The sequence below is a fragment of the Aythya ferina genome, assembly GCF_964211825.1.
Source record: "Aythya ferina genome assembly, chromosome: 26".
NCBI classification, from domain to species: Eukaryota; Metazoa; Chordata; class Aves; order Anseriformes; family Anatidae; genus Aythya; species Aythya ferina.
The window spans coordinates 5,301,444-5,428,903 of NC_140324.1; the positions used below are offsets into that span (position 1 = coordinate 5,301,444).

At 66.0% G+C, this 127,460-nt stretch overlaps 18 protein-coding genes across 32 annotated transcripts in view; 5 read left to right on the forward strand and 13 right to left on the reverse strand.

Moving 5' to 3' along the window:
• Nucleotides 1–237: 237 nt before the first annotated feature.
• On the forward strand, nucleotides 238–9,882 carry ANO8 (anoctamin 8). Of its 4 annotated transcripts, none has more exons than XM_084498958.1 (18): nucleotides 238–444; nucleotides 3,244–3,354; nucleotides 3,539–3,671; nucleotides 3,770–3,908; nucleotides 4,257–4,353; nucleotides 4,699–4,815; nucleotides 4,902–5,029; nucleotides 5,310–5,471; nucleotides 5,672–5,824; nucleotides 5,920–6,046; nucleotides 6,139–6,194; nucleotides 6,281–6,355; nucleotides 6,569–6,712; nucleotides 6,994–7,674; nucleotides 7,769–7,960; nucleotides 8,083–8,214; nucleotides 8,351–8,461; nucleotides 8,580–9,882. In XM_084498958.1, the coding sequence occupies exons 1-18, from the start codon at nucleotides 339–341 to the stop codon at nucleotides 9,255–9,257; spliced, it is 3,342 nt and encodes a 1,113-aa protein (XP_084355084.1). In that variant the 5' UTR covers nucleotides 238–338; the 3' UTR covers nucleotides 9,258–9,882. The 4 variants fall into 4 exon arrangements, with proteins under 4 accessions (XP_084355084.1, XP_084355085.1, XP_084355082.1 ...); XM_084498956.1 differs by lacking the exon at nucleotides 238–444 and adding an exon at nucleotides 2,594–2,915; XM_084498959.1 differs by lacking the exon at nucleotides 6,569–6,712.
• A 6,374-nt stretch (nucleotides 9,883–16,256) lies between these two features.
• Nucleotides 16,257–24,334, reverse strand: DDA1 (DET1 and DDB1 associated 1). Of its 4 annotated transcripts, XM_084499000.1 has the most exons (6): nucleotides 20,946–23,449; nucleotides 20,396–20,476; nucleotides 19,867–19,918; nucleotides 19,490–19,551; nucleotides 18,465–18,507; nucleotides 16,257–17,657 (listed from the first exon to the last, which is right to left on the reverse strand). In XM_084499000.1, exons 1-6 carry the CDS (start codon nucleotides 20,973–20,975, stop codon nucleotides 17,653–17,655), a joined length of 273 nt encoding a protein of 90 aa, XP_084355126.1. In that variant the 5' UTR covers nucleotides 20,976–23,449; the 3' UTR covers nucleotides 16,257–17,652. The 4 variants fall into 4 exon arrangements, with proteins under 4 accessions (XP_084355126.1, XP_084355124.1, XP_084355123.1 ...); XM_084498998.1 differs by lacking the exon at nucleotides 20,946–23,449 and adding an exon at nucleotides 24,272–24,334 and having other exon boundaries at nucleotides 16,257–18,507; XM_084498997.1 differs by having other exon boundaries at nucleotides 16,257–18,507; nucleotides 20,946–23,423.
• A 728-nt stretch (nucleotides 24,335–25,062) lies between these two features.
• Nucleotides 25,063–25,974, reverse strand: MRPL34 (mitochondrial ribosomal protein L34). Its single transcript, XM_084498996.1, has 2 exons — nucleotides 25,825–25,974; nucleotides 25,063–25,634 (listed from the first exon to the last, which is right to left on the reverse strand). Exons 1-2 carry the CDS (start codon nucleotides 25,953–25,955, stop codon nucleotides 25,361–25,363), a joined length of 405 nt encoding a protein of 134 aa, XP_084355122.1. The 5' UTR covers nucleotides 25,956–25,974; the 3' UTR covers nucleotides 25,063–25,360.
• Nucleotides 25,975–27,389: 1,415 nt separating this feature from the next.
• Nucleotides 27,390–36,884, forward strand: ABHD8 (abhydrolase domain containing 8). Its single transcript, XM_084498981.1, has 5 exons — nucleotides 27,390–27,731; nucleotides 33,147–33,921; nucleotides 34,419–34,589; nucleotides 34,760–34,976; nucleotides 35,055–36,884. Exons 2-5 carry the CDS (start codon nucleotides 33,155–33,157, stop codon nucleotides 35,202–35,204), a joined length of 1,305 nt encoding a protein of 434 aa, XP_084355107.1. The 5' UTR covers nucleotides 27,390–27,731; nucleotides 33,147–33,154; the 3' UTR covers nucleotides 35,205–36,884.
• A 142-nt stretch (nucleotides 36,885–37,026) lies between these two features.
• On the reverse strand, nucleotides 37,027–40,914 carry ANKLE1 (ankyrin repeat and LEM domain containing 1; the record flags this gene model as incomplete). Its single annotated transcript, XM_084498410.1, has 7 exons — nucleotides 37,027–37,340; nucleotides 37,640–37,769; nucleotides 37,859–38,018; nucleotides 38,113–38,275; nucleotides 38,366–40,046; nucleotides 40,140–40,230; nucleotides 40,868–40,914. 7 exons carry the CDS (start codon nucleotides 40,912–40,914, stop codon nucleotides 37,168–37,170), a joined length of 2,445 nt encoding a protein of 814 aa, XP_084354536.1. The 3' UTR covers nucleotides 37,027–37,167.
• Nucleotides 40,915–41,561: 647 nt separating this feature from the next.
• On the reverse strand, nucleotides 41,562–45,023 carry BABAM1 (BRISC and BRCA1 A complex member 1). 2 transcript variants are annotated; one of them, XM_084498988.1, is made up of 10 exons: nucleotides 44,962–45,023; nucleotides 43,928–44,253; nucleotides 43,770–43,828; nucleotides 43,544–43,664; nucleotides 43,314–43,392; nucleotides 42,916–42,940; nucleotides 42,592–42,721; nucleotides 42,063–42,149; nucleotides 41,727–41,940; nucleotides 41,562–41,692 (listed from the first exon to the last, which is right to left on the reverse strand). In XM_084498988.1, the coding sequence occupies exons 2-9, from the start codon at nucleotides 44,222–44,224 to the stop codon at nucleotides 41,740–41,742; spliced, it is 999 nt and encodes a 332-aa protein (XP_084355114.1). In that variant the 5' UTR covers nucleotides 44,225–44,253; nucleotides 44,962–45,023; the 3' UTR covers nucleotides 41,562–41,692; nucleotides 41,727–41,739. The 2 variants fall into 2 exon arrangements, with proteins under 2 accessions (XP_084355114.1, XP_084355113.1); XM_084498987.1 differs by having other exon boundaries at nucleotides 41,562–41,940; nucleotides 44,962–45,022.
• Nucleotides 45,024–45,983: 960 nt separating this feature from the next.
• Nucleotides 45,984–50,715, forward strand: USHBP1 (USH1 protein network component harmonin binding protein 1). Its single transcript, XM_084498963.1, has 14 exons — nucleotides 45,984–46,082; nucleotides 46,256–46,604; nucleotides 47,030–47,148; nucleotides 47,222–47,419; nucleotides 47,505–47,606; nucleotides 47,684–47,826; nucleotides 47,926–48,066; nucleotides 48,146–48,228; nucleotides 48,609–48,744; nucleotides 48,826–49,069; nucleotides 49,149–49,334; nucleotides 49,409–49,500; nucleotides 49,577–49,699; nucleotides 50,468–50,715. The coding sequence occupies exons 1-14, from the start codon at nucleotides 46,074–46,076 to the stop codon at nucleotides 50,637–50,639; spliced, it is 2,097 nt and encodes a 698-aa protein (XP_084355089.1). The 5' UTR covers nucleotides 45,984–46,073; the 3' UTR covers nucleotides 50,640–50,715.
• A 4,291-nt stretch (nucleotides 50,716–55,006) lies between these two features.
• On the forward strand, nucleotides 55,007–62,578 carry NR2F6 (nuclear receptor subfamily 2 group F member 6). Its single transcript, XM_084498986.1, has 4 exons — nucleotides 55,007–55,577; nucleotides 58,565–58,659; nucleotides 60,028–60,552; nucleotides 61,061–62,578. The coding sequence occupies exons 1-4, from the start codon at nucleotides 55,321–55,323 to the stop codon at nucleotides 61,333–61,335; spliced, it is 1,152 nt and encodes a 383-aa protein (XP_084355112.1). The 5' UTR covers nucleotides 55,007–55,320; the 3' UTR covers nucleotides 61,336–62,578.
• A 188-nt stretch (nucleotides 62,579–62,766) lies between these two features.
• On the reverse strand, nucleotides 62,767–70,301 carry OCLN (occludin). 2 transcript variants are annotated; one of them, XM_084498978.1, is made up of 8 exons: nucleotides 70,212–70,301; nucleotides 67,890–68,603; nucleotides 66,725–66,883; nucleotides 64,579–64,745; nucleotides 64,306–64,494; nucleotides 64,046–64,217; nucleotides 63,633–63,674; nucleotides 62,767–63,376 (listed from the first exon to the last, which is right to left on the reverse strand). In XM_084498978.1, the coding sequence occupies exons 2-8, from the start codon at nucleotides 68,583–68,585 to the stop codon at nucleotides 63,275–63,277; spliced, it is 1,527 nt and encodes a 508-aa protein (XP_084355104.1). In that variant the 5' UTR covers nucleotides 68,586–68,603; nucleotides 70,212–70,301; the 3' UTR covers nucleotides 62,767–63,274. The 2 variants fall into 2 exon arrangements, with proteins under 2 accessions (XP_084355104.1, XP_084355105.1); XM_084498979.1 differs by lacking the exon at nucleotides 70,212–70,301 and adding an exon at nucleotides 68,951–68,973.
• Nucleotides 70,302–70,948: 647 nt separating this feature from the next.
• Nucleotides 70,949–73,095, reverse strand: LOC311423875 (MARVEL domain-containing protein 2-like; the record flags this gene model as incomplete). The annotated part of the gene is made up of 5 exons (XM_084498411.1): nucleotides 70,949–71,081; nucleotides 71,246–71,296; nucleotides 71,910–72,069; nucleotides 72,200–72,369; nucleotides 72,472–73,095. 5 exons carry the CDS (start codon nucleotides 73,093–73,095, stop codon nucleotides 70,971–70,973), a joined length of 1,116 nt encoding a protein of 371 aa, XP_084354537.1. The 3' UTR covers nucleotides 70,949–70,970.
• Nucleotides 73,096–74,304: 1,209 nt separating this feature from the next.
• KCNN1 (potassium calcium-activated channel subfamily N member 1) lies at nucleotides 74,305–86,283 on the reverse strand. 2 transcript variants are annotated; one of them, XM_084498977.1, is made up of 10 exons: nucleotides 86,170–86,283; nucleotides 80,709–80,830; nucleotides 78,998–79,396; nucleotides 78,814–78,909; nucleotides 78,292–78,710; nucleotides 76,110–76,251; nucleotides 75,903–76,013; nucleotides 75,677–75,804; nucleotides 74,790–74,859; nucleotides 74,305–74,698 (listed from the first exon to the last, which is right to left on the reverse strand). In XM_084498977.1, the coding sequence occupies exons 3-10, from the start codon at nucleotides 79,337–79,339 to the stop codon at nucleotides 74,438–74,440; spliced, it is 1,569 nt and encodes a 522-aa protein (XP_084355103.1). In that variant the 5' UTR covers nucleotides 79,340–79,396; nucleotides 80,709–80,830; nucleotides 86,170–86,283; the 3' UTR covers nucleotides 74,305–74,437. The 2 variants fall into 2 exon arrangements, with proteins under 2 accessions (XP_084355103.1, XP_084355102.1); XM_084498976.1 differs by lacking the exons at nucleotides 80,709–80,830; nucleotides 86,170–86,283 and adding an exon at nucleotides 79,738–79,839.
• A 3,697-nt stretch (nucleotides 86,284–89,980) lies between these two features.
• On the reverse strand, nucleotides 89,981–96,597 carry CCDC124 (coiled-coil domain containing 124). The gene is made up of 5 exons (XM_084498991.1): nucleotides 96,251–96,597; nucleotides 94,963–95,134; nucleotides 90,999–91,185; nucleotides 90,510–90,624; nucleotides 89,981–90,187 (listed from the first exon to the last, which is right to left on the reverse strand). The coding sequence occupies exons 2-5, from the start codon at nucleotides 95,119–95,121 to the stop codon at nucleotides 89,983–89,985; spliced, it is 666 nt and encodes a 221-aa protein (XP_084355117.1). The 5' UTR covers nucleotides 95,122–95,134; nucleotides 96,251–96,597; the 3' UTR covers nucleotides 89,981–89,982.
• Nucleotides 96,598–97,360: 763 nt separating this feature from the next.
• SLC5A5 (solute carrier family 5 member 5) lies at nucleotides 97,361–102,351 on the reverse strand (the record flags this gene model as incomplete). Its single annotated transcript, XM_084498412.1, has 15 exons — nucleotides 97,361–97,504; nucleotides 97,583–97,695; nucleotides 97,785–97,888; nucleotides 98,666–98,874; nucleotides 98,967–99,068; nucleotides 99,253–99,323; nucleotides 100,030–100,142; nucleotides 100,248–100,336; nucleotides 100,454–100,583; nucleotides 100,847–100,987; nucleotides 101,074–101,228; nucleotides 101,319–101,386; nucleotides 101,504–101,555; nucleotides 101,848–101,913; nucleotides 101,995–102,351. Coding segments are annotated over 15 exons (1,914 nt in total), but the record flags the coding sequence as incomplete, so codon positions are not given.
• A 1,565-nt stretch (nucleotides 102,352–103,916) lies between these two features.
• Nucleotides 103,917–111,907, forward strand: JAK3 (Janus kinase 3). The gene is made up of 24 exons (XM_084498960.1): nucleotides 103,917–104,055; nucleotides 104,376–104,585; nucleotides 104,673–104,796; nucleotides 104,899–105,010; nucleotides 105,317–105,462; nucleotides 105,543–105,819; nucleotides 105,912–106,034; nucleotides 106,126–106,283; nucleotides 106,480–106,591; nucleotides 106,805–106,991; nucleotides 107,313–107,434; nucleotides 107,522–107,653; nucleotides 107,730–107,814; nucleotides 107,895–108,028; nucleotides 108,554–108,692; nucleotides 108,776–108,927; nucleotides 109,683–109,833; nucleotides 109,924–110,063; nucleotides 110,263–110,452; nucleotides 110,570–110,694; nucleotides 110,897–111,069; nucleotides 111,144–111,261; nucleotides 111,362–111,472; nucleotides 111,549–111,907. The coding sequence occupies exons 2-24, from the start codon at nucleotides 104,384–104,386 to the stop codon at nucleotides 111,663–111,665; spliced, it is 3,330 nt and encodes a 1,109-aa protein (XP_084355086.1). The 5' UTR covers nucleotides 103,917–104,055; nucleotides 104,376–104,383; the 3' UTR covers nucleotides 111,666–111,907.
• Nucleotides 111,790–112,723, reverse strand: INSL3 (insulin like 3). The gene is made up of 2 exons (XM_084499001.1): nucleotides 112,252–112,723; nucleotides 111,790–112,152 (listed from the first exon to the last, which is right to left on the reverse strand). Exons 1-2 carry the CDS (start codon nucleotides 112,406–112,408, stop codon nucleotides 112,037–112,039), a joined length of 273 nt encoding a protein of 90 aa, XP_084355127.1. The 5' UTR covers nucleotides 112,409–112,723; the 3' UTR covers nucleotides 111,790–112,036.
• A 173-nt stretch (nucleotides 112,724–112,896) lies between these two features.
• B3GNT3 (UDP-GlcNAc:betaGal beta-1,3-N-acetylglucosaminyltransferase 3) lies at nucleotides 112,897–115,323 on the reverse strand. 3 transcript variants are annotated; one of them, XM_084498982.1, is made up of 3 exons: nucleotides 115,213–115,323; nucleotides 114,701–114,848; nucleotides 112,897–114,281 (listed from the first exon to the last, which is right to left on the reverse strand). In XM_084498982.1, the coding sequence occupies exons 1-3, from the start codon at nucleotides 115,230–115,232 to the stop codon at nucleotides 113,154–113,156; spliced, it is 1,296 nt and encodes a 431-aa protein (XP_084355108.1). In that variant the 5' UTR covers nucleotides 115,233–115,323; the 3' UTR covers nucleotides 112,897–113,153. The 3 variants fall into 3 exon arrangements, with proteins under 3 accessions (XP_084355108.1, XP_084355109.1, XP_084355110.1); XM_084498983.1 differs by having other exon boundaries at nucleotides 114,701–114,820; nucleotides 115,213–115,249; XM_084498984.1 differs by lacking the exon at nucleotides 114,701–114,848 and having other exon boundaries at nucleotides 115,213–115,300.
• A 192-nt stretch (nucleotides 115,324–115,515) lies between these two features.
• On the reverse strand, nucleotides 115,516–124,467 carry FCHO1 (FCH and mu domain containing endocytic adaptor 1). 2 transcript variants are annotated; one of them, XM_084498962.1, is made up of 28 exons: nucleotides 124,430–124,467; nucleotides 123,222–123,289; nucleotides 122,690–122,781; nucleotides 122,501–122,575; nucleotides 122,259–122,400; nucleotides 122,012–122,164; nucleotides 121,805–121,909; nucleotides 121,396–121,494; nucleotides 121,196–121,292; nucleotides 121,055–121,099; nucleotides 120,869–120,941; nucleotides 120,379–120,400; nucleotides 120,217–120,271; nucleotides 119,925–120,106; nucleotides 119,811–119,835; nucleotides 119,665–119,718; nucleotides 119,534–119,576; nucleotides 119,360–119,442; nucleotides 118,685–119,257; nucleotides 118,264–118,376; nucleotides 118,056–118,161; nucleotides 117,854–117,965; nucleotides 117,553–117,708; nucleotides 117,045–117,177; nucleotides 116,728–116,927; nucleotides 116,537–116,601; nucleotides 116,247–116,411; nucleotides 115,516–115,802 (listed from the first exon to the last, which is right to left on the reverse strand). In XM_084498962.1, exons 2-28 carry the CDS (start codon nucleotides 123,246–123,248, stop codon nucleotides 115,780–115,782), a joined length of 3,018 nt encoding a protein of 1,005 aa, XP_084355088.1. In that variant the 5' UTR covers nucleotides 123,249–123,289; nucleotides 124,430–124,467; the 3' UTR covers nucleotides 115,516–115,779. The 2 variants fall into 2 exon arrangements, with proteins under 2 accessions (XP_084355088.1, XP_084355087.1); XM_084498961.1 differs by lacking the exon at nucleotides 124,430–124,467 and adding an exon at nucleotides 123,779–123,813.
• Nucleotides 124,468–127,216: 2,749 nt separating this feature from the next.
• MAP1S (microtubule associated protein 1S) overlaps nucleotides 127,217–127,460 on the reverse strand; it is a 12,261-nt gene continuing 12,017 nt past the window's right edge. For 2 of the 3 annotated variants that reach the window (XM_084498952.1, XM_084498953.1), the window contains one exon: nucleotides 127,217–127,460. This exon is cut by the window's right edge and continues 18 nt beyond it. In XM_084498952.1, coding sequence (XP_084355078.1) covers nucleotides 127,323–127,460 — 138 coding nt within the window. In that variant the 3' untranslated portion in view covers nucleotides 127,217–127,322. The other variant, XM_084498954.1, reaches the window with a different exon arrangement.

The following is a 127,460-nucleotide window of genomic DNA, read 5'->3' on the forward strand; positions in this document are numbered from 1 at the left end:
GGGGGTGCTGGGGATGGGTTGGGGGGGGGCAGGGATGCTCCGCACCCTCCTCTCCACCCCGGGGGGGTGATGGAGAGGGAAGGGGGGTTGATGGAAAAAGGGGGGGGGGGGGTGAAGGGACTCCTGGGTCCCCCTGCTCGGCGCTGGGGGGGTTGGGGGGGGGGGGGGGCGCTGCGCTCCGCCGCCTTTGTCCCTCCTCCTCCTCCTCCTCCTCCCGGCCGGGCGCGGCGGCGGCGGCGGCGGCGGCTTCGGGAGGCTTCGGGAGGCACCGAAGCCGCTGCGGTCCCCATGCACCGATCCCCGCCGTGCCCCCGCCGCGCCCCCCGGTGCCCCCCACCATGCCCGAGCCGCCGGCGGCAGCTCAAGAGGGCGAACGGCCCCCCCGGAGGCCCCCCCCGGCAGCCGACGAACGAACGGAGCCGCCGGCCCCCGCTGGCGTTTTGGGTAGGTGGCACCGGGGATGGATGCGTAAAAAAAAGGGGGGGGGGGGGCGCACGGAACCGGGAGGAGTCGGCCCCCCCCCTGGGTTTTGGGGGGTGGAAAGGGGCCGCTCCCTGCGGCTCAATGCGGCGGGGCCGCTCGAGGAGGGGGGGGGGAGGTGGTTTTATCCCCCCCCCACCTCTTTTTGTGCCAGCCCGGGGGGGGTCGCGGTGGTCCCAGAACGGCTCCGTGCTGCCCGCACCCCCCCCCCACCCTCCTCGCCTTCTCCTGGCTGTTTGGGGTTTGGGATGGATGCGCGCCCCCCCCCCCCCCCCCCAAACCCGGACCGCTCCGTGCGCCCCCCCCCACCAGGACAGGGCGCATTCAGGGGGCTGCGCGCCCGAGGATTTATCAATTGATCAATGCCCCCCCCAGGGCAGCTGGGTCACCCCCATGCCATGCGTGTCCCCCCCCCCCCACCATGGAGGTCCTTTTGTCCCCCCTTGCCAGTTCCGTGCCCCCCCCCAGATGGGGTCCGTGCGCCCCAAGGGCAGCGGGTGCAGGACGAGGGCTCTGCCACCGGGTCCCCAACATGGGGAGGGGGCTGCAGGAGAACGCGTGCCCCCCCTTTGCTCCCCCCAAGCAGGTGACAGCACCGAGGACGTGGCCAGGCTGGGACACGGGGCGGCACGGGGGGGGAGCGTGACCCACTTTGTGCCCCCCCCCCCTCGCAGCAGGCAGGTCCGGCCTCCAAATGACGCTCGCCTCTGCCCCGAGCGGCTGCGGGTTCCACGGGGGGGTGGGTGTAGGGAAGGATTTTGGGGTCCCCAGAGTCCTGCGGCTCCGGTGACCTTACCCCAAGGTGAGCGGGTGGCCGCGGGGACAAGCGGGGAGCGAGGGACAGCGGTGGCCCCGCAGGCTCGGTGGCTCTGCCGGCGGTGGCACTGGTGGCACCGGGAGGGGACGTGGGGCAGGAGGCAGGGACAGCCCCGTGGCCAGAGGTGGGGGGGTCAATGCGGTGTCCCCCCCCCCTCCTCCCCATGGTCAGGGGGACAGGACCTGCGCTCAGGACCCCCCTGCGGCTCCTCCACGTCTCTTCCAGTGACCTTGGGCAGGAGGAGCCCCGCTGCGCCCCGAGCGGCCGAGCCCAGCTTTGGGGTCCCCGCGCCCCCCATCCCGCAGCTCCTCGGGATGCGGGGGGGGGGCTCACACTTTTCTGGGGGCCTCGTGGTGCGAAGCGGGGCGCTGTTGTGGCCTTGCACACGTGGGGGCTCACACACACACACGCGTGTGTTGGGGTGTCCGTGCGGTGCCCCCTCCCCGGCCGGCCCCTCTCCCAGCTAGGATTTCAGCTCCCCGTGCGGGGCGTAAATAATTCAGCCGGCTGGTGGCCCTCTGGGAGCCTCAGCACCCCCAGCCGAGCAGGATGGGTGCTCGTCACCACCCGTGCCGGAGCAGAGCGGGGGTCCCACTCAGGCTGGGGGGGGTCCCAGTGTGACGGGCAGGGTGCCTGCACGGAGCAGAGCTTGGGGACCCCGCGGGGACACCCCCGTCCCCACAGCCGAAGCGTCTCCCTCCCGGCACCCTCGCGGCCCTACAGCTGTGCCAGCACCCACAATGCCGGGTTTGTGCTCGGCCAGGCCCTGCCTCGCCGCCGTGAGGGCGTTTTCTGCGTGCGGGGTGGGCGAGGGGTGCCCCCGGGGTGCTCTGGGGGTGTCGGGCGAGCCGTGCCGAGCCGTGCCGAGCCGTGCCGAGCAGCCCGGAGCCGTCCTGCTCTTTCGCCCACGGTGCGGGCACAGGGCGGCTTTTCAGCTCGGCCCCTGCCCACCCGGAGCCGCAGGCAGCGGGGGAGATGAGTTTGTCGGGTCTCAGCCAGCGCTGGGGCCCTGCTTTGCTTTGGGACGGGGAGCCCGGAGCTGGGGCGCATCCGTTGGGATGGAGCAAGTCCGGAGCAGGTCCGGAGCAGGTCCGGCATTTCCTGTTTTTTGGGGCCGGCGTGCCCGGTGCCAGCAGGATTTCCTGTGCCCCGGGACCTTCCCAGCCCTGGGGCTGGCTGTTGTGACATCCCCTGCGCCCTGGCTCAGCAGGGGGAAACTGAGGCACGGAGGCGGCCGGGTGCTGCTGGCGTGCAGGGGGGGGACCTGATGGCACCGTGGGGACCTCGTCCTGCCCTCCCTGCCGGTTTGGGATGCGCCGGGTCCCGGTCCAGTGTGAGAGAGGCGATGGGAGCACCGGGCATGGGGACAGCGAGCCTCCATGGCACGGCCACCCCAGAGCAGGACGGGGGCTGTGTCCCTACAAAAGCCCCAGCCGGGGGGTGACAAGGGGACCCTGGGGACCGTCCCCATCCCCGCTCTTCGCAGCGGCACGGGGCCTCCCCGGGTTTCCATGGAGACCGGCTGCTTTTTCGCTCTCCCCATTTTTCCTGCCATTTTCCATCTCCCGGCGCCGCGGCCCTGCCGGAGCCCGGCCTCACCGAGGGGCCGCGGGCAGAGGTGAGCACGGGGTGGGGGGGGGGGACACCCAGGGGGGCACCGGGGATCCCAGCCCTGCCAGGTTGCGCCACCGCCGCCTCCTCCCCGGCAGCTGTCGGGGCTTTTTCGGGCATTGGGAGCTGCCGGAGGAGAAACCTGAGCCGGGGCCGGCGTCACCTCGCTGCGACCCGCTGGCACGGCCACCGCTGGGGACACACCGGGGTCCCTGTCCCCTTGTTTGTGCCAGCAGCTGAATCATTGTTGATTCGGGGTCCGGATCCGGGTCGAGGTGGGGGGGAGGCCTGGGGGTGCCCGCGGCCGTTCACCCCCTTGTCCCCCCCCCTGGCAGACAAGCTTTTTGGGAAGCGGCTGCTCCAAGCCGGGCGCTACATCATGTCCCACAAAGCCTGGATGAAGACGGTGCCCACGGAGAACTGCGACGTGCTGATGACCTTCCCGGGTAGGGAGATGCGTGGGGTGCCCGCTGCTGCTTCGGCTTTGGGGAGGGGGGGAGGTGAGGAGGGGTCCGATGGCACCCGGAGCTCCTCACAGCCCCGTACCCGCGGTGGGGACATGGGGAGGGACGGGGATGGGGGACACGGGGACAAGCGTGGGCCGGTGTGAGCGGCGCCGTGCGCCCCCAGACACCACGGACGACCACACGCTGCTCTGGCTGCTCAACCACATCCGCCTGGGCATCCCCGAGCTCATCGTGCAGGTCCGGCACCACAAGCACACCCGCGTCTACGCCTTCTTCGTCACCGCCACCTACGAGAGGTAGGCTCCCGGCCACCTCCCCGGCCCTGGGTGCAACCTCCCTGCCCCCCCCCCAGCGCCCTCAGCCACGTCCCCGGCCGTGTCCCCGCTCCCTGCAGCCTCCTGCGTGGGGCCGACGAGATCGGGCTGCGGAAGCCGGTGAAAGCCGAGTTCGGCGGGGGCATGCGGAGCTTCTCCTGCGAGGAGGATTACATCTACGAGAACATCGAGAACGAGCTTTACTTCTTCACCTCTCAGGTGGGGCACTCAGGGGCGAGGGCTGGGGGGCAGGGACACGGGGACTTGGGGCAAGGACACAGGGAATTGGGGCAGGGACACAGGGATTTGGGGCAGGGACACGTGGATGTGGGGCAGGCACACGAGTCATCTCCCCATCCCCATGTGAAAAAGGGGATTGGAGACCCCCTGGCCCAGCTGGGGACCAGGTTAAACACCCCCAAGTTGGGGACAGGAGAGGTCCAGAGGGGACAGGAGAGGGCAGGGGGTGGGGAGGGGATGCACAGGGGGACACGGGTGTCACAGGAGGGGCGCTGGGGGCCGGGCAGGGGGACTCACCCCCGGGCTCACCCCGCTGCGGTGCCGCAGGAACGGCAAAACATCATCAGGTACTGGCTGGAGAACCTGCGCGCCAAGCAGGGCGAGGCGCTGCACAACATCCACTTCCTCGAGGGGCAGCCCATCAGTGAGTACGGCACAGCACGGCACGGCACGGCCAACCCCCCCCCCCCCCAGCCACCTCCCCACATCCCAGCTGTGCCACATCTCACCCCCAGAGGGTCCCCGGGGTGACAAACAAACAGGGTGACAAACGGGGTGACAGCGGGCACGCGGTGCGCACGCCGTGCCGCGGCCAGGGTTGGGCACCGAGCCCCGATCTTCCTCCATCACCCCAAGCCCACCCTTCCCGTTATCCCTACCCCAAACCTCGCCGTGCCAGGCCTGGCTGGGGACACATTTTGGGGACCCGGGGTGAAGGGGGGGGGGACAGCAGCGTCCCCACGCCTCACCCCCTGTCCCCGCGGCGCAGTCCCGGAGCTGGCGGCCCGCGGCGTCATCCAGCAGGTCTTCCCGCTGCACGAGCAGAGGATCCTCAAGCGGCTCATGAAGTCCTGGGTGCAGGCAATCTGCGAGGCTCAGCCGCTCGGTGAGGCGCCGGCAGAGGGTCCTGGGGTGGGTTACGGGGGTCCCGGCCCCGCTCACCGCCCCCACCCCCACCCCCGGTCCCCGTAGATGAGATCTGCGACTACTTCGGGGTGAAGATCGCCATGTACTTCGCCTGGCTCGGCTTCTACACCTCGGCCATGGTGTACCCCGCCGTCTTCGGCTCCATCCTCTACACCTTCACCGAGAGCGACCAGGTGCGAGGAGGCTGGGAAATGGGGCAAATCCCAGCTTTTTTGGGGACGTTTCCCTCCCCGCTCCAGCCTTTCCCTTTGATGCTTTAATGCCCTAATTGCTGCGGAGCTGGGAGGCTCCTAATCCCATCAGCTGCTTAACCGCATCCCGAGCCCTCAAGGCAGTGGGATCGGGGTCTAGGAGGCTCCCCAGGACCACCGGATGGGGTGGGGGCTGAGCTGGGGGGGCGGTGGGGACAGGAGGGGACCGACCCCGGTGCGGTGGGTGCCCTCCGCCCCGCAGACCAGCCAGGACATTTGCTGCGTGGTCTTTGCCATCTTCAACGTCATCTGGGCCACGCTCTTCCTGGAGGAGTGGAAGCGCCGCGGGGCCGAGTTTGCCTACAAGTGGGGGACGCTGGACACCCCCGCCGAGTCCATCGAAGAGCCCCGGCCCCAGTTCAGGGTGAGCACTTTTTGGGGGGTCCCCATGGAGCTGAGCGCCGTCCCTCCAGGTCCTGTGTGCGCGGAGGGGGCTCGAGGCACCGGGGTTGGTGCGGAGAATTGGCACTGCTGTGACGTCTGTGGTTGTTCCTGGGGGTCTGAGCTGGGTCCCCCCGAGGGCAGCACTGGGGTCACACACAGCTGTCCCCCCCAAAAAATTAGGGCATTAAGAGGATCAGCCCCGTGACCAGCGCGGAGGAGTTCTACTACCCACCGTGGAAGCGCCTCCTCTTCCAGTGCCTGGTCAGCCTGCCCGTCTGCCTCGCCTGCCTCTCCTTCGTCTTCCTCGTCATGCTGGGCTGCTTCCAGCTCCAGGTGGGTCCCAGACTGCGTCCCGGCACCTGGGGGGCTTCCACACAACCCCCCCCCCCCCTCCCCTTTTCCCCTCTTTGCTGACCCCATCCCCGTAGGAGTTCGTGCTGAGCATCAAGGAGCTGCCCCGCATCATCCGCTTCCTGCCCAAAATCGTCCTGGCCGTCATCGTCACGACCTGCGACGAGGTTTACAAGAAGATCGCCTACTGGCTGAACGACATGGGTGCGTGGGGGCCGGGGGGCAATTTGGGGGGGGGCACGGCGGCGGGGTTGGACGCGGGGACCCCCCAAAAACTCACCCCCTCGGCTCCGCAGAGAACTACCGCCTGCAGAGTGCCTACGAGAAACACCTCATCATCAAAATCGTCCTGGTAAGGGGGTGGATGGGCAGAGGGGGGGGCACAGATGAGGGTCCCGGCGGCTGCCCCGCGCTCACCCTGCCCTCTCTCCCCCCCAGTTTCAGTTTGTAAATTCATACCTAAGTCTTTTCTACATCGGTTTCTACCTCAAAGACATGGAGCGGCTCAAGGAGGTAAGGAGGCAGCGCACGGGGCCGGCGAGGACCCCCCCCCCCCCCCCCCAAAAAAAAAAACCTCCCCGATGCCCTCGGATGGACAGACGGACGTCCTCGAGCCAGCGGCACCCGCACCCGTCCCCCCCCCTCCTGCTGTCCCCGCATGCTGCGTCACCGCTCACGGGTCTCTCTCTGTCTGTCTGTCTGTCCGTCCTTCTGTCCCTTCCACAGCTCCTGCTCATCTTCTCTCTCTCCCAAAGCCTCATGCGTCAGCTCAAAGAGGCTCTCCTCCCCTTCATCTTCCTCCACCTCCACCTCTCCCTCATCTTCCTTAAGGGCCTCCTGGGCTTTTGCTGGAGACTGGGAGTATCCAAAGTAGGAGCGGGGAGGGCGGGGGGCCGTGCATGCCACCCCCGACCCCCCCCCCACGCACCCCAGCCCCCGGGGGTCCCGTCCCCACCACGGTGGCCCGCACGAGGCCGGCGAGCTCGGTGTTACTGGGGTGAGGGGGGCACCGCTTTAGGTGGCCCCCCCCCCTCTCCAGCGGCGTGGCCACGGGGAGGAGCGGGGACCCCGTGGCGATGGGGGCGCGGGAGGGGGACACCCGGGCGCTGGCACCCCGGGGTGACAGCGGGTTGCCCGGTGTCCCCACGCAGATGCTGGCCACGCTGCTCATCACCCGCCAGTTCCTGCAGAACGTCAAGGAGGTGTCGCAGCCCCACCTCTACCGCCGGCTGCGCCGGGGGGACCTCAGCCTCCGCAGCCTCCGCGAGGTCGCCCACGCCGTCCTCCGCCTGCTCGCCCGTCCCCGAGTCCCCCCAGCCCCCGGGGCAGCCCCCGAGGGGTCGCGGGGCGAGAAGAAGTGTCTGAACGGGGGCTGCGGGGTGCCGGAGGAGGAGGAGGAGGAGGAAGAGCGGCGCGAGTCGGATTCGGAGGACGAGAGCGCCCTGGACTGCGGGCTGAAGCTGAAGAAGGTGAGCTTCATCGAGAAGGCCGAGCGGCGCGGCACGGAGCCCGGCGGCCCCGAGGACGAGAGTTTCCTGGAGGAGGGCAGCCCCACCATGGTGGAGAAGGGCATGGACCCCGCCTCCGTCTTCGAGCTGGGCGAGGATGAGGATGAGGCCGAAGGCCCCCCGGGAAGCCCGGTCAAGGCAGCCGAGCCGGTCGCCGTCCTGCGGGGAGGTCGGAGGAGGAGGGCGGCCGAGAGCAGGGAGGAGGAGGAGGGCGAGGAGGAAGGGCGCAAGCGGAACCGAGCCTCCTGGATCGACCCGCCCGAGGAGGATTACTCCACGCAGCTGACGCAGGCGGAGGTGGAGAGCTGCATGAAGAAGTACGAGGTGAGCTCCGGCAGGGCATGGGGGGCATCCTCCCCAAGCCCCGCTGCAATGCCTTCCTCCTCCTCCTCCTCCTCTTCCTCTTCTTCCTCCCCAGGACACCTTCCAGGACTACCAGGAGATGTTCATCCAGTTTGGCTACGTGGTGCTCTTCTCCTCCGCCTTCCCCCTGGCCGCCATGTGCGCCCTGGTGAACAACGTCATCGAGATCCGCAGCGACGCCTTCAAGCTGTGCACGGGGCTCCAGCGCCCCTTCGGCCAGCGGGTCGAGAGCATCGGGCAGTGGCAGGTGGGATGGGGGCCACCGGGGGGGCCGGGATGGGGGTCTCGGGGTGGATAGGGGCCTCGGGGGGATAGGAGCGGGCTGGCCGCAGGCTTCCAGCTCATCCTCCGGTGCCGTCCCTCGTGCAGAAGGTGATGGAGGCCATGGGCGTCCTGGCCATCGTGGTCAACTGCTACCTGATCGCCCAGTGCGGGCAGCTCCAGCGCCTCTTCCCCTGGCTCAGCCCCGAGGGAGCCATCATCTCCGTGGTGGTGCTGGAGGTACGGCGCTCCCTTCGTTTTGTAGGGTCTCCCGCTGTGCTGCCCTCTCCGGTCCCTGTTTCCCTACCCTCTCTCCCCATGGGGTGCATTTGGGGGAAGGGGATGCTCAGCGTGTCCCCCCCCCGTGCCCCCGCAGCACTTCGCCCTGCTGCTGAAGTACGTGATCCAAGTGGCCATCCCCGACATCCCCGCCTGGGTGGCCGAGGAGATGGCGAAGCTGGAGTACCAGCGCCGCGAGGCCTTCAAGGTAGGCGATGCCGACGGGGTAAAGGGGGTGCGGGGAGGCAACGCGCCCCTCGGGGCCGTGCACGGAGCAGGGACGTCCCCCGAGGCGCCCCCGTGCCCGACGCACTCCCCGTCGGCAGAAGCACGAGCGCCAGGCGCAGCACCACTTCCAGCAGCAGCAGCGGCGCAAGCGGGAGGAGGAGGAGCGGCAGCGGCACGCCGAGTACCAGGCCCGCAAGGAGCGCGAGTCCAGCCGCGACGAGGCCAAGCCCGAGGCCGCCGGGCAGGACCCGGCCCACGAGAAGAGCCAGGGCAAGGGGAAAGGCTCCGGGGGCGCCTCGCACGGCTCCGACAAGCCCAAGCGCCCCAGCTCGCTGCTGGCCACCAACAACGTCATGAAGCTGAAGCAAATCATCCCTCTGCAGGGCAAATTCCTCTCCGGGGGGGCCGGGGCCGGCAGCACGGCCGCCGCCAGGTCCCCCCAGTCCCCCACCGGCAGCGATAACAAACTCCCCGGCTTCCTCAGCTTCAAGTTCCTGAAATCCCCCGAGACTAAGAGGGACGCGGGGACCGAGAAGGTCCAGTCACCCACCAAGCCATTCAACCCCGGCAAGCTCTTCAACTTCGGCAAGTCCGAAGGGGCCAGCGGCAACGGGGCCGCGGCCACCGCCTCCCCCCAGCCCCGACCCGGCCCTTCCACGGATGGGGGCGAGCGGCCGGGCCCCAGCAAGTCCCACCTCAACGGGGTGCCGGAGGATGGGGGCCGCGAGGAGCCGGAGCCGCGGGTGGAGGAGGAGAGCGGGGGCTATAAACTCTAAGGCGACGTTTCGGGAGCGAGCACGGGCGTGCTGGCCCCGCGCCCTGCACCGTCCCCCTCCGTCGCATCCCCTCGCGCCCCTCCAGCCCCCCACAGCTGGGACCCGCAGCCCCCGGGGGGGTCCGGACACCCGAGCGAGGCACCGTCGGTGTGAGCAGCAGCAGGGCCCGGCCGTGTCCATGCGTGGAGCGTCCCCTCCCGTGCCTCCGGCAAATTCGGGACGGGCAGGTGAAATCCCGGTCCTGCTCCACGGCTCCAGCACCCAAAGGGACGAGGGGAAATTCGGCGTCCCCAAACCCACCGGGAGCATCCCGCAGAGCCCCCGTGGGCGAAGGCAACGGGGCTCGGCCCCACGTCTCCGATGGCAGAGGAAGGAGGCGGCGCGAGGAGCCCGATTCACCCGTGCCTACCGCCACCGCCGCGTCCTCCTGCACCGACCGGCGCCGTCCCGCAGCCTCGGCACGGGTCCGGTCCCGCCGGCACGGGGACGTTCCCCCGGCCCCAACACCGGCCGGGAGGGAGGGGGGGTGAGCGGCGAGCGCCGGCCACCCGGATTCCCATGCATGGGCAGCATTTCTTGCACTAAAACAAAACAAAACAAAAAAAAAAAAACAAAAACAAAACAAGGCAAGCGGCTCGCTCCCGTTCTTCGTGCGACGGCTGGAGGCGGCGGAGGCGAGAGCTCGGAGCAGCCCGGCCGTGCCCCAGCGACGTTCCCCTTCCCTCTCCGCTTTCTTCTCTCGTGGAATTAACTCGCAATAAGGCGCTCGCACACGTGGACGTCCCGGCGTGGGGTGGGGGGCACGCGATGAGGGGTGTGTGTGGGGGGGGTGGGAGCAGCTTCGCTTCTGCCGGGGCCGAGATTTTGCCGCCGCCGGGTCCAGGCTTTAGCGCTTTGGGAGGGGGCTTCCCGCGGCTCTGCTTCGCTTTACGGGGTGGTGGGGGCCGGGGTAAGGCCGCTGCTCGCCGTCCCCTCGCCCCCCCAGCTCCGCTCGCTGCCCCCGCCGAGCCCCCACCCGTTTCCAAAGCAAGCAGGGGGAAGGGAGGGCTGCGGCCGCCCCATCACTGTGCCTGGCCCAAGGCCTGGGCTGTAGAACACGTCAGGTTGTTTTTCCCACCCCGTTTCTCCCCAAAATGCATGTTTTTGTTGTTTGTTTTTTTTTTTTGTTCCCCTTTTGTCTTTGAACCAAGCCATTTTATTCAGCAATAAGGCCAGGGGGGCACAAAGGCTCTGCTGCTCCACTCACCTGCGCTGCAGGGGCGATGGTTTGGGGCTGATGGGGGGGCTCCTTGCACCCAGCTTTGGGGTCCCGAGGGGGGCACGGTGGGGCAAGAGCAGCCCCCTCGGCCTCCCACGGGGCTGGGCACCACGCTCAGTGCCTGCCAGGCATAAAGAGCAGAGGATTTCTGGGGCGAGATGAGGGAAAAGGGAGCAGCGGGCTCCACGGTGCTGAGAAACTGGGGCAAACGGGGCCCAAAAAGGACGGGAGGAGCAGCACGGCCGTGCCCCGGAGCTGCTGCTCGAAGGGGAGCGGGAGCAGCAGTGCCTTGAGCGAGGGGAGCTGTAACCCCAACGCCCTCCCGGGCTCAGCTCCCTGCTGCAGAGCCCCAAGTCCTGCTCAGCTGCTGTGCCCACACACCTTGCTGCCATCCCCTCCGTGCCGGGGCCGTGCGGAGCCCCCTCCCGTTCCCCGCTCCCCGTTTTGGTTCTCGGCTTCTCCCCGGGTCTGGCTCACCAGCTCCCAGCTCGGTTCTTGGTTAAAAGGCGCTGGTCCTAAAGGAATTCTGTCTGTCCCGTTTCCCTCCTGGGGTAACGGCCCCGGCACGAGCCGTCCCCATGTCACTTACCGGGGGACAGGGCAGGGTCCTGCTGCTGCTGGACCCCACGGTCCTGGGCATTTTTAAACATTTCTCTCCCCAAAATATTTCTAAGAGCAGCCGCCTGTCTGGTATCTCACTCTTCTGGGCAGTTACTGTACAAAGGAGGGAATTGTTTCCTTTTTTTTTTTTTTTTCCCTTCTTTTCTCCCTTGCTGTGCGCTCTCTTTCTTCGGAAACTAAAAGAAATGAAGGGGGGGGGGTTATTTATTTCTTTTTAATTTATTTTGTCATATTTTTGTAAAACCTGCAGAAATGCAATAAAAAATATATTTCAACAAGCCTGAGGTGTGCGCTCAGTTATTGCCCCAAGTGGCTTTCGTAGCGTGCTCAGGGAGCAAGCCTCAGCACTCCTGGCCCTGGGGAGGGCAGAAGGGGACACTTTGGGGCCACCGTCACCCCACAGTCCCCCCAGGCTTTGAAACAGAGACACGAGGACGAGCCCTGCAAGCACGGGTGGGTTTAGGGCATGCTCAGGCAGCAGCGCCCGCAGCCACGTCGCAGCTCTGTCAGCAGCAGGAAAGGGGAGAGGAAGAATGACGAGTGGTAGCCCTCTAAATTCTGCAAATTTATTGTACACAGTATCAAACATGGAAGAGTTTAAAAATAAATGCAAAATTCCAACGGCCGTGACATTTGACTAGCAGTGTATTTACAGGCACTCCACGACGGCAGCCCTTCTGCCAACACGCAGCTGTCAGAAAAAAAGAAAAAAACAACAAAAAAACAACAAAACCCGCGTTCTCCCGGCCCCACAAGACAGGATTTTTTTTTTGCAAAAAGAGGGAAAACGAACTCGCGGAGACAGGTGGGAAGTTAACACACACTCACAAGCTCGACGCCGCGCTGCGAAAACCAGCCTGGGATGGCGCGTGCTGAACGGAGCGAGGAGCCACAGCAGGCACGGGGGGGACAGAAAGCTGAGAGCTGCTCTGAGCCGCTCGGTCGGGGTGCGGGACGGGCCAGGGCCGGGTGGTTTCACTAAAAATACCCAGCACGGCCCGCTAATGGCACGCTGCGCGCTGATTAATGAGAAACGAATGCATCTGGAAGGCAGCACGAGCGCGGTGCAGGGGCCGTGACTCAGCTCGGCACAGCCAGCCCGACCTCACGCTGTTTCTTGCGGTATCTCGTGGGGCATCTCGCGTCCCTGCACCCCAAAACCGCGGCTAAGGAATGAACTGAACGGCCCGTCCTGCCCGCAGCCACGCCAGCTGCCCCAGCCCTACCCACGCTCGGCCTCCGTGCTGCTTATCAAAGCGGGGAAGAGCTTTTTGATAAGCTCTTTGACCTGTTCAGGTGTCTGCAGGAAAAGCACCGCGTGTGGGTGTAGCAGAGGCAGTTTGGGTTGGAGCTGGCTGGGACAAGTTGTCCCGGTGATGGGTGTGGAGCTGGGAGCAACGAGAGGCGTCGCTGCCGGCTCGCTAGCCGAACGAAGCTCGCTTTGGTCAGGAACAGGAGGAAATTGAAAGCAGAGTTGTAGCTAGGAGAGGATAAATCCCTGTCCTCGTGGGGCACGAGGCAGCTTTAAGGCAGCTTCGCTTTCCTAGAGGGGTGGTGAGCTGAGGACTGGGCTGCCCCTCGCCTCCGAGGGCTGGCAGAAGGGGCAAGAACGCAGCCCACGAGCTGGGGGAAGCCCTGCCTGCATCCTGCAGCATGCGGGGTAGCAAAAACTGGCCCACCTTACATCACCCAAAACTCCTGGCCAGCCAGCTCCTGCGCGAGGAAAATCCCAGTTGGGAACAGGGTCGAGGTTTCGCAGTGCTGCCCTTCCATCCTGCCAGCCCAATGCCCACTTTTGGGTTTGTATGGGTAAAACCTGGCCCTCCACCACAAAACGTTAACCCAGCCAGCTCCTCAGAAGGCATTAAGGCTTCAAATCAGACTTCTTAAATGTGTTCCTAGAAAAAGCTAACTCTAAAATCACACCCAGGGGGAGACTCGGCTTCTCACATCTGGGGACATACTGGCAAAGTTTCGCCTTTAAAAACAGTCCCAGCGTTAGAAAACTTCAAAGCTGGCGTTTCATTCCCTTGCTTCAGTCACAAAACCTTCCTCCCTGCAGCCTTTCCAATACACAGAAGTTATTTTTTTTTTCCAGTAATTGAAAAAGGAAAGGTTCCAGAAGTCCTCCCTGACATTAAACTCTGGAGATGACAAGCATTTCACACAAAAGACAGCTCAGCACACGGCTCAGGACGGGCACGGCGGGCTGGATGCGACCACTAGCCCCAGCTGCCAGCCCACGCAGCCAGCCCACCTGGCCAGCCTGCTGGCTCAGCCTTTCGGGTGATTTCTGGCACCAAAACCTCCCGGATCAGCTGTCAGATGAGACCCCTGGGCCGCACGCTCGCCGTCAGGCCACAGACATTTGTGAGGCAACAGAAGAGAAACCCGAAAGCGCAGTCAGCACAGCATGAAGGTCAGCCTGTGCCTCACCAAGCCCGTGATGCAACACCCCTCCTGGGCACCGCGACCAGCACAGCCTCCGCATCTCGCTCCCAAAAATACCCTGAGCTGCTCTCCCAGGTAGATTCAGCCCTCTCTTCTGTGAAGAAAAGGATTTCCCACTCCTTGTTAGACAGCAAAAAAAATTGTAAGATAAAACCTGACACGGAGAGACGTCAAGTGGAAGCCCTCTGGTCGCGGTCGGCACATCGCTCAATTCCCCTGCTGCCAGGCTGACGTCATTAATGCAGGAAAACTATTTTCCTATTGTAGATATGCGGGGCTTTTTGAAAAACCTTTACAAGAAAAAAAATGAAGCTAGTGGTAAATAAACAAGCCAGGAAACAGTAAGTGGTAACAGAGCCGACAGCCACAGAATTTAAGAACAAAATAAAAAAGGATAAAATCCAAGATTCCTGCTTAGCCTTTGCCATTAAGGCCAGAGACAAAGAGCTCGCCAGAAAATAAAGCTCTGAAGTTCGACCTGTTCTATCTAGTGCAGAGTGAGAACGCTGAGGTTAATGTTCATCACGTTCAGAAGTTGTCTCAGAGGAAGCAGTCCGAGCACCCACGACTAACTGCTGCGTAAGGCACACGCTGGAGGGAAGGAAACCCATCTGCCACCTGATCCTACTCGGGAGCACACCGCACGACCTTCCCCACACGGGGCCTTCAGCAAAACCCCAAACAACTGCCTGCACGTGGAGCTCACCAGCCACCAGCTTGGCTTACCCCGTTCTCACCAGGATTATGATGGCAGAAAGGAGTGCCCAGGTTGCATGCATCCTTGGGATTCATCCCCAGGCTCAGAAGCCAGCTCTGAACACGGCCACTTGGGACAGAAATCCCAGGCTTTAAGACTGCTGCTGCCTCTTTTCTTAGCCTAGGACAGACACAAAGTATTATTTTTTTTCTTTAAATCAGATCTAACTTATCTAAATGACTCTAAAAGCCTGTTCCCTTACTGTGAAAGGCATCCTGTCCACCTTAAATACTCCTCTGGTAAAGACTTTGAACACTTTGCAGCCCAGGTGCAGCTCAGCAGCCTCAGGCAGGAGCTGAGCAGCTCCTTCCTGCCCTCCCAGCCTGGATTTCCATCCCGCTGCTGGTCACCAGTCTTCACAGCTCAAAGTGGTTTCAGGGCTCGTCAAAAACTTCTGCACGTGCTTGCCAGCTCCGTAAGCTTCGTAGCAGTCCTTCACTTGCCAGTTTGGTACAAAAGCCAACCTTCCAGCCACGGGTTCTGCTGCGTTTTGCATTTCCCTGGGTTTATACTGTCACCTCCAGGCTCCTGCTCGAAGCGCGGGCGATACCGAACGCGCAGCGGGTTCAGGGCCTCGTCCGTTAGGGCCTTGAAAAACTTCCAAGGACAGAAAGAGGAAGCAGCCTGAAAGCCACCCGTGCAGATGTTCCCTAACCGAGCATCCTCAGACAAAACAAACTAATCCGGCAAACGTCAGGAATCAGCCATAAATGCAAACAAACACTTTGCTGCTCTGATGCAGTTCCCTGTGAATTCACAGCTGGGCAGAACATGTTAAAATCTGCCCTTCTTTCCAACATTCCCCCCCCTCCTCCAACTCTTACGTGTGAGGAGTAGGTTGGTGTTTTTTTTATTTTTAACTATTTCTCCCCTAAAAAATAAAATAAAATTATATGATACCAAGAATTAACCTAGACAAAACGTTAGTTTCCCTGCACATCAGTCACTAGTGTATTTTTACGTTAGAAAAAGGCAGTGCCTAACTTTTTAATATTCTAAACTTAACCAACATACATCTCAACTGCTGTTTAGTGCAGGAGCGCCCTGCCTGGCAGCACAGATGCCCCCAAACAGGACAGTCTGCTCCTGGACGGACTCATCGTCCCCTGGTAGAAAGAAACGTGCTCCTGCTGCTTTGACTACTGAGCAAAGATTCCCTATTCAGCTACAAAAAAATCCTGATCTCTGACAAGTATCTCAAGTTCTCATTAAAAAACCCAAACCTTTAGTGTACATTGGTAACAGAAACAATACAAATTCCACTAGGCAGACACGTACAAAAGAACCCCTGAGGGTCACTAAATTTCAGTCACTTTGTAACAAGAGAGGCTGAAGTGCCAAGAGCCAGGCATTGTACAAACAGTGTGGTCAGCAAGAAATCCAGGGTTTGGGTTTTTTTTTTTTTTTCTTATTTTTGTCGTTTTCAATGCACTAAGGCACCAGGAAGTCACAGTTAGGCAAGTAAGATCTTCCATGCAACACTCAAACCTGATACACTTACCATGGATTAAACAGATAGGATCAAAGTGCAATAGCTTGAGGACAGCACTCTGGAGCCAGGAGCAGCAGGAAAAGTGGGCTGGAGAAGGAAGGAGAGGAGGGAGCTCTCGCTGCAGATCAGGTGGGATGTAGAAAGACCCACTGGGGGTATTAGAAATCCACACTGCTTGTGCTCAACCATGAATGCAAAAAAACAAACAAACAAACAAAAGACAGGTTTGATACTTAAGGTCACATCTCTTTGAAGATTAGTTTCTCCATCACTTCAGAACTACTTTTAAAAAATAAAAAATAAAAAGGCAACCTTCTCTTACCTCCTAAAAATCTCTGAAACATCTCAAAGGCTCCCAGAACCAACAAGAGAATTTTTAACGACACGGAGGGAACAAAGACGGGGGTTTACGACAGGAAGGAACTGCCAACTCTCTTTAATAGTACATCACTCTGTCTAGCAGAGAAGTCAGCAAAGCCCAAACCTTGCCATGTCAATCAAGTATACAGCATTTTACAACTTCAACGCACTGTACAAACATTAGTCTGCAAGGCTGCAGCTCTCAAGCTTTGCTAAAACACACAAATTGGTCACACTTTACCACCAGCTGCATGTCCGTTTCCTCTTTTGGTATCTCACAGCTCTTCACAGGATTCTTCAGCTTCAGCTTCAGGTGATCCCTGCGAGACCAGATGCTAACACAGCATCTTCAGTTAACATCCTGCACTTTGCACAGAAGTACTTGTTGGTAGCGGCACGCTGGGAGAAGTCCTCTTGCAATTGCCAGTAAATCCGACGGAATTCTAAGTAGTTTTTATCTTCACCAACACGGTTGGCATTTCCAACAACATTCCAGTAATTTGGAGGTTACTGCCATGGCAAAAAGGTAACGTTTTCTGAGGCAGGTACAAAGTTCTAAGCTACTCGGTGTTAACTTTGAGTTAAATTCACTCGCTGCATCAGGAACTCGGTGCCTAACACACATTTGAGAACGCCGAGTGAGCTGTGCCCTGCTCTTCCCAAGGTTCTGCCTCATAACACGAAGTCATAAGCAACGGTCTATCTCCCTTCGGGTCCCCTTCGCCCCCACACCTGATCTCGTGGCATCCGCTGGTAGGAAGGGGCTGCTGTGGAGAAGGGGATAGCAGAAACCCTGGCCTCAAGGCTCGTGGCCACTGCAGTCGCACAGAACTAGGCTCATCCCGGATCTCTAGAACAACGTTCGCGTGAGATTTCTTGAACTGGTGTTTCAGATTGGTGAACGAGGAAAAAACACAGTTATAACTTCATCAATTTAAACTAACACAGTGTGAAGTCAGCTTCTTACATTAAAGCAGACAAGACATCATTACTAAACTACACCTTCCCTGTCCCCTTCAGCGACGATGGTCATTTCCTTTTAAGTCTCTGAACCTCCGACTCCACCTGGATGACTTACGGGTCTCCACTTCTGCTCCTCCTGAAGAGTCAGTGAAGGGTTACAGGCAACAGGCACTGAGCTGTCCCAGTCCAAAAGAGATGGGTTGGTCTTTAACGGAGACCACGGAAGCTCACGTTTGGATCAACTCAAAGTCCCAGACTCCACTCCAGACATGCCGATATCGCAGGAAATTCAACGTACCATTAGTCAGAGCCGGCAGTCGACACAGAGAACTAGATCTAGTTGCCAAGGTGCTCCCAGACTCATCCGGCCAAGCGCTGCCTGCAGGGCGCCTACCCAACTCCACTCCATCAGCTGCTGCTTAAATACACTGTTGATCAAATACTCAGAATAGGATAAAAGCATCCTTTTATTCCAACGGAGAAGTTGCACATATCAGTCTGTTCAAGACCAAGAGACTGTTAGAATTAAAAGAGCAACACAAGCAACACACCTTTCACTTGAATTCTCCATGACCACTGACGCATGAGATAATGTACGCTGCCAAACGACCGTGGCCCTCACAGAACAGACCAAAAGAATACAACTGATATATCAAGTTGACAACACGTTTTGCTAAGATCAACATAATCCTAAATGACACCCATGATTTTTCTTTTTTTTTTCTTTTTTCTTTTTTTTTTTTTTTTTTTAAGTGCAGTGCCAATTTCAGAGTATTTGAGAAAAAAAAATAGTGAGGCCCCACACTTATGGCTGGACTGGGCACAAAGAAGAATGAACCACTCGTAACGTGTCAATGGGTACATGGATCAAAAAGCCTGCACCACGCCAGGGGTCTGTAACAACCCGTCTCCTGCTCAGGCTTCCGTAGCTAGACCCGGTTGGTTAGGTAACAGATTTAACAAAACCTGTAAAAGTGACAGTGTATGCTTTTGAGAAAGGAGGAACTAAGGTTATACTACGTGTTTTACTGGATTGTTCCACCATTGCTCCGTAAGTTTTACGGCATAAATAAAAAAAAAAAAACGGAGAAAAAATAAATACATTGGCTCCTATGAAGTCAGAAGTGGTTTGGGCTGCATAGTGGATGGGTGAGAGATGGGGGCAAGGGGCGAAATTTACACACTTTGAGACAAAACAGGAAGCGCCTGCAAAGTAGTAGAGGAGAAAGCCAAGAGTTTAAGTGTCCTCGTTCATATCCTGGCTGTCTGTCCGAGCGATTTTCCGTGGTGGCGCCGAATTCTCACCTTCTATTTCCACTTGCTCTTGATCTCTCTTCTTTGCTGCATTCTGTTTGGACAAAGAAAGTCACAGTGAAACTCTCCAAAGCCTTCTGAGGCTGGCGGGAGCTAATGCCAGTAGAAAAAAAATGTTGTTTGTAAAAATTTCAGGATGGAATACAGCAATGCGATGACCTAACAGACATACTGAAACAAACCACGAGGATTTTGCCCAAAGCCAAGGGGTGCTTCTTCATATTTGAGGGTGGGGCAACGACACCAATCATTGCTCTCAGCATCTTTTATTTATAGACCTCAAATATTTCATACACATGAGTAAGATTCTTTTTTCCTGCTTCTCTGAGTCAGTCCCTAAACTTATCAAAATCACCAAAAGACTTCCGTCATACACAAATATTTTCTTTTCAGCTTCAAGGCTCCTTATAATTTTGCCTCTCTCTGTGTTCTGCATCCTCTCATGATTAAGATCCCTGCTTTATTATCTCCACTCCCAAGTCCTTGCCTCGTGTCTGAGCCCTTCCAACCCAGGCAGCATCAGTCTCAGACGCCAGCTAGAGCCTCCTAATTTGTGCATTCCTGATACGGGAACTCGGATTTCGTAACCAAGGTACTTACACAGCCTCATTAATGCATTCATGTTCTGCATAAGCTCATCCATCTTTTGCTAACAGTCTTGGGAGGTAGGAGCTCTCCTCTAGCTGTAAAGCAGACAGCTGAGGCACAGGGAGACCAATTTGCAAAGGTCACAAAGGAAAATTGTGCTAAGTGGGAAACAGAACTGAAGCCTCCCAAGTTCTAGACTAAACACTGAGTTACTGTCCTCTGAAACAGAACAAAAAGCTTTAAAAAAAAATAAAATGTTGTGAGGAGACAGAGCTGTGCAGAGACACAGCCTCCTTTTGCTGAAGTGCATTTCACAAGGACTGAATCACTCTTAATTAATCATCAATATCTTGATTGTGATCGATACCCAGCTCTATCAGCCAGAGTCAGCAAATCGAGACGCTTATATTAAGGAAACACAACCATACCTTTTTGTCCCACTGCTGATGTAAGTAACGCAAAAGTATATTTGTCTTTTCTGTTACTATAACTGCCAAAGAAAGAGAGAAACAAGCTGAGGTCGTTTTAAAGACAACCTTTAAAACTGTGCAGCAATCATGACATTATTTCACGTACTAAGCATGGTCCTTTAGATTAAAGGGCAGGATGCAGGAACAGCAATCACTTCGTTAGGACAGAGGAAAAGCACAAAAAAAACAGTAACTAGACATAAACTGCTTGTAACTGCGGTGACAGTTCAAGAGTATCAGCTGATCTGAAGTTCAAAATCAGTGAATTTACGTGTATGCCAGATTTTTAAAATCCAAAAACAGGAAAAAACCCCACGTCAGTGGAGCAGACTTACTTTGTTCAGACGGGTATTCTCTCGTGGGAAGGTATACCGATGGTCTTCTGTTCTGTAGAGGAATTGCACAGTTACAGAACAGCGACGGCTACCAGGTGATTTTTAACTCCAGCACAGCTAAACCAACCCAAAGGCCACCAGAAACCCAGGCTACAAATGCATTCGGATATTCTGCCCCGTTATATGACACTGTGCTGCTGCTTTTTTCCTCTATTTTTTAAGAAATTCGAAGCAGGTCCATTTTTCTGATGTTTTTCAGGGCCTAAGACCATTGCTAAAGAATGTGAGCATACAGAGAGCACCACTGATGTGGCTTGGCTGCCGTGAGGACGCATGCCTCACCAAAACAAGCAGGAGGTTTTCCTCGCCAATCTCAGCTCATGAACTGCAAGCACACATGGCTGGGTTTGTTTGTTTTCTTAAAAGCAAACAAACACTCGTTTCGAGTTTATTTCCCTCTCATATCCTTTGAGCCCTGCAAGAAAACCTCCCAGAGCACCGGGATTTCTGGCTGACACGCAATACTTACTGATGCTTTACATACGGAGTCCGCATGGAATCTGCTGAAGTTGCTTTTGTTGTAGACCGGTAATCCTTTCAAAAAATCGGCCTGAAAAGACAAAGAACACAAACAAAGAAGTAGGTGAAGAAAGGAAGAGTGATACTGCAGTTGTTGTTTGCTTTGGGCTGATTCTCCAAGGAGCAGCTCGGGTCGTTAGGATAAATAACTGCAGGGCTGGGAAGGATGTTGCCAGGTCCCAGCTAGTGAGAGCGGTTGGAAACCGAAACAAAACAAAAAAAAAAAGAAAAAAACAACACAAAAGTGGTTTTGTAAACCAAGCGAATCCCCAGCTTTTGCGTTTGGCTCGCTGTTCTCCCAAAGTTCTGGAATGCAGCTGGAAGGCTGCTCGAGAAAGCTCTCCTAGCATCCAGGTGACGCGGGTGAGCTCAGGAAGGAAGCTCTGCACCACGCAGACCCCAGCGGGATCCACAGACCAGCACAAACCACACCACCACCCGAGGGAACTGCCGCAGCCACCCCGATGACTCAAATCCTCGAACACGTCCCCGTTTCAAACCAGTTGCTCTTTCGCTTTCGCAGTCACCATTCTTTGTCGATTCCCGAAAGCGACGAAAGCCTCCGAGGCCCCAAAAGCCCAATCCTTATCAGCGAGGCCCGACTTTTTTTTTTTTTGGTGAAGGATCACGCCCCTGCCTGCGTCAGCGCTGCCAGTCCTTCAAAAAATAACCCCCCCCCAGTTCAGAAAAGAGCCGAACACGCGGGGCAGCGAAGCTATTTGCTAAACAGAGGCGGGAACCCCGCGGAGCCCTCGCTGTTTAATTAAGCCGCACCAGCGTGAAACAGGAATTTCCTTCTCCAAAGTGAAAAAAAGGGGGGCGGGAGGGGAGCGTTACGGGGTCACGAGAACAGCCAGCTTGAAAGCCTGCCGGAGCCTCTTCGCTCACAGCACAGAGGGACAAAGGGAGATGCTCGGGGAGGCTTTGAAAGCAGCCAGGAGATGGGGAAGAAACGCACGAGGTGCCTGGGCGATAGGCAGGAGGGGCCCTGAGCCACCCGAAGCCATCAGATCAGCTACCTGCGCCGCAGTGATCCTCCCTTAAAGCCTCAAAGCCTATTATAGTGCACACCAAAGGCTGCTAATCCTGCACACGCAGCAGCCTGCTTAGGAGCAATTTAAACAGGAGGGGGAAGCAGCAGAGGAGCCGTTTGATTTCGGCCTTCGAAGCGATAAACGAACGGCCGCGGCTGCTCCACAACCGCCGGGCTCAAAGGCGTTGTTTCCACCCAAAATAGGGGCCGTTATTTTCATTAAGGCCGCATCTTTACTTCAAAACAAAGAGCTGCAATTAGCCAAACCAGAAAATATTATTCACGCTCTTGTTTTTGAGCCGACGTTCTCGTTTCCACATTCAGCCCTTCCTGGGTGCCAGGTTTTAGCTGAAAGGAGAGACTTGGAAAAAGAGGTTTGAAGCAGCCAACGGCAAATTTCTCCCTGTCTCGTCCCCCTCAGGGGCGAGGGTCCCAGGCTGAAAAGGGTGGGGAATCCTCTAAGGACTTCCACAGGCACCTTCCTCCTCACAGCCCAGGTTCAAGACTCCCTGATTGTTTGGAAGGGCTGAGGATCTTTAGAAACATCCCCGATTTCGAAGCAAACCTTTAAAAGCACGGCGCTACAGGAGCCCTTTCCAGGCAGGGCCAGGCACGCCCCTGGTTCCTTTAACTGCTTGCTTTCAGTTTCTGTTCTTGTAAGTGCAAATAACTGTTCCTGCCGAGCAGCACACAGCTTCGGGTCTCTCCCACCTCAGTTCCCTCACCCCAGGCTATTCCCCACTGCCCCATGGAGGGGTTCGGGCTGGCAGAGCCCACGTTTGCCCTGAGAGGGGGCGCAGCTCTCCCCAGGCAGGCTGAAGTCGTTTTTTAACAGATTTCTACAGCAGTCATGCCCAGTAAGTTGTTAAAATACCATTAAAATCATCAGTCCAAATGCAATTTAAATAAGGAACGTGTTTGAAACGTGGGTGCCCCACTCCTCTAGAATATAAGCGACTGAAGGGGGATGTGCAGCAGCTCAGAGGAGGCTACAGAGACCTCAGCTCCTGCAGGACAGCCTCGAGCACGCCGGGCTCAGCCTCCACCTCACCCCTGGGTGGAACCACACCTGCTAGGGCAGGAAAACGGCAGGAAAATTGGAATTTGAGCACGGGGAGAGCCATTTCTCTAGTTTAACCGCTGGGAAGTACAACGGAAAAGCCGCGTTGTTAGCACCCAGGTGATCCTGCTGCTAATCCTGCCCCGTTTCAACAGGCACCTGCCCTGATGCAACCTCCTGAAAAGGTCCCCTGGGGGAAGCGCCCCGAGGCACGTTCCTGGATATCCGGCACGAAATTGGGAGCGCAACGCCCCTTATCTGCTCCAAAGGGCACCAGATAAGGCAGGTCACCGCCGCACCCCCCCCCACCGTGGTGCCACACGAGGAAATGTTCCTCCTGCAGCCCCTTCTGGCGCTCTTTAAGCGAGCAGAGCGTGCCCAAACGCCCAAGCAAGCGACCTCAGGAGGCAACAGCGGCTCCTTCTACGCTTTGGGAGGTGAGGGAGAGATAAGAGGCCGTTCCTGGGGCAACAGGGCGCTGGGCTTCCTAGGAAGTCCTCGTCTAAAAGTAGAAAGGTGAAAATAAAGACAAAAAAAAAAGCAACGTATGCATGCCCAGGTTTGGAAAGGAACCGCAGCAACCACACTGAGGAGCGGGAGGCCCAAAGCACGGGTGCTGGGAGCAGGGCTGTGTCCCCAAACCACGCACACGCGGACGTGGGGTGGGGGAGAAGCACCAACAGGGGGCATGGCCACCAAAGCTCCCAGCTTTGGGACATGGAGACCCCAGGGGACACCCCCCAGGGGACACTGCTGACCCCTCTTTGTCACAGGGCTCGCTGAGGGGCAGAAAAAACCCTCTCTTGCCACAAAAACAACCCCCCCACTGCAGGGGAAGGGGATGGGATCTCTCCTGGCCGTGACCACCACCACCAAACCCCCAGGCAGCTGCTTGCTACGTGGGGACACCCCGATAAACCCCAACAGCCCCCCCACACCCAGACCCTCTGAGCACACAGCACTGGGGGGGGGGGAACACCCCACACCCTGGGGTACCCCCAAATTTCCCCCATTTCCCCCTCCGCCCTCCAGCACCCCCCACCTCAGCAGCCTACCCCAGGGGCAAGGCAGAGGGGGACCAAATTCCAACCCCCAAAGGGGGACCACAGCCCCCTGCACCCCCTGTTCCCCTCAGGAAAACGGGGCACCCCCAGAAAAAAGGGACACCCCCCCAAAAGAGCAGCTCCCCACCTCGAAAAATGCCTCCCAGGACAGCAGCCCCCCCCGAAAAACGGGGTATCCCTACAAGAACAGCCCCCCAAGGAAAAAAGGGCACCCCCAGAAGCACAAAACCCCCCCAAAAAATTAAAAGGTGAAGCCCCCCCCCTCGAAAAGCCGGGTGCCCCCCCCCCCAGGACAACACCCATACCGAGAAAAAAAAAAGACACCCCAAAAATAAACGGGGCAGCACCCCAAAACACCAACAACCCCCTCCGAAAAACGGGGACCCCCCCCAAAAAAAAAAAAGACCCCCTCCCACAACTGAGCCCCCCCTCCCATGAACCCCGCCGCCATTTTGGGGGCCCACACCCGCCCCAGGAGGGCGGGGGGGAGGGGGGGCGCACCCCCCCCTCAAGCTCCCTCAGCCCGCAGCGAGGGGGGCCCGGCCTCGCCCCCCCCCAAAGCCTCAGGGAGGGCTCCGGGGGCTGAAGGCCGGAGGAGGCCGCGCTCCCCTCAGCGTAGGGGGCCCGGGGGCGCCGCCATTTCGGGCGGGGGCCCGGCCCAGCGCCTACCATCTTCGCCGCCGCCAGCCGGGAGGAGCCGCCCCGCCTCCGCCGCCTCAGCCGCTTCCCCGCCCCCTCCGCCTCCTCCGCGCGTTCCCATTGGTCCGCGCCGAGCCCGGCTCCGCGCTCATTGGGTCAGGCGGCCGTCAGTCAGCGCGGCGCTGAGGCGCTTGGGGTGAGGGAGGGGCAGGAAATGCCCCGCTCGGGAGGGGTTGGGAGGAGGGAGAAGGACCCGGATGTGGAGGCGGCCGCGGGGCGTGATGGGAAATGTAGTCCGAGCGGGGATCCCCTGTCCCTGTGGCTCTCGTTAATTGCGTGGTAGGGGTGAGGCTGTTAATTAGCGGCGCTGGGCGGCCAGCAGTCTTGAGGAGGAGTTGGCGTGCAGTCGCCGTGTGTAATCAGAGCGACCCCAAGCCCTGCTGCGGCCCTGGGAAACCAGCCAACAACCACTTGGGTCAGGCAGCGCTGCCCCACACAGCTCTGGCCACAAAAAGTCACCCCCGGGACAGAAAAACCCCCAAAATCTCGTTCAGCCCAGCACAGGAACGGGTGTCCCAGCCCAGAGCTGCCACTGAGGAATACGACAGCGTCCCTGATGATTCCCCACTAACGGTACCTCACAGGGATAGAGAAGCAGAGCAGGGACACTGAGGATTCGGCTGTTGTAAAATACAAACTAAGCTCTCCCTGGTGTCAGCCCTTATTCCACGCTGCTGCCGTCCTTTCGAGGCTCCCAGGCGCTTGTGAACCTCAGATCAATCTGCCTTTCCTCTCCCCGTTAACTTCACATCGACAATTAGTACAGGAAGCGCAATAAAAGCTGCTAGGCTTTAATTACAGCTTGTGTTTTCCACAGGTTTATCTTACAATCACGCGTAGACATGGCAGTGACCTGACAATTAAAAAAGCAGCCAATAAACCAAGCCCTCGCAGACCGCTCTCCAACCAGGATGATTCCTCTCGTGCTTCCAACGCAGAAGTGGCAGCCGGGTGCTGTCCTCAGTAAAAGCCCTCAGGCTGCGTCACTCCAAATCCAAGGCACTTTTCGGGCTCGGTTCCGGCTCGCCCCATCCCAAACCGACCCCACGGGCCGAGCCCTCAGTGGCTCAGGGACTTCCTGCCCTTGAGCATGCGCCGCAGGATAACCTCGATGCCTCCCGGCGTGCTGATGCGCTTGATCCAGCCGTGGGTCCGTTTGCGCTTGCGGTTGTTGGGCTGGTACTCGTTGCCCCGCGCCTTGAGGCGAACCTGCTGCAGGCTCCACGAGGACACCGGGCCGCCGAGGCCGAGGGGCAGCTCTCGGGACCTTGACAGGACGGACGCCGCCCGGAGCTGGAAGGGAGAGGCCGCGACGTGCCGCAGGAGGAGAAAACTTGGCAGGAAAAGAGAAATAAAGAAAATAAATCAGCGGGGAGAGGCCGCGGCGCTGCCCCAAGGCCCTGAGGAGGCAGCGGCGCCTTCAGCACAGCCACGCCGAGGAGGAACGGGGGGAATCTCCGCGGCAGCGGGGGTCAGGCTCGGCCCCGTTACCGGCCCCGTTACGGTTACCGCGGTCCCGTTACCTGCCGCCGGCGGCCCGCGGCCACAGCAGGCCCAGGCCCGCCGCCATCACCTCAGCCCTCCCTAGCAACGCCGTCCTCCCAACAACACCGCCCCCTATTGGCTCCTCGCCGCCGAGGGGGAAAGCGCGCATGCGCCCTGGAGAGCCCAACCCCTCCGTGCCGCCGCGGGGGATGATGGGATTTGTAGTCCTGGAGACGGCCGAGCCCGCCGCGTTGTTACCATGGCGACGGGCTCGGGGTTTGGCCTGGTCCCCCCCAGGCCGTGTCCCAGCGGGCCGCCCGCGGCTCCAAATAGTGGAATAATGGAAAATTTATGGAAAAATAGGACCCCCTGTCCTCCCGGGCTTTGCTGGGAGCTTGCAAGGTGCAAAGCCCACCTGGGCAGGGCGTCCCCTCGCCATCAAAAGTCACCGACAAAACATAACATTTAGAGACATAAACATAAAAACATAGTCCTAACATAAAACATAGCATCTAGAGGCAGCTCAAAATGCAGAGTTATTGCTTGTCAAAACACTGTGGCCATCACCAGCCCCTGCGTTTCCATCCCTTTGCCGTGGCAGGAACACGAGTGACCCCATGGAGGCCCCGTCCCCGTCCTCCCCCACCACCACCCCGTGTCACCGCGGCGTTCCCCATTCACCGATTTACCCCCAAATCTGCACGACATCAGCCTGGCCCACCAGCACCCGGCTCCGGCCGCCTTCCTCCTGTAACACACATACCCTTTTCAGGACAGAGCAGCATCGTGCACAGTGAGGATGATGAGGGTTCATCCTGCTCCCGCTGCTGGGCTGAAAAATGTGGTTTGCAGCCTTTTACGGGGCTGGGTGGTGAGTCACCGATCGTCGGGGCAGATCTCCGCCACCCTTGCTGTCTGCTCTGATCATTAAAAATTGTTTTGCTGGAGGCAAGCTTGGCTGTATCACCAAGAGCAGGCACCAGCTCTGGCTTTTTTCTGTTTTTTGTTTTTTGTTTTTTTTGACTGTTTTGTTGTGTTCCCTCCAGAAGTCCGTACTGGCAGCATCACGTGTTCAGGAGATGTGAATCCAACCCTCCCTAAAACATGGATGTGAAAAAAAAAAAAAAAAGAGAGATACATTCATGATTTTCTATCTGTCGTGTCACAGCTCCTGCGTGCTGCGAGCTCGTGCTTTCTGTGCACACTCACAGGTGCTGAGCTCTGACACACTCGTGGCGTCTGGGAAGCCACAGATACCAAAACAGCGAGAAAACCATAAAAAGATTTCTCCTCCCTGACAAGAGCAGGGATTAACGACGAGTCCTGCTCACAACACATTTCACAGGCACCGCTCTGCTCCAACCCCGCTTGCTGTGGGGCGGCCGCACTGGGAGATGGGGGAACCCCCCATTTGGGTTGGGAAGCCAAGGCCAGCACCGGGCGGGGAGCTCGATAACCCAAATCCTTGGAGGGGGCAAAACCCAACACCCATCCTCCTGCCCCCCCCTGCTCCTGGCAGGCCTCCATGGGCGGGCGCTTGGTTCGGCTTTGACTGGCAAGTCCCCGTGTCTGTCATGCCGAAAGCCCTCCTCCTTAGGAGGGATTTAAGGGGCTTTCTATGGCTAGAGACTACAAGGACAAATAGCACCCCCAAACCCCAGAGCTCGGGTATGAGGCTCCTCTCTCCGCCGGGGCTCATGGGGAGAGGATGGAAGGAGAGATTCCAGTCTAAAGCGGATGAGCTGAGCTGAAGGCACTGCTCCATCCTTCCCCCCACACCGGCGAAAAAATGTGATCAGAGGAGCCGAAAAGCTGAGCAGGCTGCCAGCGCTCGCGTCCTGCTCCCGCTGCCTCGGGCATCTCTCCCTCTCCCCCCTTTGCCTCCTGCAGGAATAAGCCTTTCGTTTGCAGCCTCGACTCCTGACAATCCTTGTCACTAAATGAGGTGAGCAGCGCGATCCGTCTCTCTTTGTGCAGGGGACCTGGAGCCCAAGCCCGCGATGTAGGGCATGCGCTGCAGCAGAGGGGAGGAAGGTGCTCGGCACGGGGAGCAAAAAAATGGCCAAAGGAGCAAAAAATGCCTCGAAGCTGGTGGCCGAAAGGGATTTGCGAGGCGTTTAAATGGGATTGCGGGGGGGAAGCAGCAGCTGGGGAGCAGCTCGGCGTTGTTTGCACTTAAATAGCCCTGTTCCATGAGCATGAGCGTGGGGTTAAAAAGCTGCCCGGCCATAAAACTTAGGAACGGCTGCCGTTGTGATGCAATTGCAGTAAATTATTGCTGGCTCCGGAGGAAGAAGACCTGCTGTTGCTATGTGCGTGTCAAATCTGCTTGGGTTTTTTGGTTGGAGAGCGAGGGGGCACCTGCATGCATCGCTGCCCGGCGGAGGGGGCAGGGTTTTCATCTTCCTTCCTCCTCGCAATGGTTTCTTCCAGGCTGCTCCTGGAGCCTGTAGGACATTTGCTGCCGGAGGAATCGGGCTGGCTTTCCTGCGGCTATGCGGTGGGACCACAGGCGAGCGTGTGCCGGCTCAGGCATCCCCCTGGAAATCCAGGAGGGTTTGGGAAAGCGGTGGGGTGAAGCAGCATGTCAGCCCTGGAGGTCAGGCGCAGGTTACTCCGCTGTGCATTGCATAATCTTTTGTTTCTCAAGGTCTTCTTCCTTCCTAAAGAGAGACGTGTGGCAGGCAGCCAGCCCTGGCTCCAGGCTGCCGTGTGTGCTACGGGCGCTCTGCTCTCCCTGCGATGCTGTTTCTCCACTCAATGCAATTTGTGTCCTGCAGGGCCCTCGGCAGAGCCCTGCCCGCGCCTGGGGACCCTGCACCCAGGGAAAGCGCAGGTTTTGGTTGCATCCCTGAGTACGCTGAGGATTTTGGGGCTGTCTCGGTGGTTTTCTGTTCATGCAGCCGACGAAACCTTCCTGACTGCTTACTCCTGAGTGTCCTGATAAAGCTGCTGTAATTGTATCAGGACGAGGAGGCTGGGTGTACCAGAATAAATCCAGGTGCTTGCCACCAGCTAACGTGGCCGTTTCACATTCCCCCAGAGGGAAGTTTACTTCGCAGGACCGAGGCCGAGCGGCATAAACATTTTCTTGTGCCTATCTGAGACGAGTGCTTAAACAGTTGTTGTCTTTACGTGTTTCTCGATGCCATGGCTTCCCCACTTTGCACTGAGTGAATGAATGGGAGAGGCTGGAAAGAGCATAATGACATTTGCCCATTCCTCAGGAGTGTCGTGTGTCATCATTAATACTCGCGAGCCCCGGAGGGAAGGGATTAGAGCTGAACAAATTATTATGGCAGGTCGGATTCTGGCTGCAGCACATCTCACACTCCTCTCCATGTCCCTGGCATCTCTCCTCTTGAGGATTTGCGAGGAATTAGCAGATATGAAATCCCTGCTACTCCCTGCGGGGGGTCCACGGCTGCGCGCAGGGAAGGGACGGAGGTGCTGAGCAGTGGGGCTGTGGGGGTATTTCTGGCACGGGGGGAGCAGAAGCTGTTTGCAGCCATCAGCTCCTGCAGTAAACGATGCTTTTGGCTCGCTAATTGGGGCCAAATGTTTACCAGGACTTCTGGCAGGGCCAGGCTCGGTGCTGCTTATGGGGCTGTAATGGGGAAATGCACCATCCTTTCCATTCCCCTGCCCATAATTTCGAGGTTCCCCAGCAGGGAGAGGACAGGAGGAGGAGGTTTTTGTCATTTCCATCCCATCCTGGCACAGCCAAGGGGCACTGCGTGACCGTGCCCGCAGTGCTGCCATGCCTTGGGGGAAGAGATGGTGTGAGCACTGCCCCACGGGCTTTATATCAGCCCCACAGGCTATATATCAACTCCACAGGCTGCATGTCAGCCCCACAGACTTTATATCAGCCCCACAGGCTTTATATCAGCCCCACGGGCTCTACGGCAGCGTATCAGCCCCGCGTGGCTGCCTGTCACGTTACCGCGCCGGGCTTTCTGCCCTCCACCCCGCCACGTCGGCTCTTGTCCCATTTTTCTCCAGCTGTGACATGGTGCCGTCAAGTTGTGTAAAATCAGAGGCGCTGCAGCCCAAAGTAGGTCAGTAAGTTGTTTTTCCCAGCTGGGTTGCTCGTGGTGGCAGCAGGGAGGAGGCAGGGAGGATGAAGCCGGAGGACCCGGCGGTGGCATCGGTGCCCGGCGGCACGAGGTCCGGACCTGGGAGCTCGGTCGGCCTCCCCAAATCAATCCTCAGCATCCCTCGAGCCGTCAGCTTCGGAGCTGGGAGCGTTTTCCTGGGGGAAGCGGTGATTTTGGGGAGGGATCCGGACGCGGGTACCGGCTCGTGGCGATGCTCTTCGCTTCCCCAAACCCGCAGCCTGGCGGGCTGGCGCCGTGCTCGCGCCGCGCCTGACTCATTGTTGTGCCTGGCCTTATGTAACCGGTGCCGAAATCTCTGCTGGGGGCGGCGGTGGAAGGTAGCCGGGATGGAGGGGGAAGGGGGGGGAGAAAAAAAGCAGCTCATTGCCATGGTTACCAGCGGCTTCGCAAAGTTCTTCCCATCCGTCTGGTTCCGTTCTCAGCCCTTGCATCTGGCGGAGGGAACGTCCCTCGGCGTTTCTGCCCGCGGCAGACGCTGGGAGGCGGCGGGTGGGAGGTGGGAGACGGGCACGCCGAGCCTCCAGCCCCGGGGATGGAGACTGACATCGGGGTGCTCCGCTTAACCTCCTGCCCCCTCCGTTTCCAGCTCAGCCATCAAACAGTTTGGCCTGTTAGAAGGGCTGCCACGTCTTGGACCGTGAGTTCCAGGGTGGGCAGAGCCAAACGTGGGTATCTCGGGTCTGGGCAGCCCCCTCCTCGCAGAGGGAGCCACGTTCGTGCCCAAAAGCAGACCCCCAGCCCCAGGATTGGGGCAGAGCTGGGCTCCTGGATCTGCCTGCAGAGCTCCCGAGCGTGAGAGCCTTCCAGCAAATCAATTCTGGAAATGAACAGGGTGGACTAATTGAGTTAATCCTGGGAAGTTAATCAATGTCGGGTCGGTTTGGCCAGAAGTCCTGTTTATAATCCACGCAGAGATCATTAATGCCTTGTGAAATGGAGGCGCGCTGCGAGTCCAAGCTGTGTGGAAAGAAATCGGAGGGAGAAGCCACGCCGGGATGTCCAAATGAGCCCTGTCAGGATCATCCCTGGGCTGCGACCACCTCCTGCCTTCCCCTGCCTCGATTCCCCTGCTGGCAGCACCGGGGCAGCCGCAGCAAATCCACAGGGACGTGGGAGAACCAGGGAGCTGCACAGCCCTTGGCCAGCTGGGGCAGAGCTCGTGGGCCTCGTGGGGACTGCAGTGCTCGGGTCTGGCTGTTCTCCTCCCCGGTTTTCCACCTGCCCTGCCTCTCTTAAAAGCACGGTGAGAGAGGAGGCGTTCTCCATCCCAGCACAGAGGCAGTTGGGGATCTTCCAGCCAGCAGCTCCAGCCAGCCTGGTGCCCAGCTCCGCGGGCTCCTCGCCGGTTTGGAAGCTCGGCTCAACAAAACGCACCGGCCCCTTGCCCAGGACGTGCTCAGCTGCACCTTCCCAATGCACCGAGAGCTCCTGCTCCTGCTCCATCCCACAGGATGAGCTCCGGATGAGCAAGGAGAGGCTCCGTGGGCTCCCGGGGAGGTCGCTTTGGTGCTGCAGAGCTCCTGGTGCCGCAGGACCTGAGCTGCATCCTGCACGGACGCGCCTGTGTCCGCAGGGATCGCCGACACGAGCCTGGGGACAAAACCTCAAAGCTCTGGGATGGACACGGCGCAGCCTCAGCCCAGCCCCATGCCCCACGTCCCCACTACGAGCTGGAGCAGCTTTCCTAACGCTGCAGCTCTCTCCCCCACGGGGGCAAAAACCGTGGCACCTCGTGCGCGCTCCTCCCTGCCACGAGCGGCACGAAGCAGGGAAGTCCCTGGCAGAGCTGGGGCGAGCACCAAACGCTGGCCTCTGTCCCGAGAGGAAGAAGGGAGCTGGCACAAATCCCTCCACCTCTGCCAAGGGAGCTGTTCCCCAGCAGGAGCCGGGCTGCTTTCTTCCAGGGGGAACCCACCAGCCGTGCGCGGGGCTGGCGACGGAGCAGGCGCAGGTGCCTTGGCTCTGTGCCGGTGGGGGCCAGGCGGGGGGTGCTGGGGGGCTCCGAGCAGGGTGCAGCATCGCCCTCTTCGCCCCCAAACGCACCGAATTATCAAAGCTGCGAATTATCAGAGCCCTGAGCCCTGCCTGCCTCCGTTCCCTGGGTTGTTTCGCTCGTGCCCTGCCAGCAGCGTGGCCGCGACGCTGCCGGCTGCATTTCGGGGGCTTGCTCGGGGAGTTCAGGGGCTGCTCCCCAGCACAACCCGGATGGTGATGTTTAATTCCCCGCTGGGAACGCACTCCTCCTTCCCTTCCACCCGCTGGGGGGGGGCCACGCTCAGTAACTTGCAGCTGAAGGGGGGGGCCGCCCGTGTCCCCCCAGCCCCCGCCGCGGCTCGCTTTGCTCAGCAGCCCTTCGGCATCAATAATTCACCGTGTTTGGCTTCGTCAATAATAAATGTGCATCAGCCTGGTGGAGAGGGGCGGCAGGAACAGCCCCAGCCCGGGCCATGCGCCCTCGGTGCCAGCCCCAGCTCGGTGCCCCCAGCCCCTGCTGCAGCCACCCCGCTGGTCCCATCACCCCCAACCCTCTCCAAAAGCCCCCCCAAGCTCAAAAACATCCCAAACACCTCAAGAAGAGCAAGCATCAAAAACTGGGCTTGCCTCGGGGCCAGGGAGGATGGTGCTGAGCTCCCCCAGCCTCTCCCAACCCTGCTGTGGGGCTGGAAATATGGGGAGGGGGCTCCCCCCCGCTCTGGGCTGGGTAACTGCCTCTCCCTCCGGTTCTTGCGCTCAGCCTCAATTTGCGGAGTGACTCTAATTAAAACCTCCAGCCCCGCTCCACTGCAATTTGCTAATCGCATCGGTGGTTTGGAGCGCAGCTACGCGCACATATATATTTCATCAGGATAAATAATGCATCCCCATCGCCGAACCTCTCCCCCTAGCCCCATATTTGGTGCCAGAAATAGCTTTTTCAGTTCAGACGGGCTTTTCCTTGGGTGTTCCTCCCTTGGCCAGGGCAGAGCCATCCTTAGGGGCCCATCACCTGGGGACCACGGCGCTTTGCAGCCACAGCACCACGCCAGGCTGGTGATGGGGACGTGGCTCCAGACAAAGCTTGACGAGGGCGCGGGGGTTCCACCTCCGACCAGAAGCAAAACCGAGGTGGCTCAGCGGGGTCGTGCGTTTGGGGAAGCACCAAATTCAGCCCCCAGGAGCGTGCTCTGCCCTCGCTCACACTGCCCTGGCTCTCCCCGCTCGGACTAACACCCTTCTCCTTCCCCTCTCGCCCCGTGCAGGGAGCATAATGCTGAACAGCATCACCGATGGGCTCCTCTGCTGCCTGATGGGCAAAACGACCAACGCCGTGGGGCCGCTGGACAGCGTTGAGGCCGGCAACGGCTACAGCTTCATGGAGGTGAAGCCGGGGAGGATCCTGCGGGTCCGGCACAGCACGCCGAGCCGCCCGGCCGCCGAGCAGCCCGAGGAACCGCAGGCTGGGGGCGCGGAGCGGGGCACGGTGCACTGCAAGCGCAAAATCACCCTGTACCGCAACGGGCAGCTGGTGATCGAGAACCTGGGGGACGCCGTCCGCTCCGAGATCCTGCACTGCCACAACGGCTCGGCGGAGCCCAACAGCACCGTGGAGCTGGAGCTCTCCGAGCTGGCAAACCAAGCCCCCGCCGGCACGCCGGGAGCTGGCACGCCGGGAGCCAGCACGCCGGGACCTGGCGCCCGCGACGCGGCCCCTGCCAAGCGTCGGAAGCGCAAGCCGAAGAAAGTCATCAACATCGACTGCAAGAAGCAGATCACGAGCTGCAAAGGCACGCACAGCGACGTCGTCCTCTTCTTCATCCACGGCGTGGGCGGCTCGCTGGACATCTGGAAGGAGCAGCTGGACTTCTTCACCAAGCTGGGCTACGAGGTGGTGGCTCCCGACCTGGCCGGCCACGGCTGCAGCTCGGCTCCCCAAATCGCCGCCGCCTACACCTTCTACGCGCTGGCCGAGGACATGAGGGCCGTCTTCAAGCGCTACGCCAAGAAGAGGAACATCCTCATAGGGCACTCCTACGGGTAAGGGACACGGGGACACGTAGATGCCTTCATCCTGCTTGCCTTGGCAGCAAACGCTGGAGGAATGCCGGACAAAATGCCAGCGAATGCTGCACGAATCCTGCCCCACCAGGGCCGAGGAGCAGAGCAGGGGTGCAGGGTTTCCAGCCCTAGGTTTATCCTCAGCTCTTATCTCCTCCATCCTCTCGGTGCGTGTTTCTGGGTCTGGCTAATCCCTGCGCCCGCCCTCCCGAGCGCGTGGGCTAGCAAGGAAGCCGGCGGCACTCAGCCTATAAATAGAGTAAGCCCGAGAAAGTCAATTAGAAGGGGACTAAGCACTCCAGAGCAGGCCTGGGAGGAGAGGGAGCGGAGCTGGGCAGGATTAGATGGGAGGAACGAGTGGGACGCAGCCTCCGGCATGGCTGAGCTGATCTCAGGGCGCTGGCGACGTCCCCGCTGTGCCGGTGGCTGCTTCGTGCAGGAACGAGCTCGGTGCACGGCGCTGTGTCTCCCCGCAGGGTCTCCTTCTGCACCTTCCTAGCCCACGAGTACCCAGACCTGGTCCATAAAGTGATCATGATCAACGGAGGGGGCCCGACGGCGCTGGAGCCCAGCCTCTGCTCCATCTTCAACATGCCCACCTGCGTGCTGCACTGCCTGTCCCCGTGCCTGGCCTGGAGCTTCCTCAAGTGAGTCCCCGACCCCGTGCCACCGCTGTCCCCAACCAGCCCAGCCCTGTGCAGGCTCCCAGTTTGGGGACCCCCCCAGCACGGGCAGGGACACCAGCGTGTCCCCAACCCGTGTGATAGCGGCACTGTGCCATGCTGACCCCCTTGCCTGTGCTGGCTCTGTCCCCTAGGGCTGGCTTCGCTCGCCAGGGTGCCAAAGAGAAGCAGCTGCTGAAGGAAGGCAACGCCTTCAACGTGTCCTCCTTCGTGCTGCGCGCCATGATGAGCGGGCAGTACTGGCCCGAGGGCGACGAGGTTTACCACGCGGAGCTGGCCGTGCCCGTGCTGCTGGTGCACGGCATGCACGACAAGTTCGTGCCGGTGGAGGAGGACCAGCGCATGGCTGAGGTACGGGACGGAGCAGGGTTAGGGGGTGAGGGTTGGGGGCTCGTCCCGGCGCTGACGCCCGTCCCCGTGTCCCTCCAGATCCTGCTGATCGCCTTCCTGAAGGTGATCGACGAGGGCAGCCACATGGTGATGATGGAGTGCCCGGAGACGGTCAACACCCTGCTCCACGAGTTCGTCCTGTGGGAGCCCGAGACGCCAGCCGGGGACGGGCAAGGAGAGAAAAAATAAGGTGGCGGGGACGCGGTGACCGGGCTGCTCCGATGGGAGAGACGTTTCGGAGCGCAGAGGGCTTTACGAGCGCAGAGGGGCAGGGTGCAGCCTGCCCCCGCCGGGAGCGGAGCTGATTTTCTTCCCCGGGTCGCAGGCTGGCGGCAGCGGAGCGCGGGGGGCTCCCCCCAGGCACGGGTGCGCGGGGCCGGCAGCGGGACCACGGCAGACCCGGTCGCCGTTCCCCTCGGGGACGGCATGGCAGCCGCTGGAGCGTCTTCATCCTGTTTCGTTGTAGTGTTCTTTTCCTCACGCAGCGACCCCCCCGGGGGGGGGCAGAGATAGAGAGAGAGAGAGAGAGAGGATGCTGCGGGGGGGCTGCTCCCACCTGCAGCAGCGCAGGACGAAGGCAGACGGGGTCCCTGCGGGGAGAGCGCGGTGCGCCCCCCTCCTGGCCTTTTCCTCGCCAGGGCTGGAGGAGCCGACGTGGGATTGCTCGAAGGGGAAGCCAAAAGTGGGATTTGCCTCTCTAACCCTCGGTGGCGGGGGTGGCGACGAGGCTGAGCTCTCCCCCCCAGTGCCACCGTTCGTGCAGTCGTGTCCCCAAACCACTGCCGCTTTAGGTTACTGCAGCGCTGGCTTCTGCACAGCTCCCCCCCTGCTGCTGCCGCCGCCACCGCCGGGGCTCCTCGAGGTGCTCGGAGCCGCCACCACCACCGCGCCGTGCCACCCACCCGCCCTCCCCGGCACCCGCAGCAAACCCCGAGCAACGCGGGGCGGGCGATGCAAACCGGGGCCGAGCGCTCGTTACCAGCACCGGCTCCGTGCACAACCCCACGGATCCCGGGGCCGTTCCTCTCCTCCACCACTCGTGCCCCATAGCCAGGATCCGGGCAGGACCATGGAGGTATATGGGAAGCGCCGGGCATCGTTGTGGGGTCTCCGTGCTCCCGGCAAGGCTGGGGGGCTCCGTGGGACCCCCGAGCGAGCTGGGGCTGTGCTCGGCACGGCTGCTCCCCGGCCCCAAGCCCACGCGCTGGGGATGGCCGCAGCCTCCCCGTTACCCCAAAGAGCAGAGCCGCTCCCCTCGTTGTTTTCTCCTCTTTTTCCCCCCCCCCCCATCTAAACCAAAGAAACAGCCAGGCCTGTTCGTCCCGTGGGATCCTCGCCCTCTGGGTGGGTGCAAGAGCCCCTCTTCATCCTCACCACCCCAGGTCAGCTCCGGGGGCTCCCGGCCGTGCGGGGCTGCCCTATAATCAGAGCTGGCACCCCAAAACCGAGCGATGGGGAAGAGGAAGGGCCCTTGGGAGCTGGCGCCAGCGCGGCAGGGACCGCGTGTGACGAGTGCCACCGCACGAGCCACGCTCCGTCCCCTCCGCCACCGCCCGCCCGCGCCCACCACTGCAGCCTCCTGTCTCATAATGAGAATTTTAACGCCCTAAACCCGGGTGCGGACGCGTTTCCGCACCCCTACCCCGAATCACGGCTCTGCCCCCTCCTCCTTGCTGCACCCCCCCAAAACGGGCCGGAGGCCACCGTCAGCGCCACGGCCCTACACCCTCTGTCGCCACGGAGTCTGTGCCGCTCGTACCGCCATCGCTTGCGCTAAGGCAAAGGCAAAACGCCCCCCGCTGCCCCCCGCCGCTGAGCCCCGCGCCGTGTTCGTGCCATTTCATACAGTAAAGCCGTGTTATATTCTCAGCCGCGTCCGACTCGGTCACGGGGGGACAGGGTTTGGGAGCGGGGCAGCGAGGGGAAGCGAAGCCCGAAGCCACGGGGAGAGCTTCGAGTCGTCATCACGCCCACAGCCCTGCCGGGATTTATTCCTCACCGTTTAGGGGACGGGTAAAAATAAATAGGAAAAAACTCTCACCGTCGCTCCCGAGATAAAAACACGCCGCCACGCCGCCCTCGCCTCCTGGGGAGGCGCAAGGGGGTGAAGGCGAGGGGTGTCCCCAGCCCCCCCGGTGTCTCCCCAGGGTGCTCAGCGCCCACCCTGGATGTCCGCTGGCCGGAGCTGCCGCTCGCCCTCGGCCAGGAAGATGCGCATGGCCCTGTGCAGCATGTGCACACCCAGGCGCCGGCGCCTCTCGGGTGGCCAGCTCGCCGCCGCGCCGTAGCAGTTCCCCTTCCGCTGGTTGGTGATGCTCTGCAGCCCTGCAGGGACGGGATCAGCACCCTCAGCCCCCCCAGGATGGGCTCAGCACCCTTGTTCCTCCCCGTTAGCACCCGCAGCCCCAAAGGGTCCCCGCTAGCACCCTCTCCCAGGCATCTTTCCCCTGCTGGAGATGGAGAATGGGGGGGCTTGTGCCCAAACCCCGCGCTGCCGACCAGGCACCCCAAACCCCCCGTGCACCCCAGGACAGGCTGCAGCCCCCTGCTCTGCACGCAGGGGGGTCGGAGAGGTGGCAGAGCCGATCCCGGGACCTTTTCCCCCAGGCCACAACCCCACTCACCCAGAGCCTCCACCACGCAGCTCTCCCTCGTGTACGCCTCGGCCGGCACGCTGCTCTGGAAGCAGTGCACGGAGATGACGCCCTGCCCGCTCCCCCAGATCTCCAGGATGCGCCGCACCTTGGGGCAGCCCTGCGGGACGGCGGCACCGTCACCACGGCCCCGTGCCCACCACCGTGGCCTCGAACACCCCCCCCGGGACAATCCCCAGTGCATCCCACCTTCCTCGTGCCTGCCCGATACTGGCTCAGAGCCTCGGAGAGGTGGCAGTAGGGCCGGGCGCGCGTCCCCTTGCCCACGTAGAAGATGGCTTGGACGAAGGTCCTGAAGCACTCCGCTGGGCTCAGGCGGTGGCAGCGCAGCGGCAGGTCCTGGGTGACCCTGGGGGTCCAAACACCAACCCTCGAGGCTTGAAAGACCTCCGGGGGGGGGCACCAGCCCCAGAACCCCCAGGGCGCACGCAGCCCAGCCCTACCTGGGGTCGAGGAGGAGGTAGTTGAAGCTGGCTTTCCGCAGCCCCTCACGCCAGTGCCGGCTCCGGTCGGGGCGGTCGAATTGCTGCGCCAACACCCGCTCGTCCTGGGCGCAGTCGGGGACGTGGCCGGTCTGCAGCGCGGCCGCCAGCTCGGGGCTGTGCCCTGGGGTGGCCACGGGGGGGTTGGGGAACACCCCAAGACCCCCCCATCAGGTTTAGAGAGACGGGGGGGGGGGGGTTCCCCAGGACTCACCCTCCGGGCTGCGGCTCAGCTTCTCCAGGCGCCGCAGGTAGATGCGCCGGGTGAATTCTGTGATGGGTCCGGGGTCCTCCCCCAGCACCCGCAGCCGCCGGCGGAGCGCCTCGTCGGAGAGCACCCGTGGGACCCGTGCTGGCCCCTTGGGGACCGCGGTGTCCCCGGGGCTGGTGGCTTCTGCACCGGGGCTGTGCTGCTCGCTGGGCACCCGTCCCTTGTGCTCCACGGCGCGATGGGGGACGCAGACGGTGGGTGAGGGTGGCACCGGTGGGCTCCCCAGGTCCAGCACCCTGGGGTTGGTGGCGTGGGGGGAGCCCTGGGGGTCTGATGGGGAGTCCTGGAAGGGGTCATGGTCCCCAGGACCCAGCAGCACCGTGGAGATGGAGCTGGGGGAGCCCTGAGGATCTGATGGGGGGTTGTGGGGGGATCTTTGGTCCCCAGGACCCAGCAGCACCGTGGAGATGGAGCTGGAGGAGCCCTGAGGGTCTGACGGGGAGTCCCGGGGGGGGTCGCGGTCCCCAGGACCCAGCAGCACCGTGGGGCTGGAGCTGCTGCCCCCCAGGGGGGAGCTGGGCTGGCTGGGGGTCCTGGGGAGGATCTGGGTGTCATCCAGGGAAGCCATGCCTCCTCCGTCCCCGCTGGACACATCCGCACCCCCAAGGGCGACGCGGTGCCCCAGGGTGGGGGCGGTGTCCCCGGGGACACCCCTGGGTGCTCTGACCCTGGGGGGCCTCCGGGGCATCTCCAGGGTGGTGTCAAAGAGGGAGGAAGAGGAGGAGGAGGCGCCGAGCCGCTCCGCTGATGCCTGGAGGCGCCTCTTGGTGCGGGGGGTGACGTGGCAGAACTGGGGGGGCTGCAAGGTGCCACCCCCTGCAGCGAGACCGGCCGGGCTGCGAGGGGTCCTCGGGGTGCCAGGAGGGGAGCCCCCGAGGGTGCAGCCTCGGAGCAGCGCAGGCAGCTCCCCCACAACTGGGGGGCTCCGGGGGGGCAGCTCCTGGGGTCCTGCTTCACCCTGGCACCCTCTGGCCTCGCTGGGCTCCAGCGTCTCCACCGCGGTGACGAAGCACTCACTGGCCGTGCTGCTGTCCTCCTCCCCGAGGCCGCTGCAGTCACTGCCCTCAGCTCCTCTGCAACCCAGGGGCCGGGGGGGGCTCCTGGCCCCAGTTCTGGGCTTGGGGCCCCCCCTCGTCCCCGTCCTTCTTGGGGTTCCCTGCCCAGGCTCGTCCCCAGCACACAGCAGGGTGCTGGAGGCGAGGGGCTGCTGGGGGAAAGCCGAGCCTCTGGGGGGGCACGGGGGGAAGGAGGGGACGGAGGCGGGCAGGGGACAGCCCGGCCACGCTGGGGGCTCCCCAGACCCGTGGCTGTTCCCTGGTTCCAGCTCACCCAGCTGGGACAGGCGGGTGCTGCTCAGGGGCCCCCCGTCGGAGCAATCCTCGGTCAGGAAGGACAGCGAGCGCCTGGGCCCCCACGGGGCTACGGGGTCGGGATGGGGCTCAGCACCCGGCCCCCCAAGAGGAGGAGCAGCAGCAGCAGCGCCCCAAAACCAGCCGCAGCAGCACCCCGAGGGGGGGTTATTCCCTGCAGGGGGGCAGCCCTGGACGTGCAGGGGGTCGCGCAGGAGCGGCGCGCGCAGCCGGCAGCCCCGCGGCAGCGCCAGGTCGACGGCTCGCTTCCCATCCTGCGGGGAGGGGACGCTGCTGTGACACCCCCAGCAAGGACGGGGACCCCGGCAGCAGCTCGGTGCTGTCCCCAAAGCCCCCCCCCAGCTCACCTGGTCGCGGAGATCCGGATACCCCCCCGTCTTCAGCCGGTGGCACCCCCGGGACACGGCGATGCGCAGCGGTTGGAGCTCCTGGGGGGACCTGGCACAAGATTGGGGTCACTGCTGTCCCCTCGGTGCCTCCAGTGACCCCCCCCAGCCACAGTTCGCCACCCCCCCGTTCCTCCCACCAGTAGCCAAGTGGTTGGGGGTGACCCCCCCACGAGGCAGGAGCAGTTTGGGGTCAGCCCCCAGCTCCAGCAGGGCCTCCAGCACCCTGCGGCACGGCCAGCGGGGGGGGGGGTCACCGGCCTGCACCCCCCCCGGGTCACCCCCCACCCCCTGGGTCACCCCAAACTGTGCACGGCCCCTGCCTGCACCTGCCCCAGCGCCCCTCCGTGGGGCTGAGCCCCCCGATCCGCGGCCATACAGGGGAGGGGGGGCCAACAGCGCAACAACCCCCCCCCAAGGCACCCAACACCCCCTTCCCTAGACCCCCCCACCCTTAAAGCAGTGCACGCAGCACCCCCCCGCAACACCACCCACACCAGACCCCCCCCATACAACGCGAAGAAGCCCCCCCCAGCGCAACACCCCCCCCCCCAATGCACTGAGGGGTGCCCTAAGCGAGCCCCCCCGGGCCCCCCCCCCGTTAATGCAACGGCCCCGGGTGCAGGGCGTGCAATGGCCTCCGGTGCAAGCCCCCCCCCCCCCAAAAACCGCGCCCCCCCCCCCCTTACGGCGCTCGGCGCCCCCCCTCCGTCTCGCACCGCCCCGCTCCATTCATGCCGCCCCCCGCGCGCGCGCGCGCGCGCCCCCGCCCATTCAAACCCCCCCGCGCGCCGCCGCTCATTGGTCGCCTCGCCGGCCAATAGGAGGCGGCCTCGGGATGCCCCGCCCACAACTCGAAGGGGCGGGGCCGTAGCGCCCAGTGCCTCCCAGTAACCCTGACCCGGCATTGCCCAGTTCCTCCCAGTAACCTGGCACCTGCGCTTCCCAGTGCCTCCCAGTAACCCTGCCCCTGCAGCTCCCAGTTCCTCCCAGTGCCCTGCCCCAGCATCGTCCAGTGCCACCCAGTGCCCTGCACCAGTATCGCCCAGTAACCCTGACCCCCTACACCATCCAGTTCCTCCCAGTGCCCTGCCCCTGAATAACCCAGTTCCTCCCAGTAACCCTGCCCCAGCATCACCCAGTTCCTCCCAGTAACCCTGCCCCAGCCTCTCCCAGTCCCTCCCAGTAACCCCACCCCAGCATCACCCAGTTCCTCCCAGTAACCCCACCCAGACCCCCCAGTCCCCCTCCCACAACCAAAACCCACAACCCACCCCACCCCGTGCCCCCCACCCCTCCCCACGCCCCCACCCCACACAGCAAGGGCCTAGCAGACCCCACACCCCCCTTAGCACCCCCAACACCACACCACACACCGACCGGTCCTAAAAACACCTTTTTTTCCCCCAAACCCCACCACGGACCAAAAGGGGCGCACGGGGACGCTCCGGGGGCACACGGCGGCCCCAGGACGCGGTGGCCACCGGCGGGGGGCCTCAGAGGGTGGCCGTGACCTCGGAGGGGGGGGGGTCACAGGGTGGCGGTGACCTCGGGGGGGGGGTCAGACGGTGGCCTCGGCCTCGGGGGGCTCGTCGCCCTCCAGCAGGCTGTAGGCGGCGTGGGTCTGGAAGGGGCGCTGCAGGGGGTGCGCCAGCAGCTTGGCCATGCAGTTGTGCAGCTCCACCGCCGGCCCCGTCAGCGCCACCTCGTACTTGTAGTTGGTGCCCTTGGCGTCCAGGCTGCTGAAGAAGGCGTAGAGCTCCTGGGGAGGGACACGGGGACACCCCCCCCACACAGCTTCGGGTAGCGGAGTGGGGGGGGGGACACAGCACGAACCCCCCTGTCCTCCCCTTCCATCCCTCCCCGACCTCGTCCTGCGCTCACCTTCCAGCTCGTCTCGTCCTCCTTCTCCTCCGCCCCGTTGTGGATGTAAACCACGTCGAAGAAGAAGTAGGGGCACTGCAGCATCTTCTGCGGGTTGGGGGGGCGGGGGGGGGGGGACCGGGCACGGTTTTTGGGTGTGCTGGGCACCACCCGAGCTCACCCCCCCAGGGGTCTGGGCGCAGCTCTTGGACACGCCAGGCACCATCGGAGCCCACCCGTGGCACCCCGAGGGGCTGGGAACAGCTCTTGGATGCACCGGACACCCCCCGAGCCCACCCCCACAGGGTCCCTGGGGGTCCGGGCACGGCTTTTGGACACGTCAGACACCCCCGAGCCCACCCACATGGGGTCCGGGCACAGCTTTTGGACACCCCAGACACCCCCCGAGCTCGCCCATGGCACCCCATGCTCTTGGACGCACCGGACACCCCCTGAACCCACCCACATGGGGTCCCAGGGGGTCCGGGCACGGTTTTTGGACGCACCGGACACCCCCCCGAGCCCACCCTTGGCACCCCGGGGTCCCTACCTTCATCTGCTCCGAGGCAGAGAACTGGGGCTGGCAGCCCGGGCGGCCGAGCACCAGGATGGTGCGCACCACGTAGGGCGGCGGGATGGTCTGCACGTTCTCCGTCACCGGCAGCTCGATCTTCTGCTGGCTGCACCGGGGTGGGGGGGACACCACGGGGGGGCTGAGACCTCCCCCACCTCCCTCTGAGCAAACCCAGCACCCCTAAAACCCACTGGGGGGGGCGGCGCCGCAGGCACCCCGGTCGTTTGGTTTTTAGGGTGATGCCCCTATGTTTTTTAGGGCCCCCAGCCCCCCGTGCGCCCCCCCCCCGGCTGTACTCACATGAGGTTGAAGAGCCCCTCGAGATCTGCAGCCTGAGCTAAGGACAGATCCCAAAAAACAGACCCCTCCCCGCCCCCCAGACCGTTGTGTCCCCCCCCTGGTGGGGGTCCTGAGCTCAGACCCGGTGCCCGGGGATGCCCCAGGGTGGGGAGAAAAATCCCAAGAAATGGTTTTTGGGGCCGGAGGGGAAGGAGCTCAGCCTCACAGCCCCGGCGTGGCCACAGCGGGGACGGCAGCGAGGCCGCGGATCTGCTGCCATCTGCAGGCAAAGGGCCTGGAAGGGCCCTGCGGGAACCCAAGGGACCCCAATGGCACCCAAAGGGACCCCGACGGCACCCAAAGGGGACCCCACATGCTCCGAGCCCCCAGCCCCTTGGGCTCACTGCCGGCACGGATACTGAAGGACTTGCAGACGACGGTCTCCAGGTCGTAGAGGCAGCTGCAGACCTCGCGGGGGTCCGAGGTGAACCCTGAGAGCTGAGGGGAGATGGGGTGAGGGGGGCACGGAGCTGTCGCCATCCCCATCCTATCCCCGTTCCCATCCCATCCCGTCCTCATCCCCATCCCCATCCCATCCTGTCCCCAACCTGTCCCTGTCCCTATCCCATCCCATCCCCGTCCCGCTCACCCACGTGGCGTCGTTGTTCACCACCACCAGCGCGAACTCGTGGCTCTTGTCGATCTTGTGCTTCGTCCTCACGAACATCTCGATCATCTTCTGCGAGATGTTCAGCGCGTTGGTCTTGGACCTGCGGGACGGGATGGAACGGGACGGGGACGCTGCGCTCAGCGCCACCACCCCCAAAACCCCACCACCAGTCAAACCAGTCCCCTCTCCAAACCCCGACACTCACCCATTAAACGACTCCAGCTTGGGCAGAGCCATCTCCTCCGCCAGGTCCAGGCAGATGATCTGGGAGGGGGGCGAGAAGGGGATGATGCTGAACACCCCCAGCCCCACCGGGACCCCCCGGGACCCCCCCAAACCCCCAGTACCCGACACCTCACTCACCACCTTCTCGGGGCAGTTCACCCGGGGCGTCTTCACCTGCACCTCTGCGGGGTGCGCGGGGCCGGGCCAGGCGGTGCCGTCGGGGGCGGCGGTGCTTTGGGGGCTGTCGTCGGCGCTGGCGGCTTCGCCCTCGCCCTCGCTGCGGTTTCCCACGCTGGTTTGGGCGCTCAGCGCCCGGTCCTCGGCGCCCTCGGGGTTGGAACGGGTGCGGGGTCGCTGCTCCCCCAGCGCCTTCTCCTCCTCTTCCTCGGCGGCACTGCCCGGCTCCGACGTGTCCATGCCGCAGCCGCGCTCCATGGTGGGGTGCTGGGGGGGTGCTGGGGGGGCTGCGGGGGTGTTATTGGGGTTAGGTGCCCACCCCTTGTGCCTCCTGACCCTGTGACACTGTGGTGTCCCCCTCCCGCTGCCCAGGGTAGCCCTGACCCCATAAAATTTCTCTCGCTCCCTGTGCCTCCTCTGTGCACCCCCCTGACCCCATGCACCCCGATGACCCTGCGCAACCCCCACTGACCTTGTGTCCCCCCTTGACCCCGTGCACCCCCCCGACACCATGCAACCCCACCTTGACCCTGTGCCCCCCCTCTGATCCCGTGCACCCTCCCGACCCCATATCCCCCCTTGACCCCGTGCAACACCCCCGACCCCGTGAACCCCCCCCCCAACCCCATGCACCCCACCTTGACCCCGTGCACCCCCCCCCAGCCCTTGCGGACCCATACACCCCCACGCCCCCCCCACCCCGTGCACCCCCCTCACCCCCTGCGGACCCCCGACCCCGTGCACTCCCCCTCGCCCCATGCACCCCCCTGGGCCCCCCTCACCCCCTCTGTGCCCCCCCCTCGACCCCGTGCATCCCCCCAGCCCCTGTGGACCCCCCCCCCAGCCCCTGTGGCCCCCCCCCCGGCCCCTTGTGGACCCCCCCTGGCCCCTTGTGGACCCCTGCCCCCATGCACTCCCCATGCACCCCCTTTACGCACCCCCTCTGTGCCCCCCCCCGCCCCGTACCCCCCCCTAGCCCCCCGGCGCGCGCTCACCCGCTCTCGGCCGCCCGAGCCCCGCCCGCTGCTGCCCGGAAGTGGCGGCGCGCGGGGGCTGCTGGGAGTTGTAGTTCCCTGGGGGGGGGACCGCCGGGCACGTGGGGGGGGGACAGGAACCGCCCCCGGCACCCCAAAAACCCATGCACGACCCCCTGCACCCATGCAACCTCCCCCTGCACCTATGCAAACCTCCCTGCACCCATGCAATGGTCCCTGCACCCCAAACACTGATGCAACACCTCCTGCACCCATGCAACCCCCCTGCACCCCAAACACTCATGCAACACCCCCTGCACCCATGCAATGGTCCCTGCACCCCAAACACCCATTCACAACCCCCTGCACCCCGAAAACCCATTCACGACCTTCTGCACCCATGCAACGTCCCCTGCACCCATGCAATGGCCCCTGCAGCCCAAACACCCCATGCACAAACCTCCCGCACCCATGCACCATCCCTCTGCACCCCGAACACCCATGCAACACCCCCTGCACCCATACAACGCCTCCTGCACCCATGCAATGCTCCCTGCACCCCAAACACCCATGCACATCCTCCCACACCCACTCCCCATCCCTCTGCACCCTAACTGCCCCTTTGCACCCCGTGCACCATCTCCCAGCACCCACCTGCCCTGAGCGGGCTCCCTCCTGGCCCTGCACACCCCAGCACCCCGTGCTGTGCCCCCCAGCACCCCAAATGTTCGTGTGCCCCTCTGCAACCCCAAACTTTGGGGGTTGTGCAAGGGCGCAATGCTGGGTGCATGCTCTTGGCGGGGTGCACGAGCACCCAGTTGCATGGGGAGGGTCTGGCATGGGGCCGGGGTGCCATGGGGCAGAGCAGGGCTCTAGGGATGGTGTTGGGGTGCCCACCTCCTGCAGAGCCCCCCCAAGACACCTCCATCACCCGGCGCAGGGCAGCGCAACGGTTAAGCGCGGGAGGCTGCACCGGGGCTCCTGAGGAAGAGGAAATCTCGGCAGGAACAAGGAATGGGCAAGACCTGGGGTGGCCCCACGGGGCCCCGCCGGCAGCCCGGACGTGCCTGGATCCGGCCACGGCGCGGGGCCGAGCTGCGGGGTCGGGCTGAGCGGGCAGGAGTCGGGCCGGGATGGACGAGGCAAGTGGGGCGTCCCTAGGGGTGGCCGTCCCCAAAATTCGTCCCTCGTCCCCATCCCGGCTGAAGCACGGCGGGTGGCGGCTCCTCTGCACCCCAACCACCTGCTCGTCCCCCTTCTGCACCACCCCTGGTGCTCCCCAGGGCACCCCCCGCAGACCCTCTGCTCCCCGCAGCCCCTGCCAGGCCAGCGGGTGGACGAGGACGAGGACGAGGATGAGGACGAGGCCACGGGGGAGGACACCCAGGACGTGCCACCCCACGAGGAGCACATCGCCCGCCTGCTGGCCACCGTGGCCCGGCTGCAGCACCGCGCCGAGCAGCTGCAGCGCCGCCCCGGCAGCTACCGGCACGCGGCGGCACCGGCACCGGTGTCACCCGGCCACAGCCAGCCCTTGGCCTCACCGCCCCGCAGGGAGGAGGAGGAGGAGGAGGAAGGCTCGGGGGGCACCAGCAGCCTCCCCGCAGAGACGCAGCAGCCTCGGGAGCTCGATGGCACGCGCAGTGCTGGAGCTGGTCTGGAAGGTGGGTGCTTTGTGCCCTGCGGCACCGTGCCGTGCCTCGTGGCACCGTGCTGTGCCATATAGCATGGTGCTGTGCCATATAGCACTGTGCCGTGCCATACAGCACCGTGCTGTGCCATATAGCATCGTGCCATACCATATAGCATTGTGCTGTGCCATATAGCACTATATCATGCAGTACCATGCCGTGCCTCACAGCACCATGCCGTGCCATATAGCATCGTGCCATGCCTCACAGCACTGTGCCATGCCATATAGCACCATGCCATGCCTCACAGCACCATGCCAAACAGCACCGTGCCCTGCCATATAGCATCGTACCGTGCCATATAGCACCATGCCATGCCATATGGCACCATGCCATGCCCCACAGCACCGTGCCGTGCCATGCCAGCACCTGACCCCCTCCCCACTCCCTCTCCCCAGCCCACGGCCCCGACCTCTTTGCCGACCTGCAGCACGCCGTGAGCTCTCTGGAGCGCGCCGTCTTCTCCCGGCACCGCCGAGCCCCGGCCCCGCCGGCGGAGTGGGCGCGGGCGGCCAAGGTGAGGCAGGGCGGCACGGGCAGCCCCAAAACCCAAGGGGATGGGCGCTGCCCGACCGGCCTCGTGCCCCCAGAGCCTGGAGGAGCTGGAGCAGGCGGCAGGGGCTCTGCCGGCGGCGTGCGGGGGCCCGGAGCAGGGCGAGGGGCTGCTGGATGCGGTGGCGAGGAACACGGCGCTGCGGGCGGCCCTGGGGCACCGCGACGAGGAGCTGAGCCGTGCCACGGCCTCGCTGCGGGTGCTGCAGGGGGAGCGCGATCGGCTGCAGGGGAAGGTGGGTGCCGGGGCGGGGTTGGGGGTGCCAAATGAGGGGAGCCCCCCAGTTTGGCCCCCAGGGCTCAGCTCGGTGCTCGGCACAGGTCCGGGAGCTGCAGGAGGCTCTGGCAAGGCTGGAGGAGCCGGACGGTGCCGGCAGCGGCACCGCGGGGCTCGGCAGCACCCCGGGACTGGGGGAACCCCAGGTGAGTGCGGGGCTGGGGCGGCTCCAAGGGTGGGATCCTGCTGCCCCGGCACCAGGCGCTGCCTCTCCCCTCTGCAGGACCTGCCCTTGCGCCTCCTGAGCTTCGACGGCACTCACAGCACCCACAGCACCCACAGCACCCAGCCCCACAGCCCGCTCTCCCCCCAGCCCTCGGAGGGTGCCGAGCAGGAGCTGGAGGATTGGATGCAGCAGCTGCAAAGGTGAGACCCCCCCCCCAAAAAAAAATACTCGAGCCCCAGGATCCGCTGAGCCCCCGGTGGTGGAGAAACCGCGGCACGGGGCTGAGCGGTGGCGCCCAGGTGCGTGGAGAGGCTGAAGGAGGTGAACCAGGAGCTGGTGGGCGCCCTGCGGGACTGCAAGAGCGACTCGGAGCGGCTCAGCATGCTGCTGGGGCAGCACGAGTCCCGCAGCAGCGCGCTGCGCCTGGCCCTGCACTGCAGGTGGGGGACAGGGGCGGGGGGGGCACGGGGACGGGGCTGGGGGCAGGCACGGCGCGGTGCTGAGCCCCTCTGTGTGCAGCGAGCGCTGCGCGGACACCTACGCTGCTCTGCTCCATCAGGCGTGGGCGAAGCTGGGCAGGGGAGGGGACGGCCACAGAGGTGGTGAGTGGTGGCTCGGGGGGGTGCGGGATGCAGGGGGGTGCCAGGGGACCTCGGGGGGGTACAGGGAGGGTGCACGAGGGATATAGGGGGGGATATTAGGGGATTTGGGGGGGTGCTGCTGGGGTGCTGGGGGATGGGGGACACATGGTGGGGATGTTCGGGGTGCTGGGGGGTGCAGGGGGGTGCAGGGGGGTGCGGGAGGGATTCAGGGGGATGCAGGGAGGAAGTAGGAGGGAGACGGGGGGGATGCAGGGGGGTGCAGAAGGGATTCAGGGGGGTGCAGGGGGGATACAGGTGGGATCTGGGGGGATGCACAGAGGGTGCTGGGGGTCCCGGTCCCCAGCACAGCCCCGCTGTGAGGCCTCCTGCCCCGTGCCCAGGAGCAGCAAGGCAGCAGAGCGCGGAGCAGGGATCTGGGTCCGGTCCTGAGCCCCCACAGGGGCCACAGCTCCCGCACCGAGCGGACCCGGACGGCCAGGAGGAGAGCGGGGCCAGCGCCTGCCCCGGGCTGCAGAGGTACCGGGGTGGGCACGAGGTTGGGTGGGGACCCCGCACCGTGCCCAGCACCTCGGTGCCACCACGTCCCCGTCCCCGCAGCTCCCCGGTGTCCCAGGGGACGGAGGAGGGGGCCCTGCGGGAGTCCATCCGCCGGCTGCGCGCCGAGCAGGCGGCCGTGCAGGGGTCCCTGCGCGACGCCCCCGCGCCCACCCGCGCCCTCACCCGCCGCGGCGAGGACGCCCGTGCCCGTGCCGAGCGGGCTCTGCGCGACGCTCGGGCTCTGCTGCCCGGCTGGAGGCGGCCGGAGAAGGAGGAGCTGCTGCGGGACCTGGCGCTGCTCAAGGTGAGGATGAGGAGGGGTTGCGTGGAGCCCCCCTCCCCCGGCTCTGCACGGACGAGAGGTGATGGCGCTGCCCTGCCAGGAGGCCATGGCCGAGCTGAAGACGCGGCTGCAGCTGGTGGAGAAGGAGAAGAGGGGCCTGGGGGTGCTGGCGGCGGCGCAGGGGCCGCGGGAGGCTGCGCTGCGCCTGGTGCTGCAGCACCTGGAGTGGGAGCGAGGTGGGGGCTCCCCCAGCCCCCCCAGCAGCTCCAGCAGCAGCAGCGAGGAGGTGAGGCTGCCCTGGCTCTGCTCCCCAATGCCACGGGCTTGCTGGGGGTGCTGATCCCCACGGGGGCTCCGCAGGACGCCCAGGCCACCCGAATTGGAGCGGCGGCACCCAAGCACCCCACGGACCCGGAGAGGATGCGGCAAGAGCTGCTCCGTGCCCAGGCCCGGTAAGGAACCTCAGCACCGGGAGCCCTGCGTGTGCCACGGCACCGTGCCAGGCTCTGCCACGAGCGTGTCCCGCAGCATCGAGGAGCTGCACGCCCGGGCACGGGCCCTGGTGTTGTCCCTGGAGCAGAGCAGCGCCGCCAGCCGCGCACAGCAGGAGCAGTACGTCACCATCACCGGAGACTTCTTCCACGCTCACAGGTGGGCACGGGGTGCCCGGTCAGTGCTCGGCACACAGCGGGTGCACGGTGCCCCTGCGCGTCCCCAAAACGCAGTACTTGCCTGCATGGCTTCGGTGCACCCCCCCCCCTGCATGCCCCAAAAGCTTTCTTGCTTCATGCCCAGCCCAAAAGCGCGGTCCCTTCCTGCACACCCCAAAAGTGCTGTTGCTTTGTGCACACCCCAAAATCACCACCCTCTTTTATGCTCTCCGAAAGTGCGTCCCCTTCTTGCACATCCCAAAAGTGGAGCCCTTCCCCACACCCCCCAAAATAGCGCCCCGTTCCTGCACACCTCGAGAGCACAGCCCCAAAACCGCTGTCCCTTTTTGTGCACCCTAAAACTGCAGTCCCTTTGTGCGCACCCAAAACTTCCATTCCTTTGTGCACACCCCAAAAAGCACAATCCCCTCGTGCACACCCCAAAAGCCCCACCCTCGTTTATGCTCTCCAAAAGCGCAGCCCCTTCCCACCCCCCAAAACAGCTCCTTGTCCCTGCACACCTCAAGAGTACAACCCCAAAACCGCCATCCCTTTTTGTGCACCCCAAAACCACAGTCCCTTTACGTGCATCCGAAACCAACTCCCCTCCATGCGCTCCCCAAAACTACCATCCCTTCGTGCGCACCGCAAAAAGCTCAACCCCTTTGTGCGCACCTGAAAAGCACGATCCCTTTGTGCGCACCCCAAAAGCACGGTCCCTGCTCCAAAAGCCCTGTCCCCGTGCCCCATGGTGACGCTGTGCCCGCAGGGCGCTGGCGCTGGCGTACCGCGGAGCCCGGCAGAAGCAGGGGGCCCAGCTGCGGCGCCTGGAGGCGCAGGCGGGCGCCGTGCGGCAGCAGCACGCCCAGAGGGTGCAGGCGCTGGCCCGACGGCTGCAGGCCCTGGAGCAGCGCCTGGCTGGCAGCGAGACCTGCATTTAGGGTGCCCCCCCCCGGCCCCCCCCTGTGAGATGGGGCCGGGACGGACCCATGAGGACAATAAACCGAATAAACCGCTGATGCTCGTGGCTGTGGCTCGGACAGACTGGGGATGGATGGGGGGCTTTGGGATGGACCCGGGGCTCAGCTCAGCCCAGCAACAAAAGCCGTGCCCCCCCCCCCAGCCCCCCGCCAACCCCCCCACCCCGGTGTCGTGGCGCAGATGAAGCCGTTTCGTTATCCCTGACGTGGGATCAAAGGTGACGGCGGTGGCCGTGGCGGGAGGGCCCCATGCATATTCAGGAGGGAAGAGGAGCAGTGACCCCGCACCGGGGGCAGCCGCGCGTCGCGGGGGGGGGGGCCAGCAGCGAGGCTGGGCTGGGGGCTGCCGGGGGGTGAACGGGGCTGAGCAGCCCCCGGTGCGATGGGGCGGCGGTGGGGCAGGATTAGGGAGAGCGTGGGGTAGGATTAGGGTGAGCGGGGGTCAATGGGGTGAGGGTGCAGGGGGCTGGGGGGGGCGGCCCGGGGCACAGATGTGCTGCGGGGCGTCGGGGAAACTGAGGCACGGAGCTACAGCTGGGCCACGAGCGGGGCTGCGGCTCCCCGGGGAGGTGCCGCAGCGGAGTTCAAGGCTCAGCGGGTCGATATCCAGATGGAGAGGGCAGACAGGCAGGGCTGCGGGGCCGCGGAATGGGGCTGCGGGGCAGGGCTGTAGGGCTGCGATGTCAGGGTGCACGGCAAGGGTATGGGGTGCACAACAGGGCTGTGGGGTGCACAATAGGGCTGTGGGGTGCACAATAGGGCTGTGGGGGCGCAAAACAGGGTTGTGGGGGTGAGCGACAGGGCTATTGGGGTGCACAACCGGGCTATTGGGGTGCACAACAGGGCTCTGGGGTACAAAACAGGGCTGTGGGGTGCACAATAGGGCTGCAGGCCTGGGGGTCACAGGGCTTCAGGCTCGGCCAGGTCTGGCCAGGCTCATCGGGGGGCCCGGGGGGGGTCCCGGTAGCGGTGGCGGTGGCGTGGACTGGCTGACCTGCGGGTTGAAGGTCAGGGCTCTGTGCTCAGACCCCTTTTCAGATTCAAATGGGCTCCTGGGGGCTTTGTGCGCGGGGTCAGGCTTCACCGAGAGCCTCATGAAAGGGCCGGGGCGGCCGGGGCGGCTTTCAAGTCCCTGGGTGCCGGGGAGGGGAGGGGGGGGGGGGGAGCCCAGACGGAGCCACCAACACCCCAGTCCTGGCTGCGAAGACCCCAAAAAAAAAAAAAACTGGGCACACCATGAGCCTCTGCCAAGGGGCTGCTGGCACGGCACGGCACGGCACGGCTTGGCACCCCGCAGCATCGACACCAAAGCCCTGGGCACCCCGGGAAGCAGCAGTGGGGTGCAGGATCCCCCCCACACACACCCAGCACGGCACGGCCGCCCCGGTTCCCTTTGTCCTTCACCTCCCCGAGCAGCTTGCACGCCCTCGGCACGCACGCACATGCCCGCACGCAGGATCCGGCCCCGGGAACGCGGCGATAAGGAGCCGCACGCCCTCCGCCTGGGATCGCCCGGGCTCTGCAAACAGCCCCGGGGAGGAGCAGGGCCAGATCCTGCCCGGCATGGGTGGCCCGAAGGGGAAACCAGCCCCGGCACGGGGAAACTCAGCCAGGAGTTGGGTTGAAAATCAAGGGATTGAGCTAAAACGCCACGGTTCTGAATGCTGGGGGGCTGTGCGCACCCCGTGTGGGTCTCCTTTGGGTTCCCAGACCCTGGGAGGACGGAAAGGCAGGCGGAAAGGCAGACAGACGGGGGGGGCTGTCCCTACAAGGGCATCAATCCCAAAAAATAAGGGCATCCATCCCACCAAAGCCCCCGGGAAGCGCTGCTGCTGGTGGCAGGGGGCACGGCTGCCCCGCAGCCTGGAGCTAAATGGGGTGCAGGAAAAGGGGTCGGGGCTGGCGGTGTTGGCCCCCGGCCCCCCAGCGATGCCAGCCCCCATGTAGCTGCAAGCCCAGCCCTGCCATTTTGGCACCGTTCGCTTCCTCATCCTCCAGCTCGAAGGCTGCGGGAGGGCAGGGGCCGTGCCGCTGGGTGCCTCCGCCGGCCGGGACCCTCGGCGAGCCCACGCGGGGCGGCACGGAGTGCATGGGCAGCCCCACGAAGCCCAGAGGCGGCCCCGACCCCGCGGGGGCCCTTTTGTGCGGGAGAGGCAGTGGAGCAGCACGAGGAAGGAGGAATTCCTCCGGAGATCAAACGCCTTCGCCCACTGGACACCGACGTCAAAACAAACACGGCTCCCATGGCGGGGCCGGCAGCCGCGCGGGGGAGAAGATCCAATTTCCTCCTTTGTTCCTGGATTATTATTATTATTTTTTTTTTTTTTTTTTTGCAGGGGGCGAGGAGGAGGGGGAGAGGCAGGGAAAGGGCCATAAATCACAGCCTGACAGAGGAGAAAGGAGCCGCGGGGCCGGCTGCAGGTGGGGGCGACCGCCCCGCTTCGCCCCCTCGGCTGGGCAGGGGCCGGCGTTGCCCCCCGGTGCCCCCCAGCAGCAACCCCCAGCCCGGCCTGGCCCCATCCTGCCCGGCCGTGGGGCTCAGCAGCCCTCCCCTCCTCAATCCCGTGCCATCTCCCCCTGCCCGTGGCCACCCCCTTGCCCTGCCTGAGCTCCCGGGCACCTCGGCACAGCCGCGCTCGCAGGTACCGCGTGAGCACGGATCCCTCCAGACAAGAGGAAATGGAGGTTTTATTTATGGCCGGAGCTGTAATCCATCTCCCTCTGCTGCTCCGTGGCCTTAGCGCTCCGCTTTATTTATTTATTTCCTTCTTTTCCAGCCTGCTTTGCTTCGCCTTCCCTTCAGCAGCAGCAGCCACCCCGACCGAGGAGCCGGCCCCGGCCCCGGCGCGTGGGCTGGGAATGCCAAGGCCGGCGGCACGCGGCGGTGCCAGCAGCGCTCACCCACAGCCCTCCCCCCGTTTCCCCCCACCCCGTCCCCACCTCCACCCCCTCGCCCTGCCTGGGGGTCCCCCGTGGGGGCAGCTCCCCCCCCGGCCCCGTGCCCTTCCCTATGGACTTTCTCCCCAAGCCAAGGTGAAAGGTGCCGGGAGACACCGGGGCCACCGCGGTGGCATCACCGGGAGAGTTTGGCCCCAAGGTGAAAGGCGAAGGCGCAGCGATAGCACGGGGCTGTTCCCGGGTCAACCACCTTTCCACACAGTTTATTCCTTCGTTAATAATTAACCGGGCGGCGGCACGCAGGCGCTGCGGGCACCCTGGCCCACCCGGCCCTCGCGGGGCCAGCTGATGAGCCCACCTAGGCCTGGCTTAATTAACCAACTCACAAATGGCTTTTGTGGACTTCACGAGGCCAGCTCGTGCCCGAGGACCCCCCCAGTGCCACCGGAGCCCCCGCGCCCCGTCCCCGTGCCCGTGCCCTGCCCCGTGTCACCGCCCCGTGCCCGAGCCGTGCCCGCAGGTTTTGGCTCCATCCTGCCCGTCCCCAAAGGTGCATCCACCCCAGGGTGCCTCCAGCTCCTTGTGACCCCCCCGGGGGTCCTGGCACAGCACCACGCAGCGCATGGGGACGGAGAGCTGGGCTGCAGCACGGGGGGCTCCGGCACGTCCCCGCGCCCCCCGCTTGGTGCAGCAGCGCCGGGCGCTGCCAAGCCTCAACCCCAAGGAGGGCAGCGAAGGGCTCTGGGGAGGCCACCCCCCCGTGCCCCCCCCTTGTCCAGCCGGGGACAAACGTGTCCCCTCCAGCGTGGCACGGCCACATCCGTGGCAGGCTCCGTGCGCCCTTGCGCGGCTGCGGCTCCGCTGCCGGCTCCGTGCGCGGGGACCTCGGGGGGGACCCGGCGGAGCCCGGAGCCGGGAGCGGAGCACGGGGGGGGACCCGGGGGTGACCGGCAAAGGGTTTGGGGGGGCGCTGGCGGGGCAGGACCCGGCGGGCGGCGAGCGGAAGGGGAGGAGGACGGGGAGGAGCATCCAGGGCGGCCACCGCGGCAGCGGCTGAACTTTGCTCTTTCGCGGGAGGCGGGGAGAGCCCGGGGCTCGGCGGAGCGGGTCCCGCCGGACCGGGCTGCATGCAGCCTCGGCGGCGGCGGCGGGGCCCGTAGGGGCAGGGGGGGGGCCCGGCTGGGATAAGCGGCGCCTCCATCCCTGCCGGTGCCGCGGAGCAGGAGCGGAGCCGCCGGAGCGGGGGCAGCGGGCAGCGGGAGGAGGAGGAGGAGGAGGAGGAGGAGGAGGAGGAGGAGGAGGAGGCGGCGCCCCCCCACCGCATGCGGCGGAGCCCCGGGGGGGCCGCCGAGCCCGGAGCCGCTGAGCCCCGCCGCTGGGGGGGAGGTGGGGGGGGGATGCGCGGCGCCGCGCCCCGCTCCCGCCGCCGCAAAGTTTGCGCGGGGCCCCCCCGTTAAGAAGCGGGGCTGCGGGAGCGTGTGCGGGTGTGTGCGGGTAGGGGGGGAGGTGGGTAGGGAGGAAAAAAAAAAAAACAAACAACAAGACAACAAAACAACCCCAAAAAAATATATATATCTATAGGGAACCGGCCCCCATCCGCCTGCCCCCCCTAGGAAAAAAAAAAAAAAAAAAAAAAAAAAAAGGGAAAAAAAAATAACAAAAAAAAGACAGAAAAAAAAGCAACTTGCTCAACTCGCTCCATGCGGCGGCGGGGCCGGTGCTGAGCCCCCGGGGCCGCGGAGCCATGGCCATGGTGGCCGGCGGCTGGGGCGAGCCCAACGGCGGCGGCGGCGGCGGCGGCGGCGGCGGGGAGGAGGCGGCGTCCCCGGCGGGCGGCGGCAGCGACGCGGAGCACGGCGAGGAGGAGCGGGCCGGGGCGCCCGTGGACTGCGTGGTGTGCGGGGACAAGTCGAGCGGCAAGCACTACGGCGTCTTCACCTGCGAGGGCTGCAAGAGCTTCTTCAAGCGCAGCATCCGCAGGAACCTCAGCTACACCTGCAGGTATGGGGCTGGAGGGCGGGGGGGGGGGGTGGTGGGGACCCTCACCCTTTTCCCCGGGGTGGTTGTGCCGTGGTGCGCTCGCGGCACGAGCGGTGGCACCGGTGCGGCTCGGCGGTGGCCACGCTGTGGCTTGGAGATGGCCCCGGTGCAGCTCGGCGCTGGCCCCAGTATGGCTCGGTGGTGGCCCCAGTATGGCTCGGTGGTGGCCCTGGTGCAGCTCGGCACTGGCCCGGGTGCAGCTCGGCGGTGGCCCCGCTGTGGCTCTGCGGTGGCCCCGGTGCATCTCAGTGCTGGCCCCGGTGCAGCTCGGTGATGGCTGCTCAGCCACCCCCGTGCAGCGCTGCTGGTGGCCCCGCTGTGGCCGTGCAGTGGCTCCGTTCTGGCCCCGCTGCATCGCGGGGTCCTCCCGTGCTCCGCACCCCATAGAAGCCGCCCCAGCCCCCCCCCCAGGGATGGGTGTCGCTGCCCGCTCCGTCCCCTGTGCCCGTGGCAGAGCGGGTCGTCGTCACCGCCCGGCTCTGCTCCAGCATTAATTGCCATTTCAGCCTGAAAATGCGCCGAGGCTGCGTGTGAGTCAGCCCGGTCACGGCCGCGCTACCCTGAGAACGGCACCAGAGGATAATTTTAACCGGAGGTGTCGAGGGCCTGGCGCGCTGCAGGGCGCTGATCCTGCGCTGCCCTTGTGAAATGATGGTGCCGGGCCCAGGGGCCGTGATCCTGGACGAGCCCCTCAGCCCACGCAAAGTTGGGAGCTGGAGGTAACTCCGGAGCTCCTGGTGGGCTCGTGGATGCGCAGCGCTGCCGGGACGGGGATTGGGGCTGCTGGCAGCACAACCGTGCGCACGGGGCTCATGCACAGGGCAGGACCCCGCGGCACGTGCGGGTGCTTCCAGTGGTGTTTGCTGACCCAGGTGGATGTGGCGAGGACGGCACCCCATGGGTGCCCCGCTTTCTCCCCACCCGAGGGGCTGCCGGCTCCGACCTTCGCCGCACGGTGCTGGGATGGCACCAAAAGGAGCAGGGCAGCGATGCTCCCGCGGTGGCGGCCGTCTCCGAGCCGCCTCGCTCTCATTTGGGCGGCCTAGATTCATCCTCCCCCACATCCCTGCTCCGGCACCGGTGGCGTGGCACCCACAGAATGGTGCGCGCATCCTCCCCGGCGCTGCCTCAGTTTCCCTAGCTGATCGGCAGGACGAGAGGTGCCCGATTCCTCCGTCACGAGCTGCCGCATGGGACGAGGTGTTTGAAAACGGGGCACATGTACGGCTTTATGAGAAATGCCAGCTCCCCAATTTCAGGGGAAACAAAGGAGGCGCAAAATCAGGGCTCCCCGGGGCAGGAGGGCTGCGTCCCAGGTGCTGCCGAGGTGTGGAGGGATGCAGGGCGCAGCACCCCGAGGTGCTGGGAGCAGCCCAGCCCTCGCCCCGTGCTGGTCGCCTGCTGCAGGTGGGGTCTGGCCCCCGGCTCGGTGCTGCAGCGGAGGGTCGGGAGTTTTCCAAGTGCGCAGCAACTATTGAAGGGGCAGGGAACAATGCTCTCCTGTGGCAGCCCTGGCATCTGCTTTGTCGAAGGAGTCAAAAGCAGCAGCGAGCCAAGATTGCTCTAATTTGAATATTAAAAGTGAGTTGGATTCAGTTTAGTTCTTGCACTAAATAATTACATGTTCTAATTACATAATTAGCACAGTATACGCCTTTTGTGTTCTCACAGTTTCCCAGGTCGCTGCAGCGGATCGGTTGGGAAACTCGCTACGAGCTGCCGGCGTTAGCCGAGGCTATTTTGGGTTTTTGTGGGGCCGGGGGGGGGGCCGATCAGGCGTGCCCCCGCTGCGCTGGCCCTGGGGAGGGTCGGCCGCGGTGCCCGGCGCCTGGCTGATGAAGATGTAACCTGCCGCTGTGATTAGCGATCGCTGCTCCCCTGGAATAACTTTTATCAGCAGCGCGTTTGGAATGTGTTAAGCGCAGTGGTGATGTTCAGGGCGAATTAATTCCGGTTTGAGCGCCGCGGGAATCCCTGCGTGCCTCTCCTCCGGAGTCGTGTCGGAATGAGGATGTTCGTGTCGGGGCTCCCAGGCAGAGCCGAGCTGCTGCCGGCCCGCGGCACGGCCTGCGACTTCCTGCCTCCCGCTTCACACGGCTTAATTTTATCGCCGATTCATCAATAACCCCTTTTCCTCCTCGAGAACCACGACGGCCGCTGGGTGGGACCTGAGCGCCCGCTGTCACCCACGCCCTGCTGTGGTCCTTGGCCACTGGGATCAGGGCCACGGGGCTGAGGCGCCGGCGATGCTTTGGGAATGTCCCTGGCAGCCTGGCCCAGCCCAGCTTTCTGCCCTTTTACCCCAATTTCACCCTGGCGATGCCCAAGCAAACCCGCTGCGTGGTTCAGGGCCCGGGATGAGGATGCATTTCCAGGGGGGCCAGCACTGACCCCATTGCAGGCTCCGAGGCTGCTCGGGGAGCACTGGGGAGCATCCCCGTGGCCGGCGCAGAGCGGTGGCCCCCAGGACCCGGCCCCACAGCAGCCGTGCCCGCAGGGGCAGCCCAGTCCTGCAGCTCCGTAGGAAATAGTTGGAATTCCTCGCACGGCCGGGGCCACTCCTGCCTCCAGCCAGCTGCCTCGTGATGGGGGCATCACCGGGGGTGGGAGCCCCCAGCCCCCCAGCCCCGCGCTTCTCTTCCCTCTGCGGAGCTCCTCCCGCGCCGCGGGGGCTTCTGCGGCTTTCCCAAAGCCCTGGGCATTGCTGGAAACACAAATCCTCAGCCCTTGCTGTTGGAAATAGCTCGCGGTCTCTGTTACCATAGCATCTGCGTGCGGGTGAGTGTGTGTGAGTGTGTGTGTGTGAGTGTGTGCTCAGGGGCGGCGTGGCACCGGGAGGAGGCTGCGGGGCCGTGCCCGAGGGCACCGGCGCGGGCGCGGTGGCGGAGGAGCCCGGCGGGGGCGTCACGGTGCTGCCCGGTGCCACGTCTGCCCTGTCCTCCTTGCAGGTCCAACCGCGACTGCCAGATCGACCAGCACCACCGCAACCAATGCCAGTACTGCCGCCTGAAGAAGTGCTTCCGTGTGGGGATGAGGAAGGAAGGTAACGCCGGCACCGCGGGGACGGGGACGGGGACAGCTCCCACCCGGGACACCAGCCCCGTGCCGCTTCACCGGGCGCTCGCCCAGCTCTCCGAAAACCTCTCGCCCTGTTTGCAGCGTCAGCCAGGGGCCAGGCCTTCCTCTTTTGCCCCTTTTTCCTCCTTTTTTTGCCCTCGGGGCCAGCGGAGCAGGTGGTGTTTGTTTGGCAAGCTGCGCGCTGATAAGGTGACACACCTGGAGCCGCCCGGCCGCGCGTGCCCCAGGCGTGGTGGAGGTCGGCTGGGAACGGCGCTGCTGCAGCTGGGGCCAGAGCTGCATGGCCGCTTGGCTTGGGCCAAACACCCCCCAGGCTGCTGCGGGTGGAGCTGCCCTGAAAATGAAGGATTTCGGCTCAAAGCAGAGCCGGTAGCAGGGTGGCACACACGCGCCTGGGGCGAGCTCAGGGTCGCCGTCACCCACGGTGCCGCGTGCCCCCGTCTGATCTGGGCTTCAGGGGTCCAGGCTGGGATGGAGGGTGCTGAGCCCCGGCTGTGCACCCTTGGGGGCTGTGTCCTTGCTGCTGGCACAGTTGTGCACCCCTGGGGCTGTGTCCCTGGTGCTGGCACGAGCTGGGGCTCAGCGTGGGCTCAGCGCAGTGCTGGGGCTGCTCAGCGGCAGGTGGCATTAACGCAAGGAGCAGGGAGAACGGTAGTGGAAGCAGGACAGTAATTCCCTCCTTTCCAGAGGAGTCGAGATGGCATTATTGCCACTTAGCATGATTTAGAGCTCTCATTTAAGTGGCTCATGAACAGCCCATAAATTAATTACTAGGGACTGAGCAAATAGTGGGCGCTAATGGGAGAGGGGGGGAGCTGAAAAATGGCTCTCCCTGCACGCAATTAGGAGGGGGAGTGCCCCGGGGTTAACGACGCTTCCAAGATGGACGTTTTATTTGCAAATAAATGATTGCTGCCATGCAATGACCTTGGGCAGCGAGCGCCCTGCGCTGCCGCAGCCGGCGTGGGGGGGCCACAGTGCCGGCGAGGCGCCCGCTTGGGCACGGCACAGCCAGAGCCAGGTCCTGGCACGGGGTCGGGCGGTGGCACTTTCCCAGCCCTGCTGCTGCTCGGTGGCCGTGGCCAAGGAGCTGCTGGTGGAGCTCCGGGGTGCTGAATAGATGAGCGCAGCAGCTCGCACGCGCCGCCTCCCTCTCCTGCAGCACCTGAAAGCCGCCCGTTGTGCCCAGGGCTGCGGGCAGGAGGTGCCAGGATCCGGCCCTGCGCAGAGCTGGGTGCACCCACGGGTCCCCCGGGAGCTGGGCAGTGGGGGGGGGCGAAGCTGGATGCGGGATGCACAGCGCGGTCAGACACCCCCTCTGCTTCCCCTTCAGCCGTGCAGCGGGGCCGGATCCCCCCCACGCACTCCAGCACCAGCCCCAACACCATGCCCAGCGGGGAATACTTCAACGGGCAGCCGGTGTCGGAGCTCATCTCGCAGCTGCTGCGGGCTGAGCCCTACCCGGCCGCCCGCTACGGCTCGCAGTACGCGCAGCAGGGCAGCGTCATGGGCATCGACAACATCTGCGAGCTGGCCGCCCGCCTCCTCTTCAGCACGGTGGAGTGGGCTCGCAACATCCCCTTCTTCCCCGAGCTGCCCGTCTCCGACCAGGTGGCCCTGCTGCGGCTCAGCTGGAGCGAGCTCTTCGTGCTCAACGCGGCGCAGTCGGCGCTGCCGCTGCACATGGCCCCGCTGCTGGCCGCCGCCGGCTTCCACGCCTCGCCCATGTCGGCCGACCGCGTCGTCTCCTTCATGGACCAGATCCGCATCTTCCAGGACCAGGTGGAGAAGCTCAACCGGCTGCAGGTGGACTCGGCCGAGTACAGCTGCCTCAAAGCCATCGCGCTCTTCACGCCGGGTAGGTCGAGCCCCGCGGCCGCCCCACGCAGCCGTGAGCCCGCTGGGAGCGTCTGCATCCACCGTCTCCATCAGGATTTGGGGACCAGGGAGCATGGAGGGGGGGAACCTTGCACCCTCAGCACCTCTCTGCTGTGGTTTGAAGCATCCTGGCTCGTCCTCATGAGGGGTTGAGCTTCGCTGGGGTGACGGGGACGAGCAAAACGAATCTCCCCATGCACTGCCGGGCGTGGGGAGCCCCCCATCGGCTGCTCCGTGCGTGCTCACCGTGCTCCGTGTAGGAGCTGCAGCCCTGCAGCAGCATTTTGCAGCTGGAGCAATCCCCACGTGGAGCATGGCTTTGGGACGGGGCAGCCCCCACGGGTGCCCTCGTTTCGGGTGGGTGCAGGTGAGGGGCTCTGCGTCGAGCTGGGTGCCGATGGGGATGGCCAGGGGGTCCTGTGGGGATGCAGGGGGGGGATCTCCGACCACAGCTCCCTCCCCTAACCCCTCTCCATTCCCCCTGGCAGATGCCTGCGGCCTCTCGGACCCGGCGCACGTGGAGAGCCTGCAGGAGAAGGCGCAGGTGGCCCTGACGGAGTACGTGCGCTCGCAGTACCCCTCGCAGCCCCAGCGCTTCGGCCGCCTCCTGCTGCGGCTGCCGGCGCTGCGAGCCGTGCCGGCCTCCCTCATCTCGCAGCTCTTCTTCATGAGGCTGGTGGGGAAGACGCCCATCGAAACACTAATCAGGGACATGCTGCTGTCCGGGAGCACCTTCAACTGGCCCTACGGGACGGGGCAGTAGGGGACAAAAACAAAAACAAAAAAAAAAAGACAGGGATGCTCCCAATGGGGGACGCCCCGGACACCCCCTGAGATGCCAAACCCCGTTTCCCTCCGGAGACGCAGCCGGTGCCGTCCCCGGGGGCCCTGAACTGCTGGAGCCCCCCCTCCTCCTGTGACTCGTCCTCCTGGGGGCTGCTCCCCCCGGGGTGAGCCCCGAAAGCCACTCGGGACCCCAACGGTACCGCTCCTTGCGGCAGGCGGACGCCGGACTTTTCCTCCAAAAAAAGCAAAGCAGAATTCGGCCGCCGAGGGGCAGGGAGGACCCCGGGCAGCCCCAGGGCTCGGTCCTGGCTCTGTAGGGCAGGATCCGGCCCAGGGAAGGAGCCGCCAGCCTCTTGCTGCCCGTCCCGAGCTGGATTGTGGGCGTCAGGATGGAGGCGATGGAGCTGGAAGCAGCCTCGGAGCAGGGGGGGCTGCGCGGAGGGGTCCTGGCATGTGCCCCCCCTCCCCCCAAAATCCTGCCCGTCGTGGGTAGGGGCTCGGTCCAAGCCCCTTTGCACCCTCCCAGGACAGATCTGGCCTCGGGGACTGAAGCGCCGACCTCGGAGCAGCCCTTTTGGGGCCAGGCTCCCCCCCCCCTCCAGCCCCGCACTTTCCACTGAAGCATCTCCAAAACCAGGGCACGGGGTGGGTAACGGGGGGGGCGGCTGAACGGGGGGGGGTCCAGCGCCTTGCACGACGTGGGTGCAATTCCAGGCGTCCTTCTTGGGTGCTCTGCACCCAGCCCAGCCCCTTCCCCACCCCCCTGGGTCACTCCAGCGCCTTCCCTTCCCTGCTGCTGCTTGCTTGCTTGGTGCTTTGCCTCAAATCCCCCCCCTCCATGGATTTAGGGTTGGGGGGGGACGACACAGATAGATGTGGGCATCCCCCCCCCAACGCTCGCTCTATTCCCGTGCCTCATTTTTAAGCCAGGACCAGGTGAGAAAGTTGGGGGGGGAACCAAAAATCAGGCTGGAAAGCGGTGGCAATGGGGCACGGGGTGGGGGGGGGACATAAATGGGGCCGGGGGGGCGTCCCCGTCCCCCCGCCCAGGTCCTCGCAGCGAGGCTCTGCTTCTCAGGGGTACGTGCTGTGCAGAGGGAGGCCGGATTTTAGGCGGGGGGGGGGGTGTTTGTCATTTAGATTGATTTCACTGAAAAATATAATCCTTGTTCAATGATACTACACAAATTAACGGAAGCCAATAAAGATGTTTCTTACAACGCCGGGGGCTGTGCTGGACCGGGGGGGGGGGATGCTGAACCCCCCAGGGTGGTGGGGAGGTGGTGTCGAGCGGTGAATTAAGCCCCAAAACCGCTGTTTTTCACCCCAAAGCTTCCTCGGGGCAAGTAAACCCCCCCCCCCGCACATGTGGAAGGGGAGGTTTGTACCTGGTCTGGGGGGTCCTGACTTAAAATCAACAGATACAGTTTATTTAAACAAACAACGGTAAAAATTACACAGTTTCAGCCAGTTCCTTCCAAAATCTCGCCCCCACCTAGCAGCTGCCCAGGGGGGGGCTTTGCCTTCACGCCACGATCCTGCCCTGGGATCAGCGCGGGGCTGGGGCCACATTTTGGCACCCCGAGGTGCCCCGGGGCTGGTGCTGACCCCTCTCCAGCCCCCCCAGCCATTCCTGGCTGGGTGTGGGGCTTCCTCACGCCTCCCCAGGCCAGGGGACGGGTGCTCAGGACCCCCCCCCAAAACATATTTACAGCACAAGGAGGGGGAACAACCCCCCAGCACGCACCCAGCGAAGGCACTCGGGGGTATTCACAGTGGCTGGGGACGATGCCCAGGGGGTCGCTTTGGATGGTTTTTTGTTGTTTTTTTTTTACAAAAAGGTACAAAATGCATAGGTAGAGAAGTCTGCAGTGCTGGTGGTGCCCCCCCCGGCACGCATCCTGTCGTGGTGCGGGTTAACCCCGCACCTTGTCGTAGTCGCCCACCATGCGCTTGATGTGGAAGAGCTTGTTGCGCAGCGCCTTGGTCTCCATCTTCTTGGTCTGGTAATCGGGGCTCTGAAAGGCGGCACGAGGGCAGGCGTCAGCGCCCACGGGCTGGGGCTGCTTTGGGGGGGGGGCAGCGCCGAGCCTGGCCCCGCTCACGGGTTGGGTGGGGATGGAGGAGCAGGAGCAGACCCCCAGGGAGCACCGCCTGCCGCGATATCCCCCGGCACATCCCTGCAGTGCCTTTTTTTTTTTTTGCCCTCCCCCAGAGTAACCCAATTTCAACCTGGGTGTGGGAATGGAGAGCTCCCGGGCTCTGCGCACTCACCCGCTTCAAGTCCTTCAGCTGGTTGTATTCCTCTGCCACGTCCTGCAAAGGAAACGGGTCCAGGGCGTTACGAGCAGCCCCGAGGGGGGGTGCCCTGCAGGGACAAGTGCTCCCCAGTGCCCCGCAGCACCAGCTGGAATCCCCAAAGCAATGCAGAATCCCTGGTGCCCTGTGGCATCCCCAAAAACTATGCGTCTTCCCCAAAAGCTGTGCATCTTCCCCAAAAGCTATGCGCCCTCCCCAGTGCCCTGCAGCATCCCAAAACTTATGCAGCATCCCCAAAGTTATGCGGCATCCCCAGTGCCCTCCGGCACCCCAAAAGCTACGCATCATCCCCAGTACCTGCAGCGTCCCCAAAAGCTCCAGGGCATCCCCGCCGCCCCAGGGCGTCCCCCCCGCCCCCGAGCCCATACCTGGTACTGGGGGCTGTCCTCGGAGATGCTGTCGAGCTCCTTGCTGAGCTGGTTGAGGCGGTCGTTGACGCCGTCCATCTCGGCGCAGAGCTGCTTGTAGCGCTTGAGGTCGGTGTCGAACTCCTGCTTGTACTTCTGGCGGGCGCCGTCCGACGTGATGGGGGGGTAGAGGCTGCGGGACAGGGACAGGGGCAGGGTCAGGCCCCGTGGGGGGGGTCAGCTACGGGCTGGGGGACCCCCAACGAGGCTTCCCCCCTCACCTGGCCCACTGGTCCTGGTCCCGCTCGTCGCTGGACTCCACGGCCGTGGTGTAGTCGGTCTCGTACTGCGACTCGTCCAGCTCGGGGTTGCGCCGCCGCCTGCGGCCGCGCCGTGCGGGCGCTTTGCTGGGCTGCTCCTTGCCCTTCTCCTCCACGGGGCTGGTGCTGGTGGCACGGTCCGGCTGGTCACTGCGGGGACACGGGGACATCAGCACAGTGTGAACAGATGCCCCTGACACCCCCCACCCAGCTGGCAGTGCCCCCCTGGCTCACCCCCGGCTGCTGTAGGTCCCGGAGGGGTAGTAGGCGGTGTTGGGGGGCGCGTAGCTGTAGGAGGGCGCGCTGTAGGGCGGCGCGTTGATGGGGCTGGTGGGCTTCTCTGAGTAGGCGAGCGTGGCCGTCTCGTCCTGCACGCTGGCCCCGTCTGCCACGTTCTTCACCTGCGAGCAGCGAGAGGTGCTCAGAGGGGGGGATGGTGGCACCGGGGGCACCGGGGACGCTGGCACCGTCCCGCGTGGCCGGAGAAACCCCGGTGCGACCGCTGCGACCCGGCTTGGGGTGCTGATGGGGAGGGGACCCAGCAGAGCTGCAGAATGATGTTGTGCTGGGGGGGGAGGCAAGGGCTGGGGGAGCCCCCCCAGGCAGGAGGAACAGTATTTTGGGGGGAGGACGTGCCCGTGGGACCCCACAGCAGGTGGCACTGCCCCGCACGGAGCCACCGTGGGCGCTCCGGCACAGGCGCACGCGTGGCGGGGGGTGCCCAGCATCCCTCCTGCACCCCCAGGTGACAGCCCCCCGGATCTGCTGGGTCCCTCATCGCCCCCCCCCCCATGTGCTCGATGCCCACGTAGGGGACGTCTGCCCCGGCCGCTCGGGGCTCCTGGGGGAGGACGTGGGGCTGGCTGGGCAGATGTCCCATCCCGTCCCCCGCCTTCCTTCCTGCCCTTTGTGGGTTGTTTGTGCCGGGACGGAAGCCGGTCCCTGCCGGGGGCCGAGGTGGTGGCCCTGGGGACGTCAGCTGAGAGCTCCGGCCGGCAAAGCAGCTTCCTCTCTGCTGCTTTTCCCCCACTAACAAAGACTCCGTCAGGCGAGGGCCCCTCCTGCCCCCAGGTGAGACGGACACGTCCCCGTGCCACGCCAGGACGGAGCCGGAGGCTCACGCCCACTCGAAGGTCACCTCTTTATCTCAATCTCAGCCATAAAGTGGGAAGGAGATGTCCCGGGGATGGCTTCACACCCTGACACATCGATACTGCCCCGCCGCAGCGTCCCCAAAAAGCTTGGCAGGTGCCACCAAGGGACACCGGCGGAGCTGGGGACACCGCCGGGGGTGCAGGGGCTGCCCCCCGAGCCGGGCCGGCCCTGCTGCGGGCCAGGAAATGCTTAGCAAGGGAGGGACTTTTAACAAAAATAAATAAACCAGAACAAAGGTGTTTTTGCAAAAAGAAAAACAAATATTAGATGTACACACACCGAGGGGTGCGGACGCACACGAGGAGCCGGGCTGAGGGTTTGAAACCGAGCGCTTTGCTGGGCTCTGGGGTGGCAGGGAATGGTTCAGAGCAATGTGAGCTACTTCTCGTCCCATGGGGTCCCGGTGGGGGACAGCCCTGTCCCTTGGCACCCCAATACCTGGGCACCCCAATGCAGCCGTCTGGGCCACCCCGGTCTGGTGGTGACAGGGACGGGGATGGGGACAGGGGCAGGGATGGGGTCAGAATCTCCTTATCCAGGGCACAGCAGCACGCAGGAGCCGTGCTGAAGGACGTGGGCACATTTCCCAGCCCTGGATTGAAGCCCTGGAGCAGCCAGGGCACCCCAGGGCCCTTCCCTGCCCTCCCTGGGTGCCTCCCCCAGCACCCAGGGGACACCGGGGCGTCACGGCGCGCACGGAGCCGGGCTGGTGGGACAGATCCAGACCACGGCTGGGTGGCACGGCCCAGAGCCACGTTCCCGGAGCCGAGTTAATCATTGACGAGACCGAAACCGAATCGTGTCAGCGGCCAGCGCTGGCAGGAGCTGGGCGAACAAAGGGGAGAGGGCGCGAAGCCTCAGCGGCGCGCTGCTGGCACCCGGCCCATCTGATCCGACCCTGTTTGTCTTTCAGGGAGATCGAGCTCGCCCAGCCCCGCTCCGTTCCCAAAGCATCGTGGCGCAGGGGGCACGGAACCGGGTGGAAAAAGCCAAAAAAAAAAAAAAAAAAAAAAAAGGGGGGTGACAGGGAGGGACCTCACGGTCCCGGGCGCTGCCTGGCGCTATCGGTGATAACGGCGTGCCCCGGCTGCAGGGCTGGGGGTGTGCAAACACCGCGGCGAGGTGCTGGCAGAATGAGGCTCCTGGCACGAGGCTGGGCTGGGGACGGGCACAGCGGGGCCATTTCGGCACAGCCGAGTGCCGGGAGCACCCCCCTGGGACTCACCCACTCCTCCACGTTGGGGCCCTCCTGCAGCACCGGCGCCTTGTCCCAGAAGATGTTGGCCTTGCCGTACTTCCAGATCTTGCTCCGCGTCTTGTGGGCGAAGAAGCAGATGAGGCAGAGCAAGAGGACGATGAGGAAGCCGCAGACGATGGCCACAGCCTGGAGGAGAGGGAGGGAGGGAGGAGGGTGAGGAGGGGGGCAGGCTCTGGGAAGCCCCCATCCGGGCAGAGCGGGGGTCTGGTTACCCAACCCCTCCCTGAGGCTGAATGGGAAGCGCTCCCCCCCCCCCTCCCCAACACCCCCAATTTTGGATGGGCGGTGGGACAGCCTCTGCCCAGAGCTCACTGGGCTTTGCAGAGCTTTTGGCCCAGCCCCAGCAGTGGAAGAGGATTTGGTTTTCTGGTGGGGACGGGGCAAGCACAGCTCTCAGGGAGGTGACCCCCCCAGCACCTGGGGCCCCGAGCCAGCTCTTGCACCCGAGAGCAGGGACCCTGCACCGGTGTTCCCACGAGCCAGATCACGCAGCAGCACAGAATTTGGGGCTGAAAAGGGACAGATCAGGGCCCCGCTGAGCCCTGGAGCCCGCGGCTCCCCCCGGCTCAGCCTGCGCTCAGGGCGCAGGAATGCGGCACGGCCAGCCCAGCCGGCCGGGAACCGGCAGCACCAGTTCCATCCCAGTTCCACCCCAGTGCCGCGCAGGAGCCCCCGCTGGCCCCAGCCGAAACCCAGGGCCGCTGAGCCCTGGGTCGTGGGATCCCGCTGCCTCCTGCCCCACTGACCCCAGCGCCACCACGCGCTGCCCCAATTCCACCCCCCGCAGGCACGCCAGGCTCGCTCAAACACTTTTACGAGCAGGGAGACCAAAGTACCAGGTAGCAGAGCGTCCCCTCCCCGAAACTCCCCAGCTCTGCCGGTCGCACCGGCACCCTCCCCGGCACCCAACGGTGCCCGGCGCTGCCAGAAACGTTAAGGACGGAGCAGAAAGTCCCAGCTGGCTGAGGACACCGCGTCTCACAGCCGGCCCAAGGGCAGCACGAGCAGTTCCAGACACTCTCCTTCCCGCACCCGGCTGCGATAAGCGGCGCTGACCTCGCTCAGCCCCACAACCTTGGGCTTTGCCCCAAAAACGGGGAGGGGTCCAGAGGTGGCGGGGGGACACACTCACCTCCTGGGGGTCCACGGTGCAGTAGTGGTAGATGTACTGGTTGAGGTAAGTGCTGCTGCTGTACACCTGGCTGCACATGGCCAGCAAGGGGCTGTAGTAGTAGCTGCCGGTCATCTGCGCCTGGGGGTTGACGCCCACGACGTAGACGATGGAGGCGATGAGCATGACGAAGGCCAGCACGGCGCACACCACGATGACCACCAGGTAGAAGCGGCGGGAGCGCGAGCCGCTCGACTTGCTGACGCTGGCCACCAGGAGCCCCAGCTGGGCCAGGAAGCAGAGCACGGCCATGCCCATCATGAAGCCGTTGGCCGTCCGCGGGTTGGTGACCCCGCTGTAGTAGCCCCCGTACCCGTAGTTGTAGCCCAGCCCGCTGCCGTAGTAGCTGGAGCCGTAGTAGCCGCCCAGCCCGCTCCCGAAAGCCCCCAAACCGTAGCCGTAGTCCCAGGCGAGGGTGGAGGCCACGCAGGCGAAGATGGCGATGCAGAGCATGATGATGATGGCCTCCAGGATCCTCACCACGCCGGGCGGCGAGGTCCACTTGTAGAAGTGCTGCGGCGCATCCTCGATGTAGTAGGAGCCCGGCGGGGGCGAGCGGGCGCCGTAGTCGTAGCCGTAATCACCCGGCGGGGGCCCGTAGCCCGTGGAGGGGCCGTAACTCATGGGGGGGCCGTCGTAGGACTTCTTGCTGAACATGGTGGCGGTGGGGAGAGCCTGGGGAGGTTGGGGGGGGGGGGGGAGACGGTTGGAGCTGCGGGCGCGCGCGGCACCGCCGGGTTTCCACGTCTCCGCGCGCCCGGCGAGGACTTTGGTCACCCGTCACCGTAAACAAGCGCCCGCCCGTGCCCGACGCCACGCCACGCCACGGGAGTCACCTCTGCTCACGGGGAAACTGAGGCGTGGGGTGGAGAAGGGAGGCGAGTGAGTCACGGGGCATCTCCCCGCACACCCGGCCCTGCCCCGCGTCAGGGACCCCACGCTGCCGGCCCCGGCCACCCGACCGCGGGCGCCTGAATGAATTGGATTGTTTCAAACCCTAATTAAGGCAGAAAAGCTCTTACCCGAGGCTAGCGCTAACCCTGAGGGTTTCTCCGTAAGCAGCTCTGGTTGGATTTAAAAAATAGTAATAATAATAATAATAATAATCCAGGGCACATTATCAACACCGCAGTGAAAAGCTGAAAATTGGGGCAGATCAAAGGGGGGGTGACGCGTTTCCTCGCTGCTAGGGCTGGGGAGCTGCCACGCGGAGCCAGGTGCCCCCTGCCCGGGACCCCCGCCCCAACAGGGCCCCCCCCCAGCCCTGCAGTCGCTCCCTGCCTCATGTTCCTGCCCTCCTGCGTGCGGTTGGCCTCTCCAAAACACCTTCTGGTTTTGCTTTCCCACAAGTTTGCTCCGAGCCAAACCACCGCCGGGAGGGGTTTGTAGGGCCAGGGAGAAATGCCAGGACGCTGCCACTGGAAGGGGGGGAGCCCCTCCGAGGGGGATGGGGGGGGGCAAAGCAGGGGCTCTGCGAAGCCCACCGAGCTCCTGGCGCTGCTCCACCACCCCCCGGGCTGCACAGAGCCGCCCTTCTCCACCCCACAAAGGCAAAACCCCAAAAACTCAGCGGGGACCCCCCCGGTGGGCATTGCCGGAGCGGGATGCAGTGAGGGGGAACCTGAATCCTGCGTGGGAAACCCAAGCCGGGGGCAGGTGGCAGCGGGGCCGGGGTGTCCGGGCCCAGCTGGGGGCCGGGGGCTTCGTCCCCACGCCCCAAAAAACGGTGGTCCCAAACCAGGGGCTTCGGCCAGACCCCAACGCGGACCTCCTGGGGGTGCCCGCGGCTTTCTTTTCGGGTATCTCCACTCTGCCCCCAGCTCTGCGCATCCCCAAAAGCCCTGGGCTGGCGTGGGGGGACGACCCAGCAGCAAAGAGAGCTGCAAAGCCCCCCCGGGGACCCCCCCATTCCGCGCCGGGGCGGCTCCACCCGACCCGGGGCTCCCGCGCCCCCTCCCCGCCACCGGGGCGCAACGCCGGGGGCCGCGTCCCGACGGGGGCAGCGCCGTCCCCGCGCTGTTTTTGGGGATTTTTTGTTGAGTTTTTGAAGGTGGGGGGCCCGGGGTCTGCCCCCCCCACCCCCTCACCCCCCAACCTCCCGCGGAGCCCCGGGAGGAGCCGCCGCCCCCTCCCACCTGCCCGGTGCGGCTCCGGGAACCGTGCGCGCTCGCTCCGGTCCCGGCGGAGCTCCCGGGGTTCCCTGAGCCCCCCCCGGTGCGCGGAGGGGAACGAGCCCCCGGGACACCCCCCTGCCCCCCCGGTCCTTGTCCCGGAGCCCCTTACCTGGCCGCTCCTCCGCCTCTTTGTTCCCGTAAAATGGCAGCCGGGAGCAGCGGCACCGCCGCCGCCGGGCGCTGCAGGGAACCGGCCCCGGTTTCCGCCTCCGGGGGGAGCCCCGGGGGCGGCCCCGCTGCTCCCGCCCGGCCCCCGCCCGTGGGGAGGTGGCGGAGGGGGCTCGGGGGCTCCGGGGGTCTTGTGGGGGGGGGCTTTGGGGAGCTCACACGCGCGGCGGTTCCGTGGAGTGAGAAAAGCGGGGGCTGGAGGGGGCTCGGGGTCCCTGGGGGCTGGGGGGGCGCAAAGAGGCCAGGGCCGTGTCCCCCCCGCTCCGGAGCCGTGGCACGGGGGGGTCCTGTTGGGCACTGGGGCTCCTTTCGTTATCCCAGGGGACAGGAGTGTCCCTGGGGGGGTTGCCAGCTGCTGGAGCCCACCCGCCTCCGTCATCCGTGGGCACCCCAGGACGCGCACTGAAGCCCCCCCAAAAAACATCACCAGATTTTATTAAAAGCAGCTCTGCCCCCCCCCACAGCTGCACCCCTGGGGGTGCTCCCGAATCCACAGCGGGTGCAGAGCCACCAGAGGCACCCCAAAACCCTCAGGTTTGCTCCCCATACCCAGGTGGGTGCAACGCGTGGGGTGCAGCGGGTGCCCCCTGCTCGCCCCCGCAGCACCGGCACCCCAAGGTGCTGAGCCCTGCGGGGTCCCCAGGGTTTTTTTTTTGGGGGGGGGGACCCGGCAGAGCTCTGGGGTCCCCCGTGAGCAGGTTCAGAAGTAGACGGCGCCGCCGCGGTCGTAGTCCTGGATCTGCCTCTTGATGTGCGTCAGCTTCTCCTGCAGGTAGTGGCAGCGCCGCTGCTTCTCCAGGAAGGCCGAATCCTGCCGGTGGGATGCAGGGGTGCCGTGCACAGCCTGGGGGGACCCCCCCACAGCACCGGGGTCCCACGGATACCCAGCACCCCCCCACACAGATCTTTGAGGGCTGGGAAGCTCGCAGCACCTCTGGTGTGGCTCTGGGTGCATGAACCCCAAGCCCTACTCACCCTCTTCTTCCTCAGGACCTCGTGCCATACACGAGCCACCCTGCTGTCCCCCTGCGGGGCGAGAAGAGGCAGCCCGATATCCCCAGCCCTGCTGGCACAGCCCCGGTGCTGAGCCCTGCCTGCTTGGGACACCCATGGGACACCATTGGGACACCCATGGGACACCCATGGGAAACCTACGGGACACCATTGGGACACCTATGGGAAACCCACGGGACACCCACGGGACACCTATGGGACACCTATGGGAAACCCATGGGACACCCATGGGACACCCAAGGGACACCCATGGGAAACCCACAGGACACCCATGGGACACCCACAGGACACCTATGGGAAACCCACGGGACACCTATGGGAAACCCGTGAGACACCATTGGGACACTCACGAGACACCCATGGGACACTTATGGGACACCCATGGGACACCCACAGGACACCTATGGGACACTTATGGGACACCCATGGGACATCCACAGGACACCCACCAGACACCGATGGGACACCCACAGGACACCCACCGGACACTTATGGGACACCCATGGGAAACCCAAGGGACACCCATGAGACACCCACGGGACATCCATGGGACACCCACAGGACACCATTGGGACACCTATGAGACATCCACAGGACACCCATGGGACACCCACACGACACCCACCGTCCTGCTGAGCGCGTGGCGCGCGGCGGCCTCCAGCTCCCCCAGCCTCCTCCGTGCCTCCCGCAGCTCTGCCAGCAGCTCGCGGTACTCGGCGTGCTGGTCGCTGAACACAGCCCGGTATCCCTCCCGCTGCCACCCGCTGCGGATCGCCGGGTACTTTCTGCACAGCCCCGGGGGGGGGGCACAAAGCTCAGGGGGGGTCCCTGCTCCGGGTTGGTGCCCCAGCACGGAGGCACTGGGGGGCTCCGGACCCCTCCGGGACCCCATCGTGTGGCTGTCCCCTCACTCACACCACGTAGTCCGGGACAGCGCACGGCTGCGGCACGAGCCCGGGGGGGTCGGAGCGGGTCAAGACCCCCGGCCTCTCGCCCGCCTCGGTGGCCGTGTCCCTCCCCAGGGGTCTCCGCGGGGGTCCCACCTCATCCTCGAAGGTGACGCGCTTGGCTCGGACCGGCGGCGGCTTCGAGACACAAAGAGGAATCGGAGGAAGGGGGGGTGAGGACCCCAACTTTGGCTGCACCCCCCCAAAAAAAAAAAACCTCCCGGTGACCAAGGGACTCACGGGAGCCTCCCGCAGCCTCCAGGCCACCTCGTGCCTCCACATCTTGAGGGCCACGAGGCTGCCGGCCAGGTAGAGCAGCGCCGTGAGGAAGAGGAAGACAAGGGCGGCCGCTTGCCCCCCGGCCGGGGGGCAGAAAGCGGCGAGGAGGGGGCCGCCGGCCGGAGGGGGGGAATAGCAGAGCCCCCCCAGGCTGACGGCGTGGACGTAGCCCCCCGCAGCCCCCAGGGAGAGCAGGAACAGGAGGCCGTGGAGGCCGGATTCGGTGGGAGGCCACCAAGGTGCCTCCAGGAGGACGCGGTGGTAATAAGGGCTCACCCCCAGCCCCAGCAGCGCCGCCGTCAGCAGCCAGCCCAGGGCGACCCCCCCCAGCACAAAAGTGGGCAGCGGACCCCCGTAACCAACCCCCGGGACCCCCCCGAGGAGCAGCTCGCCCCTGTAATCCTGCTGGATGTAGGCGCAGACGCAGGCGAAGGCTGCCCCCCCGCACAGCAGCTCCAGCCCCCCCAGCACCCGCAGCAGCCCCGGCCACGATTTCGTGGGGGCGAAGCGGAGCCCGGCCGCACGCTGCCCCCCAAAACCAGCCCCGAGCCCCTGAGCCCCCCGGGGGTGGGCAGGCTCAGCCATCAGCCCCCCCAGGGTTGTGGTTTTTTTTTTTTGGGGAGGGGGCTCCCCTGGATGCGTCCGGGGTGGGAGCGAGCCCCCAAAGCGGGGACGCCCCCCCCCCAAAGTCCCCAATCCCAACCCCGGTCCCGTGCCTCAGTTTCCCCCCGCAGGGCACCGCCGCAGCCCGGCTCCCCGCATGCTGCTCACCGGGGGATTTACGAGAGGTGGGGGCCGCAGCGGGGGGCTTTAAGGGGGGGGGTCACCGGGTCCCTGCCGCCACCAGCACCCAAGGGTGCCCCCGTGCAGCCGCTGCCTGCCGCCGATAGGCACGGCTGGTTAAACATTGACCCGCACGCACCGCCCCGAGGCGCGGCGTGGGGGCAGGATCGGGCCCCCCCCTGCCCCCCCCGGGGCTCCACCCAGCGCCCCGCTGGGGGCCGCATCCTGCCCCCCCCCCCCCCCGGCACTGGTTTGGACTGGGATGGGCTTGGCAAAGCCATTTGGAGCCCCCAGCACCCCCAAAACCCAGCGAGCAGCCCCCACCCGCTGCCATGGCCCCCCCCCAAAGGGCAGGAATCTCCCCCCCCCCCCCCCATCCCACCCCATTCCTCCCCCCGGGTCCTGGCCAGGAGCAGAGAGCGACGCGTCCAGTTCAGCCTCCTTTAATTTGCACCTCAGCCCCCCCCCCACGCCGAGGGTCCGGCCAGGGCAAGGGGGGGGGGGGGGGCAGGACTGGATCCGGCCCAGCACCGGCCCCCCTTTGCCCCCCCCCCGCCCCATTTTACACATGGGGAAACTGAGGCACGGAGCGGCGAGGGGACTGCAGGGTCGGGCCAGGGAGGGAGCCCCCCCACCCCTCACCCCCACCCCCTCACCCTGGGGGCTCAGCCCTGCTTTAGCCCTGGGGGGGGGAAGGGGGCTGCCCCCCACCCCTCCTGGCTCCCCACCACCCCAGCCCCATCCTTCACCCCCCCTCTCCAACCCACAGCAGGGGGACAGCCCCCGGACCCCCCCCCCAAAAAAAAAAAAAACAACCTCAGGGCTCCCCTTTTCTCCCCCCCCTCTCCCTTTTCCCCCCCCCTCCACCACAGGACCCCCCCTGGGGCTGTTCGTGTGCGCGCGCCCCCCCCCCCTTTTATCCAAAACCTTCCCCTGGCTTGGGAGCACGGGACCACCTGGGGGGGGCCAAATTGGGGCTTGGGGGGGGGGGGGTCTCCAGCCTCACGCCAGCACAGTGAACGCAGGAAGTTTATAGAGGGCTTTACAGAACAAAGCTACTGAAATCAGCCACACGATGGCCAGACATAAAAAGGGACCCCCCCCCCAGCCCCCCCCAGTTCCAACTCCCCCCCAACCCCACAAATCACCCGCTGTCCGAGGAGGAGGTGTGGGGGGCGGTGGAGGGGGACCTGCGGCGGCAGGGGGGGGTGCAGGGGGCCCAGGTCCCCAAGAGCTCGCGCTGCTGCTGCTGCTGCTGCCCGATGGCTTGGCTGACCAGCCCCGGCAGCGCCAGCAGGCTCAGCCCCAGCGCCTCCAGTTTGCTCTCCAGGGCGCCGATGCGCTTCTCCAGGTCCTCGTGGCGCTCCTGCAGCTCCGACACCATGTCGTACATGATGTTCTGGGTCTGTCGGGAGATTTGGGAGGGGGCCAAAATGGAGTAACGTGCCCCCCCCCCCCCTCCATTATGCGGTGTCCCCCCTTTTCCCGGCGCTCACCTTCGCCAGGTCCACCAGCGTGTTGGCCTGGTCGTTCAGCTTGCGCTGCTCCATCTTCACGCTCCTCAACCTGCCGGGGGGAATGGGGAGCGGGGACGGCTCAGCGGCACCCCGCGGGGTCCTCCCCAGCGCCCCGGCATGCACTCGGGGGGGGGTCCCACGGTCCTGGGGGGCTCCCACGGTCTTGGAGAGCTCCCGCACCCCTGGGGAGCTCCCACGGTCCCGGGGAGCCCCCACGTTTCCAGGGGGCTCCCACATTTCCAGGGGGGCTCCCACGTTCCCACATGGTCTGGCACTGCCCCAGACCCTCCCAAAGAAGAGACAGCCCCAGCCAGGGGGGGGGGGCTGCTCTGCCATGCCGTGTCCCCCCCCCCCCCTCCCCATTTTGCAGCACCGAGCCCATGCAGACGGACAGGCACGGAGGAGCCGGGCAGACTTACTTCTGGGCTCTGCAGGGACGGGGCAGAACAGAGACAAAACACAACAGCAGGTTTAATACCACCACCGAGAGCGCATGGGGATGCCAGCGCCCCCCCCTGACCCCCCCACCCTTTCCGCTTCCCCCCCCCCAAAAGCAGGAGGCACCAGGGGCTCGAGGCGGGTGAAGCCGGGCAGCGGACACGGTGACACCAAGCCGTGCCATTGCGCACCCCCAGGGCACCCCAGCACCGTCCCCGTTGCCACCAGGGTGCCCCCCCGCTGGGAAAACACCCCCCCCCGGGATGGGACTGTGAGGGAAACCGGGATGCCAGCCCCGGGGATGAGGGCATTTGGGGTAAAACTGGCGGAAATCGGGGGCCAGAAGGGGGCATTTCCACGGCCACCCAGGCTGGCGGTGGCCCGTGCCCGGGCGCCGCGTAGGAAGCAGGTAAAGGTTTGGCACTTACTGATGGATGGCTTGGAGGAACTTACGCTGGTGTTTCCGAACTTTGGCATGGTCGATCTTCTTCACCAGCTTGGTGTGTTTGTAGATGAGCCACGTTTCCCTGAGTACGTTGGCAGCAGCATTTTTCACCTGAAGGCAACCAAACGCCGGGGGTCGGGGACGGAGGCAGCCGGACGCCAACGGAGGGGACGGAGAGGGGAGCTGGGGGGGGGGCGGGGGGAGCTCACCCGCTTCGTTAGCTGCGTATCCATCATGAAATTGTGCACGTGTTTCTCCGCTTTGGTGAGCTCTAGCTTTCTGGCAACGACGGCGACGACCAGAGCCGTGCAGCCGGCACCCTGCGGGCACAGCACCGGGGTGAGGGCACCGGCACCGGCACCAGCGGGCGCTCGCAGCCCCCCGGCCCCCCCCTGGGGATACCCCGGCAAGCTCACCATGATGCCAGTGAGCAGACACACGCCCTTCCCGCAGTAGGTGTGCGGCACCATGTCCCCGTAGCCGATGGAGAGGAAGGTGATGGAGATCAGCCACATCGCCCCCAGGAAGTTGCTGGTCACCTCCTGCTTGTCGTGGTACCTGCCCGGGGCCAAGCGCACGGCGCCCGTCAGCCGCGGGGGTCCCGCGCCGTGGGCTTGGCCACGCGATGTGCAGCCGCTTCCCCGTGCCGGGGCTGCAGCCAGGGGAGTGCCCGAGCTCCCCGCCGTGCCGTGGGGGTCCCCAGAAAGAGGCACCGGGGTTCCAGCTTGCCCCTGGGGCCGGGCACCCCCAGCGCTGGTGACCAAAGCGTCCCACAAAGAGGGGACGGGAGGGTGGCGGAGCTGCGCCCACCCGGGGCTGTGCCGGGAGAGGGGGGGGGATGATAAATCCCCACCCTCCTCGAGCTGCCCCCCCGTGATCTCAAAACACAGCAGGCGGGTGTCACCGCAAGGCCCCCAGCAGGGAACGTTTCTCTGGAGATTGCACGGTGCCCACACGGGGGGGACACAGCCTGGAGCAGGGCACCCCTCGCCCCTCGAGGCCACCCCGGCAGGGACTGAGCTGGAATCGCGGGGGGGGGACGCCGTGCTTTGAGATCCCGTGGCCAGCACCGAAGCCACGAACTCCTGCGGCCGTGCCCCCCCCCACGCAGCCCCGGGGACACCGGGACGAGCCGGGCAGCGGGGACATGCGGGGAGCAGCGGGGAGCACGGACACCCGGGGGGGGGGGCGCCAGGGGGGAGGCGAGGAAAGGGCAGGGGCCGATCGCAGCAAGCCAGGGGCGGACTCGAAGCGTGCGGCGAGGAATTTAGGATTGCTGCGTCCCCTTCCCCCTCTCCCCAGGCGCAGCCTGCGAAGTTTGGGCTTGGAACCTCAGCCGGCACCGGGGGATGCGGTGGGGCGACGCCGGGGGGTGACGCTCCCCAGGGGAGGTTGGGGTGCACGGGGGGTGCCAGGCACGGCCGGGCTCAGCTGGTCCCCCAAAAGCGCCGAGAGCCCCAGGACTTTGCCCCACGGTGCTGCCCCTCTGCCCCCTCTTCTTCCCCTTCCCCTGCTCCACCCCAGGGAGCAGCCCCGGGGCTCCCCCAGCGCGCCCGAACCACGTGCACCGAGGAGGGGAAACGCCGAGCGAGGGGAAGGCTCGGAGCCGAGCGCGAGCCCTTTGGAGATGCTTCAGCCCCCATCTGGAAATAAAAAGTGGTCCCGGGGCCCCTGCCCGGCTGCTTTGGCTCGGCTCTGCTTTGTTCAGCGCTCCGGGAACAAAACCGGGAGCCCCGGAGCCACCCCAGGGACCCGCGGGGGGGTCTGCAGCAAAACCACCCCCAAAAAAATGGGGCAGAGGGGGGCTATCCTGCACCCCCATCCCCACGGGACTTCCCTGGGTGGCTGCAGCCAGCCCTGGGCACCGCATCTGCTGAGGTTCCAAGTGGAAAAGGCTCCGGCCCCTTTCCAGGTCCGTGGGATTTTTGTTCTGGCCCAGGTGCCCCCCTCCCGTACCCGCCCCCCCCCAACCCGCCGGCTGCAGCTAATCCTAAATTCTGAGTAGCGCAAAAAGCCTGGGGCTTGGAGGGGGGTGGAGGGGAGGAGTGAGGGGGGGAACGTCCCGTGCAGGACGCGGCTGTCGGTTCCTGGGGTGACTCACAGTTTGTCCCTGCGAGCAGCAGAGCGGTCAGAGAGGGAAAACAAGAGCAGTTAATGCGCGGTCCCGGGGCGAGGAGAAGCGGCCGAGGAAGGCGAGCGCGGGGGGGACGGGGACGGGCGAGCGCAGCCCAACCCCTGCCGGGCGCAGCTGAGGAGCACGTGGCACATCCCAGCACCGAGACCCCCACCCTGTCAGTGGTAACGGGGTCCTGCAGCATCCCGTGGGGACGCACGGGGACAGCGTCATCCCCTTTGGGGCTCCAAAATCCTCCTGGCAAACACCCGCGGCTCCGGCAAAGCACCACGGCCACCTCCCGCCGCACCCAGGGCACGAGGATCCGGCGAAGACACCCGGGGACCTCTCCTCCGGGTGCTCCCCTCGTACCCCCCAGGTCGGCTCCGTGCGTCCTCAGCTGCGCCCCAGCCCCGCGCCCTCCCCGAGAGCCCCCGCGGGCAGCACCCGGGGGCCCCCTGCAGCACCCCCGGACCCCCCCTCACCTCTCGCAGACGCGGACGGTCCAGGCGGCGATGATCCAGGAGGAGATGCTGAAGACCAGCAGCACGGTGCCGGGGCAGATGGTCATGAGGGTCTTCATGACGAAGCGGGTGTTGAAGTTGATCTTGTTGAGGGCGCCGATGCTGCGGGAGGAGGCGTCGGTGAAGAGCTTGCTGTGCAGCAGCATGACGCGCCCGATCAGGTAGAGCCGCAGGAACATGGGGATGGAGAGGATGATGTCCACGTCGGCGTCGGCCACCGAGGCGGCGTAGGTGAAGGCCAGGCGAGCCGTCCAGGTGAACAGGTACTGCCCGGGGATGGGGTGGATGGCGCAGACCAGCAGCTCCAGGGCGATGAAGAAGATGCGCTCGTAGGTCATGGCGATGCGCCAGTCGTCCGCGCCGTTGTCCACCATGAAGAGCTGCGGGGAGCGGGGGGCGCTGGGAGGTGGCGCAGAGCTCGGGGGGGCTGGGGAGGGGATACAAGACCCCCGCCGTGGGTGCCCACCCGTGGGTGCCCCTCACCTGGATCTCCCTGGCGTGGTACATGACGATGAGCCCCAGGAGGATGAGGGTGGAGAGGCTGATAAGGCATTTCAGTGCAAACGAGTACGACGACTCCTGCGGGGGCGCAGCGAGCGGGGTGAGCCCGGCGGGGCGCCCCGAGCCCGTCCCCGCCGCGTGCCCCCCCCCACCTCCCAAATCCCACCTTGGTGTAGACCCCCCAGGACAGCTCCGTCTCCGTGACCATGACCACGATGCCGAACATGCCGAAGATGAGGGCGTAGTCGCTGAGCCGCTTGCGCTTCTCGAAGAGGGCGCGCCGGTGGCCCAGCTTGTAGCCGATGTTTTGGGGGCGCCGCGGCCCCCGCGTCTCCGCCGCATCCCCCCCGGGGGCCGGGGGCTGCTGCTGCTCGGGCCGGGAGACCACCACCACCTCCTCCAACCCGGGGGGGCGGCGGGGTCGCAGGGGTTGGGTCTCGGCCTCCGCTGGGTGCAGGGTGGGGGTCGAGGCGCTCAGGACCCCCCCATTGGAGCGGCAGCCGCTCATGGCTGTGGCGAGCTGGGGGCCGGGCGATGCCGCATGGCTCAGCGGCGCGGGGGGCACCTGGGGAGGGGTCGAGGGGGGGGGGTGAAAGAAGGCACCGGTTGGGGCACCGAGCTGCGCCCCCCCCCTCCCCACCACCACCACCACCTGCCCCGCACGTGGGGGCTCACCCACGGTGCCCACCCCCTCCCCTAAAAACCTCCCCCCAACCCGCTCCGCACCGCACCGTGCGCGCCCCCCCCGTGCGCCACCGTCGCCATCCCGGGGGCGCAGCGGCACCGGGGACCGGCCGGTTACCGGGGGGGGGTAGGGGGTGGCACCAGCACGGCTCGGTCCCGGTTACCGGGAGTGGGCTCAGCGACCCCCCCCCAACCCTGCTGCCCCCCCCCAACCCCCCCCACCTGCCGCCGGGGACCGGGGACCGGAGCCCGACCCGGGGCCGCGCCGCAGCCGCCGCAGCCCGGTTCGGCCCCGGGGGCGCGCGGCGGCGGCGGGACCGGAGAGCCCGGGGGGGGGGCGGCCCGAGCGAGGTTGCTGATTGGTTGGGAGGGGGCACGCCCCCTCGTGACGTAGGCCTCCGAGCCCCGCCCACCCCCGTGCGCCGGCTCCGCCCCCCCACCCCCTCCCCTCCCCAAGCGCCCCCTCCCCTCTCCGGGAGCCCCCCGGGGTCCCCCGGGTGCCCCCAAAGCCCCCCCCCAACGGGGAACCCCCCCCCCACAGGGGATCCCCCCCCACAGGGACCCCCCCCACACGGGGGACCCCCTGCTGCACCCCCCCTGCACCCTGCTGCCATCCCCCCCCACCCCTCGCTGTCGCCCCCCCGCCCCCCAATTCCCCATCACCCCCCCAATTCCCCAACCCCCCCCAATTCCCCATCACCCCATGCACCCCCCCACCGCCCCCCACTCCCCCCACCCCCCCACGCCCCCCCCATCACCCCATGCACGCCCCCACCCCTCCACCACATCCCCCCCCCAGCCCCACGCACCCCCCATCAGGCTCCATCCCCCCGCCAACACGCAGCCTCCAGCCCCCCCCCGTGACAACCCCATGCACCCCCTGAGCACCCCCCAACCCCTCAACCCCCCCCCTCATTCACCTGCACCCCAAAACCCACCCCCGAGCACCCCCCCACCCCATGCACCCCCCCAGCACCCCATTTCCAGCACCTCCTCCCCACCACCCCCATGCGCCCCCCCCCCTCCATCATCCCCCCATGCACCCCCCCATGCACCCCCCTCCACCTCCCCATGCACCCCCCCACCATCACCCCCCTGCACCCCCCCCACGCCCCCTGGGACCCCCCCCGGCCCCTCAGCAGCCCCCCCCCTGCACCCCAGTCCCGCCGCCCTGGCACCCCGCACCCCCGTACCTGCTCGCGCTCCCCGCTGCTGGCGGGGGGGGGTCTCGGGGCGCTAGGGGCAATGGGAGCGGGGCTGGGGCTTGGCACGGGGGGGGTCCGGGGGGCCGGGTGCCATGGGTTTCCCTCCACGCCTGGCCGGGGAGGAGAGGCGGCGTTAGCGAGGGGCGAAGTGAGCCCCCCCCCAGTGCATGGGGAGGTTTGGGGGGACCCTCGGAGCCACCCCCCCTCCCAGCCCCGTTGCAGCACTGAGCCCCCCCCCGCGGCAACCAGGGCCGAGCGGGGACTGGGCGAGCAGGGCCGTGGATTTTGGGTGTTTTTCGGATGTCGTTTTGTCCCTGGGAGACTGGAAAAGGGGAAAATGGGGCAGGGCGCGGGGACGGGGGGTGCTCGGCTGAGCCCCCCCACCCTGCGCCCTCATAGCGGGGACAGAGCCGCGCTGCCTGCCTGCACCGGGGGGGTGACGGAGCCCAAAAGGACCCCCCCAGGCCCTGCTGCACGGGCCTGGCCCTGTGGAGCTGATGCAGACCCCGCTGCGCAAACAGCCCCCAGCACCCGCAGCCCCCCTGCACCAACACCACCACGGCCTCAACGTCCCCGCTGCGCCACCGGCACGGCTGCATGAGTGCCTCCGGTGCACGAGCAGCCCCGTGGCACAGACAGACCCCATTGCACAAACGGCCCCGTTGCACAAATGTCCCTTTTGCACAAACAGCCCCGTCACGGGAGCTGTCCCATTGCACAAGCAGCCCCGTGGCACAAACGTCCCCATTGCACAAGCATCCTCATTGCACAAATGCCCCCGTTGCACAAATGTCCCCATTGCACAAATGTCCCTTTTGCACAAATGTCCCTTTTGCACAAACAGCCCCGTCACGTGAGCTGTCCCATTGCACAAGCAGCCCCGTGGCACAAACGTCCCCATTGCACAAGCATCCTCATTGCACAAATGCCCCCGTTGCACAAATGTCCCCATTGCACAAATGTCCCTTTTGCACAAATGTCCCTTTTGCACAAACAGTCCCGTCACGTGAGCTGTCCCATTGCACAAACAGCCCCGCTGCACAAACGTCCCTGTTGCACAAATGTCCCCGTGACACAAATGTCCCCATTGCACAAACGTCCCTGCTGCACAAACGTCCCCGTTGCACGAAAGGCCTCACTGCACACCCAGCCCCCTTGCACAACCAGCCCCATTGCACCAACAGCCCCCTGGCACAACCAGTCCTGTTGCACAACCAGCCCCCTTGCAGCCAGCACAGCCCCCCCAGCACAACCAGCCCCGCTGCACGAGGGGCCCCCCGGTGCCAGCAGCACCGCAGGCCCCCGTGGGCACCGCGAGCCCCCCCAGCACAGCCCCTGGGCACCGGCTGCAGGGCCTTGGAGGGGGGAAATCCAGGGGGATCCCCCTCCCGACCCCACAGCAGCACCCCGGGGGGTGGCAGCTCCCCAAATTTAAACCCCCCCCCACGCACCCTGGTGCCACCGCAGCCCCCACAGCCGGCCTCGTCAGCCCCATTGCAAACGCAGCCACCGTGCTCACGGCCCCCCCGGCGCACGGGGACACCCCGCAGGGTGCTGCCAGCACCCGTCTGCGGACGGGGGGACCCTTTTGTGCCCCCCCAAGGGGGACATCGGCAGCCGGGGACGCTGCTCCCTGGCTAATTACGGGGTGCCAAGGCTCCGGGGACCCGCTGCTCCGCGGTGCGCCCGTGGGGCCACCGGCTCCCCTCCAGAGGCCGATCCTTTTCGATCATTTTCTCGCCGTTCTCCCAAATTTATTGCGGGGAGCTGGGCTCCCGTTTCCTTTTCATCCTCGGTCGGGGAGCAAACACCAGGGCGGGCGGCGCCGAGGGGAAGCTGAACCCTCACCAGGGCCGAGCGCTCGCCCCCACAGCCCCCACGGCACCGCCAAACTTTTGGGGCGCGGGAATCGGGTCCAAAAAGGGCCCAGGGAACCCTCGGAGGCGGCTCCCGGGCAATATTTTATCAAGCCGTGGCCGCGTGGCGATGGCAAAGAGGCCTCGGTGAATCTTGTGCCCCGGCAGACGCCACCAGGAACCTCTCCGTCGGTGCACGAGGCCGGGTGAAAGCTCCCGGGGGTGTCCCCGTGGCCCCGTCCCCGTCCCTGTCCCCACGGTGCTGCCACCCTGGGGTGCTGGGGCGTGCAGGATGCGAGTGCTGAGCTCACGGGGATGGGGACCCCCCCAATTTCCCCCCCCTTTCCAAGGCCCTCTCGGTTACGTGCGGCCAATGATGTCCTTGAGCACCAGCCCCAGGTGTCCCCGTGTGGCACCGGGACCCCCCCACTGCAGCCCCCCCCCCCCGGTGCCACCAGGGTGACCCCAACCCAAGGGGACGGTGCTGGGAGCTGGGACAAGCCTGGCCCCCCCCAGCCAAGGGGGGGGAACCTGCCCCAGGTGGGCATGGAGACATCACGGCCTTCAAACGGGGGGGGCCAGGCGGGGATGGGGAGGTCCCCGGTGCAGCGGGCAGGGAGGGGGGGGCGCATTTTGGCCCCAAACACCGCAGCGAGGGGCTGGACCCAGCCCCGCTGCCCCCACCCGGCCTCCCCCCGGGGGGCTGCGGGGTCCCCCCCAACGCCCCCACCACGGGGAAAAGTTGGGGGGGGCCCCCAGAGAGGACCCCGGGTGGGGAGGAAGGGGGGGTCCCATCCCCAGCACCCAAGCAAGGGGGGGGCCGTGGTTTAACCCCGGTGCCCTGGGGACCCTCCTGTCCCCGTGGTGTCCCCGTGGGTGCCAGCAGGACCCCCCCCCCCCGTTTTTTGTGTGTCCCCCCCCCCAACCCCGTGCCTGGGAGCAACTGCAGAGGAGGGTGCAGCTAAAAATAGAGGCCCAAAGGCCCCCTCCCGGCTGCTGATTTTCTTTATCGCCCGCTCGTTAATTCCTGCCTGGGAATCACGGGGCTGGGGGGGGGGGGGATGATTTTGGGGCGGGGGGGGGAAAATTTGGGGGTGCAGAGGCCGTGCCCGCAGCCCCGCTGGGGGAGGAGGGACAGGGACCGAGTTGTACGGCCGGGGTTGGGGAGCAGCTGGGGGGGCCCCCCCGGCCCCCGTAAATATTGGCATAGGGTGGGGGGGGGGGGGGGCTGAGCAGGATTTGGGGGGTGTGGGACTGAGCCCCCCCCCCCCTCAGGCTGGTGGAGGCACCGGCACGAGGACGGTGCCACCGGGGGACCCCGGTGCTGGGGGGGGTTCAGCCCCATCAGGGTCTGACCCGAGCCCCCCCCCCCGAGCCATGGGGGTGTGGGGGGGTCAGGGGGAGGTGTGGGGGGGTGGGAGGGGGGGTGGGAGGGGGTTGGGGGGGTGAGAGGGGAAAAAGGGGGGGGGGGGCGCATGGGGAGAGCACGGCCCCAGTGCAAAGAGGGGAATCCCTGGGAGGGGAGGGGGAGAGGGGAGGGGGGAGAGGGGAGCCCCCCCCCCGTGCACCAAGCCCAGGCATCGCAGCAGGATCAGGCCCTGGAGGGACCTTGGGGACCTTGGGGCCAGCAGCGGCTGTGCCACCCCCAGGGCAGCCCCCACCGACCCAAAAAGGAGGGGGGAGGGGGGGGGGCGATGTGTCCCCCCCCCTCCCACCCCAAAAACGAGCCCCCCCGGCGCTGCCACCCCAGGGGCCACCCCCAGGGGCCGGGCGCCCCCCGTCCCCACCCCAAAACGTCCCCAGCCCTCATGGATGGGGCAGAGCCAGCGGGGAGGGGGGGGGGTCCCGGGGTGGGGGGGGGGGGTCGAGGGGTCCCTGCGCCCCCCCCGCTGTCCCCAGACAAAGCCACCGCCCGCTGTGCCCCCCCCTCCATGCGGCTCGGCTCAGCCGAAGGACAAAGCCACCTCGCTTGGCTGCCCCCCCCCGGGTCGCACACGGCCCCCCCTTACCCCGGGGGGGTGGGTTCGGGCCCCCCCCGGGGTGTCCCTGCTGCCCTGGGGGGGTGGGGGGGGTCCCCAAACCTTGCCGGCACCTTGGCAGCGCGGGGGTGTCCCCGGGTATGGGGTCACCCCCGCCCCCGTGTGGGGTCCCAAGGTTACGGGGGGGGGGCGGAGAGGGGCTGGGGGGGTCTGGGGGGGTCTGGGGGGGGTTGGGGGGGGGGTCGGGGGGGGGTCCCCGTTGCGCACCTGAGGCCTCGCTGGGTGCCCCCGGACTTTGAGCTGGCAAACACCGAGCACAGCCCCGGGGACAAGACGGGGGGGGGGGGGGCAGCCCCAGCCCCCTGCACGCCCCCCCCACACCCTCAGCACCCTGCGCGCCCCCCCCCCGACCCCCCCAGACCCCCCCAGCCCCGGGGCATGGCCGAGATTTGCCCCTCGGGGCTCGCAGCCGGAGCCACGCCACGGGCACGGGCACGGGATCCTACCGGGTAGGGGGGGGGGACACAGGGGGGGGGAACACCGGAACACCGGGGGGTGTCCCCCAGCCCCTCGCCCCCCTCCCAGCTTCGTAGCTTCGGTCGCGGAGCCCCCCCCCCAAAAGAAAATAAATTTGGGGGTTGCCCGGAGCTGGCGGCGTCCCCAACGTCCCCAAATCCCGCTGGGGGACACGGGGATGCCCCCAGTACGGGTGGGGGAATCCCTCCCCGGGGGGGGGCCCCGCTCCACAAACGGCAGCGGGAGGGGCTCCCCCACCCCCCCTCGACCCCCCCGCAGCCCCCCCGCTCACCTGTCACGGCCCCACGGGATTTGGGGGGGGGGCGAAGGGGCTGGGAGGGGGGCGCGCTCCGTGCGCCGCAGCCGGGTGCCTGCGGGAGCGGCGGCGGCGAATGGGGGGGGGGTGTGAGGGGGGTGGCGGGGGGGGGGGGACCGGGGGCTTCCCCGCCCCACGCCCCCGCATCTTCCCCCCCCCGCGGCCCCCCCCTCACGGCGGATGGTGACCTTGAGGCCGCGGCGCTGGGGGAGGGGGGTATTTTTAGCCGGGCACTCCCATCGCGTCCCCCCCCCCCCCCCCCGATATAAATGGTGCAGGGTGGGGGGAGAACGGGCCCTGCTTGTGCCCCCCCCGCCCCACAAAGCCTCCACAAACCCTCCGGGCAGCCCCCCCCCCACGGCATCCCCGTCCCCTCCCTGCAAAGCGGTGCCCCCCCCCCACCCCCAAATCCCCCTCCGCAGCGCGGTAGCACCCGGGGGGGGTCCCCGGAGCCGGGGGATTCCCGGGAGCTGGGGGTTCCCCCCCCCCCCTACTGGGAGTCCTCAGGAACCGGGGGAGTCCCCGCTGCTGGAGCAGCCCCGGGAGCTTGGGGGGGGTCCTCAGGTTCCTGGGGGGGTCCTCAGGAGCCGGGGGAGGGTCCCCAGGAGCCAGCGGGTCCCCGGTGCCAACGGGGGTCCCCGAGGCGGGGGGGTCCCCGGGCTCTCCCGGCAGCGCTGCGTGTCAAAGCCGGGGGGTTCCCCATTACCGGGGGGGTCCCCAATACCGGGGGGGTGCCCCCCCCTCCCCGCTAACTCCCCCCCCCCCCAAAACCGAGCACCCACCTGCGGGCAGCCCCCGGCCTCCGCTCCCCTCGAGCGCCGCCGCCGGTGACCATGGCCCGGGGCTGGCAGGGGCGACCTCGGCGGCCGAACCGGGGGTCGGGGGGGGGGACGGGGGGGTGGGAACCGGGAATGGGGTGGGGGGGGGGGGGGCGAGGGCTTCGGTTCGGTCCCCCCCGGGCACCTCTCGGCGCCTCGGCGAAGCCCCGGTGCGGGGCGGTGCGGGGGGGAGGCGCTGCGCTCCCGCTCCGCCGCGCGCTCCCGCCGCCCCGCGCGCTCCCGCCGCCCTATTGTCTGCGGCTCCCCCCTCCCCATTGTCATATTTTCGGGGGGGGGGGGCGAGCACCCGCCTCCCGCTGCCCCCCCCCTTCCCCTGGTGTCCCCCCCCCACGCGGCGGCCCCGAGCCCGGTGTCCCCCCCGGGCGTACCCAAAGGGTCCCCCCCGGTGCCCGCGGAGCACCCAAGGGTGGCGCGGGGATGCTGGGGGCACCTTGGCTAGATCAGCGCTTCCCCCCCCCCTCTTTCCGCGGGGGGGGGGTCCCCTCTGCTCCCCCTCCCCATCCCCGCGCCGTTTGGGGCGGGGGGGGGTCCCCAAAACCCAGGGGATCCCCGGGATCACGGGGGGGGAGTCCCCGGTGCCAGCGGGGAGCCAGGAGCAGGAGGCTCCCCGGGGGGGGGGGGAGGGCGGGGTGCCCCCCAGCAGCCCCCCCAGCACCGGGATCGGGGTGCGGGGTGCTGCAGCGGGGGGGTGAGGGGGGGGCACGGCCGCCTGCAGCCCCCCCCGGACCCCCCCCTCGCTCCTCTTTGTCGGTGCGCAAAGCTCCGGTGCGCGGGGGGCGAGGAGATTTTTGGGGGGGGGGCCGTGGAACAAAGCTTGGGGGGGGGCACACACGCGTGGGGGGGGGTAACACGCACGGGGGGGGCGTGCAAGGGGGGGGCAGAACCGGATTTGAGCGTGCAAGGGGCGTGCAAAGGGGGGGGGGCGCGCACAGGGGCGCGCGCCCAGCTCCGTGCTGCAGTGCGCGGGGGGGGGACGGGCACGGGGAGGGGAGGGGAGGGGGCGTGGGGGGGGGGGGGGGCCGGGGGCTGCGTGGTGCAGGGGCGGTGCGTGGTGAGGTGGGGTGGGGGCTGCGGGGTGGATTTTTTGGGGGGGGGGGTTCCGTGGTGCAGGGGGCGCGCACGGAGCTGGGGGGGGGCTTGGTGCAGGGCGAGCGATGCGCGGGGAGGGGCTGCGGGGGGGGGAAAACCCGGGGCTGGGGGGGGTACCGGGGGGCGGGGGGGGTTGTAGGGGGCTGGGGGGGGATGCCCGGTGCTGGGGGGGGGAATACCGGGGGGGGGGGGGGGATGCCGGGGGGGGGGATGCCCGGTGCCAGCCCTGCGCGGGGGCTCCGAGGATGCCGCGGCCGCGTGATCGCTGCGCCCCCCCCCCCGCGGGTTTTCCCACCCCCGTTGCCATGACAGCGCCCCCCCCCGCAGCGGGATGCCTTTTTTAATATTTTTTTTTTTGGGGGGGGGGGGGCAGAAAGGGAGGGGGAATCCCCCGTGGGGGGGGGGGGGGGGGCGGGGCGGGGAATCCCTCCCCTCTGCGCTCAGCCCCGCCCGCAACGGGAACCCCCCCCCCCCCCCGATTTGAAGGGGGGGGGGCACAGAACTGGGAACCCCCCCCCAGATTGAGGGGCATTTGTGGGGGGGGGGGGGGTTCCCCCGTTAACCCCTTCAGTGCCCGCAGGATCCCATCTCGCCGGGGGGGGGGGAAATAACCCTGAGCCCCCCCCTCCATCTGGGGATCCCCCCCCTGCCCTGGGGGGGGGGCCCCAATTCACCCCGCCCTTGGAATGGGGGGGGGTTGCATTTTGGGGGTGCAGCCCCCCCGATTAGGCCCTCAGGATGGGGGGGTCCCCACAGCACTGCAGCGTGGGGGGGGCACCGCGAGCACAGCCCCGCAAAGCCGCAGTGCAGCGAGGAAGAGGAGGAGGAGACGAAGGAGGGGAAGGGGGGGGGGGGGGCACCGCCATCCCCCCCCCCCGGGGACACCACGAGAGGGATGTAAGGGTGGGGGGGGCTCAGTATGGCTGGGGGGGGCTCCAGGAACAAAGCTGGCAGTGGGGGGCCAAGAATTGGGCTGAATTTGGGCATTTTTTGTACCGGGGAGAGCCCCCCTTTGCCCCCCCCCCCAAGCCAACACCCCCCCCAACGGGATTTGGAAGGGCCCCACCCAAATGGGGTGGGCGGAAGCCTCCCCCAGCCCCAAATTATCAGCCCTCCGCCCCCCCCCCGGCCCCGTTTTCCCCCCATTTTTTTGTTTTTTCATTTTTTTTGCTCAATTTTTTGTTTTTAATGGGATTCAAACACCACAAACTTCTCACGGGGGGGGGGGGTGAAGGAAACACGCCGGCTGCATTTCTCCCTGCCTCTGCCCCCCCCCCAGGGGTAAAGGGGCTTGGGGTATGTGTGCGTGTGTGTGGGGTCAGACCCCCTTCCACCTCCCCTCTGCCAAAAAGGGGGGGGCGCAGAGGGGTTGGGGCTGGGGGTCCTGTACCGTGAGAAAGCCCAGCGCCCCCCAGTGCCCCCCCAGTGCCCCCCAGTAGCAGGGGCACTGGTAGCCCCCACCCCACTCGTGGCAGCACCGAAGGCGCTGGAGCTGCTGCCTGGGCAAGGGTTTAGACCTTCAAAAAGTCCTAAAAAAGGGCCCCGGGGGTGGTTTAGACCCTAAATTTAGACCCTAAAAGGTCTTAAAAAAGGGCCCGGAGGTGGTTTAGACCCTAAAAAGGTCCTAAAGAGGGGCCCGGAGGTGGGAAAGGGGAGAAAAAAAGAGAGGGAAAGGCGCTGCTGGCTCACAGCACGGGGCACGATTCCACCCGTTGCCTTCCCCCCCCCCACAAACCTGGGGGGCTGCAGGGGCTCCGAAGGGGGGTGGGGGGCACCTCGGGGCCCTTTCCATAAACTCGGGGCCCTTCCTTGCCTGACGCAGGGAGCAGAAAAAGCAGCAGCTTCACTTCTCGGGGGCAGTTCTTGGGTTGCGGATCCCCCCCAGGCCCCCTCCTGGCCCAGTTGGGGGGCTCTGGGCTCCCCGGGGGGGGCACTGGGGAAGTCCCACGCGAGAAATCCGGTGCTCGTGTCCCACACGGAGAGGGCAGGAACCTCGCCGGGCTCATTTTTCCCCCGTGCAGGGATCTGGAAGGAGGTTTCCCCCTCTCCCCTCCAGCCCCGAGCTGCCCAAATTCTGCTTCCACCTCCCCGGAGGACGCAGGGCTGGGAGGGGAAGGGAGGGGGGCAGCAGGATTCCAAGCTGGAAGCTCTTCGGGGGCCACCCCAGCACCAAAAATAAAATAAAATAAAATAAAATAATAACCAGGCCAGGAAGGAGGAGCAGAGGGCAGGGGCCTGCTCGGGACGTTGGGAGGAATTGGCCCCGCAGAGCTCGGGGCGCAGGGAGGAAGGCGGGGGGGGGGTCCAGGCTGTGAGGGGGTGAAATCAAGGCGTGGGGGCCCCCCCGCTGGAGCTGGGGAAGGAAATTGGTGTTTTTTTTTTGAGGTGAAAACCGAGCTGAGAAGCGCAGAGGCGGCGGCAGGCTGTCCGGGAGGCTCCGCGCCAGGAGGCGAGCGCGCGAGGGCGGCGGGACCCCGAGGTGGGGGGGCTGCGGCCTCGTGTTTAGCTTAAATCCGACCAAAAGGACAAAAAAAAAAGAGGGAAGGGCAGGGAGGGGAAGGGCAGGGCAGGGGGGGGAGGTTCCTGGCGCCTCCTGCTTCATCCGAGCGCGGCCCAGAGCTCCAGCCCGCCCGGCCGGCCCTAAAAAAAACAAAAAACCAAAAAGTTCTACTTTTGGCTGTTGTAAGCTTTGTGCCTCTGGTTCATGGGGTTGTCCGGGGACTTCATCCACTCCTTCTTGAGGAGCTGCTTGAGCTGGGACAGGCGCATGTTGGGGTTCTCCTGCTTCAGGCGGGGCAGGTTGAGCTCCTCGAAGGCGGTGAAGGCGGCTTTCATGCGGCGCTCGGGGTGCCGGTCCAGCTCGTTGGCGACGCTGCGGGGGAAAAAAAAGGACAAAAATCACCAGCAGGGCCACGCAAACAGCACCAGCAGCTCCCAGAATTCAGCCACGGCTTTGCCCAGCTCTGCTCCCCCTGTCCGAGCAGCTCGGGGAGCACAGAAAGAGGCTGGTGATAAAGCAAGGAGCCCCCTCCCCGCTCCAAAACGCTCCACGGGGCGTCGGGGCTGGGCTCGGCCTCGTTGCCGGGACAGAAAGGTGCTGAGGTGGTGGGAAAAAAAGGGAATTCCTGCAGGAATTTCTCCAAAAGAACGTGGTGCCTTCAGGGGGAGCACACCAGCAAGGCACGGCCGCCTACCTGAGGACGGCGATGGCATCTTCGATCGTCCTGGCCTCCACCGTGCCCTCCTCCAGCACCCTCCGGTTGATGTTCTCCTCCAAGGGGACCTCCAAGTGAGTCTTCTCCTTCTCCACTGCGCAGGGAAAGGGGGAAGGGGAGCTGTTAATGTGGGATCCTGGCTCTGTAACGCTCCCAGGAGAGGCACAGCCTCTGCCAAAAGCACCGAGGAGAGAGCTGGGAAACCTCAGCCCAGAGTCCCCAGGCCTGGCGAGGACGGGCGCCAACTCGGCAGCCCTGCTCCCCGCCTCAGGGAGCCAGGAGGTTGAAATTTGCCCCAATTTGGGTGCCAGAGAAAAACCAAACACGCAGCACGGAACAGCTGCGGGCAGCCCTTCCTCTCCGAGCTCCTCAGCCCTTCGGGGACTGAAGGTGAAGGAACCATCCCCTCTAAGGAGCCGTCCCCTCTCCCCTCTCCCCTCTTGGGGTCTTTCCGCGGTGCCCCCCAACCTGTGTCCGTGTTCTCCTTCTGCTGCTGGTCCTTCCTGATGCTCTCCTCGATCTGGGCCCTGGTGACTTTGCCCGGGGCCACCTGCTTGGGCGATTTCCCTTTCAGCTTCGAGTCCTCCTCCTCCAGCAGGCGCTGCAGCTCCTTCTTGCGCTCCAGCTGCTCCAGCCGCCGCTTCTCCCTCTCCTCCTGGAAAAAGGGAGAGCAGCGAGTCACCCCGAGCACCTCCTGAGGCAGCAGGGACATCAAAATTGTCCCCAAAAGCACAAGAAAGCACCTCTGGGACAGGCACCTCGCTCCCATAGCGCCGAGCTCACCTCAAGAGGAGCTGCTGGCTGCTTGCCCTGTCCTTAGGGCGAGATAATTCCCCCGTCCCCAGCCTCCTGCCAGCTCCCTGCGATGCCAGGGCTGTGAAACACAACCCCGGAGCACGAGGCACGGGCTGGGGCTGCCAAAAATCAGATTAAGCCCTCCACTTTAATTTGACTAAGTGGCCGGAGGTTGGAAGTTCAACAGTTGCTCGAGCCGAGCCGAGGGGCTGAATTCAACCCCAGGCAGGGGTCAGACGGAAAGCAAAGAGCGGCACAGCCTCAGGTTGATTTTCCAGCACTCCACGAGGGGCTGGAGAGCTGCTCGGCCCTCCGAGGGCGAGGAAAGGGCGCGAGGAGGTGGCGCAAAAAAGGCCTGGAGTGGCTTCGAGCACCGACTTCTAATCCTCCCCTGCCAGAGCCTGCGACGCCTCGCGAAAGGAGGAGAAAAAAATGAAAATAAACACAGACACACACACCTCTAGAGGAGCGCCGTGCTACAGAGCACTCGGTAATTAGGTGAGTTTCAGGGCTGCTTAATTAGGGGCCTCATCCATTATTCACGGGGACGGCACAGCCCAGGGACTGAGGCTTGGCAGGGTGGATTTCCTCAAGGGCAGCGGCACAAAACCGGGCACAAAACCAGGCACAAAACCATCCTCCTTGGCCACGTTTCAGGTTCAGGCCCACCACGGAGCTGTGGTTCGAGTCTTTGTTAGACAAACCCCACCACCAAGTCAGGAGCTTGAGGAAAACCCCGTCACGGCCCCAAAATGTGGGAGCAAAACACGCCCCGGGGGCCGCCTGCATCAAACCCAGCCAGGACCCGGCCCGGGGAAGCCTCCTGCAGCCAGGCAGGGGTGGGAAAAAAAAGCCACGAGGGGTTTTTAATTGCAATTATCTGTCCCCAACCTGCCGGTTATTAAGTGCTTAGCGCCCTGCCCTGAGACACGAGGGGCTGGTGACCGCCCCTCCCTGCCCCAGCCTTCCCGGCAGGCTTCCCATCCCTCTTCTAGTAAAGCCAGAGCAATTAACGGAGCAATTAACGGAGCAATTAGTGGCCTCAGCCGATCAGGAGGGGCTCTGGCCCCTCTCCAGGCACGCGGGGTGTTGTAAGAGAGCTGCCCGAGCTCCCTCAGCACCCAGGCTGGAGCACGGGGCAGCTTTAGGGGTGCAGGAGAACCCCAAAAACCAATAGGGATCGCTGGGTGGGGGCCACGTCCACCCCCTCTGTCACCTGGAGGGTCCCCGCAGGGACATTTCGTGGTGGAAAGGGAGCGAGAGAAGGGCAGAGCCTGCTCTGGGGGGGCACAGAGGACAGAAATCAACCTCCAGGGCTGGATTTCTGCCCTGGTGAGGGCAGGGAGAGGAGCAGTCACCCCCAAAATGCTCCCCAAAAGCTCAGGGGGCAGCGCCACGGGGTCAGCAGCATGAGCTGAGGGTGTGGGGACCCTCAAAGGGGCACCCCAACAGCCCCGGGGTGACACCACGGGACAAAACGGAGCCAGGCAGCCCCTGGGGGAGCTCTACCTACCTGCAGCCAGCAGGAAAAGCTGCTTAATTACACACAAAGCACAGGCAGGGGAAGCAGCACGGGGAGAGGAGAGCAGGAACGTGCCCGGGATGGAGGCTGGTGGACAAAAAATCGTCCCCTCCAGCCCTCCTGGGGCTGAGGCTTCAGTAAGTCAGGAGTAGAGACAAAACATAAGGCAGGGGAGCAAGAAATCTCTCTTTTTGGGAGCAGAATTGAGATTTCTAGCTAGCCGAGGTTCTCTTTCACCCCTGCTCTTCACAGAGGAGAGCTGCTGTGCGAGGCAGCCGGCCCCAAAAGCTCACACGGCCCCAAATGGGACAAGGACGCCTCCGAAAATTGATGCTGATGCCCTGCTGCTGCTGGCTGCTCTCAATAAAACTCCCCAGGGAGGCCGAGGCCACATCCTGAAGGGGAATCGGGGAGGCAAACGGGCAGGGCACGAGGGAAAACGCCACCAGCTCTCCGCGGGGAGGACGTGGGGTTTGTGCTTCCAGCTGGGAGCTCCCCGGGGACAGCACTGAGCCGGGCTCAGCTGCTCCTTCACGCCTCGCAGAGCACCCACGGGTGCCAAAAGCCAGCAGCAGGGAGCAGCAAAAGGTGCTCGCAGGGCTGGGGGGCGCTTGGAGGAACCCCAAAATGCCCCGAGGAGCCTCCAAATCCTACCCAGCAGCTCCTTTCCTGCACAAAAACCCAGCTGAGGGGTGGGGAAGGGAGGGGAGGCGGTGTTGGGGGGGTTGTTCTCCGCCCCAAAGGCTCCCAGCACGCTCACCCCACAAAAATGCTGCCCGGGTGCCACGGAGCTGTTAATGTGTTGCTGCCATCGCCCGGAGAGTCAGGGAAGAGGCAGAAAAAGCTGGGAAGAGGCAGAAAAAAAGGCTGGGAAGAGCTCCCTGCCTCTCACAGATGGCACAGAGGTGGCTGAGGAACACGGAGCCCCCCGACAGCTCGTGGCCACAATCGGTAGGGCTCTTCCTACACCAGAATCATCGGGATTTCTCCCAAACCCTAAAGCTGTCGTTGGGGGGAAGGGAAATTCAGCGAGCTCTGCGCTGCCCGAGCAAGACGGGGAGGAAGGGAACGAAGCAGCACTGGGCTTGAAGCTGGACCCAGGGGACAACACGGAGCTGCATTCCCCAAAAACCCGCCCGAGGCTCTGGGCTGGCCCCAGATTTGGGGTTTAACAGCTCCACCTCCCCCGCCCAGGCTGCCCTTGGACGAGCAGCGAGTCCTCACGCCAGGAAGCGATGAGGCAGCGTCACGGGCTGCAGCAGGGCACGCAGGACTCCAAATTCCATCCAAATTCCATCCAAATTCCTTCGTCAGGACACACACCGGGGGGGGAATTCAGGCTGACGGGCACAGCAGGGGCACGGGGCCGTGCTGGCCTCCTGCCCACCCCCCCAGGGTCAGTGCCAAACTCCCAGCACAGCAGCAGTCACCCCGTGAAACCCGGGTGTGACACCAGCAGGATCCTGCCGGGACAGCAGGAGAGCAAACAAATTGCTTCAGAAAAGATCAGGGGAGGCAGAAGTTTGTCTAACACGAAGGCAGCAAAACCCAAATAACCCCCAAATTAATTATAGATAAACCCATCAATGGATAAATCCAAACCCCTCTGCTTATGTGCAGCTAAAACCAAACCAAAGGGAGCTTTTGGGGACGTGTGGCACAAGCTGGGGGGGGGAAAAAGCTTTGCATTGAGCCCTGCTCATTTCTCCTTCCTTCTCTGAAAGAAACCCAAGCCAAGTTGAGGAAGGAAGACGAAGGAGTGAGTAAGAAGCTGAAGATGTGCTCTGTCAACAAATAAACACCAAGCCCTGCGGCAGCGCAGCTGGTCACGCACCTCGCTCGACTTTAAATCATTCCAACAGCAAAGCTTTCGCTCCCTCCCCCCCGGAGGAGAGCTCTGCAGCGCCCGATTCCTCAGTCACACGCTGGAGTTTGCGCTTGCTCCCACTCCCTGCTGCTTTTAGCTCCCGGAGGAGCCGCTCGTTGGAGCTGCTCTGCCCGAACGCCGAGCTCAGGACGAGGTTCAGAGACAGCAACAGCTCCAGCGAGGAGAAACGAGCCTCTGGGAGCAAACCTGGGTGTCGGGGGCTCTGCAGGAAGCAGCCAGGAGCTCACCTTCCTCTGCTCCTTCCTCATCACGTGTTTGTCTTCATCCTTCCAGTAGGCATCTTCCAGCTCCTGCTGCCGCTTGGCATCGGCTGCCGCCTTCGCCTCGGCCTTCCTCGCGCGGGCAGCGGCCGATTTGGTGTTTTCACCTTGGAACTTCTTGGGCATCCCTCAAGGTGCTCTGCGGGAAGGGAGGCGAGCAAAGAACGCGGCTCAGAGCCCTGCACGGGCCCCCGGGCTCACCGCAACGCCTGGAAGCGCCGCAAAACCCCCCCCCGTTATCACCTCACGTGGTGAGGAGGGACCCAGCGACCCCACAGGAGGAACCGAGCCCCCTCCACCCCCCATCCTCGGCAGCAGCACAGGCAGCGAGCCCTGGCGCTGCCCTCTGTGGAGCTGTGGGGCTGAGCACCCACGGATATACCACAGATGTGGTCTGTGGAGCCCTGGGAGGGTTTATACAGCAACACAGCCCCTCCTCAGGCAGGTATAGGGCCCTGCACACACACTGGAGCCCTCTGGGGAGTCACACAGCCCCTTGTTATGCAGATATAGGGCTCCTTAGACACATTGGAGCCCTGTAGGGGTTTACAGAGCCCCCCCTCAGGCAGATGTAGGGTTCCTCAGACACATTGGAGCCCTGTGGGAGGTTACAGAGTCCCTCCTCAGGCAGATATAGGGCTCCTCAGACACACTAGAACCCTGTGGGGGTTTACAGGGCCCCTCCTCACACAGGTATAGGGCCCTGCACACACACTGGAGCCCTCTGGGGGGTTACAGAGCCCCTCGCCATGCAGATATAGGGCTCCTTAGACACACTGGAGCCCTGTGGGGGTTTACACAGCCCCCCCTCAGGCAGATATAGGGTTCCTCAGACACATTGAAGCCCTCTGGGGGGTTACAGAGCCCCCCCTCACACAGATATAAGGCCCCACACACACACTGGAGCCCTGTGGGGTCACCCAGCCCCCCCTCAGGCAGATTTCGGGCCCCACACCCCCACCCTACGACCCCCCTGCGCTGTCAGGCCACAAGGAGCCCCCCCAGGGGCCGGGCCTTTGGGACCCTCGGGGCCTCAGGCGCCCCCCAGGCCCCGCCACCCCCAGGCCCGGCCTCCCCTCACCCCCCCGGGGCCCGGCGGCTCCTCCTGAGGGGAAACGTCCCCAAATTCCCCCCCCTCGCCCCCTCCCGGTGCCGTCCCCTCTCGGTCACCGCCCGGGACACCCGAACCCGGCCCAGTCCCTGCCCCCCCCCACCCTTAGGCCCCGTCCCTCCCCCCCCCCGGCCCCGCTCCTACCGGGCCCCGCCGCCCCGCCCGTCGCGCTCTGATGACGTCACCGCCGCTGCCTCAGGGCGGGGGGTGGGGGGGGAGGAGGGGCGCCGGGAGGCTCCTCAAGTCCCCCGCGACGCCGCCGCCGCCATTTTGGGTGAGGGCAGTAGGGCCTCTCACACAGCCCCGCGGGTTGAGAGGGGAGAGAAGGAAACCGAAAGGGAGCGGAGCGGAGAGAGGCCCCCACGCACAGCGGAGCTCCGGTGCGGCTGAGGAGCCGCGGGGAGCCCGCCCGGTTGCTGGAGCCGCCCCCAACGCTGCCGCTCCCGTGCCCGGCTCAAAGATGGCGCCGCGGCGGCGCCTCCTCAAGATGGCGGCGGGGCAGAGCGGGGCCAGCGTCACGTGAGGGTTGTGGGCGGGGCTTTAGGAGGAGCGGGCGTGGCCCAGCTGGAGGCTGGGGGCGGGGTCTGGAGGAGTGGGCGGGGCCTAGCGGGGCGCGGCCCATTGTTGGCCGGGTGGGCGGGGCAGGGAGGGGGCGGGGCTAACGGGAGCCACACCCCCTTCACCGTACTCCCCCAGGGGGGGCTCGAACAGAGCCGCGCGGCCCCCCCGCCCCCCCCAGCCCCCCGAAACCCCCCCCAACCCCCCAGGACCGCCCCCCCCCACCCCCCTAATTCCCCCCCTTGAACCCCCCCTCGAGCCTCCCTGACCCCCTCAGCCCCCCCCCAAGCCCCCCCCAGGCCCCCCCAGGCCCCCTGCCCCCTCCCCGACCCCCCCTCAGGGTCCCCCCCACCCCCCCCATCCCCCCCAGACCCCCCCCATCCCCTCATCCCCCCCCCAACCTCCTCCAGACCCCTCCCAGCCCCTATGAACCCCCCCCCGCCCCCCCCCTTGAACCCCTTACTCCACCCCCGACCCCCTCAACCCCCCCCCAGCCCCCCCAGAACCCCCCCCCATAAAACAGGCTCAACCTCCGGGACCCACCGCAGCATTTATTGCCCCTTGCCCCCCCCCCAGTGCTGTGGGGGGGGGGGCACAGGGGGCACCATCCTGAGGGGGGGCACAGGGGACACCAGCCTGGGGTGGGGGCGCACCCCTTGGTGCCCCCCCCGGTGTGTCGTCCCCCCCCCCGGGTCCCTACACGTGGGTCTCCTGCAGCAGCTGCTCAGCGGCACCGCAGTGCTCGGGGGGGGGCCGGGCCCTGCAGCCCCCCCGGGCCGCCCTCACCGACAGCACCGGGGGGGGCTCAGCACCGGGACCCCCCTGGGGGGCTCTGAGGACCTGAGGGGAGAGGAAGGGGGGCTTGAGGAGGTGGGAGGGGGGTTGGGGAGGGGGATTTTGGACGAGGGGGGGGGTCACCTTGGTGGGGTCACCCTGGGGGGGGGCAGCCCCCACCGGGGACACCGAGGACGTCTGCTTGGTGATGTCCCACCACAGCACGCCCGGGGGCAGCCGAGCCCGCTTGGTGGGCCCTGGAGGGGGGGGGACACAGTGAAGAATGGGGTGGGGGGGGGGTAATTTGGGGGTGCCCCCTCCCCAAATACACCCCCCCCGGCCTCACCAGCCAGGTAGCTGAGCAGCGCCCCCCCCAGCACGGTGCAGAGCGTCCCCAGCGCCCCGTAGTACAGGTAGGAGATGGAGTAGAAGTCGCCCACCACGGCCGGCCTGGGGAGGGGAGGGGGTGACATCACCACGGTGACGTCATCAGGCTGGGTGACGTCATCAGGCGGGGTGACATCATCAGGCGGGGTGACGTCAGCAGGTGGGGTGATGTCACGAGGTAGGGTGACGTCATGGGGGGTGTGGGGTGACGTCACGAGGGGCAGAGGAGGGGGAGGGCACGGTGGGTGGGGTGTCACCGTGGGCGGGGGCAGCGGGGTGATGTCACCGTGGACAACACCCGCAGTATGACGTCACACCGCCAGCAGTGTGACGTCACCGTGAGCAAGGCCAGCGGCGTGACATCACAATGCACAACACCCGCACTGTGACGTCACAACACCAGGGCTATGACGTCACAACACGCAACACCCGCACCGTGACGTCACAACGCACAACACTATGACGTCACAACACCCGCACTATGACACCACAACACCAGCACTATGACGTCACAACACCAGCGCTATATCACAACAGCAGTGCTGTGACGTCACTACGCACAGCACTATGACGTCATAACACACAACACCAACACCATGATGTCACACCAGCACCATGACGTCACACCAGCTCCGTGACATCACACCAGCACTATATGACATCACACCAGCTCCATGACGTCACACCAGCACTATATGACATCACACCAGCTCTATGACATCACACCAGCACCATGACGTCACACCAGCACTATATGACATCACACCAGCTCCATGACGTCACAGCACGCACCCAGCACCCGCTGGCCATGCCCCGTGTCCCCCCCCCGCCTCCTCTCACCGTGCGGGGGCCGTGGCCGTGCGGTGGTGGGGGGGCGGCGGCGTCCCCGGCGGCAGCAGGGTGCGGGCGGTGCCGTTGGCGCGCAGGGGGCAGCGGGTGCCGGAGGCGGGCAGCACGCCCGAGGTGGCGGCGCTGGGGGGGTACAGGCTGCCCCCCACCGCCACCCACAGCGACAGCGCCAGGCCGGCGGCCAGACCCCCGAACACCCCCTGCGGGAGAGAGAGGAGCCGGGGCAGGGGGGGGGGTCCGCATGGCACCGGGGACCCCCCCTTCCCGGTTACCGTGCCCCCCGCCCCGTTACCGTGCCCCCACTCACGGCCGTGCTGCACGCCGGCACGAACATGCCCAGGACGAAGGCCCCCAGCAGCGGGCCGCTGATCACCCCCATGACGGTGAAAGAGCCCTGGGGGGGGGGGACGGGGACGGAGCTTGGGGTGGCCCCACGGCCCTCCAGGGCTCTCCGGCCGCCAGCGGTGCGTGGCGGGTCCGTGCGCGGCCGGGCAGAGCCGGCGGGGTGGGGGGAGAGGATTGGGGAAGGGGGGGGGTCAGTGCCAGGCAGGATCTGACCCCCCCTTGGCCAGGCTCACCTGCAGCACGCCGCCACCCAGCAGCGAGGCCAGTGCTGCCACCGTGATGCAGGCGGTGCCGTAGATCAGAGCTGTGGGGGGAGCGGGGGGTCAGGGGGGCGGCTGTGGCATGGCACGGCATGGCACGGCACGGCATGGCACAGTGCGGCACGGCACGGTACAGCACGGCATGGCACGGCACGGCATGGTTCAGCATGGCACAGTACTGGGTCCCATGGCACGGCACGGCATGGTACAGCATGGCACGGCACAGCGTGGTGCAGCACGGCGCAGTACAGGGTCCCGTGGCACGGCACTGCGTGGCACAGTGCAGTGCAGCATGGCATGGCACGGCATGGCATGGCACGGCACAGCACGGCATGGCACACTGAAGTGTCACATAGCATGGTGTGGCACAGCATGGCACGGCATGGCATGGCACGGCACAGTACAGGGTCCCGTGGCATGGCACAGCATGGCACAATAACGCAGTGCAGCACGGCACAGGACGGTTTGCATGGCACAGCACGGCACGGTGCAGCACGGCACTGCATGGCACAGCATTGTGCGGCACGGCACGGCACAGCACGGCACGGTGCAGTGCAGGGAGATGGAGCGTGGCACAGAATGGGTTGCATGGCACAGCACGGCATGGCACACCATGGCACGTTACACCATGGCATGTCGTTGTGCAGCACGGCACAGCCCAGGATGAGGTGGCACAGATTGGCACGGCACGGCACGGCATGGCACAGCTCAGGGTGGCCCGGCCGTGCGCCACCTCCCGTCCCCACTCACACAGCCCCTTGGACACCAGCGTCAGCCTCCGCGGTGACAGCGCGGGCATGCGGGGCTTCACCAGGTCCTCCACGGTGACGGCGGCCATGGCGTTGATGCTGGTGGAGGCCGTGCTGGAGAGGGGTGGGGGGACAGCGCTCAGCCCCCCCACCACGCCGGGGGGGCAGCGCTGGGGCCACCTCTTCCGTGGGGACACCGCGGTCCCCAAGCGGCCTCACCTCAGGGTCCCGCTGTAGGCGCAGGCCAGGAACAGCCCCGGCACCCCCGGGGATGTCTGGAAGATGTCGAGGACCAGGTAGGGCATGTACTGGGGGGGCACAGGCGTGTCGGGGGGCTGCCGGGACCCCCGGTCCTCGCCCACCCCTGCTGCTGTCCCCATCCCGGTCCCCTCCCCGGTCCCCTTCCCGCTTGGGCGCGCTCCTACCTGGTCCGGGGCCGAGATGTATCCGGCCAGGAGGGGGTCGCAGTCCTTGTAGAGCGCAAACATCACAAGGCCACAGGCCACCGCGCTGGAGACGATGCAGAAGAGCCCCACTTGATTGACCAGCAGCGCTCTGCGGGCACGGCGAGAGATCACAGCACGGCCCGGCGGGGCTGGGGGGGGCCAACAGGACCCAGGAAGGGGGGGGCAGGATTTGGGCAGGGGCCACGCGAGGGTGCGGGGGCTGTGCGGGGTCGTTGGAGGAGCGCAGGACCCACGCGGGGTCCGCGCAAGGGCGCAGGGTGCAGGATCCGTGTGTGGGCTCCCCCCACCCCAAACGCAGCCCCTCGCCCCCCGAAAGCTGGGGGCTGTGCCCCGCAGCCCCCAGCCTCTCACATCCTCGCCTCCCTCTCGCTCCTGCAGGCCACGTAGCGCTGGACCTGCGCCTGGTTGACGCCGTACATGGAGAGCCAGAGCAGCGTGCCACCCAGCACGAAGCTCCAGAAGGTGTAGCGGCTCCGCGGGTCGGGGTTGAAGCTACGGGGGGCCGAGGGTGAGCCGGGGCAGCCCAGGCACCCCAGCACCCAGGGGAAGGAAGGGAGGGGGTGAACGAGGGGACTCACTCGCCGAAGTTCACCCTGGAGCCGTTGGCGGCGATGGCCAGGACCCTGGCGGGGCCCCCCACCAGCAGCAGCCCCCGGATGATGACGGCGATGAAGCCGGAGAGCATGACGAAGACCTGGAAGACGTCCGTCCAGATGACAGCCTTCATCCCGCCCTGCGCCCGAGGGACACCCGCTGAGCGCCGGCACCCAGGGACCTCCAGGGACCCCCTGGGACCCCCCCGGGACCCCCGCTCCCCACGCACTATGGTGGTGTAGAAGGTGCAGATGACTCCGGTGGAGAGCACTGACGCCCAGATGTCCAAACCGGTCACTAAAGGAGAAACGAAGGTGCTGAGCAGCGTGAAAAACTTGGGGTGGGAAGGGGCCGAGCTGTCCCCCCCCGTGGGGACAGGGACACGTGGACGCTGTCCCCATGCCCCCACCGTACCTTGGTTGAGGATCAGGGCGGGGGCGTAGATGACGATCCCCGTGTACAGCACCTGTGGGGATTTGGGGGGACGGGGGGGGGTCAGGGCCAGAACCCCATCCTGCGCCGGGGTCGCGGCGTGCCGGTGCCGCCCAGGCGCAGCGTGCGGGCGCTGGGCAAACACTCGGCTTTCCATTCCAAACAGGCTCCCCGCGGGGCTGCGCTCGCTCGGAGCCGCGGAAAACACGAGCACGGGAACGAGGGGGCTCCAGGGGACAAAAGCACCGTCAGCACGGCTGCGACCCCGCATCCCCGTGCCCCCCGCACACCCCGTATCCCCCCCCCGGTCCCCCCCAGGGACGCACCGTGGCCGCAATGTACTGCACGGTGCCGCAGAGCCGCACGCGCCTGCTGAAGCGCCGCTCCAGGTACTGGGGACAAGGATGGGGACCGTATCGGGGCCGCCCTCCGGGTCCCAAACCGAGGGGCAGGACGCGGCCCCCGGCCCCCACCTCGTAGGTGCTGGTGAGCCCCAGGCGGTAGAAGACGGGCAGGAAGAGGTGGGCGGTGAGCAGGGTGTTGAGCAGCTGCCCCAGGCACATCCAGAGGAATTTGGAGCCGTAGCGGTACGCCTCGGCCGGCACCCCCAGCACCTGGACGGCCGACATGAAGCTGGCCGAGAGCGAGAGCCCCACCGGCACCGCCGCCATCCGCCGCCCCCCCGTGAAGAAATCCTCCGAGGTCTTCTGGCCGCCCTTGGAGAGGCCGTGGAAGAGCCCGATGCCCGTGGACACCAGCAGCATCAGCCCGAAGACCCCGTAGTCCCAGAGGCTGAAGGTGAGGGGCTCCGGCACCCGCACCTCCGGGCTCTCCAACGGGGCCAGCGTGGTGGCTGCAGGGGGGGGGACAGCCCCCACCGGGCACCTGCAGGCACAGGGGGACGCGGAGCGAGAACGGGCACGGTGGTCCCGGTGCGTCCAGGAGCAGCCAAACTGCAGCGGGAGAAAACTTGGGGCAATTATCGAGGTTTAAGGCAAGCGTGAAGCACAACGTGACCGCGGCCCCGACCCCGTCCCCATCCCGGCGAGGGCTGCGCAAAGGGGTCAGCCCAAAATCAGAGAGGAGAGCACCCCGAATACCTCCTGAGCACCCCAAATACCTCCTGAGCACCCCGAATACCTCCTGAGCACCACAAATACCTCCTGATCCGGGGCACACAGGGGACTGAGCGTGGCTCTCTCCGGTCCTGCCCGCGTCGGAGCGAGTTGGCCGCGCGTCCTGCACCCGAAGGACGCAGCCGGGACGGAGCAATCCCCCCAACCCAGCGCAAACAGGAGGAGGGGCTTTGCCCGAGCACCAGTTATCTCCAGACGGGGACAAAACAAACCCAAGCTAAACCTTTACCCAGCAAAAGCACCTTCCTGGCCGGCTGCTCCCCCAAGGACTTGGCCAGGAGCGGGGCTGAGCGCCGAGGCTGCCGCGGGCTCGCCGGGCGCTGCTGTGCCGGAGGGGCGAGGGGCTGGCCACGGGGCCAGGCAGGAGGCAGGATTAGGCACCGGGGAGGGACGTGGAGCCGGCGGGGGCCGTGGTGATAACCCCTTCCCTGCCACCCAGCCAGGTCCCGGCGTGCAGGATCCGGCCCCGAGTCCAAGGCCAAGGGCTGGTGGCCTGAGTGTGGGGACCAGGGGGTGGCTCTGCCCGCTGGGGTGCGGGGACACCGCGTCTGGTCCAGCTTCCTCGTTCCCAGGCACAAAAAATGCTTTGTCCCATCCCAGACAGGTTGTCCCCGCGCCTGAAACAGCGGGGCTATGACCCAGGAAGAGCCCCAGCCTTGGGGACAGAGCCAGGACCAGAAAAAAGTCCCCTCCAAGGAGCGGCTCAGTGCCGTGATGGGGCAGTTCCTCATGCCCTGGCACTGTGCAGGGTCCCTGGTCCCCAGGGTCTGGCTGCAGTGACAATAAATCCCCGGTGGCCTTGTCCCCGGGGGGCAGGACCCTGCTCCCTGCTGCGCTTTTTGAGCAGCAGAAAGGGGAAAAAAAAACGATGACGGGCGGCTGCTGGATCCCCCACATCCGCTGGCGGCTGCGTGTGGAGCCGCACGGCACTGGGGCTGGGCACCCGGGGTCCTGTGGGCACGCAGCTGCCAAAAGGATGGGGGCTGAGACCACCCTGGGGGGCTGCGGGCAGGGCAGGGGGAGCGCAAGGTGCATGGGGACAGCACCTCGGTTAGGGGGGCCACATGGGACAGGACCGGGGCAGGATGCTCAGCACCCATCCCTGCGGCACCACGGCACCGGGTGGGATCAGCGGGGTGCCCCCGGCCAAGTGGGGTGCCCCTCTCCTGCCCCTGGGCTCCTTTGGGTGGCTCCTCGAGGCCCCCCACCCCTCTCCCCCTCCCTCATCAGGAAGTCCCTGGCTGCTCAGAGCCGCTGTGGGCAGGAAGGAAGTCACCAAGGGGACTTTTTGACTCTTCCCTCTTCGCTCGCAGCCACCTACGCAGCCCAGAAAACCCAGCCCTGCCCAGTCCCGGGGCCGGAACACGCAGTGCCTGCGAGGCCACCGGCACGGTGCAGGTACCTCGGGGCACCGGGATGGCACAGGGGGGTTATCGGGGTCTGGGCAACCCACCTGGGCATGGGATGGAGCCGCATCCTCCTCACGGTGGCCCACACCTGGGGGCGAGTGCCCATCCCTGGGCTGAGAGGCTGTGGGGAGGGCTGGGGCCGTGCGCACGCCCTAAAACAAAACATCAGCCTGCCTCAGTTTCCCCACCTGCACCCCAAGTGCGGGGCAGCAGGCAGCTGGTCCCAGCCCTAGGGATGCTGCGGGGTTTAACCCCGGGGAGAGGAGGATCCCAAAGGTCTCATCGGGGCCCCCCCCTTTGTCCTTGCAGCGCCTGCCATGGCCCCGCTGGGCGAGGAGACCCCGCTGATCGGGGAGCGCTCCTGCAGCCTCTCCTCCACCGAGCCCGGCACGCTGCAGGTGTACCTCTACCACCGGGCACCCACCCCTCGCGCCCCCCCTGACTCCGCTGGCGTCCTCACCTTCACCTTCGGCGAGTACACGGCCGAGGAGCTCTGCGTCCACGCCGCCAAAGCCTGCGGTGAGCACCGGCCCCGTGCCCTCCGGCCTGACACCGTCCCCGGTGCGGTCACGGCCCCGGGGACAGCTCCGCTCTGCCCGTCCCCAGGCGTGCTGCCCGTCTGCCACCCCCTCTTCGCCCTGGCCACCGAGGACCTGAGCTGCTGGTACCCCCCCAACCACCTCTTCACCGTCGAGGACGCCCGCAGCCAGGTCGTGGTGTACAGGATCAGGTAGGGTCTGCGGGGACGCGGCCCCCTGGGGACTCTCTGCTGGCTGATAGGGGCTGTGCCACGCAGGACGTGGTCCTGAGCCCTGCCCCTCGCCCCCACCAGGTTCTTCTTCCCCAACTGGTGCGGACTGGGGCAGTCGCATCGCTTCCAGCTGCTGAACGACCGCGCCAGCCCCGTGCTGGATTACCCCGTCATCGATTACCTTTTCGCCCAGGTGAGCCCGTGCCGGCGTCCCCATCCCCATCCAGAGCCAGAACGCGGGGCAGGATGTGACACCCGGGCACGGAGCTGGAGGGGGGCACCTCTGGGGCAGCCCTGCACAATGTTGGGGTCAGCAGGAGACGCGTTGATGCTCCCTTTAGCTGGGGGGGTGCACACACATCACCTGCCACAGCCTCGTGCGTGGTCCAGGGGTCTCGGGGCGCATGGGCTCTGTGCCGGCTGCAGCCCCCGGTGCATGGCAGGGGGCAATCAGGGGGCTCACAGGGGGGCTCCCACCGAGCTGCTGCCCCGTCCCCAGTCCCGCAGCGACTTCATCGGGGGCCGCGTGGAGGTGGCGTTGAGCCTGCCGAGGCAGGAGCAGTGCCTGAGCCTGGCCGTGCTGGACATGCTGCGCATCGCCAAGGAGAAGCGGCAGAGCCCCGACGAGGTCTTCAGCTGCGTCAGGTGAGCGGGGACCACGGGGCCGGGGACGATCCGGGAAGGGGTTACCTTAACCTCTCCCATCGTCTCCCCATTTTTCCCAGCTACAAGTCGTGCATCCCGGAGCCGCTGCGGTGCCAGATCCAGCAGCACAGCTTCCTCACCCGCAAGCGCATCCGCCGCCGCTTCAGCAAGTCCCTGCGCAGGATCGGCGGCTGCCAGGCGGACGGGCGCCACCTGAAGCTCAAATACCTGCTGGACCTGGAGCGGCTGCAGCGGCGCTGGGCCGAAGAGAGCTTCGCCGTGCGCGGCCCCGACGCCAACATCACCATCCACGTGGCCGGCGAGAACGGTGTCTCCTGGAGCTGCGGCAGCCCCGAGGTGTTTTTGGGGGGTTTTTTTTTGGGGGGAAGGGTCTGGTTTTGGGGTGAGGGGAGGGGAATGCAGAGGGTAGCCCGCCGGTGTCCCCACAGAGCCGCCAGCACTTTTGTGACTTCCCCGACATCGCCGACGTCAGCATCAAGCAGGCGAGCCGGGACGGCAGCCCCGTGGAGAACCGCATCGTCACCCTCACCAAGACGGACAACCGGGTGCTGGTGAGCTGGGGAGGGGGGCACGGGGGGGGTGGGGACAATGACACGGAGAGGGGGAGGTTAGGAAGGGGTCTCACCTTCCCCCTGTCCCTAGGAGGTGGAGTTCCCCACGCTGCAGGAAGCCCACAGCTTCGTGGCGCTCATCGACGGCTACTACCGCCTGACGGCGGACGCCCACCACTACTTCTGCAAGGAGGTGGCCCCCCCCCGCCTGCTGGAGGACGTGGAGAACCAGTGCCACGGGCCCATCAGGTGGGTGCTGCCCCCCCCCCCAGACCCATGGGTGATGGGGCTCAAAGAGGGAGGGAATTATTTAGGGGGGGAGGCACGAGGCTGGCGGGCACCGCTCCGCGTCCTGGGGGTGCTCGGGTGCGCATCAGGCTCGGGGTGCTCTTGGGCACGGGGAGGGGGGCACATCCTTTTCAGTGCCCCCCCCTGCTTTTTACAGCTCCGAATTCGCCGTGAACAAGCTGAAGGCGGCGGGGGGACACCCGGGGCTGTTCCTGCTGCGCCGCAGCCCCCAGGACTTTGACAGCTACCTGCTGACCGTGTGCGCCGAGGTGAGACCCCCGCACCGGGACCGGCACCGCGCACACCCCCCGGCCCCCCAGCACCCACATCCAGCAACGTGGGCAGGGGAACCCGGTGCCGGCGGGGTCGGTGCCACCAGGAAAACCCGGTGCCGGTGGGGACGGTGCCACCGGTGGTGGCCCTTTGGGACGGGCACGTCCCCGGGGGTCCCCGTGCCGCTGAGCCCGGCTCTCGCCCCGCAGACGCGCTCCGGGCAGGACTACAAGCGCTGCCTGATCCGCAGGGACGAGGACGGGAATTTCTGGCTGTCGGGGCTGGCCCGGCGCTTCTGCAGCCTGCGGGAGCTGCTGGGCACCTATGGGTGCTGCGGGCTGCAGGCCGAGGGCGCCCGCCTGCGCCTGGCCACGTGCTGCCCGCCCCTGCCCAAAGGTGACGGCGCCACCGCTGCCGCGGTGAGGTGGAGGGGGGGACACCCCGGCGGTGTGACGTCACGCACTGCCCCGTGACGTCATAAATCATGCCGTGTGACGGCTCGGAAGGGGCTGGGTGGTGTCACAGAGGGGCTGTGTGGTGTCATAGCGGGGCTGGGTGGTGTCACAGTGGGGGGGTTGTATGGGATCGGAGAGCTGTGTGACCTCATAAAACGAGCAGCGAGGGGCGGTGTGATGTCACCGAGTGAACCGTGTGACGTCACAGCGGGCGGTGTGACGTCACAGCAGCCCCTCACAGCCCTCCCCACCCCCCCCCCAGAGAAGTCCAACCTGCTGATTGTGCGGAGCAGCTGCCCCCGGCCCCCCTGCTCCCCCTCGGCCCCGCGCCGCAGCCCCAACCAGATGACCTTCCACAAGATCGACCCCGAGAGCCTCACGCGGGTACGGCAGGACAGGGGGGGGGCGCAGGGTTTTGGGGGCACGGTGGGGGGGGGCCGTCCCCATCCAGCACCCCCCTTCTCGTGGCAGGGCGAGAGCCTGGCGCAGGGCTCCTTCACCCACATCTACAAGGGCGTGAAGCGGGACCAGAAGGAGGACGAGTTCTACCAGACCGAGGTGGTGCTCAAGGTGATGGACAGCAGCCACCGCAACTGCTCCGAGGTGAGGCGGGGGGGACCCCCCTGAGCCAGCCCAAACGCCCCCCACCACCCCTCCTGAGCCGTCCTCCCCTTCCCAGTCCTTCCTGGAGGCCGCCAGCATCATGAGCCAGCTGTCCCACAAGCATTTGGTCCTGCTGCACGGGGTCAGCCTCGGGAAGGAGAGTGAGTGCCCCGCGTCCCCCTCCTGTGCCGGCACCCGCGGCCGGGCACGCGTGGGACCCGGCGGCTCCGTCCTCCCGCAGGTATCATGGTGCAGGAGTACGTCAGGCACGGGCCCCTCGACCTCTACCTGAAGAAGAACCACGGCGAGAGCAAGGTGACCACGAGCTGGAAGCTGCAGGTGGCCAAGCAGCTGGCGTACGCCCTCAACTACCTGGTGAGCTGGGGCCGGCACCCCGTGCCCCGATGCGTCCCCACCTACCTGTGTCCCACAGCTCCCATATATCCACATCCCATGGGTCCCACATATCCACATCCCATAGCTTCCATATATCCACATCCCATGGGTCCCATATGTCCACATCCCATGGGTCCCACATGTCCATATCCCATGGGTCCCATATATCCATATCCCATGGGTCCCATATATCCATATCCCACAGCTCCCATATTTCCATAACCCAAAGCTCCCATCCATCTACATCCCAAGCTCCTACCCATCCACATCCCACAGCTCCCATATATCCACATCCCACAGCTCCCCTATATCCATATCCCACAGGTCCCATATATCCATATCCCATATCTCCCCTATATCCACATCCCACAGCTCCCACCCATCCGTACCTCACACCCCCCAGCCCCAAGCCCAGCAGCCCCGATGCAGAGCATTTCGGGGGTCCCCCCCCTTGCTGGTGCCACACCAGGGGTGCGCTGAGGGTCCCTCTCCCCCCCCCCCCAGGAGGACAAAAGGATCACCCACGGCAACGTCTCCGCCAAGAAGGTGCTGCTGACCCGGGAGGGGGACGTGGCCAGCGGCAGCCCCCCCTTCATCAAGCTCAACGACCCCGGTGTCAGTGTCACCGTCCTGGCCAAGGACCGTAAGTGCCCGCGCAGCCCCCGGGGTGCCACGGGACCCCCACCCCCCGGTGGGTGCTGAGCTGGGGCCGTCCCCTCTCCCCAGTGCTGGTGGAGCGCATCCCCTGGGTGGCCCCCGAGTGCCTGAGCGACCCCAAAGGCCTGGCGCTCCCGGCTGACAAGTGGGGCTTCGGGGCGACCCTGTGGGAGATCTTCAGTGGGGGCAACATGCCCGTCAGCCTGCTGGAGCCGCAGAAGGTGAGGCTGCCCCGTCCCGCTGCCACCCCATCCCACTGCGACCCCATCCCTCAGTGACCCCATGCTTCAGTGACCCCATCCCTCGGTGACCCCATCCCTCGGTGACCCCATCCCTCATTGACCCCATCCCTTGGTGACCCCATCCCTCGGTGACCCCATCCCTCGGTGACCCCATCCCTCATTGACCCCATCCCTTGGTGACCCCATTCCTCAGTGACCCCATACCTTGGTGACCCCATCCCACTGCGGCCCCATCCCTCGGTGACCCCATTCCCTGGTGACCCCATCCCATTGCGACCCCATCCCATTGCGACCCCATCCCTTGGTGACCCCGTCCCTCGGTGACCCCATCCCTCGGTGACCCCATCCCATTACGACCCCATCCCATTGCAACCCCATCCCTTGGTGACCCCATCCCTCGGTGACCCCATCCCTCGGTGACCCCGTCCCTCGGTGACCCCGTCCCTCAGTGACTCCATCCCTTGGTGACCCCATCCTGCTGCCAGTCCCCCTGCGGGTCCCCGAGGGATTTCCCTGCTGGCTCTGCTGGCCCAGCAACCCTCTCACACTGGAAAAAGCGGGAGATGGGTGCGCAAAAAAAAACAGAACCAAGATTTTGGAGCCCCCCTCCCCACCTCCGGTGCACGGTGGCGGTGGTGGCAGCATCCAGGCGGTGCCCCCCATGCTGTTATCTCCAACCAGCAGCCTGCGGGTGCTGCTCGGGGTGCTCAGACCCCCCCTCTGTGCACCCGCAGAAGCTGCACTTCTACCAGAGCCACCTCCAGCTGCCCGCGCCCAAGTGGACCGAGCTGGCCACGCTGATCGCGCAGTGCATGGACTACGAGCCCCGCGCCCGGCCCTGCTTCCGCGCCCTCATCCGGGACCTCAACAGCCTCATCACCTCCGGTGAGCACGGGGAGGGGGGCGCGGGGACGGACCCCGACCCCCAGCGGGTCCCCCGTTGTCTCAACGCCTGCCCCCTTACCCCCCTCCTAGACTACGAGCTGCTCTCGGACCCGTCGCCCGCCGACGTGACGCTGCGGGACAGCTTCTGGGGGTACGAGCACGTGGCCGTGGGGCAGGACCCCACGCTGTTCGAGGAGCGGCACCTCAAGTACATCTCGCTGCTGGGCAAGGTGAGGGCAGAGCGGCGACGGCGGGGTCCTGGGTGTCCCCTCCGAGCTGGGGGCAAAATGCTGCTCGGGGTGGGGGAAAAAAGCTTGGTTGGTGCCCACCCCGTCTGTCTCTGCTTGTCCTGGGGGTGGCCAAGCGCTGGGGATGAGGTGGGGGGCTCGGGGGGCACCCCTGGGGGTCCCTGACGCCCTGCCCAACCAGGGTAATTTTGGGAGCGTGGAGCTGTGCCGCTACGACCCGCTGGGCGACAGCACGGGCGAGCTGGTGGCGGTGAAGAAGCTGCAGCAGGACTCGGCCAAGGAGCTGCAGGACTTCGAGAGGGAGATCCAGATCCTGCACTCGCTGCAGCACGACTTCATCGTCAAGTACCGCGGCGTCTGCTACAGCCGGGGTGAGCGCGGGGTTAGGATTGTCCCTGGAGGGTGGTGGCGGTGGGGGGGGGACACACAACACAGAGGGGGTCCTGGGTGCCCCCCCCGGGGTGTCCGTAACGGCTGCGGGTGCGCAGGGCGGCGCGGGCTGCGGCTGGTGATGGAGTACCTGCCCAACGGCTGCCTGCGGGACTACCTGCAGAAGAACCAGCACCGCCTGGAGCACAGGAGCCTGCTGCTCTACGCCTGGCAGATCTGCAAGGTGGGACCGTGCCCTGTGCCCCCCCCGTCACCACGTCACCATGGGGGCACGGCGGCAAAGGGGCTCCCCCGTGGGGTCTGCGTGTGTGTGCGTCTGGGGGTGGTCGGGATGGGGGCAGAGCGGTGCCGCCGCTCACCCTGGGGGGGCACAGCCTGGGTGGTGGTGGTGGTGGTGAGGGGCTGCGAACCCCCCTCCCTTGCAGGGCATGGAGTACCTGGGGGCGCAGCGCTGCGTGCACCGCGACCTGGCCACCAGGAACATCCTGGTGGAGAGCGAGACCCACGTCAAGATCGGTGACTTCGGGCTGGCCAAGCTGCTGCCGCAGGACAAGGAGTACTACGTGGTGCAGGAGCCCGGCCAGAGCCCCGTCTTCTGGTGAGGGCAGCGTGGTGCTGGTGGGGGGGGGGCACAGCAGCAGGACCCGGTGCTCAGCACCCTCCCACCGGCAGGTACGCGCCCGAGTCCCTGGCTGACAACGTCTTCTCCCGAGCATCCGACATCTGGAGCTTCGGGGTGCTCCTCTACGAGCTCTTCACCTACAGCAACAAGAGCAGGAGCCCCTCGGAGGTGAGACAACCCCCCCCCCTCAGCCTCCTGCCTTCCCCTGTGACCCAGCTGCTGCCTCCCCGAGTTTATGGCACCCCCGTGCCCCCCACTCTCCCCCCAGGAGTTCCTCCGCATGATGGGCACGGAGAAGGCGGTGCAGATCATCTGCCACTTGCTGGAGCTGCTGAAGGACAACCGGCGGCTCCCGGCACCAGCCGGCTGCCCCGTGGAGGTGAGACCCCCCCCCAAAACACGGTGGGGGTCCCAGGGCAGCCCCGCACCCGTGACACCCCCGTCCTTGTCCCCAGGTCTACGCGCTGATGCTGAGCTGCTGGGCTTTTTACCCCGGCACCAGACCCACCTTCAGCGAGCTGGCGCCCAAAATCGAGGCGCTGCGGGACGGCCGCAGCAAAGCCCGCGGGTAGCTGGTGCCAGGACCCCCAGAAACGGCGTTCTGGGGGCCCTGCTGCAGCCCCCCCAGCCCTCCCCCTCCACCCCACGCCCCTCCCCAGCACGATGCGCAGACGGACAGACACACGGACGCAGCGATGCTTCGACGGGGCTTTAATGGCCGCGGTGCCGCCGCTTGGCATTCACCTCCTGCCTCTCCCCGCGCCCAGCGCAGCAGGATTTGGTCCGTTTCTAATAAATTTGGGTAAATCTGGAAGCTGTCGAGAAGAGCCCACATTGGGGGGGGGATGCAGGGGAAGAGGGGACGCGCGCCCACATCCCCCCCCCGTACAGCAGCGAGCTCAACCCTCCGACGAGCCACCAGAGACTCCCCTGGGCGCGGGCGCTAGCAGAAGGGCAGCAGCTCCTGCCGGGTGCAGCCACGGGAGCAGCAGGAGCCAGCGGGGCCGGGGGGGGCCAGGCTGGGGGGGCCGTGGCCATCGAGGCGCCCAAAGAAGTCGGCTGGAAGAGAGCGGGGAGGGGTGAGGCACCCGCGGGGACGCTCCTGATTATTTTGGGTGTCCCCGTGCCGGGGAAGGGGTCCCCGCGCTCAGCACTCACCCAAGGCTGCCTGGGGGGGGCGGCTCCAGCGGGTGCCCCCGCACAGGGCCACGAGGGTGCGGACGAACTCGCGCCCACACAGCCTCAGCTCCGGCTCCTCGGAGGCACCGGGGGTGGCTGCCAGCAGGGCGAGGGCCGCCAGCACCCAGCGGCGCATGGCACGCGGCGGCACGGCACCACCGCGGGCTGGCACGGGGGTGGCTGCGCCCACGGCACCGCCGCTTATATCCCCTCCCACGGCCCTGAGCCCGGCACGTGCGTGGGGCAGCCATCTGCGGCTTGGCACGGCACGGCACGGCACAGCACGGCTCGGCACGGGCTGTTCCCGGGGCTGAGCACCCCGCCAGGGCCAGGGCTGCCCCCGCCGAGGTTATCGCCGACCTTGCAGCCGCAGCCCCGCGGTGCTGGGAACGGAACGGAGCAGGGAGCTCAGGGACATCGGGGCTGTGCTCGCCCTTCATGGTGAGCAGACACCCCCTCGCCTGCACCTCATCCCCCGTAGGTGCTCAGCCTGCTGGGGACCCCTACCCCAAGCCCATGCGCCCCCCAAACTGACCCCGTCCTCCCCATACCCCCCCCACCAGCCTCGCCGGCGCAACGGGGCACACGTTTCCCCTGCCCTAGGAAGGGACTGGACCCCACGCCCTCGTTTCCAAAATCTGCTCCTTTATTCTCCCGCGGGGGCTTCAGCGCTCACCTGGCCGAAACAGGGCAGGTTCTGGGGCAAAACCAGGCAGAATCCAGCCAGGAGCAGGATGAGCCCCGGCGGCACTCGGCACCGCAGCAGAGCCTTGGGCCAGCCCCACATCAGCGTTCCTCGGACCCCTCACTCAGGGCGGTGGCATCGAGCAGCAGCAGCAGCAGCACCATCATGTCCCGGTGCCTCCCGGACACCGAGCACCCTAGAAGATGCTCACCTTCTTCCCGCAGCTCAGCTGGGGCTCGTGGATGGCCTGCCACATGGCCACTGTCTCGTAGGACACGAAGCGGTGCACCACCAGCAGCTCCCGGTAGTAGCAGGGGTCGAAGGTGTCGCTGTTGCGGGGGGCGTAGATGCCCCAGAGCCGGACGCCTTCGTGGGAAGCGGGGCGCAGCCCTGCCTGCTCCAGGCACATGCCCAGGTAGGCGTCGTCGATGGGGATGAGCTCGATGCTCTGGGACTCGCGGTGGATGAGGCGGGCGGTGTAGCCGGACATGAGCATCCCGCCACCGCTGCAGTAGGGCGGGTACCGCTCCGAGGGCATCAGCTGCTTGGGCACGTAGTACTTGCTGCCCTTCTCCCGGATGGGCCCCGTGTTGATTAAGACGGAGCCCACCATCAGGTGCTGGCTGCCCCGGGAGGTCTTCATGAAGCGCACCACGTTGTCCGTGTTGACGAAGACGTCGTCGTCCCCGTTGAAGACGAAGCGGACGCCGGGGCAGTGCTCCTCCAGCCAGGCGTGGAAGAGCACCTGCTTGAGCGTCAGGTTGAAGAAGGTGTCGCTGAAATCCCACTGCAGCACGTCCCGGTGCTCCCGCTGCTCCAGGTGCAGCAGCCAGCCCAGCTTCCTGGCGTCGCGGGCATTGGGGGACACCCCCACCAGGAAAACCCTGCGGATGTGCGCCCCTTCGAAGGTCCTCTGCTGCCCCCACGTCCTGCGGATCACCTCCCGCCGCTCGTAGTTGGCCGGCGACGACTTGATGGCCAGGAGGAGGGAGATGTCGGAGGAGCCCTGGGGTCCCCCGCACTTGCCGGGGACGTCGAGGAGCTGGCGGAAGGAGCGGCAGTGCCGGTACCTCATGAAGTCCTTGATGTGCTGGGGCAGCTCCTCGAAGCCGGAGATGTTGTGCACCGAGCTGTTGGCCACGCAGGGGGCGGCGGTGGGCAGGGAGGGGGTCGGGGGGAGGCTGGGGGCCGGACGGGTGACGGTGAGGCTGGGAACGGTGCTGAACCCCAAGTTTTTGGTGGGGTTCAGCAGGAAGCAGAGCCCCAGGGCCCCGATGGCCACCAAGCCCAGCTTCTCCATCCTGCAGCACCGGAGGGGAAGGGTCTGCAAGAGACAGGGAGCGGGGCTCGGGGGGAGGACGGCTGCCCCCGCAGCCCCTGCTGCCCCCTCCGCGACGCCCACGGGTTCCCCACCGGGGCCGAGTGCCCCATGGCTGGGAAGGGACCCGGTGGCTCCCCGGTGCCGACGATGATGGCGGAGGCTGAAGGCTCCCTGTGTGTTCCCAGCCCTGCAGAGCCCTTTGTGGGCACCTGGGGGGGGACTTTGTGGTGTCCCCGTGTCCCCACCACCCTCCCAGGGCCCCCACTGGCACCCCAGGGCCCTGCGGGCTGGGGCAGCGTCTCCACCCCCCCCCCAGTGTCTCCAGGAAGAGGAGGAGGCTCAGGCGCTACATCCCTCTCCACCCCACCAGCCACGTAGCAGGGCAATTCAGCTCTTATTTTCCTCTCCACCTTCTTTACTACCTTTTGGGTCTCAAATCCACTTCCTCCTCCGTGCCAAGGCAAAAGGGATCCCGCCTGGGGAGAGGCAGCCTGCCCTCGCTCCACACCTGGGGCACCCAGCCTCAGCCAAGGTCCTGGGCACTGGTTCCAGCCAGGGGACACGGGCTCGCTGCCCCAAGTGCCAGGCACGGCCGTGAGCCACGCTGGCAGCGGGCAGGGGGGTACCCAAAGGAGTCCCCCCCCCCCCCTCCTGGAGGTGGCGGTGGGGTGGGCTCGGTTACATGAAGCCCACCCGGGGGTTGCTGCGAGCAGCGCTGGCCCCCAGGGACAAAGCACGGGGGCAGGGGGTCTGTGGGCAGCACGGGGACCCCAAAGCACCACGGGGACCCTGGGTGCTTCTCCCCCACCCCACACAACCTGGGTGCCAGGGGCAGGATCCGGCCAGCCCCATCCCGGCACCCAACTCGGACCACCCCCAGGGCACCGCAAAGAGCTGCGAATCCCCCCCAAAACCCCCCAAATCCCCCCGGTACCTTCCCACAGAGCCGGCCATGAGCCATCCTGGCGCCTCCCGGGAACGTTAGGGTGCAATCACCCCGTTGGCAGCGATCCTCCCCCTGCCTGGTGCCACCCTCCCTCTCTGCCCGCCCGCCGCAGGTGGGGCAGCAGCACCCATGGGTGCGGGGAGGAAGCTCAGCCTTGGCTCTTTCCCCCCCCCCCCAGCTCTGGAGCCCCCAAGAAGAGGGGCTCAGGACCCCAGCCCCGTCCCCGAGGAGCAGCCCGGGGGGGTCCGGGGATGGGTGTCACCGCGGCGTGGCACAGGTAAGAGCCAGGGATTAGAAAATAAAGTGTTTAATAAAAGAGCAGCTCCTGCTCCCTTCACAGCACGGGGGGGGGGGCGGCGGGGTCCGTCCGCCGGGCAGCAGGAGACGACGCGGGTACAGCCATGGGGGGGGGGGAGGAAGATGAAGAGGAGGAAGAGGAGGAAGAAGAGGGGGACACCCCCTCCCCGCCAGCCTCCATCCAGTGTTTTGAGTTCACACAACCAAGGGGGGAGCCCCTGGGGGGGGGGGGGCTCGGAGGATCCAGTGGGAGGCAGCTCAGGACCCCGCCAGGTAGATCCCTGCGGGGAAAGGCAGTGAGGGGGGAGGCTGCAAGGATGGGGGGGGGGGGCATGAACCCACCAGGGGGCACCTGACTGAGAAGGGGGGGGACGGAGCTCGGGGGGGGGCAGGGAGGGGACTTTGGGCACCCTGGGGAAGGGACCCTGTGCACCCCGGGGGTGTAGGGGACGGGGAAGGGACCCCATGCGCCCCAGGACTATAGGGGATGGGGAAAGGATCCCGTGCACCCTGGGGCTGTAGGGGACAAGGAAGGGACCCTGTAGGGGACAGGGAAGGGACCCCGTGCACCCTAGGACAATAGGGGATGGGGAAGTGACCCCATACACCTCGGGGCTGTAGGGGACAGGGAAGGGACCCCGTGCACCCTATGGGGCGGGGAAGGGACCCCCCTACATGCAGGACAAGGCAAGGAACCCGTGCTTATGGGGCCCGGGCGGCCGTACCCGTAGCAAACCTCTTCTTGACCAGCGACATGCGGTAGCCGGCGCTCGCCAGCTCCACCTCGACGCCCGACAGCGTGCTGCCCTCGCTGCTGAACTGGGCCGCCACGGGACTGGGCTTACTGGGCCCGCACAGGGGCTCCCAGCTGGCCGAGAGCCGGCCGCTGCCTGGGGGGGGGACAGCGCAGGAGGTGGGGGACCCGGCCCCGTGCCCACAAAGAGGGGGACGAGTCCGGGGCAGCCCAGCAAGGGGCTGGATCCAGACGCTGTAAGCAGGGGGGGCGCAGCCTCACCTCCCTGCCCCGGCGCACCGGGGACGTCCAGCAGCTTCCAGAGCAGCCTCTTCTCCTCCAGGTTCCTGCCGGGACACGGCCCCGAGTCCCCGACCACCCCAACCCATTTCCCAAGCCCGGCGTCCCCCCGTCCTCCCCACCCTGTGGTTAGCGGGGAGGGGGGGTCCCTGTGTGCCCCCCACACCCCTTACCAGCTGGCAGCCGGCTGCAGCCTCACGTTGGTGACGGGCTCGTCCAGGGGCAGCAGGACGTGGACGTTGGCGAGGGGCACGGGCAGGGCGAGGGCGCCGGCGTTGTAGCCGTAATCCACGCTGACCCGCGTGGCGCCCGGCGAGCAGTCCCAGCGCACGCACAGCCGCAGCGGCGCCGAGCTGGGACCCAGCCGTGAGAACTGGGGGGGAGGGGGGGGGGTGAGGCAAAACGAGGGTCAAGGAGGGGGGTCAGGAAGGGTGGCGGGACCCAGCCGTCGGGGTGCTGGATGGCCCGGTTTGCCCGGCGTTGGGCTGACCTGGTACTTGAGCAGGGCCACGTTGTAGTAGGACGCGGCCGGGCTCTGCTCCGCCTGCTTCTGCAGGTGCCCCGTGAGCGCGGCCATGTTCAGCCAGAAGTCCTTGGTGCTGGGGTCGCTCTGCGAGGGGTCGCTGCGGGGACGGGGTGACGGCGGCCAGAAGCATGGGGATGCCACCGCCTCCCCCGCCCCCGAGGATGTGGCCACCCCAAAAACCCAGCGCCCCCGGAGCGCGGCACCCCACGTGCCCAAACACCAGCGCCCCGCTGCTGCGCCCCGCAGCTACTGGGGGCACCCAGGACCTCCTAATGAACCAGGCACCCCCCCTGTACCCCAAAACCAGCTCCGGATCACCGCATTCACCCCCCTCCGGGCTGCCTGCTGCACCCCCAGCACCCCGAGGACCCCAGCACCACCTCCCCAGCACCGCACCCCGTGCGCCCGCTCTCCATCCCCGGTCCATCCCCATCCCGTGCCACGGTGCCACCGCGTCCCCGCGTCCCCGCACCTGTAGAGCAGCTCGGCGTTGGGCAGGAACTGCTCGATGGCGCTGGTGTTGAGCAGGCGGAAGCTGAGCACGGGGGGGGCCATGCCCCCGCTGAAGACGCGGACGATGCCGGCGGGGAAGGACATGGTGAGCTCGCCCGTCACCTTCACCAGGCAGCTGCCGGGGGCGGGGGGGGGGGCAGGAGGGGAGCAGAGGTTGGCCCCAGCGGCACGGGGTGGGGGGCACGCTGACCCCGGGGACAAAATAGGGAGGAGAGGGGGGTGAGATTGGAGGGGGGGGTCCCATAATGGTGCCCCCGTACCTGTCGGCATCGCGCCCCTTGAAGTAGGCGTGCACGTACTCGGTGAAGGCGGTGGCCACGGGGAGCGCGTCCTGCGAGCCCAGCACCACGGGGCTGGGACCCCGCGATATCCCTGGGGTTGAGGGGGGGGCAGACCCCATCAGCACCTAGCGGGGGGTCCCCTTCACCCTCCCCTTTTCAATAGGGCCCCCCCCGGACCCACCGAGCGCCGGCTGGCAGACGGCGAAGAAGCCGCGCTCGCCCAGGCTGGCGGGCGCCGAGTGCGAGGGGCCGCAGCTCCACGAGGGCGAGGGGCTGAGCGAGCGCGACTGCGGGCACAGGGGGGGTCAGGGGGGGTCCAGGGGGGGGTCAGGGGGGTTCTGACCCCCCCCTGAACCCTGTTTTCCCCCCCACCCCTGTTCCCCACGCACCAGGTCGGTGTTGCTGCCCGCAGCCGGGCCGGCCGCCGGCCGCTTCGTTCGGGAACGCCGGGGGGGGGCCACCAGCGGCACCTCGCGGGGGGCGGCGGCGGCGGGGCGGGGGTCTGGGGGGGCACAAAGGGGGTGAGGGGGGGGCAGAGAGGGGCGGAGGCAGCCATGGGGTTGCCTCTGCACGAGTTGGGGGGGGGCAGAGCTAAGGGTGATTGGGGTGGGGGGCAGAGATCAGGATTTTTTTTTTGGGGGGGGGCAGAGATCAGGATAATTTGGGGACGGAATTAAGGGTGATTTGGGGACGGAGCTAAGGATGATTTGGGGATGGAGTTAAGGGCGATTTGGGGGGGCAATGATCAGGATAATTTTTTTGGGGGGGGGCACAGCTAAGGGTGAAGCTCCCTTGGAGCCCCTCACTCACCTGGCTCAGGCTGCAGCGGGGGGGCCCCCGGCGTGTCCCCCTCGGGCCCCCCCGTCCCCGAGCCCTGGCAGCTCCACGGGGAGGGGCTGGAGGACTCCCCCCCGCTGGGGGGGGCCGGGGAGGAGGAGGAGGAGGAGGCCGAGTTGGAGGAAGGTCGGGGCTGGGGGGGCCGATCCCCGGGGGGGCTGCGGGGTCGCAGCCAGGGCGGGGGCTCCCCAAAAGGGTCGGGAGAAGGGGGCTGGGGGGGGGCCGTGCCGCGGGGTCGTCCCCGGGGGGCCGTGACCCCCCCCCCACCGTCCTCCCCCCAGAGCCCCTCGGCCCCGGGGCCGCTGAAGACGGCGAAACCGGGGAGCTCGGGCAGGCGCCCCCCGGGGCTGCGGGGTCGCGGCGGGGCGGGGGGGTCCGGCTGAGCCCCCCGCTTGGGCTGGGGGCTTTGGGGAGTCCACGGCCTCGAGTCCGGGGAGGGGACGGGAGCGGGGTGCGAGGGGGAGTCCAAGCCCGAGTCCTCCACGTTCTCCGGGGAGGAAGAGGAGAAGGGCGACGAGGAGGAAGTCAGGACGTAGGCGCGGGGGGCTGCGGGAAGACCCCCGTGTCAGGGCGTTTTTTTTGGGGGGGACACACACAACACACACAGATCCCACGCTTTTGGGGTCCCCCCGTACCCCAAAACCTCACCCGGGAAATCCTCCGCCTCGAAGGCTGACTCCAGGGGGGGCCCAAAGAGCGCGGCGGGGGGCACCGAATCCGGCAGGGCTTTGCTGGGGGGGCACAAGGGGCTGGGGCTCAGGACCTGGAGGGGGGGGCTCAAGGACCCCCAGCCTCCCCCCCAGTGCCCCCCCAACCCCATACCTGGTTATCTGCGCCGCCGGGCGCCCCCTCCCTGTGCTGTCACCTGCATGGAGAGGGGGCGCATTTGGGGACCCGGAGCTGACCCCCCCCTCTCCGTGCGCCCCCCCCCAGCCCCCCCGGCACGGCCTCACCTGCCACCAGCGTCCCCTCGGGGTCAGCAGCAGAGCTCGGGGCCGCCACGTGCCCTGGGGACGGGGACGGGCAGCGTTAGGGGACACGGGGACGGGGGACACGGAGCCCACCCGGACCCCACAACCCCCGGGGGGGGGGCACTTACGGGATGACTGCCGCCTGACGGTGCCCTGCAAGACACGGGGTGGGGGGGTTAATCCTGCTATAGCCCCCCTTCCCCTCCACCGTGTGGTCCCCCCCCCCACCCCACGAGCCTCACCCCGACGCCGGGGGGCAGGATGAGGTTGCCCACGGTGGCCTTGAGCTGCTCCACGGTGGCCCCCTCGGCGCTGCCCCCGGCCCCCCGGGGCTGCACGGGTTTGATGTGGACGTAAAACTTGCGGGGTTCGTCCTCGTCGTAGTCCGAGTCGCTGGAGGAGCAGCCGTGGTTCTCCGCCTCGCCTGAGCCCCCCCCCGCAGTCAAGGCAACACCCCCAGCTCGGGCACCCCAAAAATCCCAAATCCCACCCCCCCCCCACCAAAACCCCGCAGCGCACACGGCACAAGGATATCGTGGGGCAGGTCGGGGCGCACGCTGAATCCGTCCTCGTCCACCTCCGGGCAGGCCTGTGGGGTATGGGGGGGTTCAGGGGGGGTCGCTTCCCAGTGCTCCCAGTCCTCCCAGTACGGCACGGGTGGGGGAAGGAGCGGGTGCTGCTCCTCGGGCCACTCACCGCGTCGGCGTCTGGGGACTCCCTGGGGAGATGGTGGCAGAGTTAGACCCCAAAGGGGGATGGGGGGGGTGGGATGGGATTATATGGGATGGGATGGGATTATATGGGATACAGGGGGTGGAATGGGACAGGATGGAGAGGATGGGATGGGAGGGGACGGGATGGGATGATATGGGATATGGGGGACAGGATGGGATGATACAGGATAGGATTGGATGGGATGGGACAGGACGGGATTATATGGGATGGGATGGAGGGGATGATATGGGATACAGGGGATGGGATGGAAGGGGTGAGATGGGATGGGATGCAGGGGAGTGGATGAGATGGGACGGAGAGGAGAGGACGGGATGGGATGGGATACAGGGGATTGGGACGGAGGGGATGGGACGAGATGGGATATGGGATGGGACAGGATGGGATGATATAGGATGGGATGGGATGGGATGAAGAGGAGAGGATGGGACAGGATGGGACGGGGCTGTCTCACCCAGCATCACGCTCCCTCTCCTTGCGGCTCAGCCCAGGGATGCGGAAGGCTTTGCTGCGGCTCCTTTTGGGCCCTGGGGGGCACAGAGCAGTGAGCAGCCCCCCCCCGAGGACCCCTCCCCTCACCCATCCCACCCCCCCAACCACCCCCCCGGCGTGGGGCTGAGCAGGGGGCAGACGTACTTGCCTTCCTGCGCTGGAGCCAGCCGGTACTCGTCGAAATCCAGCACCCCTGCGAGCAAAAAGGGGGGGTCAGAACAGCACCAGGGGGGGGCTCAGCACCCCCGTAGGAGGTGGGGACCCCCCCAGGCCGCTGCCACGAGCTCACCTGGTCGCTCTCTCCCCGTGCCCTTGCTCTCGGCGAACCTCCGCAGCAGCATCTCGGTGCCGATGTTCTCCACGTTCTGCTTGAACTCCTCGTGCACCTGGGGAGGAGCGGCGGTGGCACGGGGCAGGAGGGGGACATCGGGTGACAAAAGAGGGCGGGGGGGGGGGGGGAGGGACACCACACGGGGCCGGTGGCCTCACCTGCCCGATCTGGACGTGGGTGTCCTCCACCGAGTGCGAGTAGGAGCCGATGAGGCCCTTCATGTGGCGCAGGTGGGCTTCCTCCACCTCCTGGAAGCGCTGCGGGGAGGAGAAGAGGGTGACGATGTCCCAAAGATGTCCCCAAGGACACCTGGCGTGTCCCTGGGGGGGGGTTAGGAAGTCCCCAAAGGGCTGGCGTGTCCCCAAAAAGGGACCCTCAACCGGGGTGCCACCTCCCCAAGCGCCACCACCCCGATGGATGCGCGCCCGGCCGCTTGGGCGCACGGCTGGGGAGCGGCGCGTCCCCGAGGCTGGGTGACCCCGGGGTGGGTGTCACATCCCCAGGGACACGTCCCCCCCGAGGACAGGACCCCCCCCGGGGGGGGTGGGGTGGGGGAGGGGGTCGCACCATGGCCGAATCCAGCATCCTCTGCTCGAAGTCGGCGCGGGCGGCGTTGTACTTGTCCACGGCGCGCCGCAGCGCCTCGCCCGCCTTCCTCGACTTCAGCTCCGCCTGCGGGGCGAGGCGGGGGGGGCGTCAGCAGGTGGAGGGGGGGCACAGGAGACGAATTTTTTAATTTTTTAATTTTTTTTGGGGGGTGGGGGGGGGCGTCACCTTGTCCAGCTCCTTCTGGCTGGTGCCCTCCTTGCGCAGCCGCTCGTACTCCTGGCACTTGCTGTGGTAGCTCTCCTTGGATTTGGGCAGCAGCTGGGCCACCCCGTGCAGGAGCTGCACGGCCTCCAGCGTGCCCGCCGCCTCCTCCTTCGACTTTTTGGGGGCAAGAAATGAAATAAAATAACCCCGGGGGGGTGTTTTATTGGGGGGGGGTGTTTTTTTTTTTGGGGGGGGGGAGGTTTGGCACCTTCTTGTGCACCCGGCCCTGCTCCTCGCCGTAGCGCGCGATCTCCTTGATGAGGTCGTGGAGCTTCTTCATCAGCTCCAGGTGGCACAGGGCCAGCTTGTCCGAGGAGATGCGGAACACCTCCCAGAGCGGCGCGAAGGTCCTGGGGGGGGGGGCCAAAAAAAAAAAAGGCTCAACAGGGCCCCCCCACCCCAAAAAAAAAAGCCCTCCCCCTCCCCTCTCCGCGCGGTGCCCGCGCTCACCCCAGCTGCGTGCCGTTGGTGGCCATCTTCGACAGCTTCACCATGGCCTTGGCGTAGTTCTCCTCGATGGCAGCCCTGTTGGGGGGGTTATTAATTTTTTTTTTGGAGGGGGGGGCACCTTGGGACCCCCCCCAAGCAGTTTGTTGGGGTTCTGGGTGTGTCCCCCCCCCCCCCCCCCAGCCCCGGCACCTCTCGCGCACGAAGTCGGCCAGCTCCTTGGTGGCGATCTGCGCGTGCTTCATGTTGTGGTAGAGCACGTCGAAGCCGTGGTTCTTTTCGCCCTGGGGGGGGGCAAAAAAAATAATAATAAACCCCCCCCCCCAAAAAAAATAAATATGCACCCCCCCCCAAAAAAAAAAAAAGCAAAAAAAAAAAAAGCACCCCCAGTATGAGTAGGGGGTGTGCCGCGGGTGGGCGAGCGCTGGGTGGGATTTGGGGTGCCCCCCCCCAAATTAGCACTGGGGGGGGGGTGTGTGGGAAGTGCCCCCCCCCAGCACGGTGGGTGACCCCCCCCCCGTGGGGAAATTGAGGCACGGTGGTGGCAGGGGGGGGCGGGGGGGGGACCAGGAAGCAGCGCGGCGCCGGCCGCTTCCTCCTCTGGGGCCGGGGATCCCCATGGGTGGGGGGCACCCATGGGTGCGGGGGGGGCACCCATGGGTGGTGGGGGGCAGAAATAAGCGGGGGGGGGCAGAAATAATCGGGGGGGGGGGTCAGGGCTTACCCAGAAGTGCTCGGCGAAGTAGGACATCTTGGAGGCGAGGGGGGGGCAGCGGCGCGGCACCCAGCACCCTGGGGACATGGAGGTGATAATTTGGGGGGGGGGGGTCCCAAGGGTGCCCCCCCACCACCAATAATTTGTTCCCATGGGTGCTGTGGCCATGGGAACCCCTGGGGGGGGGGCAGCGGGGGGGGGGGGGGCACCGCTGGGCCCGACACCGGATCCGCAGCTCAATAATAAATGAGAGGAGGCTGCCGCGCGGCCTGACCCCCCCCCGGAAAAAAAAAATATAGCCCCCCCCCGTGAAAAAATGACCCCCCCTAAAAAATATAACCCCCCCAAGTACCCCCCCCAAAAAAACCCACAGCCACCCCCAAAAAAATGCAGCCACCCCCCCAAAAAAACGCAAAACCCCCCCAAAAAAACGCGCAGACCCCCCCAAAACGCAGCCCCCCCCCAAAAAAATACAAATCCCCCCCCCCAAAAAAAAAGGTGCCCACCCCCCCAGGTGGGAAGGACCCCGTGGGGGGGTCTCGGGGTGTGTGGGGGGGGGGCAGCACCTCGGTCCCCCCCCCACTTGAAGCTGCCCCAGGCTCGGAGCGCAAACAGGAAACCGGGCGGGGGGGGCGCGGGGGGGGCACGGCGCTGGGGCCCCCCCCTGGGACCTGTGCCACGAGGGGGGGGGGGTCAAAGGGGGGGGGGATTTTTTTAATTTTTTTTTTGGGGGGGGGGGGGCGCAGCAGGGACCTTAGGGGGTGGGGGGGGTCCAGTGATGGGGAGGGGGGGGAGAATGGGTGGGGGGGGGGGCGATGGGGGGGGGCGGGGGGGGGGGCACGGGGGGGGCACAAAGGGATGCGCCCCCCCCCCCCCCCCCCAGGGAAAAAATTAATTAATTATAATTAAAGGAATGAGAATAAAAGGCGGCACCTGCGGGGGGGGGGGGGGGCTGCGAAAATTGGGGGGGGGGCGTAAATGGGGGGGGAGCCGAAAATTGGGGGGGGGGCGTAAATAGGGGGGGGGATTTTTGGGGGGGGGGGGCTGCGATAAAAGGGGGGGGCAGCGATAAATGGGGAGGGGGCGGCGGGAACGGGGGGGTGGTGATAACGAGGGGGGGGTCGCGATAATAAGGGGGGGTCGCGATAACGAGGGGGGGGTCGCGATAGTGAGGGGGGGTCGCGATAATTTGGGGGGGGGATGGGGTTGGAACTCACCTGCGGGGGGCCGCCGCCGCGCCCCGCCCCGCTCCGGGGCCGCTCCGCGCCGGGGCCGGGACCGCGCCGAAAGGGGAGGGGGGGGGCGGGGGGGAGTGAGGGGGGGGGAGCTGAGGCCACGCCCCCCTCCCGCCGCGCCGCCTTCCCATTGGCTGCCGCGCCCGGCAGCGGTTACCGCAGCCGGCGGCCGCCGCTTCTCATTGGCCCAACCCTCCGCGGCTCCGCGAGGGGGGCGGGGCCGCGTTTGCATATTTAAAGGGGACGCGGCGCGGGGAGGGGGCGCGGCGGGGAGGGGGCGCGGACCCCCCAGGACGGGACCGGGAGCCCCAGCGCCGCCCCCTCCGGGCCCCCCCAATTTTCCCCGTGCCCCCCCCCATTTCCCCGACCCCCCCCAATTTCTCCAACCCGCCCCCCCCGTTTCCCATCGCCCCCAGCCCCCCCCCTGCTCCGCTCCCACCGGGGCCCCCCCCCGGGTGTCCCCCCCCACCCCAAACCCTGGGACCCCCCCCCCCGGTTTTCCCCCCCCCCCGGTGCCACCCGGTGCCTCCCCCCCCCCGCTGAGCTCACGCCCGGCACCGGCTGACACCGGGCACAGCTGCGGGGGGGGGGACACGGGGGGGGGGTCAGGGTTGGGGGGGGGCAAATTTTTTTTTTTGGGGGGGGGGGGGGAAGAATGGGGAGGGTCTGGGGGGGGCAGCATCACCCCCAGGCACCAAAGACCCCCCCCCAGGCACTGGGGACCCCCCCCACAAAGCACCGAGCCCCCTCCCCCCCCCCACTCCATTCATCCCTGCGGGGGCGTCCCCCCCCCCCGTCCCCCCCCCCCTTCCATCCCGAGCCCCCCCCCCAGCGGGCCGGGGGCGGCGGTGCCGGGCGCGGTTTCCATGGCAACGCCGCATCCAGCCCTGCCCCCCCCCCCGCATCACCCCCCCCGAAGCCACCCCCGCACCGCGGCCCCCGCAGCTTCCCCCCCCCCCACCCCGCAATCCCCATCCCGTTTCGTAGCCCCCAGCCCCCCCCCACAGCCCCCACCCCAAACCTGCAGCCCCCCCATCCCATCCTAGAGCCCCCCCCAAAACCTGCAGCCCCCCCCCTCCCACCCTGTAGCCCCCCCACCCCGCAACCCCCATCCCATTTTGCAGCCCCAATCCCCCCCCACAGCCCCCACCCCAAACCTGCAGCCCCCATCCCACCCGAACCCCCCCCAAAAAAACCCGCAGCCCCCACCCCACCTGAAAACCCCCCAATCCCACAGCCCCCATCCCATCCCATAGCCCCCCCCAAAACCTGCAGCCCCCAACCCGCAGCCCCCACCCTATTTCGTGCCCCCCCCACCCTGTAGCCCCCATCTCAACCCATAGCCCCCCCCCCCAAAAAACCCGCAGCCCCCATCCCACCCGAACCCCCCCCAACCCCACAGCCCCCCCATCCCATTCCGCAGCCCCCCAAATCCCTGCAGCCCCCCTCCCACCCCCCCTACCCCCCCCCAACCCCTTACCCCCCCCCCAAATCCCCCCCCCCAGACGAGGCGCAGCAGGGGGGGGGCGCAGCCTCTTTAATGCTTCCAACAAATCCACCAAAAACGGACCGGGGGGCGCAGGACCCCCCCGGCCCCAAAACCACCCCAAAAAGCACCCAATGCCCCCCCCCACCCCACACACAGATCCCAAGCAAAAAAAAAACCCGGGGGGGGGCAACTTGGGATTAAATCACCCCGGGGGGGCTGGGGGGGATTTTTTCCTTCTTTTTTTTCAGGTTTTCTTTTTTTTTTTTTATTTTTTTTTTCTCTTTTTCTTTTTTTCTCTCCTTTATTTTTTTTTTTCCTTTCTCACATTTTTTTTTTCCTGTTTTTTTTCCTTAAAAACTCGTTACAAAAAGAGCCATCGAGGAGCCTCCTACAACCCAGTAGTGTTTGCCCCGGGGCGGGGGGGGGGGGGAGTTACAGGCAGTGCCTGCCCCCCCCCCCCTTGCAGGACTCGGGAGGGGGGGAGGACAAACCCGGACCCCCCCCCTTTTTTTTTTTTTCCCCCCCCCCCACCCCAAAATAAAACCCCAAAACCCCTTAAAAATTGCACGTGACGTTTGGTTCCTTCAAAGCCTTCCGGGGGGGGGGACACACGAGGTGTTGATGGGGGGGGGGGGACACACACACTTCGCCCTACGCTGGATTTTTCTTTTGGGGGGGGGCCGTGAGTGCGTGGGGGGGGCCGTGGTGCCCCCAGGAAGGGGCTCAGCTCCCCCCCCCCAAGGGCTGGGTACCCGGGGGGGGGATATTTCCCCGGGGGGGGGGGGGGGGGCAGTAGTGGCTTTTTTTTAGGGGGGGGGGGGACACAAACACCAACAAATGTACCCTGTTCAACCTCGGTGCCCGCTGGGGGGGGGCAGCATCAACTCCCCCCCCCCCACGGCTGGCAGTGTCACCCCCCCCCCCCACCCCAAAAACTGGTCCCTGGGGGCCGTGGTGGGTGCAGAGCGAGGCGTGCGTGAGGGTGCAGCACGGGGGGGGGCGTGCTGGGGGGGCCCCCCGGGACCCCTGCCAGGCTGGGGGGGGGCCACAAATCCCCTCCTCAACCCCCCCCCTTTTCCTAAATCCCCCCCCTTTTCCCTCCGAACCACAGCGGATGCTGGGTGGGAGAGGAGAGGAGGAGGAGGAAGAGGAGGAGGGGGGGGGGTTGTGGTGCTGGGGGGGGCCCCCGGGACCCCTGCCAGGGTGGGGGGGGGCCACAAATCCCCTCCTCAACCCCCCCCCTTTTCCTAAATCCCCCTCCTTTTCCCTCCGAACCACAGCGGATGCTGGGTGGGAGAGGAGAGGAGGAGGAGGAGGAGAAGGAGGAAGAGGAGGAGGAGGATGGGGATGGGGGGGGGGGGTGATGAAGGCCCCCCCCCCGTGCGCTCAGAACTCCACCTTGCAGGCGGGGAAGGTCTCGTCCTGCATGGCCACGGTGCTGTTGCTGCCCAGCACGGTGATGCCCAGCTCCTGCTGCCGCTCGTGGGTCTCCTGGTACCACTCGTGCATCACCAGCGAGTCGAA

Bases quoted from the DNA above. Each gene is read 5' to 3' on its own strand.
- DDA1 (XM_084498997.1), bottom strand. From the start codon at position 20,975: ATGGTGACTGCGAAAGCGAAAGAGCAACTG. The intron at 19,919-20,395 runs GTAAGTATTGCG...ATTCCTCTACAG, and splicing joins ACTCCGTATGTAAAGCATCA to AACAGAAGACCATCGGTATA. The intron at 19,552-19,866 runs GTAAGTCTGCTC...TTTCTTTGGCAG, and splicing joins AGAATACCCGTCTGAACAAA to TTATAGTAACAGAAAAGACA.
- JAK3 (XM_084498960.1), top strand. From the start codon at position 104,384: ATGGCCCCGCTGGGCGAGGAGACCCCGCTGATCGGGGAGCGCTCCTGC. The intron at 108,928-109,682 runs GTGAGGCTGCCC...GTGCACCCGCAG, and splicing joins GCCTGCTGGAGCCGCAGAAG to AAGCTGCACTTCTACCAGAG. The intron at 111,070-111,143 runs GTGAGGGCAGCG...TCCCACCGGCAG, and splicing joins GGCCAGAGCCCCGTCTTCTG to GTACGCGCCCGAGTCCCTGG.
- B3GNT3 (XM_084498982.1), bottom strand. From the start codon at position 115,232: ATGGCCGGCTCTGTGGGAAG. The intron at 114,849-115,212 runs GTACCGGGGGGA...CACTTGGGGCAG, and splicing joins ATGGCCGGCTCTGTGGGAAG to CGAGCCCGTGTCCCCTGGCT. The intron at 114,282-114,700 runs GTAGTAAAGAAG...TGTCTCTTGCAG, and splicing joins GTGGATTTGAGACCCAAAAG to ACCCTTCCCCTCCGGTGCTG.
- BABAM1 (XM_084498988.1), bottom strand. From the start codon at position 44,224: ATGGAGCGCGGCTGCGGCATGGACACGTCGGAGCCGGGCAGTGCCGCC. The intron at 43,665-43,769 runs GTGAGTGTCGGG...CCCGTCCCGCAG, and splicing joins AAGCTGGAGTCGTTTAATGG to GTCCAAGACCAACGCGCTGA. The intron at 41,941-42,062 runs GTGAGCGCAGGA...GTCCCTCCCCAG, and splicing joins AGGACGAGACGAGCTGGAAG to GAGCTCTACGCCTTCTTCAG.
- INSL3 (XM_084499001.1), bottom strand. From the start codon at position 112,408: ATGCGCCGCTGGGTGCTGGCGGCCCTCGCCCTGCTGGCAGCCACCCCC. The intron at 112,153-112,251 runs GTGAGTGCTGAG...GCTCTCTTCCAG, and splicing joins CCCCCCCCAGGCAGCCTTGG to CCGACTTCTTTGGGCGCCTC.
- USHBP1 (XM_084498963.1), top strand. The intron at 46,605-47,029 runs GTGGGTGCTTTG...CCCTCTCCCCAG, and splicing joins TGCTGGAGCTGGTCTGGAAG to CCCACGGCCCCGACCTCTTT. The intron at 49,700-50,467 runs GTGGGCACGGGG...CTGTGCCCGCAG, and splicing joins GACTTCTTCCACGCTCACAG to GGCGCTGGCGCTGGCGTACC.
- NR2F6 (XM_084498986.1), top strand. From the start codon at position 55,321: ATGGCCATGGTGGCCGGCGGCTGGGGCGAGCCCAACGGCGGCGGCGGC. The intron at 55,578-58,564 runs GTATGGGGCTGG...TCCTCCTTGCAG, and splicing joins AACCTCAGCTACACCTGCAG to GTCCAACCGCGACTGCCAGA. The intron at 58,660-60,027 runs GTAACGCCGGCA...CTTCCCCTTCAG, and splicing joins TGTGGGGATGAGGAAGGAAG to CCGTGCAGCGGGGCCGGATC.
- ABHD8 (XM_084498981.1), top strand. From the start codon at position 33,155: ATGCTGAACAGCATCACCGATGGGCTCCTCTGCTGCCTGATGGGCAAA. The intron at 34,590-34,759 runs GTGAGTCCCCGA...TCTGTCCCCTAG, and splicing joins CTGGCCTGGAGCTTCCTCAA to GGCTGGCTTCGCTCGCCAGG. The intron at 34,977-35,054 runs GTACGGGACGGA...GTGTCCCTCCAG, and splicing joins AGGACCAGCGCATGGCTGAG to ATCCTGCTGATCGCCTTCCT.
- OCLN (XM_084498978.1), bottom strand. From the start codon at position 68,585: ATGTTCAGCAAGAAGTCCTACGACGGCCCCCCCATGAGTTACGGCCCC. The intron at 64,746-66,724 runs GTGAGTCCCAGG...CGCTGCTCGCAG, and splicing joins GCCCCAACGTGGAGGAGTGG to GTGAAGAACGTGGCAGACGG. The intron at 64,495-64,578 runs GTGAGCCAGGGG...GTGTCCCCGCAG, and splicing joins GGGACCTACAGCAGCCGGGG to TGACCAGCCGGACCGTGCCA.
- FCHO1 (XM_084498962.1), bottom strand. From the start codon at position 123,248: ATGTCCTACTTCGCCGAGCACTTCTGG. The intron at 120,272-120,378 runs GTGAGTGGCCCG...CATACCCCACAG, and splicing joins AGTCCCCAGACGCCGACGCG to GCCTGCCCGGAGGTGGACGA. The intron at 119,443-119,533 runs GTATGGGGTTGG...GTGCCCCCCCAG, and splicing joins CCGGCGGCGCAGATAACCAG to CAAAGCCCTGCCGGATTCGG.
- CCDC124 (XM_084498991.1), bottom strand. From the start codon at position 95,121: ATGCCCAAGAAGTTCCAAGGTGAAAACACCAAATCGGCCGCTGCCCGC. The intron at 91,186-94,962 runs GTGAGCTCCTGG...CCCTTTTTCCAG, and splicing joins TGAGGAAGGAGCAGAGGAAG to GAGGAGAGGGAGAAGCGGCG. The intron at 90,188-90,509 runs GTAGGCGGCCGT...TTTCCCCCGCAG, and splicing joins GATGCCATCGCCGTCCTCAG to CGTCGCCAACGAGCTGGACC.
- KCNN1 (XM_084498977.1), bottom strand. From the start codon at position 79,339: ATGAGCGGCTGCCGCTCCAATGGGGGGGTCCTGAGCGCCTCGACCCCC. The intron at 74,860-75,676 runs GTAAGTGCCAAA...TCCCCCCGGCAG, and splicing joins TTCCTCCAAGCCATCCATCA to GTTGAGGAGCGTGAAGATGG. The intron at 74,699-74,789 runs GTGAGCGCCGGG...ATCTCCCGACAG, and splicing joins CGCTGGTGGACCTGGCGAAG to ACCCAGAACATCATGTACGA.
- ANO8 (XM_084498956.1), top strand. From the start codon at position 2,609: ATGCGCCGGGTCCCGGTCCAGTGTGAGAGAGGCGATGGGAGCACCGGG. The intron at 3,672-3,769 runs GTAGGCTCCCGG...CGCTCCCTGCAG, and splicing joins GTCACCGCCACCTACGAGAG to CCTCCTGCGTGGGGCCGACG. The intron at 6,047-6,138 runs GTGCGTGGGGGC...TCGGCTCCGCAG, and splicing joins CTACTGGCTGAACGACATGG to AGAACTACCGCCTGCAGAGT.
- MRPL34 (XM_084498996.1), bottom strand. From the start codon at position 25,955: ATGCGCGCTTTCCCCCTCGGCGGCGAGGAGCCAATAGGGGGCGGTGTT. The intron at 25,635-25,824 runs GTAACGGGACCG...TTTCCTGCCAAG, and splicing joins CCGCGGGCCGCCGGCGGCAG to TTTTCTCCTCCTGCGGCACG.